This window comes from Coregonus lavaretus (assembly GCF_964263955.1).
Source record: "Coregonus lavaretus genome assembly, chromosome: 40".
NCBI classification, from domain to species: Eukaryota; Metazoa; Chordata; class Actinopteri; order Salmoniformes; family Salmonidae; genus Coregonus; species Coregonus lavaretus.
In genome coordinates, this window is record NC_140027.1 from 8476695 (window position 1) to 8607528 (window position 130834).

At 43.6% G+C, this 130834-nt stretch overlaps 6 protein-coding genes across 11 annotated transcripts; 3 read left to right on the top strand and 3 right to left on the bottom strand.

The window, feature by feature from the left end:
• Nucleotides 1-267: 267 nt before the first annotated feature.
• On the top strand, nt 268-2196 carry LOC311113376 (galectin-related protein-like; the record flags this gene model as incomplete). The annotated part of the gene is made up of 4 exons (XM_084156584.1): nt 268-279; nt 1032-1120; nt 1552-1738; nt 2053-2196. 4 exons carry the CDS (start codon nt 268-270, stop codon nt 2194-2196), a joined length of 432 nt encoding a protein of 143 aa, XP_084012710.1.
• Nucleotides 2197-3234: 1038 nt separating this feature from the next.
• On the top strand, nt 3235-24663 carry LOC311113676 (aftiphilin-like). Of its 2 annotated transcripts, XM_084156961.1 has the most exons (10): nt 3235-3345; nt 5322-7242; nt 7938-8101; nt 8633-8762; nt 9098-9154; nt 14700-14831; nt 20514-20574; nt 21396-21479; nt 22169-22292; nt 24499-24663. In XM_084156961.1, the coding sequence occupies exons 2-10, from the start codon at nt 5359-5361 to the stop codon at nt 24644-24646; spliced, it is 2784 nt and encodes a 927-aa protein (XP_084013087.1). In that variant the 5' UTR covers nt 3235-3345; nt 5322-5358; the 3' UTR covers nt 24647-24663. The 2 variants fall into 2 exon arrangements, with proteins under 2 accessions (XP_084013087.1, XP_084013088.1); XM_084156962.1 differs by lacking the exon at nt 21396-21479.
• Nucleotides 24664-27602: 2939 nt separating this feature from the next.
• Nucleotides 27603-37131, bottom strand: LOC311113685 (SERTA domain-containing protein 2-like). The gene is made up of 2 exons (XM_084156984.1): nt 36825-37131; nt 27603-30061 (listed from the first exon to the last, which is right to left on the bottom strand). The coding sequence occupies exon 2, from the start codon at nt 30055-30057 to the stop codon at nt 28978-28980; it is 1080 nt and encodes a 359-aa protein (XP_084013110.1). The 5' UTR covers nt 30058-30061; nt 36825-37131; the 3' UTR covers nt 27603-28977.
• Nucleotides 37132-46617: 9486 nt separating this feature from the next.
• LOC311113687 (ras-related protein ORAB-1-like) lies at nt 46618-49947 on the bottom strand. The gene is made up of 6 exons (XM_084156988.1): nt 49769-49947; nt 48984-49056; nt 48754-48849; nt 48549-48644; nt 48229-48360; nt 46618-48009 (listed from the first exon to the last, which is right to left on the bottom strand). The coding sequence occupies exons 1-6, from the start codon at nt 49780-49782 to the stop codon at nt 47812-47814; spliced, it is 609 nt and encodes a 202-aa protein (XP_084013114.1). The 5' UTR covers nt 49783-49947; the 3' UTR covers nt 46618-47811.
• An 8899-nt stretch (nt 49948-58846) lies between these two features.
• Nucleotides 58847-75468, top strand: LOC311113683 (actin-related protein 2-A-like). Of its 2 annotated transcripts, XM_084156982.1 has the most exons (10): nt 58847-58972; nt 62663-62773; nt 65203-65418; nt 66202-66274; nt 67135-67271; nt 67743-67892; nt 69974-70119; nt 72851-72983; nt 73644-73832; nt 73949-75468. In XM_084156982.1, exons 1-9 carry the CDS (start codon nt 58925-58927, stop codon nt 73812-73814), a joined length of 1185 nt encoding a protein of 394 aa, XP_084013108.1. In that variant the 5' UTR covers nt 58847-58924; the 3' UTR covers nt 73815-73832; nt 73949-75468. The 2 variants fall into 2 exon arrangements, with proteins under 2 accessions (XP_084013108.1, XP_084013107.1); XM_084156981.1 differs by having other exon boundaries at nt 73644-75462.
• Nucleotides 75469-86500: 11032 nt separating this feature from the next.
• LOC311113678 (sprouty-related, EVH1 domain-containing protein 2-like) lies at nt 86501-115222 on the bottom strand. Of its 4 annotated transcripts, none has more exons than XM_084156966.1 (6): nt 114849-115222; nt 100469-100646; nt 99854-100076; nt 99587-99651; nt 90402-90602; nt 86501-90107 (listed from the first exon to the last, which is right to left on the bottom strand). In XM_084156966.1, the coding sequence occupies exons 1-6, from the start codon at nt 114872-114874 to the stop codon at nt 89391-89393; spliced, it is 1410 nt and encodes a 469-aa protein (XP_084013092.1). In that variant the 5' UTR covers nt 114875-115222; the 3' UTR covers nt 86501-89390. The 4 variants fall into 4 exon arrangements, with proteins under 4 accessions (XP_084013092.1, XP_084013093.1, XP_084013095.1 ...); XM_084156967.1 differs by having other exon boundaries at nt 90432-90602; nt 114849-115220; XM_084156969.1 differs by having other exon boundaries at nt 90432-90602; nt 99908-100076; nt 114849-115194.
• Between the last annotated feature and the right edge of the window lie 15612 nt (nt 115223-130834).

The following is a 130834-nucleotide window of genomic DNA, read 5'->3' on the forward strand; positions in this document are numbered from 1 at the left end:
CTTTCTGATTATAGTAAACCAGGACTAGACGGGGATTAAAAGATTTTGACTTCGTCAGCAGCATTCAGCTCAGAAACTAAGCAAGTCGGAGGATAGGAGGTCGTCGTTCGCGATAACCGCATGCATAGATTTTTTAGCAAATTCCAACATCACGGTCCCGGCTATAGCCTACCTGTCAGGTCACTTCTGCTGTGGGTATCACGTTGGTGCGACCGACAGAGCACATTTCAGCTCAGCTGATCCATTTTTTTTCTCAATTTGGTCAAGATGGCAGAACTGGTAAGTGAATATGAGAAATATGTTTTAATTTATTCCAAAAATGTGCAGCATAGGCTAGGACTACTAGATACAGACCTTTGGGAAAAAGGAATAGATTAATTTACATAGAATATAATATCTAAATTTCTCAACAAGGTAGGCTACGTTGACTGGAGTAAAAGTCGCTCAAGTGCTACTAATAGGCTACTTTATCACTAATCCTCAATGGAATGTAGACTCGAGTTTAACTCCATCTGCTGTAATTTTTCAGCAAGTGCTGATCATACGAGGCACGCACACACGGACGTCAGTCTTGTCGACATCATGCAGCATCAATTTATTATGGCGCCCTCAATGTGCACTGTGTTATTTATTAATTTCATTAAGGCAATACGTGTTTTTATACCAATCTAGGCTATGCTCTATAATTTTCATGTAAAGTGCAATTTTCTTGAAAACTGAGCAGTGTTCTATGTTTGCTTGAAGCATACAGACTACTGTTGAAAACATGTAAAACATGTATTTTGTGTTCTTCCGTTTCTGAAGAGAACTGTGGCTACTGGTGACCATCCTAACAAATCTGATAGAAATAAATGCAGTCCAATCTCCCTTGACCAAGAGGTTGTGCGAAGACTGGTAAGCTTTATGTTATTTTGATTAACTTACCAATATGAACCCTATTCTGAAGAACATTTTAGTTTTTTTTGTACATGAGTGTATGTTCAACATGACTTCTGGATATGTGAAGAAAATGTATGGTACTTTGTTCTCAGTCAGTTCCATTCAGTGGTCGTATCAGAGGTGGGATGAGGCCTGGAAAGAAGATCATTGTGATGGGGATAGTGAATCCTGAGCCTGACAGGTACATTGGACACACCCACATCATGTCTGCATACCAAATGGCACCTTTTTCCCTATACAGTGCACTACTTTTGACCAGAGCCCTGGTCAAAAGTTGTGCACTATAAAGGGAAAAGGTTTCCATTTGGGACGTCGAGCATGACTATCCTTTATCAGATACCAGTTAGCTCAGCTACAAATAATATTGTAGTGTGGCTTACATACAGTACCTTAGAAAAACCTGCTCTAAGTTGTATTGGAATTCTATTGCCATGTGGAGTGGGAAAATGCCACAGAAGTTGGGAGGATGGAAGTGTCAATGTCAGGATTGTAATCCACTTTGTACAAGGTCAGTAAGTACCGTAGATGTAAACAATGAAACACAAAATATATAACAGACGTAGACTACCTTTTCTAACACACTTACCTTTTTTGGTCTTTGTGGTTACCCAGCTTTGACATCAGTCTGGCCTGTGGGTGTGGCACAGTGGAGGAGGCTCCTCCCATTGACGTGGCACTGGAGCTCTGTGCCAGGTTCGAGGACCGCCAGTTCCTACGCAAGGCCTGTGTCTCAGGTATCTGGGGCGACGCTGAGAAGCCCATCCCCTACTTCCCCTTCATCGAGGATCAACCTTTCCGGGTATGTGGAGGATCTTCATTTCTTCTCAGTGGCTCATCTTTGTACTCCACCCTTTGATAGTGTCACTGAATCCTGCAATTTATAGCATAGGGTTATGATTATAATATAGGTTCTAATGTGATTATAGCATAGGGTTAGGTTTACATAGGAATAAACAGATACATTTAATATTGTTTCATAGGATTAAGCACGTTTTGAGAACTCTGAAATAAAGTGTCAGGTATCATTCAGGTTCAAGAAGGTATCACATGATTTAAGACTCACAATACAACAATATGGTTGAACTTCCTCCCCTCCCGTTGTTTCTTCCCCAGATCGAGATCCATTGTGAACTACTGCGTTTCCGTGTATTTGTGGATGGACACCAGCTCTTTGATTTTTACCACCGGGTGCGATGCTTACTGGATATTGACACATTAAGGATTAATGGTAGTCTGACCATTACCAAACTCGGATAGAAGGAAGAAGGACTATGTAGGATGCACCTTACGGAAGTGGTAATGGAACCTTGCCTGCCGCAATCCTCACACTTGGCAATAATGTGGACATCGGCTTGAAAGCAATGTCTTAGCCTCTTTGAGCCTTAGCTGACAAAATCGATTGCAAAGCAATGTTCTGTCTTCGGATTTTCGATAGGATGTAGCCTACCTATTTCTCTTAGTTGTGATTTATTTTTTGTTTCATGGTATTGAGTGCTGTTGGTTTGAGATGGTCATGAAATAAAAAGGCTTCCAGGATAAAAATAAAACTTTAATTGATCAGAGATCTTGAGATTCTCAGGACAGTGCCCTGCCGTGGGTGCTGTCCTTCTGCATGATAATACAAAAATAATGTTTCTTCTGGGAATATACTTTTCCATTACCTCTACACAGCTTTGGGTCAGCTTGCTGTGTAGGGGAATAATACAACATACATTACATTCAGTATACTACAAAATACTACTACCAGTGGTGTAAAGTACTTAAGTAAAAATACTGTAAAGTACTACTTAAGTCGTTTTTTTGGGTATCTGTACTTTACTTTACTATTCATATTTTTGACAACTTTTACTTTTACTTCAGTACATTCGTAAAGAAAATAATGTACTTACATTTTACTCCATACATTTTCCCTGACACCCAAAAGTACTCGTTACATTTCGAATGCTTAGCAGGACAGGAAAATGTTCCAATTCACACATTAATCAAGAGAACATCCCTGGTCATCCCTACTGCCTATGATCTGACTTTCACTTTTACTTGAGTCATTTTCTATTAAGGTATCTTCTTTACCTTTACTCAAGTATGACAATTGGGTACTTTTCTCACCAGTGACTACTACTCAGTATTACTACAGCCAGTGCAGATGTATTTTGGATGCAGACTATTCTCCACTTGTCCATGTAGTCTATGATCTGCTTCCAAAGCAGTGGGAAAACCAAAAGCTCTTGTTGCATGCTGGGTAATATTCGGAGAGAGAAGGGGCCAAAGTCGGATCATCATCATAACCGGCTGACTCAACCTTAGCTAGTTGTCTCTGTCAGAGCGAAACCACCTTGCTGTCTTGTTTTAAGTCTGACAAGTGTCCACTACATCTGAACCATGGGAATGAATGGTGAAGATCTTAAGGTATGCCGAAATGTTTATTGGTACACTGCCATCCAACCCGGATACAGGATACAATGAGACTAGCTAACGCAAGCAAGCAAGCAAGCTAGCGAGAGATGGGAGGACAACTTGATAGCTAGCTAACAGTTAGCTACAAATGTCAGTGCATTAGCAAGCATCACAACTACCTACAAAGCTAGCTAGTTACTTTGTCACTTCTGCCCTCGATATCGAATCTATGTAGAAATATATTTTCATAATAATTTAGCCTACTGCTAGCTAGCTATTCATTCGCATAGGCTACCAGGTTGTTGTTATTAGATTGCTAGCTACGACATTTGTGCTGGCTAGTGGTAGCTAGCTACACTGGCTACGTATCAAGGCTAACAGCCAGCCAGCTAGCTAGCTATCCCCCCTGCCCTCCCCATCTGATGGAGAGCAAGGTGTATGCCAGCTATGGCCTGTTTTCCAATCTAGCCTAAGCCTGGCTGGCACGTATGGTAATTTAGCTGTTAGTTAGTATAATCAAAATGATTTATTCAGCTAGCTAGCTAGTTAACTATCTGGTTGACGTTAGCTATTTGGCTAGCTAACTAACTTGCTTGGGTTAAGTCGATAATCGGCAACAAATGATTATAGGGAGGGTTGAGTGATGATCTTTGTTTTGTTTACCCAGAGGTTTCCAGATAGTGTTTTGTCATCACCTGTCAGTTTTAGGCTTGTTGACAGACAGTCTAATTTGGTGAAAAAATGGTGAATGACTAACTAGCTGGACAGGACAGAGGGTAGGAGGACACCTGTTTCTGATGTGTCAATTAGTTAACAATGTTGTGTTATAAACAGATTAATGTTGTGTTATAAACAGATTAATGTTGCATTATAAACATATAATGTTGCATTATAATATGTTGAATCATAAACATTCATTCCACATACCATATCATGCAATCATAGAGCCCATAAAACAGGAATAGGCAGTGTTATTTGTTGTGAATAGCCAATACAATAGCTATCATCAGCTAATTTGTATTTAATGCCATCTTGCTTTCTTAGACAGTATCAGACGCCACTTCAAGTAGCCTAGAGATTTAACAATGTTTCAAATGCTTTCCAAGGTTTCATGTCAAGACATTCTAGGCCTAGGATATCTACTCAAGGCCTCATGGGCATTAATTTTCTGTTCTAAAACATTGTGTCCAGTTTTGACTCAGAACTGTACTTTCACCGCTCTAGTCTGGATGCGAGTAAAGCACAATTTAGGCTTAAGAGTGCATTGTGCAAGTTCAGCCTTGAGCATCCAAAAAGAACATCAATAGTTATTCTATTTCTATGCCCTATGTCTGGTTTAGTGATGAAATCGAAATTGTCAAGGAAATGGATCACACGTGGAGGCACAACATGCCTAGGCCTATGATCTAAGTCTAATATTTCAAAAGGAGGCATTCTACATATCTTGACAGGCCTATGTCAATATACAAATACTACACGCACACAACCCTTAGGTCCATGCAAACACAAATTGGGTACAAAGTTAATTGGTTGAAGTAATTAGGCTAGTTTAAATAAACACAAATGATATTTGTACTGATAAAAGAAAGTGTAGCTCATTTTCAGTTCTCATTTGCTACTATTTAGGTGGGTCATAAGAAATGAGTGTCAACATTGCCTTTCTGGCCTTTTCTACATCACAACACCACTTCGCCATTATCACTTAATTACTGTCAATTTGAAAACAATCTGTCCACTCTTAGCCTGGAGAGCTTTGGTAATTTAATTTGGGTTAAGGCTGAAGCAACACACCAGACAAAGAAAACAGCCTAGATCCTAGACTCCACCAGAGACCGCTTCTAGGTCTGTAGGCTAACACGTTGATGTTTTGTAAATTCTGACCTTTTAGTCCTCCGAAATCTGTTTCTAAGAGGGAAATGGTGTAAATTCTTGCATTTATGCGCCCTTCATTGTTTGGTCACACTGACTAGTGTCTTTCCCCTCCATAGGTGTAATCTCAAGGCATAGTGTGACTGCTTCAGGACCATGGAGCCGGACGTGATCCGCATGTACTCCTCCTCCCCACCCCCAATGGAGGACGGAGCTGAGGAAGAGGACGACGAGTTTGGGGACTTTGGGGGCTTCTCTGGAGTTCCGACCAGCGCCAGCTTCACTGAGTTTGACACCCCAGCGACCTTCAACCAGACCCCATCCTTGGCCGCCACCTCACCACCCGAACTCCTCAACAATGGAGGGGTGGTTGGGTTGTCAAACCTCAGCTCAGGTCCCGTGGGAAGGGGTCCCGTGGTCGAGCGCTCCAACTCCAAGTCAAATGGTGTCGTGCCGGGTGGCTACCAGTACGACAGTCCTTCGGAGAGAACTGTGAATGTGGAGGAGTTGAAAAAGCTTGCCGACCACACTCGAGACAATAATAATTCTACCTCCCTGGACATATCTGGGAGGGGTCAGACTGACCACATAGACAAGCCCGTTGATTGCAACGGTGGGGTCGCGGAGGTTCTGACCAACGGCTTTGCTACTTTTGAAATAGAGGGAAGCCCATCTTCGCAGAATTCGATCCACTCTAAAAAGAAAGGAACCACCACAGAGTGTGCAGACTACTGCCCTCCCAGCAGCCCCGAGGACGACTTTGCGGATTTTTCTGCTTTTTCTAACGCAGATGTTCAAGGACACGCCAGCGAGGTGACAAACCGCACGAGCGAGAACAATCCCAACCGGGACGAACGGCTGGCAGAGGACACCTGCCAGCAACGGAGGCAGCAGGAACACTCTAATGTAGAGCAGGGAATCAGCTCAGAGGACAACGTCAGGGACACTCACTTTATAACTGGATCCAACGACATCGCTGGCTCTGATTCTCTATCGCACCCTGCTGAGGCTCGAGACACTGATGAAGGCTTGAGCAACGGGGGCGGGGGCTTTCATAGAGACACTGCTAACTCTGAACAAAGGAACGTAGACCCGGACTTTGCACACGAGCACTCTGCTCCTGAGGTGGTTATTAGTGAGGATTCTGCCCCAGAGGAGGTTTGTAGTGAGGACTCTGTCCCCAAGGTAGTTTGTATTGAGGACTCTACCCAAGAGGTGGTTTGTGGCGAGGACTCTGCCTCCAAGGCACTTTATGTTGACGAACCGGTCACCCAAAATGGTGTGGATTTGGAGCAGTCGGAAGAGGAGGGGGCAGAAGAAGAGGCAGGTGTCAGTGAAAACAGGGTTTTGCCCTATACAGACGATGAAGATTGGAATGGTGAGCAAGCAGACGAGAAGCCGGGGTCCGGAAACGAAACAGAAACAGAGACTGAAACGTCTTTCGGTCGACCGCTGTCCACGGACGCCCTTGAGGAGTACGGCGACATCAGCACGACGGGCTCGGTGCCCTCGCCGCCGCTCCAAGAGGAGACGGCCACGCCTGCTGACCACAGCCAACTGCCGGAGGACGACGATGGTGAAGACTTTGGTGACTTTGGAGACTTCGGGGACGTGGCCTCTTTTAGCGGACAGGGCTTTGCTGACTTTGACCAGCCAGAGTTGCAACTAGAGGAACTCACACAGGAACTAGTGGACGACGACAAAGACTTTGGCGATTTCGACGCCCCCAACAGCCACATTGTTGGTGGGAAGGCAATTGAGGACGAAGATGGGGGGAAGTTTGCCGATTTTCCCGGCAGCGACAGTTTTGCAGACTTTAGCTCAGCTCCAGTTGGTGCCGACCCTGATGCAGATGCTGGTTGGAATGCCTTTGATGAGCCTGAACAGGGTCAAGGGGAGGGCGATTCCTGGGCTGCATTTGGAGAGGAGCCGACCATCGCTGCTCCTTTGGAAACGGGTGAAGACGACTGGCAGGAGAGTGAACCTGTAGCAGCCCCTCCACCCAGCAGCCATCAGATCAGTAGGAGAGACAGTCAACCGGTACGTTTTTCTGTGCAAGTTTGACCACTCAGGGTTTGAACTCGGTTCTCCTGCGCACCACAATCACATATTACGCTTCTGAGCTAAAGGCTCAGGGAGCCAATACAAGTTGTCAAGTCTCAGGCAAGATAACTCATCATGCGAGTGTTTCTGAACCACCTCTGTAGCGTTCAGAAATGTAGCATACTTGACAGGAAGGTAGTGGTGTTTAAAAACCCCTCTTACACTAATCAAAGGTTCCCTATTGAATGTTGTTATAATGCACTATCCAGGAACAGTATGCTCAATGACACTTTTAGGGGAATTCTGACGCTCTCATGACGTTTATCACTAGAGTAGTAGAGAGCCGTACACCTGCCCTGCCTTAGGAATGTGACCAGGCAGGGAATTCCACCTTCTCAAGGACATACCATTTAGCAATGCCCTTTCTTGTCCTTGCTATTGGAGTCAGGCACTACAACTTATTGAGGATTTGAAATGTGTTGATTTAGTCACGTCGGTCATTGTTGAACAGGATACAGCTTTATTGTCCATCGAGACAGACATTTATATTTGAGCTGTCTGTCTATTGTATTGTGCATCCCCTGTACAGCAATGCAGGCTAACTGCCAGCTGCCACACGTGACAACAGAAGATTTATTCAACCCGTATCTTATTCAACAATGTTGGTCGTTATCATGTGTTTGTTATACCAGGCGGCGCTGTGCAGTCGGCTGGAGAAGCTCTTTCAGGAAATGTTCCCCGAAGCACTTGCCCCGCAAGTGGGGGAGGAGGTGGTCCCCCTCAAAACCCTGCTGGAGCCTCCTGTGAGGTTACAGCAGGAAGTGCGTGAAATGAAGAGCAGTGTGCCAGACAATGGGTGAGAGAAATGTGCCCCTTTTAATTAGGGCTGGGACGATACTAGGATTGCAATATTTCTTCCATGGCAAAAATGAAAACACGAAGCAAATCAAACTCTTTGATCCTTAAAAACCTGCTGTATGTCAAATATTGTGTGCTATAGCTTGGAAAATAAATAAATGTGACTCTGGATGACAACATAATGACGTTTGTTTCCAACATTAGGGCTGTTTTCCTAAAGAAGTTAAAACGCTTCGTGTTTTGTTTCCTTGTCACGATGCTAACGAGTATTGCGATGCTAGTATCGTCCAGACCCTACTTTTAATCTCCTTACTATAAAGTTAGGCTAATATCCCATAACTACACACAATCTCATCAATACACAGAAAGACTCACCAGGTGTCAACACATTTTTGGTCTGCTTAATCTTTTTTTATACAACAAAAATATACTGTTACTGTGTCTGTATACTACGTCAAGAATTTTTGCGTACTACTATGACGTTTTTAAAAAAACGTTCTTGCTTTGTCATCGTTGTCCGTTGCTACAGGGTCGTGGGGGACGTGTTGTGGAGGCAACTGCTGGACATCCACGAGGCGTTTGGCCTGCGGCACCAGTGGGGCGGCTCGCACAGCAACAAGACACTACTCTGCTCCCTGGGCATCGACATTAGAAACATTGTGAGTTCTGCAGCTGGGTCACCAGTCATCACATTGCCTGTGTCCCAAATGGCACCCTATTCCCTATATAGTGCCCATAGGGCTCTGGTCAGCAGTAGTGCACACTATAGGGAATAGGGTGCCATTTGGAACATGCCATTCTCCCCCTTTCTGTGACCTTGTCCTTTTTTTTATTAAAGGCTCTGTGAAAGAAACACTAACCGTGATTGTATTTCAGATGAATTGCGAGAATGTTTTGACTTCTCGTCTGTCTAATGGAATAAGGCTGTTTATAAGACTATTTTTAGCAGAGAGAGGAGGAATGATTGTGAAATGTGTTCTGTGTTTCCCCACAGCTGTTCACAGGTCAGAAGAAGCAGCCAGTGATAGTTCCCATGTATGCTGCCAGCCTGGTGAGTTAACTATAGGCTGCAAGGATGTACAGTGGGGAAAAAAAGTATTTAGTCAGCCACCAATTGTGCAAGTTTTCCCACGTAAAAAGATGAGAGAGGCCTGTAATTTTCATCATAGGTACACGTCAACTATGACATACAAAATGAGGAAAAAAAATCCAGAAAATCACATTGTAGGATTTTTAATGAATTTATTTGCAAATTATGGTGGAAAATAAGTATTTGGTCACCTACAAACAAGCAAGATTTCTGGCTCTCACAGACCTGTAACTTCTTCTTTAAGAGGCTCCTCTGTCCTCCACTCGTTACCTGTATTAATGGCACCTGTTTGAACTTGTTATCAGTATAAAAGACACCTGTCCACAACCTCAAACAGTCACACTCCAAACTCCACTATGGCCAAGACCAAAGAGCTGTCAAAGGACACCAGAAACAAAATTGTAGACCTGCACCAGGCTGGGAAGACTGAATCTGCAATAGGTAAGCAGCTTGGTTTGAAGAAATCAACTGTGGGAGCAATTATTAGGAAATGGAAGACATACAAGACCACTGATAATCTCCCTCGATCTGGGGCTCCACGCAAGATCTCACCCCGTGGGGTCAAAATGATCACAAGAACGGTGAGCAAAAATCCCAGAACCACACGGGGGGACCTAGTGAATGACCTGCAGAGAGCTGGGACCAAAGTAACAAAGCCTACCATCAGTAACACACTACGCCGCCAGGGACTCAAATCCTGCAGCGCCAGACGTGTCCCCCTGCTTAAGCCAGTACATGTCCAGGCCCGTCTGAAGTTTGCTAGAGTGCATTTGGATGATCCAGAAGAGGATTGGGAGAATGTCATATGGTCAGATGAAACCAAAATAGAACTTTTTGGTAAAAACGCAACTTGTCGTGTTTGGAGGACAAAGAATGCTGAGTTGCATCCAAAGAACACCATACCTACTGTGAAGCATGGGGGTGGAAACATCATGCTTTGGGGCTGTTTTTCTGCAAAGGGACCAGGACGACTGATCCGTGTAAAGGAAAGAATGAATGGGGCCATGTATCGTGAGATTTTGAGTGAAAACCTCCTTCCATCAGCAAAGGCATTGAAGATGAAACGTGGCTGGGTCTTTCAGCATGACAATGATCCCAAACACACCGCCCGGGCAACGAAGGAGTGGCTTCGTAAGAAGCATTTCAAGGTCCTGGAGTGGGCTAGCCAGTCTCCAGATCTCAACCCCATAGAAAATCTTTGGAGGGAGTTGAAAGTCCGTGCTGCCCAGCGACAGCCCCAAAACATCACTGCTCTAATAATAATAATAATAATAATAATAATAATAATATGCCACTTAGCAGACGCTTTTATCCAAAGCGACTTACAGTCATGCGTGCATACATTTTTGTGTATGGGTGGTCCCGGGGATCGAACCCACTACCCTGGCGTTACAAGCGCCGTGCTCTACCAGCTGAGCTACAGAGGACCACGGTCAAGATCTCACCCCGTGGGGTCAAAATGATCACAAGAACGGTGATCTCTAGAGGAGATCTGCATGGAGGAATGGGCCAAAATACCAGCAACAGTGTGAGAAAACCTTGTGAAGACTTACAGAAAACGTTTGACCTGTGTCATTGCCAACAAAGGGTATATAACAAAGTACCGTATTGGTCCGAATATAAGACGACCCTGATTATAAGACGACCCCCCGTTTTTCAACACAAACATTTAGAAAAACAGATTTGCAGACTAGATTTGCCGAACAAAGAACTTCATTTTATTTTAAAATAACAATATTAAAAACACAGTGAATTAAACACAAAGGCAAACTATGTACAGTATGATTCAAAATTAATATCAAGCAATAATAAAGCAACATTTTTAAATAACAGAGAAAATACAGGCCACACATTTAACTAAACTTAACAAAAATTCGCCAAACTTCTCCTCCGATGTCTCTCTATCCCTCACACACGTCCTCTGCCCCGCTGTGTTCGCTCTCGCTGTCATCGCTCCCCAGCTGCTCCGCTTCCACCGGCTCCTCCCAAAGCACGTCGTCCTCGCTGCCGTCCAATGCATTTGAGATGCAACATTTTTTAAAGCCATCGATGATGCTCTGTGAGGGAATAGCATCCCATGCATGCAGGATCCATTCACACAGTAGACGGACTGACGGCTTCTGTATTTTCCCGGTCGGTGTGAGTGCGTGGTTGCCAGACAGGAGCCACTCTGTGTATTTTTTTCGCAGGTTATCCTTGAAAGGCTTGTTCACAACTACGTCCAACACCTGTAGCTGGCTTGTCATTCCCCCTGGTATGATCACAAGATCCCCGTTCATTGCTCGCACCTGACTTTTCACGGGCTCAGTCAGATGTCCGCGGAACGCATCCAGAACGAGCATGTTCCTCCTCTTCCTCAGTCCCCCGTAGCGTGCGCCCCACACAACCTTTAGCCAGTCCACTACAAGCCCCGACTCCATCCAGCCCTTCTCCTGGGCGCGCACAATAATGCCAGCTGGCATTGGGTCCTTTGGCACAGTCTTACGCTTAAGAATGACATACGGGGGGAGTTTGCTGCCACCAGCGAGACATGTCAACATGACAGTGACGCGGCTCTTCTCGTTGCCCGTTGATTTCACCAACACAGACTTTTCTCCCTTTCTATTGACAGTCACCGATGTTGGCATGTCGAAATAAACGGGTGTCTGATCAGCATTGCCGATCTGATCCAGCGGGTAGGAGTGCTTCTTCCTCAGGTTGATAACAAAGCGCTGAAACGAAAGCAGCTTCTCTCCGAAGTCTGACGGCAGGCGTTGGGCCAAACTCGTTCTCCGTCTAAGTGACAGTCCATTACGCCGCATCATCCTACGACACCAGCCGAGGCTGGCTTTAAATCCAGTGATGTTGAGCTCTCTGGCGATTTCCAGGGCCTTAACCTGGATGACAGCTCTGGTAATGGGCATTCCCTCACTTCTTTTTTCCCTGACATATTCAAAAACCCTCCGGTCAACCTCAATGAAACGACCACTTTGAGGACCACGGAAGGATTTTCGCTGACTGTTAGCATCTTTTAGACGTTGTTTTTCTGCTCGCCATCTTCTTACATTACACTCAGTGACCCCGAATGTCTTGGCAGCTTGGCAGTTGTTAGATGACTCTGCCTTATTGACAACCATTATTTTGAAATTGGCATCATAGCTCCTCCGCTGTTGTTTATTGACCTGGCCCACTTTTGAGCCACTTGTCTCTAAATGGTCAGCCTGTCTTTCCATCTTTAAACACCGGTAACGGGCTGGTTGTTAAGGACGCCTCTTCCCTCCGTCCGGAACGAATTTTTGGCGCCATCTGTGCCCGCGAATGTGTATTGACATTTAAAGGGAGCGCCGAAGAAGAGAAACTGCGCTCTGAATACTAGACCCCGAATATAAGACGACCCGACTTTTTTGGACCTATTTCGAGGGGAAAAAAGGCCGTCTTATATTCGGACCAATACGGTATTGAGAAACTTTTGTTATTGACCAAATACTTATTTTCCACCATAATTTGCAAATAAATTCATAAAAAATCCTACAATGAGATTTTCTGGATTTGTTTTTCTCATTTTGTCTGTCATAGTTGACGTGTACCTATGATGAAAATTACAGGCCTCTCTCATCTTTTTAAGTGGGAGAACTTGCACAATTGGTGGCTGACTAAATACTTATTTTCCCCACTGTATTGATCTCTCCCTAGTTCAAGATTAGGCCTTCAAACCACCCACTTGCTCCCTCAATTGTTTTACCCCTCTCGAAGAAATGGACCAAGAGACAAATGAACTCAAGGGTTATAACATTTTAAAAAATTGGGTGACATTATTGTCAACTGGTTGCAAAAAAAATTTCACTGACACATACAGTACCAGTCAAAAGTTTGGACACACCTACTCATTCCAGGGTTTTTCTTTATTTTTACTATTTTCTACATTGTAGAATAATAGTGAAGACATCAAAACTATGAAATAACACATGGAATCATGTAGTAACCAAAAAAGTGTTAAACAAATCAAAATATATTTTATATTTGAGGTTCTTCAAAGTAGCCACCCTTTGCCTTGATGACAGCTTTGCACACTCTTGGCATTCTCTCAACCAGCTTCACCTGGAATTATTTTCCAACAGTCTTGAAGGAGTTCCCACATATGCTGAGCACTTGTTGGCTGCTTTTCCTTCACTCTGCGGTCCGACTCATCCCAAACCATCTGAATTGGGTTGAGGTCGGGGGAATGTTAAGGCCAGGTCATCTGATGCAGCACTCTATCATCACTCTCCTTCTTGGTCAAATAGCCCTTACACAGCCTGGAGGTGTGTTGGGTCATTGTCCTGTTGAAAAACAAATGATAGTCCAACTAAGCCCAAACCAGATGGGATGGCGTATAACTGCAGAATGCTGTGGTAGCCATGCTGGTTAAGTGTGCCTTGAATTCTAAATAAATCACAGACAGTGTCACCAGCAAAGCACCCCCACACCATAACACCTTCTCCTCCATGCTTTACGGTGGGAACCACACATGCAGAGATCATCCGTTCACCTACACCGCGTCTCCCAAAGCCACTGCGGTTGGAACCAAAAATCTCAAATTTGGACTCCAGACCAGAGGACAAGTTCCACCGGTCTAATGTCCATTGCTCATGTTTCTTGGCCCAAGCAAGTCTCTTCTTATTATTGGTGTCATTTTTTGCAGCAATTCGACCATGAAGGCCTGATTCACACAGTCTTCTCTGAACAGTTGATGTTGAGATGTGTCTGTTACTTGAACTCTGTGAAGCATTTATTTGGGCTGCAATTTCTGAGGCTGGTAACTAATGAACTTATCCTCTGCAGCAGAGGTAACTCTGGGTCTTCCATTCCTGTGGCAGTCCTCATGAGAGCCAGTTTCATCATAGCGCTTGATGTTTTTTGCGACTGCACTTGAAGAACCTTTCAAAGTTCTTGACATTTTCCGTATTGACTGACCTTCATGTCTTAAAGTAATGATGAATTGTTGTTTTCTCTTTGCTTATTTCAGCTGTTCTTGACATAATATGGACTTGGTCTTTTACCAAATAGGGCTATCCTCTGTATACCCACCCTACCTTGTCACAGCACAACTGATTGGCTCAAACGCATTAAGAAGGAAAGAAATTCCACAAATTCACTTTTAAGAAGGCACACCTGTTAATTGAAATGCATTCCAGGTGACTACCTCATGAAGCTGGTTGAGAGAATGCCAAGAGTGTGCAAAGCTGTCATCAAGGCTATTTGAATATTTTGATTTGTTTAATACTATTGGTTACTACATGATTCCATATGTGTTATTTCATAGTTTTGATGTCTTCACTATTATTCTACAATGTAAAAATAAAGAAAAACCCTTGAATGAGTAGGTGTGTCCAAACTGTTGACTGGTACTGTATATCCTACAAATATATGGTTGCAACATTCCGGGAACCTTCCCAAAATTCCCAGGTTTTAACCAGAATTTTTAAACTCTATACACATACCAGTATTTAGTACGTTTAGGATGTAACCCTGCCTCTCTGTTACCTAGGGCATGCTGGAACCCACCAAAGAGCCAGTAAAACCCATATCAGCGGCAGAGATGATCGCGTCCATAGCACAACAAGCACCTCCAGTGGCCCCAGCAGAGATCATAAGCACTAGTTCACCAGACACATCCCAGGTTGGGACTCCTAAATTGAATCACTATGGTCCTTTTGGGGCACAGTGTTTTGAATTGTATGTTTTTTCAGGCCTTTTAGATTCATTTCAGGCCTTTTTAGATGCATTTCTTCTCATCAGTAGTCATATGAGTATATACCAGGGCTCTCCAACCCTGATCCTGGAGAGCTACCATCCTGTAGCTTTTCACTCCAACCCTACTCTAGCACACCTGATTCTAATAATTAGCTGGTTGATCAGCAGAACCAGGTTAGTTACAACTGGGGTTGGAGCGAAAATCTAGAGGAGGGTTGCTCTCCAGGAACTGGTTTGGAGACCCCTGGAGGTATATACTGTATTGCAGAGGAGGCTGGTGGGAGGAGCTATAGTAGGATGGGCGCATTGTTGTGACTGGAATGGAATAAATGGAGCCGTGTCAAACATATTGAAACCACATGTTTGACTCTGTTCCATTTATTCCATTCCAGCCATTACAATGAGCCTGTCCTCCTATAGTTCCTCCCACCAGCCTCCACTGCTGTATTGGCTGTAAGGCCAATTGTCACAACTGTATACAATCAATAGAGAGAGTGTGTTTATATATATATGTGTTCTACGGTAATTGGTCTAATGTAGAACCTGAGGTGCTTTTCAAATAAGTTGGCCAAATGATTTGGCTGAGAATACTAAGGTTGAGTTTCTGCCCCACAACATGCGCAGGCATTGCATCAACCAATGGTATCGTGCCACGTCATCAACTGTGCAGCCGGGCATCAGATGGCTCTGTCATATGGGTTACGTTCCCCTGCTCAGACGTTGCATGCATCATCCAATGGTTTTGTGCCACATCTTCGACTGTGTCATCGACTGACAGATTGCTGTAACATATGATGTTGCTTAGCTGATACCTAAAATACCTATCAATCAATCAATTTTATTTTATATAGCCCTTCTTACATCAGCTAATATCTCGAAGTGCTGTACAGAAACCCAGCCTAAAACCCCAAACAGCTAGTAATGCAGGTGTAGAAGCACGGTGGCTAGGAAAAACTCCCTAGAAAGGCGAAAACCTAGGAAGAAACCTAGAGAGGAACCAGGCTATGAGGGGTGGCCAGTCCTCTTCTGGCTGTGCCGGGTGAAGATTATAACAGAACCATGCCAAGATGTTCAAAAATGTTCATAAGTGACAAGCATGGTCAAATAATAATCAGGAATAAATCTCAGTTGGCTTTTCATAGCCGATCATTAAGAGTTGAAAACAGCAGGTCTGGGACAGGTAGGGGTTCCATAACCGCAGGCAGAACAGTTGAAACTGGAATAGCAGCAAGGCCAGGCGGACTGGGGACAGCAAGGAGTCACCACGGCCGGTAGTCCCGACGTATGGTCCTAGGGCTCAGGTCTCTCAGTTGGCTTTTCATAGCCGATCATTAAGAGTTGAAAACAGCAGGTCTGGGACAGGTAGGGGTTTCGTAACCGCAGGCAGAACAGTTGAAACTGGAATAGCAGCAAGGCCAGGCGGACTGGGGACAGCAAGGTGTCATCATGCCCGGTAGTCCTGACGTATGGTCCTAGGGCTCAGGTTCTCAGAGAGAAAGAGAGAACGAGAGAATTAGAGAGAGCATACTTAAATTCACACAGGACACTGGATAAGACAGGAGAAGTACTCCAGGTATAACCAACTAACCCCAGCCCCCCGACACATAAACTACTGCAGCATAAATACTGGAGGCTGAGACAGGAGCGGTCCGGAGACACTGTGGCCCCATCCGAAGAAACCCCCGGACAGGGCCAAACAGGAAGGATATAACCCCACCCACTCTGCCAAAGCACAGCCCCCGCACCACTAGAGGGATATCCTCAACCACCAACTTACAATCCTGAGACAAGGCCGAGTATAGCCCACAGAGGTCTCCACCACAGCACAAACCAAGGGGGGGCGCCAACCCAGACAGGAAGATCACGTCAGTAACTCAACCCACTCAAGTGACGCACCCCTCCCAGGGACGGCATGAAAGAGCACCAGCAAGCCAGTGACTCAGCCCCTGCAACAGGGTTAGAGGCAGAGAACCCCAGTGGAGAGGGGAACCGGCCTGGCAGAGACAGCAAGGGCTGTTCGTTGCTCCAGAGCCTTTCCGTTCACCTTCACACTCCTGGGCCAGACTACACTCAATCATATGACCTACTGAAGAGATAAGTCTTCAGTAAAGACTTAAAGGTTGAGACCGAGTCTGCGTCTCTCACATGGGTAGGCAGACTGTTCCATAAAAATGGAGATCTATAGGAGAAAGCCCTGCCTCCCGCTGTTTGCTTAGAAATTCTAGGGACAATTAGGAGGCCTGCGTCTTGTGACCGTAGCGTACGTATTGGTATGTACGGCAGGACCAACTCGGAAAGATAGGTAGGAGCAAGCCCATGTAACGCTTTATAGGTTAACAGTAAAACCTTGAAATCAGCCCTTGCCTTAACAGGAAGCCAGTGTAGGGAAGCTAGCACTGGAGTAATATGATCAAATTTCTTGGTTCTAGTCAGGATTCTAGCAGCCGTATTTAGCACTAACTGAAGTTTATTTAGTGCTTTATCCGGGTAGCCGGAAAATAGAGCATTGCAGTAGTCTAACCTAGAAGTAACAAATGCATGGATTAATTTTTCTGCATCATTTTTGGACAGAAAATTTCTGATTTTTGCAATGTTACGTAGATGGAAAAAAGCTGTCCTTGAAACAGTCTTGATATGTTCGTCAAAAGAGAGATCAGGGTCAAGAGTAACGCCGAGGTCCTTCACAGTTTTATTTGAGACGACTTTACAACCATCAAGATGAATTGTCAGATTTAACAGAAGATCTCTTTGTTTCTTGGGACCTAGAACAAGCATCTCTGTTTTGTCCGAGTTTAAAAGTAAAAAGTTTTCAGCCATCCACTTCCTTATGTCTGAAACACAGGCTTCTAGCGAGGGCAATTTTGGGGCTTCACCATGTTTCATTGAAATGTACAGCTGTGTGTCATCCGCATAGCAGTGAAAGTTAACATTATGTTTTCGAATAACATCCCCAAGAGGTAAAATATATAGTGAAAACAATAGTGGTCCTAAAACGGAACCTTGAGGAACACCGAAATGTACAGTTGATTTGTCGGAGGACAGACCATTCACAGAGACAAACTGATATCTTTCCGACAGGTAAGATCTAAACCAGGCCAGAACTTGTCCGTGTAGACCAATTTGGGTTTCCAGTCTCTCCAAAAGAATGTGGTGATCGATGGTGTCAAAGGCAGCACTAAGGTCTAGTAGCACGAGGACAGATGCAGAGCCTCGGTCTGACGCCATTAAAAGGTCATTTACCACCTTCACAAGTGCAGTCTCAGTGCTATGATGGGGTCTAAAACCAGACTGAAGCATTTCGTATACATTGTTTGTCTTCAGAAAGGCAGTGAGTTGCTGCGCAACAGCTTTTTCTAAAATTTTTGAGAGGAATGGAAGATTCGATATAGGCCGATAGTTTTTTATATTTTCCGGGTCAAGGTTTGGCTTTTTCAAGAGAGGCTTTATCACTGCCACTTTTAGTGAGTTTGGTACACATCCGGTGGATAGAGAGCTGTTTATTATGTTCAACATAGGAGGGCCAAGCACAGGAAGCAGCTCCTTCAGCAGTTTAGTAGGAATAGGATCCAGTATGCAGCTTGAAGGTTTAGAGGCCATGATTATTTTCATCATTGTGTCAAGAGATATAGTACTAAAACACTTAAGTGTCTCTCCCGATCCCAGGCCCTCGCAGAGCTGTGCAGATCCAGGACAGCTAAGCCCTGGAGGAATACGCAGATTCAAAGAGGAGTCCGTAATTTGCTTTCTAATGGTCATGATCTTTTCCTCAAAGAAGTTCATGAATTTATTACTGCTGAAGTGAAAGCCATCCTCTCTTGGGGAATGCTGCTTTTTAGTTAGCTTTGCAACAGTATCAAAAAGAAATTTTGGATTATTCTTATTTTCCTCGATTAAGTTGGAAAAGTAGGATGATCGAGCAGCAGTGAGGGCTCTTCGGTACTGCACGGTACTGTCTTTCCAAGCTAGTCGGAAGACTTCCAGTTTGGTGTGGCGCCATTTCCGTTCCAATTTCCTGGAAGCTTGCTTCAAAGCTCGGGTATTTTCTGTATACCAGGGAGCTAGTTTCTTATGACAAATGTTTTTCGTTTTTAGGGGTGCAACTGCATCTAGGGTATTGCGCAAGGTTAAATTGAGTTCCTCAGTTAAGTGGTTAACTGATTTTTGTCCTCTGACGTCCTTGGGTAGGCAGAAGGAGTCTGGAAGGGCATCAAGGAATTTTTGTGTTGTCTGAGAATTTATAGCATGACTTTTGATGCTCCTTGGTTGGGGTCTGAGCAGATTATTTGTTGCGATTGCAAACGTAATAAAATGGTGGTCCGATAGTCCAGGATTTTGTGGAAAAACATTAAGATCTACAACATTTATTCCATGGGACAAAACTAGGTCCAGAGTATGACTGTGGCAGTGAGTAGGTCCAGAGACATGTTGGACAAAACCCACTGAGTCGATGATGGCTCCGAAAGACTTTTGGAGTGGGTCTGTGGACTTCTCCATGTGAATATTAAAATCACCAAAAATTAGAATATGATCTGCTATGACTACAAGGTCTGATAGGAATTCAGGAAACTCAGAGAGGAACGCTGTATATGGCCCAGGAGGCCTGTAAACAGTAGCTATAAAAAGTGATTGAGTAGGCTGCATAGATTTCATGACTAGAAGCTCAAAAGATGAAAACGCCATTTTTTTTTTTGTAAATTGAAATTTGCTATCGTAAATGTTAGCAACACCTCCGCCTTTGCGGGATGCACGGGGAATATGGTCACTAGTGTAACCAGGAGGTGAGGCCTCATTTAACACAGCAAATTCATCAGGCTTAAGCCATGTTTCAGTCAGGCCAATCACATCAAGATTATGATCAGTGATTAGTTCATTGACTATGACTGCCTTTGAAGTGAGGGATCTAACATTAAGTAACCCTATTTTGAGATGTGAGGTATCACGATCTCTTTCAATAATGGCAGGAATGGAGGAGGTCTTTATCCTAATAAGATTGCTAGGGTGAACACCGCCATGTTTAGTTTTGCCCAACCTAGGTCGAGGCACAGACACAGTCTCAATGGGTATGGCTGAGCTGACTACACTGACTATGCTATTGGCAGACTCCACTAAGCTGGCAGGTTGGCTAACAGCCTGCTGCCTATCTAGGCGTTGTAATATTTGACAGGCGTCAGCAACGCCTGGGCAGAGGAACGTGCCCATGAAGTGGTAAGCTGATATGTTAAATACCTATCCAGGCGTTGTAAGATATGGCATCGGTCTGCTATGTAGTCTGGTAGGAACTCACCCTTAGACTGCTGAGTTGTTATAAGGGTAGACGCCAGTGGAGGCTGCTGAGGGGAGGACGGCTCATATTAATGACTGGAACGGCACCAGTGGAATGGCATCAAACCAAGTGTTTGTATTTGGTACCATTCCACTGATTCCGCTCCAGCTAGTACCACGAGTCCGTCCTCCCCAATTAAGGTGCCACCAACCTCCTGTGGTAGAAGCAGTCCATTAGCAGGCTTCCTGACCACCTGCACCGGCGAATCACCTGTTGACAAAGATTGTTGCTTTTACTGAGTGTCTCCACCCTCTTCTGAGCCTGTTTGTTCCTCCTTCTCACCAGGACGTGCTCCCGCCCGTCCAGTTTGACTGGAGCAGCAGTGGCCTTACTAACCCCCTGGACGGTAGGTCCCTCCCCCAAACCACCTGCTGAGATATGAACCGTTGTCCCCATTGGCTCTATCCAGAGCTAAGCTATTCTTTTTTTTCCACCACTCAAACTGTTTTGTCCAAACACACAAGCAGCCTAGTCCTGTTTTTGCCTGTTGTCTTCCATTAACTTCCATTGGACAACATCATCTGATGTTTACTTCATCAACCATTGGTCATTACATGTTATAGTTTTAGACAGAGTTTTTGTTGTAAGGACTATAGTATAAGATTACAGAAAATTCTTATCCACATGTTCCAAGATTTTGTGTATTTCATTGCCATGTTGGACCATTTCTGATTTCAGTTGTCAAATCCAGATGCATAAACATATTTATCTCATCAAGTCTTTTCCTTATGCCTTTGTTGTTAGCAACAAATCCAATTATTTTGCAGTTTAGCTAAAAGATCTGCACGGTTCATGCTACAAAGCCATGATGGCCATTCATACTTCAAAATGTCAACGCAGATTTTTCATTAACCTGTAGATAGAATCTCACAATATTTTCTCATTAACACAGCTACGTCAGTTAGCTTGCCCTGGGTCATGTTCATTAGGCATCAAACGGAATAAAACAGAGGGACTACCTGGACTTAAGAAACTCGTAATTTTCCGTTGCAAAATGTTTTCAAACGTTTCGTGCCTACTGAACACGACCCCTGTGCTCTTTCTTTGTAACTAATAATAATGACCAGATCAGCTGCATGTCTTTAAGTGCGTCTCTTTCCTGACTTCTTCTCTGTGTTATAACCCGCTGCCGCCTCGGTCTGCCTGTCCGCTATGTTGAATGTCAAGCGAGTGGAGGCTCGTCTCTGCTCAACCTCGATTTCTTTGGGCCCGTGGAGGACTCTGGCTCTAGCAGCTCCACCTCCATCCCAGGTCAGCACAGGAAACTCCAACCCCCTGACTGCCAGACGCTTTTTCATACATTTGTCTGAATCCCAAATGGACCGTTTGCCCCTACACCCTATGCAGAGACCGTAGAGGATTGGATAGGGGTAAACAATACAGTGATCATTCCACCTGTCTAATCAGAAGGCAAGGTGGACCTACTACCATATATGGCTTACACCCATTGAATCCTCTGAGATCTTCACAAGGTGTAGAGGTCTAGGAGTCCATTTGGGATAAGGCCTTATTCTTTCCCCGATTCCTCGTGTCCTCTCACCTCTCTGTCAAAATGCACTGGGGGAGGTCAGAGAGGAGGAAGCTTGGCTCTTCTCCTCCAATGAGTGTTGGGAAAGAGGCCAGGACGAGGAATGACGATTGTGAAAGAGCCTCTGCCATGCTCACAGTTTTCTCTTCTACTACTATGTGTTTTAGATATCTTCTTGTCTTTGCTTAGATACTAATCTCACTTAATCAAGGTCTTCTTTTTTCTATGTGTTAATAATACCAACTGAACCAAACCCTGAATCAGAATATCTACCCATATTTGGGAATTGGCTACACTTAAGTGTAATAAAGTGCTCCCCCTCCCTTGTTGTGAGTGGAATAGTAGACTGTGTATGTGTCTCGAATAGCTCCCTATTTGGGATGCATCCAATATAATGTGTTTGTTTGGTTAGGTGTGGACCCGGAGCTCTATGAGCTAACCACCGCTAAACTGGACCCCAGTGGCTCTGGGAGCCGTGTGGCTGACGCCTTCGCCCGCCTTATGTCTACTATGGAGAAGACCAGCACCTCCACCAGGTTGGTCTATTACAGCACCTCAAAAATGGATGCATGCAGGGCCATGCACAGACCTTTCAGGGGGAAGGTGCTCAAAATGAAAAAGCCCCCCCCCCCCCCCCCCCCCCCCCGCCCCGCCCCCATACAAAATAAATAAATAGTATAATTCATATCTCGACATTCATAACATAACTGCCTCTGTAGCGCATTTTTTATTTTTAGCATATGCCTATTTATTTCTGCAACAACACCCATCACAAATTGTAAGCAAGCTACTTACAGTGCCTTCTAAAGATATAATTGATATCTGGAAAAGAGGGTAGGCTATCAGTTGATGATTGATGTAAATCTGCTAGTTAGCTAGCTCCATTATTATCTTACACATTGTGATTTAACTTCAATACTCTTAATAACTTCATAATATAGCCTAATATTCATAATCTTCTAACTCATGATATATGGCTGGCTAGTGGTTTGTGTGGATATTTTAGTATATGGTGGTTAGCTAGAGTCTAGACTACCTGTGTTCAGTGCTTAATTTGTAAATCAGGAGGTGGCAGAACAAAAAGTGAGTGCGTGAGGGGGGTGACCTGGGGACCTCTGAGGTACCGGAGCGCATTAGATCTTTTTTTTTTTTACCTTTATGATAAGGTTTTTTATGCATATCATTGCATTTGCGTAGTGGCATAGAGCAGTAGAGTAGAGGCACTTAGAGAAGTTGCACACATGGGGACCATTTTTAGTAGCCTAGGGTCTGGGAAATGTAGTGCCTTTTATAAACACATTTCATGTAATTCTACATCGTTTTACATGACTGGTGGCAGAATCTTTTTTAATACAGCAGAAATGATCTAAATGACAGGCTACTTTGACACTGACAAAGTGAGAATCTGAGATCAATAAAAATGACCTTGTCTTGAGTCCATCAATAGCTTAGGCCTAGGTGTGTGGAGACGCACATTTGCACAATATGAGGAGGAAATTATAGTCCTATAACGGGGTGGCGAACTTGACGTCGTCACAACGACTTGGCGGCAGTGGGTTCAGAACAGCAACGACAAAACGGTATACCATTTTTTAAAATAAATAAATAAATAGATATATCACCACCCAAAAGGGGCAGGTGCTCAGGCACAGGTAGACCCCTATCTGTGCACATGCCTGTATGCATGCATGACTGTAAGTCGCTTTGGATAAAAACATCTGCTAAATGGCATAAATTATAAATGGCACCCTACTCCCTTTATAGTGCACTACCTTTGACCAATAGTAGTGCACTATAAAGGGAATAGGATGCCATTTGGGACGCACACATGTTATTATTGCGCCCCTTGGTGATGAGAATAGAAAAACGATAACCTTGCAAAAAAACATCTCGCTCCCAAACATGAAATCAAACGAAATTGTATTTGTCACATGCACCGAATACAACTGGTGCAGACTTTACAGTGAAATGTTTGCTTACGAGCCCTTTCCAACAATGTAGAGTTCAAAAAATAAAATAGTAACACAAGGAAAAAAAATACACAAGAATGGAGCTATATACAGGGAGTACCAGTACCAGATCCATGTGCAATGATGCTATAAAGGGGATAAGGTTAATATATTTGCAGTCAGTTAGCGCTAATACTTTTAAGTCAAACGTTACTTAGTTAAATGGCGAACAGACATAAACAACCACTGGTATTTATAGACGTGCATGGCTGGAATTACTTTAACCACATTCTAGTTGTGACCCTTTGGAACAGTTGGTCCATTAGAGGGAGACAGATTTTCTAATGTTGCTGTTCGGAGCCCCTTACATCAGCATGCAGACAGGATTTATATGTATATATGGGAGCGTAATAAACACATCTGTAGTAGCAGCCAGAGAGCGCTTGCTACATCTTGGCTCTTACATCTTGGCTCTTACATCTTGGCTCTTTCTCAATTCTCTTTCCTTGATTCCTCATGTCCCCCTGTTCTCCCCTCTGACCTTCTCCAATGCATCTCGAGAAGGAGGTGAGGAAAGAGACGTGAGAAAGCGGCGAAGCCCATGAGGATCTGACTGTGGCACATTCATTTAGTGAAGGATGAATGGAGGTGTCCCAAATGGCACCCTATTCCCTATGCACCTTGGTCAAAAGTAGTGCACCACAAAGGGAATATGGTGCCATTTGGGATGCATCCTGTGTGTGTGTATTCTCCAATAAAAATGGTGTCCCTCTCCTTCTCTCGGATTCTGCAGAAAGCCCCGGAAAGAGGAGAACTTAAGTGAGGAGGCGTTGAAGGTGATTGCAGGGCTACCAGACCTGTCCTTCATGCAGGCCAAGGTGCTGATGTTCCCCACCACGCTGACCCCCCTGGGCAGCTCCTCTGACCCCACACCCGACTGATCTACCCCCCCCCCCCCCCCCCCACATTAATGCCCTTCTCCTCCTTAACACTGTCTGTCATTCTATCGCTATATCATGAAGTTATCATTTTTGCTTCCATGCCATCATTGTTTTGTTATTTTCTCCCTTTTATGTTTTGTTATTTTCAGTTGTTATCTTTTTAATCAAGTGAAGCATTTACTGATTGTCCTTGTGAATGGAGAATGGTTAGTCAGACCTGGACTAGGCTAAGCCTGTAAAGCGAGCTTTGTCAATAGCAGAACAAGAGAACATATTAAAATAGTTTGTTTAATTTATAGATTAAGGTCCTAGAGAGAGGCCATTTGTTTATAATAGGAGAATCAATGTGTACATAATCAGGGACGAATTGCGTTGTTTTTTTAAGGTGGTTTTTATGTTTCTCATTGTGGTGGGCGTGTCAATTTTTGTCTTTGTGAGGAAATGAAACACTGTTTGAACCTCTTCAAAGCGAGGCTCGAATAAAGTGAAGTGGGATATACACTGAGTGTTCAAACCATTAGGAACACCTTCCTAATATTGAGTTGCACCTCCTTTTGCCCTCAGAACAGCCTCAATTCGTCGGGGCATGGACTCTACAAGGTGTCGAAAGCGTTCCACAGGGATGCTGACCTATATTGACTCCAATGCTTCCCACAGTTGTCAAGTTGGCTGGCACACATATAAACAATCCATCTCAATTGTCTCCAGGCTTAAAAATCCTCCTTTAACATGTCTCCTCCCCTTTATCTACACTGATTGAAGTGGATTTAACAAGTGACATCAATAAGGGATCATAGCTTTCACCTGTGTAGTCTGTCATGGAAAGAGCAGGTGTTCCTAATGTTTTGTTCACTCAGTTTTTGACTATACAACAAATATTATATATATATATATGACTTGAAACCACACTGCCTGCAAAATCCAGCTGAATGTTTTTTTCCCTGTTGTGTTGATGGCCTTTTCTTTTGTCCTTTTACATAGGGCCTAGATTTTATCATTAACTTGATTTCTTAACCCATGGCAAAAAATGCGCTGTTGTTAATGTATACTTGTTCGTTAAGTCCGATTTAACTGTAGCTTGTCTTTCTTATGTCTCCCATCGATGCAGTCCAACAGCCATGAAAATGGCGGTATGTCACAGACAACTGCATTTTGTGTTGAATTCAATTCTTTTAACGTGTTTTTTTTTTTTTTTTTTCTGTTTTGGGTTCGGGTGGTAAAAAGAGGGGGATCATGTTTTATTGGTTTAAACCACTAACAGGTTGAAATGATATGAATGATTATATCAGTATCATATCAGTATAGCTGGTCTGAGTGAAGGTCGGCCTACATTACAAAGGAATAAGGGACTGCTTCCATGTGTCTGGTTATACACACCTTTATGAAGTGCTTTCATTCTCGACCTATTTCTTTGCGATTTGTTTAGTTGCACCACTGTCAACCTGTTCCCAGGAGGATTTTGCACATTGTAAAGATGAAATGGATGTAATCATAGTTCACTGTGGCTTTAGACTATGTACAGTAAAACTATGGACTGTAAAATGTATGGGGAAAATTCCTATGGAAAAAATTAATAACTTGAAGAGCCTGTAAAAAGGTTAACATGCATGCCCGGGTTCTTTTCAGACTTTAAGTGTGTAAATTTCCTTTTAGTGTACACAAGAAATTAAAAATAATTTAAGAGAAAAAGTGCTCAATGGTCCTTCATGCTCCATTACTCCTCCCAACAGGGAACGAACAATGAATTCATATCCATACAAACTTGCCTTTTGTGCATGTATTTAATTCCCTAAAACTCTTCTCTATTGAGTGGGCCTCATTTAAAACCAGGCCTAGAGAAACAATGTTCAAATGCTGTTTTAATTCATAGCCATTGGGCTTGGTCACAGTAGTGCTGAAAGGGGAAGTATGGGTAGCTGTGTGGTCTTACAAAGAGGACACAACACACTGGGGCCAGGACTCCAGCCAGCTTGACCAGCTAACAATCATTCAACTTGTTTTATACAGGTAGTTAGTCAGACTACCGAAAAGCCAATGCTTGGTATGTCTAGGGGTCCAAGGACTGTCCAAAATGATCATAACCTGTGTACAGAAGACGTGCAAGTAAGAGTAAGCATGGACAGGTATGTACCCTGAGGCAAGCAGCTGAGTCAAAGGGGGTGGCAGATAACTCTTCCGTGGTGGGATACACTGGTGCTTCCTCGCCAAAAGGAGGCTATCGAGGTGAGGACAGTCTTCCCTACTAACGAAATCACACACTCCTCGAACTACATCGGTTTCTGGGTCACGGAGGACAGACTTTTGCCCAAACGAGAAAACCCCAAGGAAATGGCAGACTCCAAACTGGAAATGAAGGTACTATCAGAGTACCTTTGATAGTATTTACATTTAAGTAATTTAGCAGACGCTCTTATCCAGAGCGACTTAGTTAGTGAGTGCATACATTTTCATACTGGTCCCCCGTGGGAATTGAACCCACAACCCTGGCGTTGCAAGTGCCATGCTCTACCAACTGAGCTACACAGGACTACAATGGAGTGCAACCTGACTGTGGTATACCAGCACAGGCCACTAGTAGTCATGATGGGCACATTTTAGTCATTTAGCAGATGCTCTTATCCAGAGCGACTTACAGGAGCAATTAGGGTTAAGTGCCTTGCTCAAGGGCACATCGACTGATGTTCACCTAGTCTGCTCGGGGATTAGAATCAGCGACCTTTCGGTTACTGGCACAACGCTCTTAACCACTAAGCTACCTGCCGCCCTCTTACCTTACGAGGTCCGGAGCCTGCTGGTTCTGGGCTACCTGAAAATTAATTGCACACACCTGTTGTCCCAGATCTAAGTCCCTAATTAGAGGGAAAAAATTAAAACAGCTGGAACTGGATTCGAGGTTATAGAGTGAGTATCATTTCAAATGGGACACATGCACCGTCAATGAACAGGCTGAGAACTGTTGACATTTCATTTCAATTTATTGTATAAAATAAATCTACAAAAGTATAACTGCATTAAAGTCGTATGCACATTTATACATAAAAATAAATCAGATATTTCCGACCAATTAATACATATTGCATAGAACAAGGCACAGATTCAAGGTCAGTGATAAAAATACAGCCGTTTTTGAAAACAGGTCAACTTAAAAATCGGCGAGATGACTGATAATGACCACATTTACTTCATTTTTTAAAATAAGTAATAAACAATCATGCAAAGAATAGAAGCAGCAGAAATTGCTTTTTGCCCTTTTTGACTGACAATAGAAATGCTTTGTTTTAAAGGCTTTGGATTACTAAATTCATCACTGACAAAGTTGTTGGCTAACTGTTTCCCGACTGATCGATTGCCGCAAACAGATGAGACATAGCCCAATACACACTTACGGCATTCACTTCCCTGAAAAACTAAATGAGGGTAAAATATATTACACAGCATCTCTTCACACATTACTATCAGAATTTCACTGCATGTTCTGTACAACCCAAATGTTAGTGTCATGTTTGAATAAATATGTGTACGCCAGAAATTAATAATAATAAATAACTTCATAATCACTTAGTACTAATTATTTTCAAATTTCTTGATGTCTGCAATTGTGTTTGAACCTTACAAGGTTACCCTAGTATTTCACTTGATATCCTTTTGAGTCAGATCAGTTGAGATTCAATACAGGAAAAGGAAACGTAGTCCATCTACAAATAGAGAGTTGAAAGCTCATACACAGCAGTATGATAAATTCAACTAACAAATTACGAATAACACATGAAAATATTGAAAAAACTTGAATGAGGCCTATGAAAAATCCAATAATATTGATAAGCTGTCCAGATACAAAATATTCTAAAAGTACCCTCAATTTGGACACATCAGTGTATACCCATGGTGCTGTATGCAAAAGCTGTATATAAATGCACTCTTTGCATTTGGAGAAGAGAGACAATGTATGGCTGTAGAAATCAAGGAACATAGTAGTAGTACACAGACAAAGGCACTCAAATTGCAATCAAATAAAAGCATTCCATACAGTATTTTCAACATTTTGTTTCCATTTTGGAAAGGCGAGCACAATGCATGCACAGTGTAGTTAAAAAGTCTCTGGTGAAGTCTCGATATTACATTTTACAATTTCCGGACCCAAAAAATAAAATAAACAATGAACATTTCGCCTACGGCACTTTTTATCCGGTTGGTCGTGTTCATTAGGGCACACCATAGCAAAACGCTTCGCAACAGATATCATAAATGAGCATTTCTTATTGGACAAGCACCTTGCCGTTTCACTCAGTTTTCTTCAGTTTTGTGCCTATTGAACACGACCCCGATGTCAGTCAAGACCCCACCAGGACTTCCATGATGTGGTCGAGCTCGGCCAGGTCCATTTTGAAGGGCTGGTTTTGGGCCAGAGGGGGAGAGCCCGCCCCTCCCCCACTGTAGCTGGACAGAGTCTTGACCAGGTCGTCCGCAGTGACCATGGGGTTCGTTTTGGACACCCCCATGTTCGGGGGTATTGAAGAGGCGCCGCAGGGGTGGTTAAAGTCATACATGGAGGTGTCGATGTCCGTGAACAGAATGTCGTCCAGGGCAAAGTCAGTGAGGAATCCCCCGGAGGAGGGCGACATGTCTGTGGGGGCGCTGGGCGGGGGGAGCGGGTCTGCCGACATGGTTTTTGCAGCCTGGCTTTCGATGAGCAAGAGCGACTCCTTGTCCTTTGGGCTGTATGTCCTCCCTTCCTCTTTCACGTCCATCCCTGCTGGTAGAGAGGGTGGGGGCTGGGGTGAAGGTGGAGGAGACAAAGGCAGGGAGGAGGTAGTAGAGGTTGTCACTGCGATGGGGCACAGCTCCTCGATCTCCTCCAAAGCTGAGGAGAAGCTGTCCTTGGCGGGCGGCGGGGGAGGCGCTGACGGTCTCGGGGAGAGAGGGTGGTGACCCAGGGGGTGGGGTGAGGACGGCGGCAAGGCGAAGAACAGTGGCGGGTCGTCCTCCAGGAGCGAGGCCGGGGTCAAACCAGAGTCCAGCGATGACAGCGGCGAGAGGGGCGGGGAGAGAACGCCGCCAAACGCGGATGACGGAGCTTCGTGGTAGCCCTCGTCCTCGGTGACGTTCGGCACCGGCGGCGGGACGGAGAAGAAGAGTGCGCGCAGCCCCGCGCCGCCCTCCTCTTTGAACTCGTGCTGGATGCGGCGGATGACGTTGTTGATGAGCACGCGGCGCTGCAGGGCTGGCTCGGTGGCGGGCGTCCGCGACGGCCCATACAGCTTCATCAGGGAGATGTTTAGCACCGTCTGGCGCTGCAGCGTGTAATTAACCCTCGAGTGGCTGCCCGGGGCTCCGGCCGCTGACGTGAGGAGCGCCTTGCCCTCCTCCAGGCCGTCCTCATCCAGTTTGCGCTTCACGCCGTTACCAAACATATATCTGTGGGAGAGACCAGAAACAAGGTGTCAGGAGCAAAACATTGAAAATGTTCTTCATATGTGAAAGTGGTAGTCAGTGAGGCATAGCTACGTGAAAGAATGACTGCTAGAGACGTACCACATCAAAACCAAGTGAGATAGATGCCAGTTACACTTGTATGTGATACGAGTGTTTAAAATTAACAAACATCTGTGAGGGGGAAAAGCCCTCGTTCATAGTTTTATCAGCAATACAACAAGCGGAAAACATCCACTTCTCACTCAAACAACACGAGTTTCCTGGAAGCAGAGGGGCTTCCTCGCAAACAGTGACAAGAAATGAGACGAGCAAGCAGCGAACACACCCGCACAGCGTCACAGCGTATTGGGGGGGGGGGGGGGGGGGGGGGGAATGCCAGGAGGGGGTTTTGGTGTCAGCTGACCAGCTCACATGTGAGGCGGCGTCAGCTGACTAGGTGGGTGGCAGCAAGTTCTGACAAAGTGGAAGCGTCCCAAATGGCACCCCATTCCCTATATAGTGCACTACCTTTGACCACAGCTCTATGGGCCCTGGTCAAAAGTAGTGCACTAAATAGGGAATAGGATGCCATTTGGGACGCACCCAAGCTCCCAACTGAACCACCTGACTCAATCAGAACACGGCGCTAACAGACGTGTCAGCACAGGAAACTACTGACTTCCTGCCCGGACACAGCACAGAAAACAGGCAGAAATGGGCCTGCTGTTTTATCGATTTACGCGTTCAAAATGGTCACATTTGGGCTTACAGAAAGATATAAAGTCTTGGTCCCATGTTTCATGAGCTGAAATAAAAGATCCCCGAAATGTTCCATACGCACAAAAAGCTTACTTCTCTCCAATTTTGTGCACAAATTTGTTTACATCTGTTAGTGACCATTTCTCCTTTGCCAAGATAATCAGTACATCCAACCACGCCAGCCCAGGACCTCCGCATCCGGCTTCTTCACCTGCGGGATCGTCTATATTATTATTCTTTATTTTTTGTATACATTTATTGACATTTACAGACACACAGCACAACATAACCGGGCCCCCTTCTAGGTAGGAAAGGAGTAAAATGTATAGATAATTATGATCTTGGCAGATCGAGGTGGAGTTTGTCATATCCATTCCAACTCATTCACTCACCTCCCTTATTTCTTGTCAGCCTGTCTTTCTGAGATGAGAAACAGATAGAGGTCAGAAAACAACGAAGGAAAATATACTCTACAGTATCATACACACTAGGCTAGGGTTCCCAAACTTTTTTGGCCCACCACCTCATTTTGATGTCTGAGAATTCTCGCGATCCCAACCATTTGGGGGAAAAACAGTGTAATTAACAGCCAATGTTTACTTTTTTATTTATTTAGGGCTATGGCAATCAATTGAAAAACATTCTCACAGTATTTCTGATTGTCTTCTCAACTCACCATCACATACTTTTAATGTAGGGCTATGACAGTCAGTTGATAATTTGTCTGACATAATGCATCTTCTCACCACCACTAATGAGATGGGTGTGCTTAAGGCATGTTGCATCAGAGCTTCTCAAAGTCAGGGGCCGTGGTCGCACCTCATCTCTGCAGTCACATCCAACCTGGATCGACATTTGGTTTTAATGCAGACGAGACCACTGATGGCGCTTTCAAGACAACTGGGAACTCTGAGAAATATGGAGGTGAAATCATGACGTCAGTGATCTTCAGGTCGGACAGTCGGCGCTCTAGAAAGAGGCCCGAGTTGGAATTCCGAGATGGATGACCGTTCAAATACATGCCCCCCCCCTCCCCCACTTTTGAAAGACTCGCTCTCCAAAAATAATTATTTTATCTGAATCCACTGATTTTGTCACTTATCTGTAGAATGCTTTTGTATTTCCCCTGCACGCTTGTGTTTAGTTCATTCAGTTTCCCAAATATGCCTGTTACATAGGCAAGGAGACATTTTCTTTTCATCAACCAAGTCTTTTTTATTTTTTACATCCATTGTGAATGACAACAGTTCCTCTCTCAATGCGAAATAATCTTTCCAACACTCCTCCTCGATAACCACCAAGCCTTGGTGTGAAATAGAACATTGTCATATCTCCACATAGTTTTGTGAACAGGCCTGCGTGCAGTGGATGTGGTTTGATGTAGTTTACAATTGAAGTTACCTGCTACAGTAAGTATATCTGAGTTCTGTGCTCAGCTCTTTTGCCGCCAGTTGCTCTCGGTGTATAATACAATGCGTCCATATGGCAGAGGGAGACACATTCATAACTAGAGTGCAGAGATGGAGCCCCCATCTGTGCAAAAGCCCATCATTCGATCCCATGGAATCTGTTTTTCGTCAATATAGCCACGCAGCACACTGAACATCCCCTGTGATGTTTCATGCTTGGGAATCATGAGACAGAACAATATGTCCTTGTGAATAGCATCCCCCGACACACCAAAAGTCAATGCATGGGCATCTCGGCCCTCACACACTGTTTTCACCATATCAAATGCGGCCGGTTATATCAAAGTCTGCAGTAGTGTGTGGTTTCATAGCGTAGCGGGCCAAGCCATTCACTGTGGAATGATTCAAGTGCAACGACCAAGTGCGGCGTTCTCTGGTTGAATTGTATCTTTTAGATTTGAATAATTTTCATTTAGATTTTTAAGGTAAACTACATTACAATGATTGAGATAAAGACAATATCATAATATATTATTTATTTTTTACAGGATTTTTTTCAGGATTTGGGAAATTCTCCCACGACCCTATTTTCATATCAGGGACCCCTAGTTTGGGAACTGTGCACTAGGCACTAGAACGCCTCCTAAACTGTCACCTAAGATGGAGCACAGAGCACACCTCTCTTGCAGTGCATTGTCTCCCTGGCACGTGTAACTCTACCCTGATACATAAACTACTGCACACAGCCTGCGAGAGACTCGCCCCTTTCAGTCGGTTGTGTAACGTATGCTACCAGCATGAAAGCCAGAGGAAAAGAGATTCACTATCGCATTTCCAAACCGTGTTCTTGTAGAGCACATTGCTGTGCGTGTGAGAGTGAGTGAGAGTGTGTGTCTCAGCTTTGCTTAGAGACACACACGCCAATTGGACTCTGAACACTGTGAGCACACCAAACCTCCCCCACCCCCACCCCCACCCCCGAGGGCCCACACACCGAGGAAGTGCATGCGCGTGGCTGGGGAAAGCTACCTCCACACTCGCCTGTTACCATGACGAATACAGTCAGCTGGGAATCCAGAGAGAGAGGGAGGAGGGACGGATGAGGTAGGAAGGAGGGACAAGCGAGGGAGGGAGGAAAGAACCTAATTGTTTCTCCACTCAGGCTGCCATCACTATTGCAGCTGGTGCTGCTGCTTGGATATGGAAGTGGAGGTGAGAGAGCAAGTTGTGTGTGTGCAGTGCACATATGGAGTGCATCCCAAATGGTCCCCTACTCACCAGTGCACTACTTTGATGTAGGTAGGCTACATTTTGTAGTAGTTCCCTCGCTGCAAATACTATGCCTCCACATACCTCCCCCACTCAGTAAAATTATTCATCAGCCCCCTCTTCCACCCCTGCTCTGTGCTCTGTTCACTTATTCTTTTCACACGTGGGGCCCTTCGAGGCTGCCATCTGCTGACACTGTCTGAAGACTGGTGCGAGATGGAGAGAGACTGAGAATAGAGAAGACTGACAGGGGATTGTGGGTGACGGGGAAAAACAGGGTGACAAAGAGAAAGAGAGGAAAGGAAAGTGAAAGGGAGAGTGTTTTTGAGATATAGAGAAAACAATAGAGCAGCAATATAGTAATAGACACACCTTCCGTTGACAAAACAACACAAAAGTGTCCAATTACAACAGCATTCCGGCCACACAGAATGCTTTCTTTCACTCCATACTCGCAGCAGGCTTACAGCGATGGCACTCAGATTACACTCAGATTGCCTCGTCCCAATGTCCACCCCTCGAGCACATGACCACTTTAAAAACTCATGTCCCGACATGAACTTCTCGGTTCTCCAAGAGCTCTCTGTTCCGATACACCAGGGTCGTATTCATTAGTGCACACCGTAGTGCAACATGTTTTAACGGAAAAAACGAAAACAGGAGTTTCTTATTGGACAAGTTCAGGCAGTCCCTCCCCGTTTGCTTCCTAGTGAATACGACCCAGAATCCGTACGCATGTTATTGATAATTATTCAGTAATGTTATTTCAGCGTGTACTTCCATGAAGTGCCAGGGATTTGTAGAGCCCCATCTGGGACAAGGTCAAAATGTCATTGGAATTATTATTTTTTTTAGGGTGGTAGCAGGCAGCTGCATGCCTCACATACTCAGCAGGCATCGTCATCCTGAGGAGGGTCTCGGTTGTACACCAATTTCCAATACCAACTCTGCAGTGCACACTTAGGCTGGAAGAGCAATTCCAGATCCTGCACTTTTCTCAATGGCACACAGTGCAGCCTGCACCTGAGATTTCATTCATCAACAAGCCTAATCATTCTATTTTCCACACTATTTCTTTCAAGTTCTTCCAGACATCCAAGTCCTTCAAGACTGCAGTAAAAGTTAAACACATATTCAGCATGCAAGTATTTTCGGCCTTGATTTTGCCCAAAAGGTTCCTGGAAGAGAATAATTGTATGCCAGGTTGAAAGACAAGGTTCACTGTTGGGCTCTGGTCATGCGAGAAACCACACTCAGAAGCTGGGCTGGCCTGGCATTAGGGTTGTTTGCCCAGGTTTCTCCAGCAGGCAAGTGGATGCTTGTAGCACTGATTTACTGGGATTGTTTGGAAGAGACTCAGACTGCGTCTGAAACGGCACCCTATACAGTGCACTACTTTAGACCAGGGCCCTGGACAAAAGTATTGTACTATATAGGGGATAGGGTGCCATTTTGGACAGACCTTGTTTGGAAGAGAGGCAGAGTTACAGAGAGTTATTTTGATTGATCACCAAGAGGGGGATTTTGGAGCCAATTTGGCTGAAATATTTAGGTGAACTTCAGCCCTCCTGCTCGCATATTAGAAGAAAAATAAAAAGAGGAACAAACTGTGTTTACTGGAAACCAGAGCAGACAGAGTCAAGGAAGCAAAGGTGGACTTCAGTCACGGAGATGGAATGCTCCGAGTCTGGTAGTAGTGTGGACTGTGTGTCTACCGTAAATCTGGGCAGATTCCTTGTGGTTGTTCGTTGCATGTTGGTAGCCCTTTGGTGGGTTTCATACTATTCTTTTTCATATTTTATTAATGCCTCAATCCAATTATTTGGTGTTTTGATGGGCAATTCATAAATCTTTAACATCATTATTAAAACAAATGAAGGAAATGTTCCATTAGGCCTCAGAGTTGAATTGCGGTATAATCATTTCCAATGCATGCAACGGAACTCTACAAAAAAAATAGAAAACATCCATATTTCCCTGCGCAAATATGAATGGCACTCAGCCCTGCAGTTGAAATGCAAATAACACTTTGCACTGTTAGGTTCCTACAAGGCAGCAGCCAGAACTAGCCCTTTTTGCCACCCACATCTCTGAACCAGTGCTAAACTATTTGGAAATCTGAACAGCAGTAGTTAAAAGCTTTACAAAACAAAGACAGAGGGCTGTATCAGATTCATTCAGAGGCCCCATTCTCCCAGTCAAGTCTATATAAGTATGGCGTCCTCATGAACTTTTAGCCTGAACAGTTTGAAAAGGCATGTAGGTTTCTATTTTCTAAACTACTAGTTTGGCTTCCAGGAACTATGGCTCATCATCTTCATGTAAAAGGTGACAATGAGTCACTCAAACAAATCAGAACTTGATGACCAAGTCAATATCTGATGAGTCACGACAAAGCTATGGGCAGGTCTCAAATGTAAAAACATGCACCATTACATAATGCTCCTGTACTTACAAAGTAGCAATTGTACTGGGGCCCAAATGAACAGCAACGTTTTCAGTGTACAAAGTTATATTGGTGTGAAGCTCCTCCTCCCACTCCCTCAACGACTTACATGACACCAAAAAGTTGTTTTGTAGCCTAGGCCCTATGATCACTGTTGATATGACATGGCTCTAGCATTTAGAACGAAACGAAGTCGCGTGGGTGTCACTTGCTTTTTCAAATGTCAGAAAAACATTATTCAACAGGCAGACGGACTACAGGAAAAAAGAAGCAGACATTCCCACTACTGGAGCATTAACACTGCGGGAAATTGTATGGATGACTAGCCGACTAACAACGACTTTATTTATTGATAAATATTTTAAATTTAATGGTTTGGGTTTTCTGTAATGCCAAAACGCATGCTTGATCAATTCACTGTATGAACTGTCACTGACGTATCACTGTAGCTGTCACAACAGCTGCCCTTGACCTCCAAAGGCAAACGCCACAGATAGCTTATGGCTGTGATGGGGGCGCCATAGCCTACTCACCGCCACCTGCCACAAAGTACTCAGTCGGCTCTTCACTGAACTGGAGACTTAATAACAATATTACATTCTCGTTTCGAACATTAGGGCCTCCTTCCACATGCGATAATGTAACAGTTGCAACATTATAACAGACAAGTAGCAAAACGTAACAAAAAAGCCACACAGACGGCGGCGCTCTCTCTCTCGACTCAAGACACAGCAACAATAAAATGCGACAAAATGCTTTTTATAAAAAATGGCAAACAGGTAAATAACGGCTAATAATTCATTGATACGTAAATCAACGCATAATTATTCCACGTTGAATCGTGTTTAAATAAGTGGTAAAGGCAACGCAATCATAAACTTACCACATGTAGTTCCAGCAAGGGTTTCAAATCCTGCATCGGGGTCAATGTGACGCCAAGAACAGAGGATCTACAACGAGGAACACGGGACATCGAACTCTTCGCCGTCGACGTCTATACTTTCATTTCCCCGCCGCGGTTCTCCAAAATAGCCGTGGAGCTCTACACAATGGCGAGATGTCGAGGAGACCGATGAGTCTAGTCACAGACAACTACCGTTCACTGAACAGCAAGACAGGCACTGCCTGAGCTAATTTTTTTTCTTACGATAGACATACAACCACACTGGCTAGGAATGACGTAAAGTGAAGATACGCTCTGAACGGACTGTGTTGACTGGTACGGTGGCACACGCCTCGCCCCCATGTAGCTTGGGAAGCCGCTAGTGGGCGCTATGCATCTCCATTATTGTCTGGGCTTAATGTGCCCAGCCGGTAATACACTAGTGTGCCCCGGCGAACGGTTTGTACTTAAAACATTCTCAATTCAGGCTGCGATTTCCTCCTTAACTCGATTTAATGTCGAGAAGGCTACAGAAAACTGGGAATATATGCGTACTTTCCTTATGAATTTTCCCCCACCATGCTAGAGTGGCTAAATGCTAGTCCCAGATGTTGGGTATCACGTTCAGCCAATCAGGTTGCAGCAGTCTGTTTTTTCACCCCTAACCTAACATAGCAGCGTAAAAGAAACAGGGATAGTTTCAAAATAAATGTTGTGCTTACTGAACATAGTTTTAAATTACGTATTGGATTTGTTGGCATGAACCCCTTTACAGAACATTATTCCGTTTTAATAAGATTAAACATTTATGAAGTGAAATTATATACAATTTGATTTAGAGTAGAATGTATTTCTTTTAACCCAGATACAATATGAAAGTAACGTAATGATTGTTTTGTTTGCAGGTTTATTAAATGATAATTTAATAAATGTGTGCAATCTGAAAAGTGTATTTAACAGTCAAATAATGAAACAAATTGGATCAGAATGCTCTTACTAATCACCCTATTTCTCTCTCTCTCTCTATGCCTGAGGACACCTTGGCCTGATGATTCCTCCTGGCTTTGCCTGTCCCAAATCTACCGGGTCCTGCTGCTGACTACCTGGACTGATCCCTGACTATTATGCCCTTTACCACTACACCCACATACCTAACTAGCTAACTTAATTGCATATTGCATTTTATTTCGAAACTATCAGACCAGGGCTGCAGTCCAAACACGAAATTTTTACCCCCTCAGCCCTCGCGCCAGCCACTTTCCTTTGGGGGAATCCACGTCAAAACCGGATGCAGTTTGATTGCCATCTTAAGTGGAGGTAAAATTCCCTAATGTTGCCCACTCCGCCATTGATTTAGCTCGAGGGAGCAAGTGAAGAACTTTGATCACTTGTGGGGTTGTTATGACCCACAATTAAACGCAAACTGTAGTCACGTGTCATACTCCGGTGGCCGCGAAGTGTGAAATGTAATCAACACGACTGCATTTTCGGCATGTCAGACAAAATTATTAAGCTGTCTTGCAACAACAAAAAATATAGATGACATTGATTTTAGCGTTGGAAAATTGGCTTAGTATCGTAGTGAGGACCAAATAAAACGTAGCTAGCTTCATAAATATATTTTTTGGAATTCTTAAATGTATTGGAATAAATGACCAAACTATAAAACTAGCTAGCAAGCTATGGATAACTGCCGCTAGCTAGCTACGTTAGCTTGCTAGGTACATTAGTAGCTTTAGATTGGCTGTTTTAAAGCTCAATTTCAAGATTTCCACCAAGGACGTTGGCTCTCTGATCATCACTCTTCCTCGCTTGGGCAGGGTACACTCGGATGTGGCGATGTAAAACGTAATTCAAGGGTTGAGGGTTTAGGGCCAAGCAGGGACGGCCTGTTCAATAGGGCGATATGGGCGACGCACTGCCAAACGGGAAAAGGAAGGGATTTTTTTTCTAATCAATTATATCACGGCAACAGTAGTTATCAGTGTTGTAATCTGATCTGACTGCCACTAAATGTCAAATCAGGCTAAAGTCGTGCTTCAAATGGCCCCGCCCGTTTTTGGGGCGATTTCAGTCAGGTTGAAAATCGCCCAGAAGTCTCTCATAGCCTGTCATGTAAAATCTATTTTTTTCAAATTTCAAAGCTTTCAATACATTCTCTATGGGTGTCTGTGGGCTTGCACTTACGCGCTTTCGTCATACGTGACGTAACCATGAACGTAACTAAGAAAATAGCGGCTAGCAGCGTCTCTGTTGCGACCTGCAGTGTGGCGTTATCTTATGTTTTTAATTTGTACACTTAGTGGCGTTATTTTATGTTTTTAATTTGTAGACTTAGTTTACAAACATTCTGCCAACCATGGATTTCCAGTGGTGGGTTTTGGACTGATCTTGTTGATCGTGTACATACCCGCTACGAACGGACTAAATAATGAAAACGCTGCTGGCAGCGGAATCCAATACAGCTGGGAGACTTGGCTGGATGACAGAGTCCCGGACAGAGAAGTGGAGCCGGCCGGCTTCACCCTGGTCAGAGCGGACCGCGATCCTGGTAAGAGAGCGACTCTGTACCCCCGACATTGAACTGCTTTCTGTGTCACTGCGACCTTACTATCTGCCCCGTGAGTTCCCCCAATTGTTTGTTACCGTTGTGTACTGTTGATAATCACAAGTTTACTGGAGAACTGAGACCAAGTAGAGACTTTGGACAGGGTGGATATGGTATAATAAAGGCAGTTTATTCAGAGGTAAAGATATCTGGAATCGCGTGCACGGACTCGTTCGTCAAACTCTTAGGGAGCTATCTGAAGAGAGCCCCGAAAACATTGTGTGCAGACATTTTATACAATAAATGATGTAGGTTGAATCTAGTAGTTCTGATCTTCTGATTGGTCCTGATGAGTTGGGCGAGGTCCCCTCCACTGTTGCATTGGCTCTGAGTCGGGTTCTCTGTCTTCAAATGTTCAGCCTAAAGAGAGGGGATTTTTGTGTGTGTGTGTGTGTGTGTGTGTGTGTTATCAGTGATGATGTGTGTGTGTGTGTGTGTGTGTGTGTGTGTCCTCAGAGCAAGAACTCGTGAGTTGGAAGAACTGAGAGACCTATGGCGTGGGTGTTGTCCTTGGCCACCTGCTGACAAGGCTGACAAGATAGGACTCTTTTGTCCATTGTTATAGGATAGGAACAGCATTGATTGAAAACAAACGCCCAACACAAAATGGGTCATGCACAAGATTTTAGTCAGACCAAGCTATAACATTATATATTTACTACGACAGTACATTCAACCAAAAGCTAATATAACAAAGGCATCAGAGATTATTTATAATCTGTCACAGAAACTGGAATCCATCTCCCCAGATCAGTCAATAAATGCTTCTGGTATTGACTTATATGCTGCCCCTGTCTTCATGTTGTTGCTGGACATATCTTTTTTAAAATGTGTGTAGGTCACCTAAATCATCAGAAAAATTGCCCCTCCTGAGAATTTTTTCAGGAGCCGCCACTGGGGCCAAGGGCTGTCTACTTTGAATTTGGACTGCAGCCCAGGGGTTCGGTTTGTTTTACGCCTGCTACATTAGGTTAGGAGTGAGAAAACAGACTGCTGCAACCTGATTAGCTGAATGCGATATGCAATGTCCGGGACTAGCATATAGACACTAGCATGGTTGTGGAAAATTGTGTTTCATAAAGAAAGTACGCATATTTTAAAAAAAATTCCCCGCCTTCTAGCCATTAAATCGAGTTAAGGAGGAACTCGAAGCCTTTGCAGGCAGAATGGAGAATGTTTTAAGTATGAACCGGTCGCCGGGGTACACGATTGTATTACCGGCTTGGCACATTAAGCACAGGCGATAGTGGAGATCGATAGCGCCAACTAGCGGCTGCCCAGGCTACCCCATATTCACTGACCAGACAAACATAATAGCATAAAATTAAACAAAACTCTATAAAGTTGGATTTTGTTGCGCTAGTATAAATATCCTAGGCTAGCCTATAGATCAACACTCATTGTGTGTGTAGGCAGCTTTCAGGCAGAATAATAATGATAACATGTAATTGAGAGAAATAGTCATAGACTATTCTTGGGAGCATTCTCTTGTCAACTAGTCTTACTGTGAGTGAGCAACCACAACTATGTAAGGCATCCAAGCTATTCAACATTAGACATCTTGGTATTAGCCAGTGTAATATTGTAATGCATTCTTTCTATGTTAGCTGGGGAAATTAAATGTGTTGACAATGATCACTCCTACAACGTATTACTATTACCTCAAAGTGTTATTTGTGGCATTATAATGCTTAGAAATCAAACCAGCAACTTTTTCTGAAACTCTCAAAATAGTTTTTAGTCAATTGCCATCTGTCACTCTGGCAACAGCTTCTCCATTGACAACTGGAGACAAATTTCAATTAGTCAAACAGGTTAGAACTATGCTGCAGCAGAGAGCTTCAAAGACAAACACATGGCCACACGTCCAAAACACCCAGGACATTTAAAACAAGCACTTAGTCAGATAATAGAGCATAAGCAAACTGCAGAAATAATCATTTTTATCAAGGGATTTATCAAATGCTTATATGCCCAAAATGGACGCGGGTCGTTATGTGGCTTTGCACACACCTTTGTGCAGACGCTCATTTAGGAAAGAATGATGTGAGCGCCATACTACTCCATTCTCTGGCATCTGTTCAATAATGTGGTGGTTATCCCCGAGTTAGGCAGAGCATGACATAATTGCAACCAGATGGCAAGAATAAAAACCGGAGGATTCTCCAACACAAGCAGCTGATTCCCTTCAAATTAATGCAGGAGCTGAAGATATGGCATTCCCATCTGTGACCAGTGGAACCCGTTCTGAACTTTGGACTGGTTCAAAGTTAAGTTTAACACCTCAGCGTAAATCAGCACAAAAGCCAAGGTTAAAAGTTAAGGCCAGAAACACAGTACATGAGTACTAACTAAGGGAAGTCAAGTGAATGTAGTAACATTTAAATAAATAAAATGACAATGGCCATTAGCAGTGCCACAGCTGGTAAACAGTCGTGACAGAAGGGCAGCAGTAGTCCGGGCTAGGGGTATTGCTGTCCCTCCTAGGGGCAAGAGAGGGGGGCCTGGGTTGCCAGTTGTGAGCGGAACGAGCGCTGCTCTCCTATTTTGGGCCTGGCACTAGTTGAGACAGGGTTGCAGGGCTCCTGCAGTCATCATGGTCTCTCTCCCCTCTCACGTTTCACCCGACCGTCCGTCCGTCCACCCACAGACAGACGGACCTGAGACTGTACAGAGAGCTGCCTTATGACTTCAACCCCAACCCCAATCAGAGCCCATGCAGGAAATGGACATCTCATTATACATAACTTGTAATTACGCGTGGAAACACAATTAAGCTGAATGAAAGACGCAGCCCTGAGGGATGCCTGCCTTTTGATCCGCCAATAGAGTAGCAGTTGTCTAATCACAACAACCATGATGGTACTGGAGCAGAGTGTAGAGGCATGGCGAGAGACCGAGACCTCTACTTTGAGAATGATGTTTCTTGTAAGCATCTGCAAGCAATTGTAGGACAGGTTAGAGAACGGAAGAGGGTGCAGAGAAGTTGCAAGATAATGGTTGAAGTTGTGGTCTCTTGCGGCCATATTACATGAAACTGTCAAGAGTATGACATAAGATATAAATGTAAATAAAGAAAATGCAAGATGGTGGGAGAAGTTGCTACATCTGACAAACAAGACACCCATATTTCATGGAACTGCCAAAGAAATAAGAGGTGTCAATTAAGGCTCCTATTTTCTGCATATATCCTCCAGATTTAGTTTTGCGTCAATGTTTGGCAGATCATGGGTCAGTTCTTTTGGGCCTCTTACTTACAACATAGACTCTCTGGAGCCGGTTCCGCCACATAGAAAAGCATATGACTGGCACCCAGGCACTATTGAGTTTACCCCGTTGCTAGGGATATTGAAACAGACCCCCCTCCATAACGGACCGCCAAGGTTGCCAATTAGCTCCCGAAACCCCATCCCACCCATCTCTTCCTCCTCCTGCTCTGAGAGAGAACACTGAGGGAGGGCCGCCAGGCTGGGTTCAGGAAATGAACGGCTGCAGTTTTTTTAAGGTCGGCTCCTCCGCCGCGGGCATCCATCCATCACTGTGTTTTTCTTTCTGGTTTTTGTCTTGCCTGGCGAGGAACTACTAGGAGCTACTTCAGAATGATACAGTATCGCAATTGGCTTTATTGAGAATAGCTAAAAGAGAGGGAGGGGGTAGGTCTCGCATGAAAGGATTAAAAGCCAAAGAAGGTCTAGCCAAAGAAGGCGTAAAAACTTCTGTAACGGAGGCCTCCAATTTAAAGTGGGGCCTGGCTGGAATGAGTGTGTAGATGCTGAGGGGGAAAAGGGAGACATGTCTTTGATTATTTAGCACTCACTGTGAGGTGAATGAAATGGTGAGATAGCTAGTGTACATATTTGATTAATCACACCCCCAAATGCTTTCACTGGAGCACACTGTACATGCATGCATGAACAAGCGGGTCGGGCACTGACATACCTCAAGCTAATAGGCAGCTCAAGTCATACATTTCATCACTGCTGCAAATTGCAAGATGCCAATGTGGCAACTTGCTTGCTGGAGATAAGCTTCTGACCAAAGCAGCTTTAAACTACATGAAAAGATGCATGTATGGTGAAGTGTATACATATGTAGGTTATGTAAAAACTCAAGTCAACAGAATTTTTGTTCATCATGTAGCCATCATGTTTTCTTTGCTCATCTTTCCCTACATAGCCTGGCTCCAAAAAAATAGGTGTCTGTTTAAAAGGCTGCCGTGTCAAATAAACAGGCACCATTTACGTTTAGTCTAACAGTGAATACAAGGAGGCTGAGTAGCAATACAATAATGAGTGTTCCAGGCAAAATCCTTCAAAGGCAAGTAGTTGTACTGTTTACTCACAGTACTATAGCAAAGACCAAAAGTCAACCGCTTGAGAACAGATGCAAAACACCTTTCTTAGTCACAATTCTAACAGACAGAAGCAGTCACTACCGGTAGTCTAATTGTCTATGCAGACTTGTATGATACGTCAGTCATTTCAGGCTGCTGCTAATTCTGATTCATCCGAAGAGAATCAACTCTTTGCTCTGCTGCACACTTGGTCATTGTTCAGAAGGGCATCAGGCATACAAATGGGACCCGTCTGGCCAGTAGGGCAGCATGCTGTTCAGTGCTCACTGGCTGGCTGACACACAGTCCCCAACACCTCTCACTCCATTTGATGATGTTACACTACAAAGTGTGGCCAAAGCCTGTCTCAAGTGCACAACTGCCGTCTAGGCATGAGTGAAAGAACCAAGATTGACATAATGGAGGCTTGATTCTCCATCTCTTCTCCACAAATCCAGCTCCAGTTCCCCCCTTTTTGCTGTAGGTATTGTCTGAGTGAACTTCACACATGGGCTGACTAACTCCCTCCCTATCCTCCCCCACCCCTCTCTGTATTTTACCTTCAGGGCTTCTTCAGTAGATCGGGTGAAAGGCTGCAGACCCTCTACAGCTGTCATAGATGCTTTCCCCCTTCCATTGCCCGGCAACCAAGAACAAATAAAGCCGGCAAACAGTCCCCCCCCCCCCCCCTCGCGCCATCAACTCTAACCCACTCCTCAGCGCCGTTGCTGCTGATCCCCATCCCAACGCCCACTACCTCCCTTTGAACCTCACACCAAAACATCTAGCCCTTTGTCCACCCTGACCGGCTGAATGTATGTTTTTTTTCTCACTTAAAAGCTATTTGGGGTTATGCCTTGGAAAAAAGAGAGGACTCCAGTTCAACAGCTAAACAAGAGGCCGGCTTCACACTGCCTTTTACTATACTCCGTTGACATAATTACAGGGGTCTTGTAGAGGGGAGGAGGGGGAAGGGAGCATGCCAAGCGGTTAAGAGTGTGCCCTTTCTTCTGCCTGGGGCCTGTGTGTGAGAGAGGCCCTGTGTGTGAGAGAGGCCGGCTGGGGCACATTTACAGCGGTGGGCACCATGCCACCGCGACTGCAGCGCTGATGAGAGGGCCAGATGTTAATCAAGCGGGCACACAATGGGTACCAATTACGGGATGATCTGGTGGATGCTCTACGTTGGGTATAATACTAATTCTATGACAAGGTTGGTGTGAAAGAATAGATGAAGGGTATCGATCACAGCCACAAAACAATGCCTTTGTCAACGTCACATGAACTCAGATAACCGTTCAACATAATAGAACGCCATGGAAAAGCCAATGTAATTCACGACAGCTGTTGGGGATGTGTAATCTAATTACTATTCCAACGAGGGCCAATTCAAAGTGATTGATTTGAAATTGCCCTTAAATCAGATTTGAAGAAGTCCCAACTACTGGGAGACAGACCGTACAGCTGCATACATGAACTAGGCCACCTAATGCTGCCCTCCACTGGTACAGACCTGTACCAGATTCAGTGTTGCAGTTTTGTCTTACTGGGAGACAGACCGTACAGCTGCATACATGAACTAGGCCACCTAATGCTGCCCTCCACTGGTACAGACCTGTACCAGATTCAGTGTTGCAGTTTTGTCTTACTGGGAGACAGACCGTACAGCTGCATACATGAACTAGGCCACCTAATGCTGCCCTCCACTGGTACAGACCTGTACCAGATTCAGTGTTGCAGTTTTGTCTTACTGGGAGACAGACCGTACAGCTGCATACATGAACTAGGCCATCTAATGCTGCCCTCCACTGGTACAGACCTGTACCAGATTCAGTGTTGCAGTTTTGTCTTACTGGGTCCCTATGTGTTACATAATTGTTAAAGACATGCTCCGGAACTTTGCCGACTACTAAGTATTTTTTAAACCACCCGCTTTGGGCTGGATGTGTCAATGTGTTGTTCATACATGCATAATCTACAAGCAGAATGACTGTCTTAAATCCCTAGTTTGTTTTTCTGGAAGCTGTGCTGCGCCATTTTCCCCCACGTGGGCCAGCCCCCTAGCATTAGACTTCAACCAGTGCGCTTCAGCTCCTCGCCATTTGAGTGACAGCTAGCAAGAGGAACATCGTGCACACACAGCAGAGAGAGAGTAACGACGTGGTGCACAAATCTGCACGTTATGTAGTACACCATTTTTAGGGACCACTTTTGGCCCGTGAGCGCTACATTCAGAATGACTGGCTAAAAAGTATATGAAAGTACCGGAGAATCCCATTAACTGTAATGTACACTTGTTACTGGACAGACTCAAAAGTAAGAAGTAAAGAATGTAGTGTTTTGACCCCGGTGGGCACAAAAAGGTGGTTGAGCTGGGTAAAAGAGAGGAAAAGTCTAAACGTGATTCTTGGGACGTCCAACTGACATTACATTTACATTTTAGTCATTTAGCAGACGCTCTTATCCAGAGCGACTTACAGTTAGTGAGTGCATACATTATTTTATTTTTTATACTGGCCCCCCGTGGGAATTGAACCCACAACCTTGGCGTTGCAAACGCCATGCTCTACCAACTGAGCTACAACTGACATCATCCCATTGAAGTTGAATTTTAAAGGTGACGGTTAGGTAAGGGTTATGGTTATGGTAAGGGTTAGGGTATGGACATCTGAAGTTCAGCGCAACAGCACCATTTACTGGAGACAATGGAATCTGGGCCAAAGATCACACTGTTCAGCTTATGAAACAAGAGCCCATAAAGTATGTCACATTTCAGAGACTAGGCCTATTTCGGTGTGAAATGTGCATGCAGAACGGGTGTAACTATTAGGAAAGAATTCCAACAAGACAAATGTTTATTAAAGATCTCCTTCATTGTTTAATAGACATTGTGCCACAAAAATGTCAAGGCCTCAGCCACAAATCACGAAATAAAAATGTTCAGCTACTTTTCATGATGTCATATTTCACTTGCTTCTCTACAGGTTTAGCTAATCGGTTCTTACATATATGTATAAATATATACAGTTGGTAGAATTCTTTCATCGTGTGGTGAAACTTTGTTGTGCTGTTGGTTGAGACACTGGCGGAGGAAAAACGTCATTGACACTTTCAATGTAGCACGTGTCCATGCGGTATTATGTATGTCAGCAGAACAATTACTCTCTGTACAGGAATGTTGACTAATGCTAGTATCATACAAAATTCATTAGACTAAACCCAAATAAGAGAAGAGCTTGGGCATACAACCATTATGGGCATACAAAAGGTCTCTAAGGCTGGAAGGACATGCCAACAACGCAGTGTGCCAAAGGCATATCATATATACATCCTGCCATAAAGGCACTGGCACATTATTTGGGGCAACATTGTGAAGTTGGACCACGTGACATTGAATGATATTTCCTCTAAATAATTTGGGTTGATTACAGTGAGCAGACGTGCTTAGTCATGATGAGTGCATTCCAGATGCTTTGTGGGTAAAGTAATCAGTTCTGCCGACATGTATAATGCTCTTTAAAACATGTGCTTCATTGGGAGTGCTTCCTAATTCGTCTTCTGAGGAGATCAGGCCAAAGTCATGCTGATATCCACAGTGAAATTAGGAGAACACAACCATCGTGGAAAAATTGATTATTAATTACCAGACCTGGAGTAAAGAGTCGGGCAAGGTTTTGTCATATTCCTCTCATTCATAATTATCACCTTGCGCCTTGTTTAAAAATGTCTAGATAAGTTGCCACATCTTATTTTGGATAGGTATATGTTTTGGTAATATGTAAAAATATCCCACATTAGGTTAGTGTGTTTCTGTGGGTGTGGATGGGCTTACCATCCTATTGCTGACCTTGTTAGGGGTTGGGGGGGGACGACATATTTCTGGTATTGCAACTGCACACACAATTCAGGCCACTCAGTCTTCCCTCTCTGTCACTCTCGCCATCTTTCTTTCTCTCCTTTGTCTTTTTCTATCCCTGTGGAGCATGGTAACTTTTGAGATTGGTAGGTAGGGGTCTGGGTGGATGCGTTTGGGGGGCTGAAGGGCCTCAGCAGCAGCCTCCAGAGGAGGTCTTGACTGGCGTGCTCTGGATCTTGACGTTGGACTTCTCAGAGCCTCCGGCCGTGGCCCCAGGGCCCATTCTCTTCTTGATCTCAGCTGCCATGGTCATGAAGGCCTGCTCCACATTGGTGGCACTCTTGGCGCTGGCTTCCAAGAAGGGGATCCCTAAATTGTCAGCAAATTCCTGAGAGAGGAAGAGGAAAAAAAGAGAGGGGGAGTAAGAGAGAGAGGCAACAGTAAGGTGGGAGTCGGGGACAGCCATATACACACCAAGAAAAAGAAAGAGGCAAAGAGACGAGAAAAGAGTGGGACACAGAAAGGGAGAGAGAAAAGATTAAACTGAAAAATGCAACAACAATAAAAGGTGAGTTATTTTTCATTCTGTAACCAGGTAGAGCGTTACCTTGGCTGTCGTATAGTCCACCAGTTTCTTTGTCGTCAGGTCACATTTGTTGCCTACTAACAGTTTGTTCACGTTTTCACTGGCGTAGCGGTCAATCTCCTGTAGCCACTGTTTCACGTTATTGAAGGATTCCTGGGGTGTGACAGGAGAGGAGACAACTGTTGATAACTCAACAACAGATGCAAAAACAGATACACTGAGACGTTAACTTACACAGGCTTGAAAACAAGGTTATCTGCTATGTAAACTTGTTATAAAGAGAGTGAAAAATAGAAAGTGAAAAAATAGAAAAAGTGAAAGCGCACGAGAGATGGACTGACCTGGTCTGTGACATCGTACACTACAATAATGCCATGCGCTCCTCTGTAGTAACTGGATGTAATTGTCCGGAACCGTTCCTGGCCAGCTGTGTCCCACTGGGGGCCAGTGAGAGTAAAGTTAGACCCAACATCATATACAAATCACCATGTTCCACTTCTGCCGTTCTTATGACTCATTCAAGTCATGTCAGCCACGGGTACTCACAATCTGAAGTTTGATGGTCTTTCCATCTAATTCTATGGTCCTAATTTTGAAGTCCACTCCAATAGTGCTAATATAGCTCTCTGTGTATGTGTCGTCCTGAAGAGAAAATAAGTAAACCAGTCAATCCCTATGGGTGTTCAATGTACAGTAAAGTTCCTGGGATGTCAAACTATTATCCCTCAAAAGATCAACATGGCAAAATCACACCTTGACAGAGGAAAGTTACTTACTGCAAATCGGAGGAGGAGGCAAGACTTTCCAACGCCAGAGTCGCCAATCAGAAGCAGCTTGAATAAATAGTCACTGAAACGAGAGTAACGTTAGATATTTCACAGGTTAAACAAATGTCAATTCCACTGTCATGGAGATATTACTATATATTATTCGTTATTTGTTGAAAGTCATAAAAACAACAAGGCAACAAATTGTCACAAAGTAGTTCGTTCTGTCTACTATAGTGACAAAAGCCAGTCAATCAATATAATGTATTTGTATCACACATCAACAATCAAAGTATTCATGAATGGAATTCAACAGACATAGCTAACTAGATTTAGCTATATTATTGGGAAATTAAGGTTAAACTGGTCAGCTAACTTTTTACAAATGTTCATATTTGAAAACGTCAACACAGCAGTTAACGTTTTAACTAGCTAATTTAGCTACCTAACTAGCCAGCTGATACTAGCTAGTTAAGTTAGCTACCAGCTGATATTGATAACAATAGCTAGTTAGCAAGCCTATGGTAGCTAGCTAGCATTCATGTTTGCTGGCGTTTGAACGTAGCTAGGAAGATAAAAAACAGGCCCTAACACGCCTATTAACAGTCAATATAAAACATGTCTAGGACGAAGTTGATACAAAACATACCTTATGTCATCGATCTCATATTTGCATAGAAGACAAAACAACTATTTTATTTGACGTAAACTAACTAACAGTTAGCCAGGTAGCGGACTAACGTTAGCAAGCATAAAAAAACAGGCTGTCATCTTTAACCAACAATGTTACTTACTATTCGGGATTCATCGTTGACTAAGCACGGTAACGTTAATCAGTTATTCTTTAAAATATTACTATTCTTTGTTGTGGAAAACTTGTGTAATATAATCCAGCAACAATTTTTATCAGAACAACTGCAACTAGCTAGCTAACTACTCGGAGCCAAGATAATCGAATCAAATATGGCTGCCCTCCTGACCAGGAAATGCCAACCAAACCTATGGTGCTAGTGGAAGTTGTAGTCAAATCGTATTAGGCCTACATTATTTATCATCCATCATTTATTTATTCATAATTTCCACTCCATGCATTATCATGGGATGAAGAGAGGTCCTCCCCTCAGCAGCCTACCCTGATGTACTGTACCATGCATTTTGCTCTTCATGCTGGTGGTACCTTATTGGCTCAGACAGTTTCTTCTTGATTGCTGTAAGGTCTAAGGTCAAGGATAAAGAGCATCTGTGCAGTGCATCAGTGATGGTTTAATACCCGTGCTGCAAAGCACAGCCAGTGGTGATAGGACAAGTAAACACAGGGATAGCTTCAGATTACCACCCAGGTAGAACTGTCATTTTTATTTTCTACTGACACTGAATAGCCAATTGTGTGGCTGAGTTCAGTCTGTAAAGGAATTGTCTAATATGCATTTTCTATATGGTTGCTACAGCAGTTTAATTTCCTCTCTTATGTGTGCTATGGATGGATTTGAGGAATTGATGAGCCATTAGTAAAGGAAATCCTAGAATTTGGGCAGCAACAGCACTAGGTCTGGGATTAATGACGGATTATTTTGGTAATTTTGAAAATGAAAAAAACAAATGTTCCGGGAGGGTCCTCTTCAGACAGACAACTCTCCCAACAAATCAAGAGGCAGACATAGAATGTTTGCAGGCAAAACCTTTGCAGTGGTTTTAGTGAAGGTAATTGATGTATTGACTAGCCACTTGCGAAATGCAGTCATTAAAAATAACCTCTGTGATCTCCATATTGTAGCTACTATTTAGTGTCTGGGAGATGTTTATACTAGGGCAACAAGCGGATAAGGCAGTGACATAAGAAAGTCGGATGTCCCGACTCCGCCCTTTCCTCTATGCCAAACTGACGCGCTAAACTGGAACATTGGTACATTGTGGGAGGCAACCCGTATGTATTAGGACTAAATAGTCATTCTAGGCACAATGTAAAGGCACAGATCAAGTCCATGCAGCTCGCCTGGTTGTGACGGTGCGAATTGGGTTTGCCAGCTTCGTTCGCTTTCGTCTGAAGACCTCTAACATAATAATAATAATAATATGCCATTTAGCAGACGCTTTTATCCAAAGCGACTTACAGTCATGCGTGCATACATTTTTGTGTATGGGTGGTCCCGGGGATCGAACCCACTACCTTGGCGTTACAAGCGCCGTAACATCTTGCCACCCTTTTCTTGTCACGGCGCAGCTCTATAGCAGTAATTATATCATCAGTCTATGTATTTATGACATTGTAGTGTGCAACTCAGAAAGAACTAGAAAGCTGAGTTGTTTCAGTTTTTACAAACAGTTGGTTAGGAGGTTGTATGTGAGTTTTTATTACAAAACAATGTAACTAAACTAATGCACCAAGTTATCCCCTTTTCACTGTATAATCAATCACATTTATGTTAATTTTATACACAAAAGTATACATGTTAATTGGACCACAGACAGTATATATGATGCATATTAGGTGGTGGAACGTAGCAAGCTATCTGCTTTAGTTTTCCCGAGATGATCGATCTATGTTGAGGGAGGAGCTGTTTTTTATATATTCTGCATATTTATTTATTCGGAACATATTTCCGTTTGTTGACAATGTCAGTTCTTGCAAAATAATTCTAAAAACGTACTTTTATGTTGGTCCGTGCTATCCGGGACCCTTGGGACGTCACAACCCCATTGAAGTTTAAATGTAAAATGGTTATGGTTAGGGTGTATGGTAGAGACGTCCCAATGATTCCGGATAGCACTGACCCTTCTATGTTCGCAAGTTGGACAGGCAAACGTCGCCGAGTACTAAACTGTAAACTAATCAATACGCGTGTAATATCCAGGGTACTATCTCTGCTGATCACATCACGTTATCTGTACCTAAGGTTGTAGACAGCTGGTGACAGCGCGAGAGAGATCTCCATCTGACAAACTGCTATCAGTTATCTGTTACCGTCAACGCAAACTGTAAAACTACTCCCAATTTAGAACGCAGCAACCTTAGTAATGTATCTAACTTGCTGGTTAGCTAGTTACAAGAAGTAAATACAGTGGGGAAAAACGTATTTAGTCAGCCACCAATTGTGCAAGTTCTCCCACTTAAAAAGATGAGAGAGGCCTGTAATTTTCATCATAGGTACACGTCAACTATGACAGACAAAATGAGGAAAAAAAATCCAGAAAATCACATTGTAGGATTTTTTATGAATTTATCTGCAAATTATGGTGGAAAATAGGTATTTGGTCAATAACAAAAGTTTCTCAATACTTTGTTATATACCCTTTGTTGGCAATGACACAGGTCAAACGTTTTCTGTAAGTCTTCACAAGGTTTTCACACACTGTTGCTGGTATTTTGGCCCATTCCTCCATGCAGATCTCCTCTAGAGCAGTGATGTTTTGGGGCTGTCGCTGGGCAACACAGACTTTCAACTCCCTCCAAAGATTTTCTATGGGGTTGAGATCTGGAGACTGGCTAGGCCACTCCAGGACCTTGAAATGCTTCTTACGAAGCCACTCCTTCGTTGCCCGGGCGGTGTGTTTGGGATCATTGTCATGCTGAAAGACCCAGCCACGTTTCATCTTCAATGCCCTTGCTGATGGAAGGAGGTTTTCACTCAAAATCTCACGATACATGTCCCCATTCATTCTTTCCTTTACACGGATCAGTCGTCCTGGTCCCTTTGCAGAAAAACAGCCCCAAAGCATGATGTTTCCACCCCCATGCTTCACAGTAGGTATGGTGTTCTTTGGATGCAACTCAGCATTCTTTGTCCTCCAAACACAACGAGTTGAGTTTTTACCAAAAAGTTATATTTTGGTTTCATCTGACCATATGACATTCTCCCAATCCTCTTCTGGATCATCCAAATGCACTCTAGCAAACTTCAGATGGGCCTGGACATGTACTGGCTTAAAAAGGGGGACACGTCTGGCACTGCAGGATTTGAGTCCCTGGCGGCGTAGTGTGTTACTGATGGTAGGCTTTGTTACTTTGGTCCCAGCTCTCTGCAGGTCATTCACTAGGTCCCCCTGTGTGGTTCTGGGATTTTTGCTCACCGTTCTTGTGATCATTTTGACCCCACGGGGTGAGATCTTGCGTGGAGCCCCAGATCGAGGGAGATTATCAGTGGTCTTGTATGTCTTCCATTTCCTAATAATTGCTCCCACAGTTGATTTCTTCAAACCAAGCTGCTTACCTATTGCAGATTCAGTCTTCCCAGCCTGGTGCAGGTCTACAATTTTGTTTCTGGTGTCCTTTGACAGCTCTTTGGTCTTGGCCATAGTGGAGTTTGGAATGTGACTGTTTGAGGTTGTGGACAGGTGTCTTTTATACTGATAACAAGTTCAAACAGGTACCATTAATACAGGTAACGAGTGGAGGACAGAGGAGCCTCTTAAAGAAGAAGTTACAGGTCTGTGAGAGCCAGAAATCTTGCTTGTTTGTAGGTGACCAAATACTTATTTTCCACCATAATTTGCAAATAAATTCATAAAAAATCCTACAATGTGAATTTCTGGATTTCTTTTCCTCAATTTGTCTGTCATAGTTGACGTGTACCTATGATGAAAATTACAGGCCTCTCTCATCTTTTTAAGTGGGAGAACTTGCACAATTGGTGGCTGACTAAATACTTTTTTTCCCCACTGTATGTTGCTAGCAGGAGCATATAGCTTTATGGGGTTGGGTTAAATGCGGAAGACACATTTCAGTTGAATGCATTCAGTTGTACAACTGACTAGGTATCCCCCTTTCCCATTATCACTAGCTAGCATGTCATTCCGGGATAAGGAGCGTTTTAGCTATCCGTTTATTACAAGTAATTTAAGACTACAAAAGTCTATTGGACAGAGCTAATACAGTCATCAAGGCAGGACCCACTAATTTCATTACTGACAAATAAGAAATGCCACATTATCCCTGTCAATAGTTGGAGTAGGATGATTGCAGAGCACCCTGCCTCAGACTGTCAGGATGTCCTGCTCCCAGAGATCAACCAAGTGCAGCATGGACTGATTCACTCACCTGTGAGGAGAACCATCCTACTGCAGTTTGAACTAGCCCCTCTGTCACAATTTAGACATTAGGAACACGTGCATTTGCCTGTTGTCTTTTCATTGTGGATTTGTCTTACACAGTCTAGTGATTTTAGAGTTGAATAACAGCCACTACAGATGCACGTGCTTGTTCGAGCGTCTTTATTCATTACTGTCACTCACATTTGTCTCCCATGATTTATTCACCAAGTCCTGCAGTTTGAACTAACCCTGCCGTCACTATTTAGACATTGGGACTACATATGCTTTTGCCTGTTACACAGACTAGTGCATTTTAGAGTTGAAGAACACCAACTACAGATACAAGTGCTTGTTTTAGCATCTGAAATACTACATTCAATGTAGTTTAACAGGTGACAAACCAGATTATTTTACTATTTGAGCATGCAGTGGTGAGAATTCTATTATCCCTGTCAGGAGCCCGGGCTTCTGCCATAGATGGTAAAGTTCTCGTCTCTGGACCACAAAATATTTAGATTGCATTCTGCTAAGGCACTTGTCTCTCTCTACATCGGTCAGCTACATGGGGATCCTTTCGACATGCCTATGGGGCCTGGGCACACAAATGATCCAAGAGAGAAGGGGGAATACTGAAGCATGCATTGATTACAGTTCTACAGTCTCCATCTGAGGCCCAAGCGTTTGGCATAGATAGTAAAGCTCTCATTTATGGCCTACAACATTGTAAGATTGTGCACTCCATGGCACTTGATATACATTGATTGGTAGGTTACACTATATTTAGATACTTCAAATACTGCCTGAGACACCTTTGCTATTTGTCTCCGTACTCAATAAATGGTGAAACACTATTTGTGATGGAGTTCTCTGTTCCAATGTACAGTATATGCATGATGTACATTACGGGAAACATGTCTCACACTCAGTCATAGTTAGTAGAATAATGAATGGATTGGCAAGATTTTGACACCGTCAACTTTTAGAAGGTTAGTAGGAAAGTTAATCATTTAAACCACCTACATATACTCACATTCACTGAATATTTAGTATTTGAAACTCAAACATTAATTTCCCAAACTGCTTTTTCTATAATCCTACAGACTCTTTATCATTCTCCATACCTTCAATTCCAATGCATCCAACATTTTGCATGCCGACCATGGCATTGGGCAGCTGCTATTTGAGAACTAATCTGATTTAGAAATCAAACTGGTTATCGTATTGCAGAGCACATTGTACAACTGTTTTTAGAGAAGATTGTATTGCAAGGTATTCTATATGTGTAGGCTATGCCTTATGTATTGGTTAATATGCATATATGCAGCTGTCATTTTTAAACCTCCATTCTAGCATACATGACACACATCTTCCTATCTACATGCTTTTATTTGGGTTTCTACGCACAGTATATGATTGCATGTTTCTTTACCCTGCAGCAAGTTACTTGAAATGAGACAATCATGCTAAAACAGACAGAGATAGCTAACGAAACACTAGCTTCCTGAGCAGGCACATTGACGTTTACAATATTTAGCTGGCTCGGCTAGTCAACTGTAACATTGGCTAGCTTTCAATAAATTGTCTAAAAGGTCAACGGAGTTCATATGAACAAGACCATTCATATTGCATGCTGCATATTTCAAGTGAACTCGAAAACGGATATTTATCTTATTTTAGTCTTTGGGAGCTAACGTTAGTTAGTCTTAACACACTAGCTAGAGTTTAAGCTAGGGGGGATAAAACAAATACATCTATTATTTGATGAAACGTTGAATTTGGCCTTACTGCTCATACATGGAAAAACAGATAATAATAAAACAAATCAAAAGGAAGTTTGTTGGTGCGTGTGGACCATGATAGATCCTTAGTGATGTGGACACCGAGGAACGTGAAGCTCTCGTCCCGCTCCACTACAGCCCATCGATGTGAATGGGGGTGTGCTCGGCCATCCGTTTCTTGTAGTCCACGATCAGCTCCTTTTTCTTGCTGACGTTGAGGGAGAGGTTGTTGTTCTGGCACCACACTGCCAGGTCTCTGACCTCATCCCTATAGACTGTATCATCGTCGTCGGTGATCAGGCCTACCACCGTCGTGTCGTCAGCAAACTTAATGATGGTGTTGGAGTCGTGCGCGGCCACGCAGTCATGGGTGAATGTGGAGTACAGGATGGGACTAAGCACCAACCCCTGAGGGGCCACCGTGTTGAGGGTCAGCGTGGCGGATGTGTTGTTGACTATCCTCGCCACCTGGGGGCGGCCCGTCAGGAAGTCCAACATCCAGTTGCAGAGGGAGGTGTTCAGTCCCAGGGTCCTTAGCTTAGTGATGAGCTTGGCTGGCACTATGGTGTTGAACGTTGAGCTGTAGTCAATGAACAGCATTCTCACATAGGTGTTCCACTTGTCCAGGTGGAAGAGGGTAGTGTGGAGTGCAATCGAGATCGTGACATCTGTGGATCTGTTGGGGTGGTATGCGAATTGTAGTGGGTCCAGGGTGTCTGGGATGATGGTGTTGATGTGAGCCATGACCAGCCTTTCAAAGCATTTCATGGCTACAGATGTGAGTGCTACAGGGCGATAGTCATTTAGACAGTTTAACTTGGCATTCTTGGACACAGGGACCATGGTGGTCTGCTTGAAACATGTAGGTATTACAGACAGTCAGGGAGAGGTTGAAAATGTCAGCGAAGACCCTTGCCAGCTGGTCAGAGCATTCTCTGAGTACGCGTCCTGGTAATCCGTCTGGTCCTGCGGCCTTGTGAACGTTAACCTGTTTAAAGGTCTTACTCACATCGGCTATGGAGAGCGTGATCACACAGTCGTCTGGAACAGCTGGTGCTCTCATGCATGGGTCAGTGTCGCTTGCCTCAGAGCGAAGGCATTTAGCTCATCTGGTAGGCTCGCGTCACTGGGCAGCTCACGGCTGTAATCTGTGATAGTTTGCAAGCCCTGCCACATCCGACAAGCATCAGAGCTGGCGTAGTAGGATTCGATCGTTGTCCTGTATTGACACTTTGCCTGTTTCATGGTTCGTCGGAGGTCGTAGCGGGATTTCTTACTAGCGTCCGGATTAGTGTCCAGATCCTTGAAAGTGGCAGCTCTAGCCTTTAGCTCAGTGCAAATGTTGCCTGTAATCCATGGCTTCTGGTTGGGATATATACGTACTGTCATTATGGGGACGACGTCGTCGATGCACTTATTAATGAAGCCGGTGACTGATGTGGTAAACTCCTCAATGCCATCGGATGAATCCCGGAAACATATTCCAGTCTGTGCTAGCGAAACAGTGCTGTTCCTTAGCACACGCTTCATCAGAACCCTTCCGTATTGAGCGAGTCACTGGTACTTTCTGTTTTAGTTTTAGTTTGTCAGGAGGATAGAGTTATGGTCAGATTTGCCAAATGGAGGACGAGGTAGAGCTTTGTATGCGTTTCTGTGTGTGGAGTAAAGGTGATCTAGAGTTTTTTTGCCTCTAGTTGCACAGGTGACATGGTGAAATTAGGTAAAAAACGGATTTCAGTTTTCCTGCATTCAAATCACCTGCCACCAGGGGCGAGCATGGATGAGCATTTTCTTATTTGCTTAGTGCGGTCTTAGTGCCAGCATCGGTTTGTGGTGGTAAATAGACAGCAATGAAAAATATAGATAAACACTCTTGGTAAATAGATAAACTCTCTTGGTAAATAGTATGGTCTACAGCTTATCATGAGGTATTCTAACTCCTTAATATTAGAGATTGCGCACCAGCTGTTATTAACAAAGAGACACACACCTCCCCCCTTGAGTTTACCAGACGCTGTCGTTCTGTCCTGCCGATGCATAGAAAAACCAGCCAGATGTATATTATCCATGTCCTGGTTCTGCCACCACTCTGAGAAACAGGTCCCGTTGATAGGTTAGTCTCGAACTAACTGCGGTTGAAAATGAGTCGCCTGGCTAAAACCGCCACTTTTACTGAAACGTTGATTAATGTGCACTGGCCCTGTAAAAATAATAAATAAATAAAAATAATTAACTCAACGGAGCTCGTCTAGTTTGTTCTCCAGTGATTGTACGTTCGCCAATAGAATGGAGGGTAGAGGCGGTTTATGTACTCGCCAACATAGTTTTGTCAGGGTGCCTGCACGTCGGCCTCTAGATCCATTTTTTTATTTTACAAGTCTCAGGGATTAGGGCCTGGTTCGGTTGAGCAGTATTTCCTGCGTCTCTGACTCGTTGAAGTAGAAATCTTCATCCAAATCGAGGTTAGTGATATCGCTGTTCTGATGTCCAGAAGCTCTTTTTGGTCATAGGAAACGATGGTGGAAACATTATGATCAGCGCAAAAAAAACCTGCAGAATTGGTCAGGAGCCCATAAAATGGCAGCTATCCATTGCAGCGCCATTCTCGGATCCCTCATGACCCGGTTGGACATGACTCCAACATTGTCACCAGGAGGGATCAGCTAATGAAGTTGGCCACTAGAGGCCTCTATCATTCTTTATAGTTGAAATGTACTTTTTCTGAGAAAATGTGCAAGAATTGCCAACACATTTTAAAGTAATCATAAGAATATTTCATTGTCATATAAAAACAAAATCTGCTCCTCTCTCGACGTAGATCGATTAACTTCACTGTTTTCGGCGTTGGACCCGCAGTCCACCACCTACATGTATTGATAAAGCTTGCATTATGGATATTTCAAAATTCTGATTGACACATCACTGTCAATCATTGTGATTGTCGAATAGAAACGTGAATGGAAAGGCGTTGCCATATGTAATTGGCTGAATTTCTTTCTATCTCTACCCTGATAGGTGTGGGTCTAATATGGGTATGTGTCATACATTCCGGAAGAAGCCCTTTGCTAGAGCCGGGGTGGTGTTTTCCGCCTTGACGAAGAAAGTTGTGCAAAGGCGGGCTGCTGGTTTCTGTATTCCGAGAAAATGGACAGCCAGGGAAGGAAAGTGGTGGTTTGTGACAATGGGACCGGGGTAAGTTTACAAACCGTGACCATGTTCTATCGTCAAATTATGAGCGTTCCGGCTTTTGTGCTGTGCATTTTGGCAGAGGAGACGAGATGGGGAGGAACAGGAAGTAGCTCGCTTCATTGCTAGCTAGTGTAGCCACGGTCTGGGTGTGTAGTCAAAGGAATTTGTCTGTCAGCTTGTCAATTAGTTATGCATTCATTGAGGTTGGTGCATCTGTCAATTAGAGGTGGCAAGGTTCACACCGGTCGGTGGAATGTTTAGTGTACCGATTGTTTACTAGAATTCGTGAATCAGTAGCCATAAATATTGTTATCGTAGCTGTCGGCTGCTCGTGCTGACATTGCGAACTCGAATCGTCTCGAGCTAGTTAGGCGGCTGGCCAGCAAGCTCAATAGCTAGCAGTCAACGTTACAAATCACTTAAATCTCGTGTTCTGCCACATTTAGCTACATCAACTATTTCTTCATCAGACATCATTACCCTGCATTTCCATCCCTTGCTTCAATTTGATTGTTAGCTCAAACTAACAAGATAAGGGCTCTCTGTAAGAACTTGCCAGCATCATTGTTAATTGCAATGAATTGGACAAGGAAAAGAGGTGATCTGTTGCTTTTTATTCAGTAACTCCAAATGTTTAGATACAGTTTGGTGTTGTTCACAAAGAATGATGATCCAGCATATGTAGCCCCGCCCTCAACGAAACCTCTTCAAACTTGTAGCTAGTATTTTACACTGCTACATTGTTGCATTGTCTGTTGCGTAATTGGATGAGGATTTGCGCATATAGTTTTACTAAACCAGGCAGCAACAAACAAGTATTACAATTAAAGTATTGCTATGAACTGTTGAACAAGGCAAGTTAACCAACTAAACTTGTCTCGAGCAGTAGATAATGCGCATGCCTCATTCTTGTACAGTGAGGAAGTCAGAAACCATTCTTCCATGTAAGGAGTTATCAGATCTATTGCAACTCTCTTGTAAAATATATTTGTAAACATGAGTCATCCGGTTGAAATTGACAAATATTACAATTAATTGTTTTCACCTCCACCATTTTACCTTAAATACTATCTATTTCTGCTGTCTACATTTTTTTTTTTTGCCATGTTCCATTCAGTGGTTAGCTGAATCAGTCTCTCTCCAGCTACCTACCACAAATAAACGATGCTGCTTACAGCCTTTGTTCACACTTCGAATAAAACAGCCTGATAGCTATTCATAGCTCGGTGAGTGTAAATGGGACACGCTGGACACTGTAGACTACCTTCTGTCTTAATTATTGTCTTTGAGTAACCCCTTCCTCTCTGAGCTGATAATGTCATGTCTACTTGATGATGCATGTTATACACTTATTTTATTCTTATTACCGGAAGGTTGAGAATGAGAAGATCATTTACAGTGCCTTCGGAAAGTATTCAGACCCCTTAACTTTTTCCACATTTTGTTACATTACAGCCTTATTCTAAAATTAAAAAATAATCAGCAATCTACTGACAGTACCCCATAATCACAAAGCAACTGTTTTTTGTATACATTTTTGCAAATGTATTAATAATGTAAAACTGAAATACCTTATTTACATAAGTATTCAGACCCTTTGCTATGAGACTCAAAATTGAGTTCATGTGCATCCTGTTTCCATTGATCATCCTTGAGATGTTTCTACAACTTGATTGTAGAAACACCTGTGGTAAATTCAATTGATTGGACATGATTTGGAAAGGCACACACCTGTCTAATATAAGGTCCCACAGTTGACAGTGCATGTCAGAGCAAAAACCAAGCCATGAGGTTGACGGAATTGTCTGTAGCGCGCCGAGACAGGATTGTGTCGAGGCACAGATCTGGGAAAGGGTACAAAAAAATGTCTGCAGCATTGAAGGTTCCCATGAACACAGTGGCCTCCATCATTCTTAAATGGAAGAAGATTGCTCAGTTTGGCCGCCCGGAGAAGGGCCTTGGTCAGGGAGGTGACCAAGAACCCAATGGTCACTCTGACAGAGCTCTAGAGATCCTCTGTGGAGATGGGAGAACCTTCCAGAAGGACAACCATCTCTGCAGCACTCCACCAATCAGGCCTTTATGTTGAGTGGCCAGACGGAAGCCACTCCTCAGTAAAAGGCACATGACAGCCCGCTTGGAGTTTGCCAAAAGGCACCTAAAGGCTCTCATACCATGAGAAACAAGATTCTCTGGTCTGATGAAACCACGATTGAACTCTTTGGCCTGAATGCCAAGCGTCACGTCTGGAGGAAATCTGGCACCATCCCTACGGTGAAGCGTGGTGGTGGCAGCATCATGCTGTGGGGATGTTTTTCAGCGGTAGGGACTGGGAGACTAGTCAGGATTGAGGCAAAGATGAACGGAGCAAAGTACAGAGAGATCCTTGATGCTCCAGAGCACTCAGGACCTCAGACTGGGGCGAAGGCTCACCTTCCAACAGGACAACAACCCTAAGCACACAGCCAAGACAGCGCAGGAGTGGCTTCGGGACAAGTCCCTGAATGTCCTTGAGTGGCCCAGCCAGAGCCCGGACTTCAACCTAATCGAACATCTCTGGAGAGACCTGAAAATAGCTGTGCAGCAACGCTCTCCATCCAACCTGACAGAGCTTGAGAGGATCTGCAGAGAAGAATGGGAGAAACTCCCCAAATACAGGTGTGTCATACCCAAGAAGACTTGAGGCTGTAATCACTGCCAAAGGTGCTTTAACAAAGTACTGAGTAGAGGGTCTGAATACTTATGTAAATGTGATATTTCATTATTATATATATATATATATATATATATATATATATATATATATATATATATATATATATATATATATATATATATATTTTTTTTTTTTAATTAGCAAACATTTCTAAAAACGTGTTTTTGCTTTGTCATTATGGGGTATTGTGTGTAGATTGAGGGGGGAAAAACAATTTAATCAATTTTAGAATAAGGCTGTAACCTAACAAAATGTGAAAAAGTCAAGGGGTCTGAATTCTTTTCGAAGGCACTGTATGTAATGTAACGTAGGTGAAAGAAGGAAGATTATGTAATGAATCATTAAAAAGAAATCCCAAGGGATTTTAAACATACATAGAAAAGTACTTCTATCGACTCATGTGCTAGGCTATTCCTTGAAGCAAACGCCCAGTACAACCTAACAGGTTTGAATGAAATTCCCTGCATAGGTTTTCTACGTAACTTCCTAAGCATGCTGCAGGTCAGGCACATCAGGTAGTGATTGTGGGATGATAACACTACCAATGCTGTAACTTTCTCTGTAACCCCTCTGAGAGTGTTCACAAACAAAGTAGGGTGGAGTTGCCCCCAGATGCTGGTCTTTTGTCCGTTTTTGCATTTCCCCCACTAATGGTTAGGATTTGGGGAGGGCAAGCTGATCCTAGATCTGTATCTAGGGGCAACTCATAAAGCACCATGTGACTCAGAAAGTACAGAAGGCTGTGAAGTGAAGTGCATTACTGCATTATCGATCAGGCTAGGTTATGTCAGAGTTATTGGGCTAAAAGGTTTTCTTTTAATGGAGTCTGGGCTAACTACTTTGATCAGATTTCTAGTATTTGGCTATAGGTCTATTATTGATCTCTATTCATTGTTTTGTCATTCTGTGTGCTATGAACAACTTGCAAAAAATAATGTTTGTCACTGACCCTGCCTTTGTCTCCCTTTTAATCCTAGTTTGTGAAGTGCGGCTATGCAGGCTCCAATTTCCCAGAGCACATTTTCCCTGCGTTGGTTGGCAGGCCAATCATTCGCTCCACAGCTAAAGTGGGAAACATTGAGATCAAGGTAACCTCACTCGATTACTTCACAGGAGTGTTAGATCCCTTTTTATATCTAGACAAAAACATGTATTTTTGTAATTACTAAAGAAAGTGGTAATAACCTGTTTTGAAAGGGGGTCATATAAACATTGCATATTTTTTTTCAACAGTTAACATACCGTGAATTCTGTCTGAAATAGGTATTAGTATGCGTGTTGAGTGTAATACAGAATACATTGTAATATGGGTCCTGTTTTGTCATTTGTACCTATCATCTGGGGAAAGGGGATACCTAGTCAGTTGTACAATTTAATTCATTCAACCAAAATGTGTCTTCTGCTTTTAACCCCCTCTGAATCAGAGAGGTGCGGGGGCTGCCTTAATCGACGTCATCGGGGGGTGGGTTGGGTGGGTGTTAACTGCCTTGCTCAAGGGCCGAACAGCATTTTTTCCCACCTTGCCGGCTCGGGGATTCAAACCAGCGACCTTTTGGTTACTGGCCCAACAGTCTTAACCGCTAGGCTAACTTCTTCATAGCCCTCATGAATAGGACATTTTCTTTTTTGTGGAGATTTAGGGAAGTTCTGAAATGACTGCAATGACTTGTGGAGTAGACCATGGTTCTAAGTTTTTCTTTTTCAGAAGAAACCTACATGGAGAATGGTGCACATTTCTTGATTTACACTACTTTATGTTAGATTACATTTTGCTTAGTCCCTCCACTGTGAACTTGTTTGAGCAATTTTCCTGACACTTATCCTGGACAAGGAAGCTATTTCAATGGAGATTCTCATATTATGACCATGCTTTAGTCTAGGCCTTAATCTGTGTTTTTGAAACCGGCCCTTTGAGTTTAGTTTCTCGCAGTATTTGAGAGTTTAAAAAAAGTATTTCCTCTATTGAGTGTCCTCTGAAAATCCAACAATCCAACACACTGGTCCCTATGGGAAACGAGGCTAATCTTTACCATGGCTGGCTGAGTCCCAAATGCACTATAGTGCACTACTTTGAACCCTATGGGCCTGATCAAAAGTAGTGCACTGCATAGGGAATAGGGTGCCATTTGGGACGCAGCGCATGATTTGTTGATTTAGTCTAGATGTCGCACCTAGTCTTGTTATCAGGGCGTTATACATTAACAATTCCCATTGATAACATTGCAGCATTATATGAGCGGATGGGTGGGCGTCGGCAATGGTTTTTGAAGGACACACTGATTCACCTCTGACCTTGGCTCCTCTGTCCTCCTCTCTCTCTGTTCTATCTTCTGACCCCCTGCTTCATCCCTCTCTTCCTCCCACCTCTCCTCCTTCTCTCCTGTTGAGGTAGAATAACAGAAAGATGGTAAGTGTGTATGTTTGCAGATTCATGGGCCCCTGCTGTCTGCTCGGACAGTGGAATGGCTGCGCTCGTCATCGACAAGTGGTTGTTTTCTTTTTCTTTCTGAGAGATCTGTCAATTGTTTGGCATTGCTTCCTCATTCCCCCTCTACTACTCTTTCCCCAGCGTTCTGTGATGAAATGGTGTTCCTGCATTCTTTTTTCAATCAACACGTTAAATACAGTGGTCTGAAAACAAAGACAGACATTCATGGTCTTGTGTACATACAAGCAGCTGCAGAAGGAAACCGTGATACCAATAGTAGAGATATCATCACATGCGTTTAGCAGAGGAAATCATGAGAAGGGGAACATGTCTGCTGTGGCTTCTCATGTTAAAATAAACCTGCAAGCCTGCTCCTCATAGCATAAGAAACTACCACATTGAGCATGAGTTTTCCCATGCAGTTCTCTGCCAATATGAATGACCTGTTTGTTGGGTGGTAGACAGTCAGACCTATTCTGAGTTTGCCTATACTGTCGGTTATAGACATTTTTCAATAGGATGGATTCCATTTTACTAACAGTGTGCTCTGACTGCATGGCTGGAATCTCTATCTAATGTATCCTTCTCTACCGCCTGCTCTCTGGAGCAATGCTGAGGAGCAGTACTGAAGTCTGATCACTAAAAGCAATGTGCCCGCAGAATGACTAGATGTTGACTACAACTATAATAAGTGATGCTTGACTTGTTTAACCTTGGCCAACACCTCCCTTGGTTTTGTGGCATGCACATTTCATTTTAGGGAAGTTCTTTAAGTTGGTTCGGTAGTGTATTTTAAGATGGTGCATGTCCTTTTGTGACATTGTTACCTTCTAACCCAGATCTATCCAGCCTCCTTTGTTGTTGTTGCTGTGGTCAGTCCGCACTGACAGTCAGTTTGTTGCTGTGGTACATCAATGACTTGGATGGAGGACAGTAATAATATTGCAGTACAGATAATAATATTGCAGTAATATTCAACGGCTACTGCACTATTGGGGTCCCTCCAAAACGGCGGGTTCATTTCAAAAGTCACACCCTGGTTTTGACCCTAGTCTGATAAACTTGGATCTTTATCCCCTCCCTCCCCAGGACCTGATGGTGGGGGATGAGGCGAGCGAGCTGCGCTCCATGCTGGAGGTGAACTACCCCATGGAGAACGGCATCGTGAGGAACTGGGATGACATGAAGCACCTGTGGGACTACACCTTTGGTCCCGGAAAGCTCAACATCGACTCGCGCAACTGCAAGATCCTGCTCACCGAGCCGCCCATGAACCCAACCAAGAACCGCGAGAAGATCATTGAGGTGCGTATACAGTTTCCTTTTGTTAACCCACAACTACCAAATCCGTTTTCAGAGGACAATTTCATGAACATGCTTTAGTTTTGAGTGTGTGTGTGTGTGTGTATTCTGGAGTGTACCCGGAACGGCTGGAGGAGATCTCCTGTAAGGCCTTTTATAAGGCCTTTTAAATGATTCATCAGTCATAACAGGGATGCTCTGTGCTGAGGAGACACTAGCGCTCCCGCTAAGGAGGTTTATCTTGGAGTTGCAACTTGCCAGTCATTGTGACTAAGGCAGCAGTGCTGCCTGGCAGACCTGGGTTCAACAAGTATTTGCACTCTTTCAAACACTTAGTTTGATTGAGCCTGTCTGGAGTTTCACATGGGTGGACGTTGGACTTTTGGGACTACTCCATTGCTTCCATTGCGCCCGGCAAGGTCAATCAACCACAGCTAAAGTATTTGAAAGATTTGTAATACTATTTGAACCCAGGTCTGCTGCCTGGCGACCAGCTCCTCAGTGGGAGTCAGTCAGAGCCACTGTTATTAATGATTCAGGCTGTCCTCTGTGGGGTGAGGATAAGTCCTTATCCCCCTTTTCACCCATTTATACTTCAGGTTTATTAACATGGAGGTCTATTCCTTGTGAGGGGAAGTTGAGGTTAGATTTGTTGCTGTTTTCCTAGCAGTGCAAAATGCAAAAACAAAGGTAATTTGTATAAGCAAGATGCTAAGTTACTGTTTTCTTTTGGCAGTGACTATACATTCCAGTGACATACTCTTGCACTCCCTACCTCTTTCCTAGGTGATGTTTGAGACCTACCAGTTCTCTGGGGTTTACATAGCCATCCAAGCTGTGCTCACACTCTATGCTCAAGGTAGGTTCTTTAAAACAAAATGAGGCCACTAGAAGGAAGGTAGGACACCATACCCAGTGGAGAGCACTGGGTACCTGAGATTTCACTCAACGAATTGCAAGTTAAAGTACCTTTCAGAACACATGTAGGAGGTTAAACACGGTAATTCACTTTTGCTACGTTTCTACCATGGTAGCAATAATTATTTTAGGCTTATACTTTATTTTCCGGTACAGAAATGACCAGGTATTTCCATTTTTTAAATGGTTATTAGTTAGTAGTTACACTAATAACCTATGAGTTACTTGTTTGTTTCTTTGGGAAACAAATGAAAACAATTTATTTGGTACCAGATAGTTACCAATTATTTTAAGTACCAGAAAGTACCCATTGACACCACATCCTTTCCTACAGTAGTAAATACCTAGTATCATAAAATAAAGTGCTTCCATTTGTGCTGTACTGCTTGTATTTATAACATCGAGGTCTTTCTCTGGAAAAAATGAACACAGCTGCGGAATGAGGGATGAAACAGGCTGTGCTAATGTGTGATCCTTTCAGTGGCAGGCCGAGGGTTGAATATGCAGTAGCACGTAGTTGAATAGGTAGCAGTATACTTCTTGTTGTTCTATACTAGACTTTCATTGGCCAGCACATTTGTAGGATATAGGCCTTTCATTGGCCTGTACATTTGTTTGATATTGAACCAATATATTCTGACGGAAAACTCTTGACACCAAGAAATCGGTATTAACAATTAATAAAAAGCTTTCCGTTTCAAACAAGTAATGACAGAAATGGTCTATAATGTTGATATGGGCTTTGGAAAATGTGTTTTCTCACTGGCCCTATTCTGATGTTGGCACTGGTGTGTTTTTTAGGTCTACTGACGGGCGTGGTGGTGGACTCTGGTGATGGTGTCACCCACATCTGCCCCGTGTACGAAGGCTTCTCCCTGCCCCACCTGACCCGACGCCTGGACATTGCAGGACGGGATATCACGCGCTACCTCATCAAGGTACACCCTCGTTCCCCACACGTGACTCTGGTCTTAAAATGTCCTGTCCAGAAACAACTCCTAGCCCCTAGGCATGTAGATATGAGAAGACTGAATAACACACTATGATGGATATTGCACCTTGCCCATTGGAGCTACTACCATATATATTTATACATATCTAGCCGAATTCTTTCAGATCTACACAAGAGCCTAGGGGGAACTAACTAGGGGTTGATTCCCGGACAGGGCCTTTGATAAGCTTATTTCCCTCATGAGTATGTCTGATGACTTGCTAGTGGAAAGCAGTCGATTGTAAACCACACCTGTTCATTATTACATGTCAAGATTTGTGAGGAGAGATTAGGAAAGGTGACTATTTTAAAGCGTATTGGAGACTTCAAAAATGAATTTTGCAGTCCTTTACAACTATGAGATCTCTGCAAACCAATCAAACCCATCCCTGACCTCTGACCTTTATCCATCGTCCAGCTGCTGTTGCTGAGGGGCTACGCCTTCAACCATTCGGCGGACTTTGAGACGGTGCGCATGATGAAGGAGAAGCTGTGCTACGTGGGCTACAACATCGAGCAGGAGCAGAAGCTGGCGTTGGAGACCACCGTGCTGGTCGAGTCCTACACGGTCAGTAACAGACTTACACGGTCATCATGCTGGTCGAGTCCTACACGGTCAGTAACAGACTTACACGGTCATCGTGCTGGTCGAGTCCTACACGGTCAGTAACAGTCTTACACGGTCATCATGCTGGTCGAGTCCTACACTTTCAGTCTCATGTCTGTTCAACCCCCCCACCAGTGGCAACCTTTGTTCTTGTATAGTAGGTCACAATGGAAAGCTGACATTAGTGTTCTTATGGTACAAGTTCAGGTAGTACAACCCTGTTTCAATCAAAATATTTTCTCCTGTTGTTTTGTGCATTCTGAGCCCAACCCTGCTTTGTCATCTAAACAGCACACCAGATCAGTGTTGACTAGTTACTTGGAAAAGTAATATTACTAGTTACATTTAACAAAAGTAACGCGTTACGTTATAATATTACTTTGTGTGGAAAGTAATGCATTAAATTAGTAGTTATATTACTTTGTTACTTTCATGATTTTTTTATTTTTTTTAAATCTAATTGTTTGCTTGACTGTCGGAGGGAGCAAGGTGAACCGTGTGCTCTACCAAAGATGGGCTACTTACTAACTCAGGTTTGAGCACTAGTTTCTCCTTTCATCGGTGGCGCTCCTTTCCTGTGCTAGTCAACAAGTGCTGTGCTATATATGGGCTGCTTAATTAGCCATATATACTGTAAGCCAAACATCTGTACAGATTTCCTATCTTTTCATTCAAAATATTTCTCTCGAGCCGCATGTTCATAGAGATGTATAGCGGGCACATTTGTCTCTAGACAGGAAAGCCTCTAAGGGCTTTGCTATCACAGAAGCGATCAATGGCAAAGATCAGAGGTGCACCCCTCTATATATTTCAGCTGCCATGACATTTCTCCAAACAGCCTTTCTCCGCTCGATCGAGAACTAAATGAGGAAGCAATTTGAGATCGGATCATTTGTGGTCCTCTGTAGCTCAGCTGGTAGAGCACGGCGCTTGTAACGCTAAGGTAGTGGGTTCGATCCCCGGGACCACCCATACACAAAAAAAAAAAAAATGTATGCACGCATGACTGTAAGTCGCTTTGGATAAAAGCGTCTGCTAAATGGCATATTATATTATATTATTATTATCATGGAAACGTGCCCGGTAGAGAGAGAATTCTGAAAGTAATGCACGTTGTTTGACAGTGTAACTGTAATAATATTACCCAATTTGAAAAAGTTAAAAGTTAGTTATAAAAGTAATCTGATTATGTAATGCATTACTTTTATAATGCATTACCCCCAACACTCCACCAGAGTCTTACCTGGTAAGGGTGACACCATCCTACACCAAGAATAAAAGGATTCATCTGTATTTGAGGACCGTCTATATGGTAACACTACCTCCTTGTGGACATAATGTATCATGCAGATGATCAGATTATATTTTTAGAACAGTAGAACCCATATTTAGTGTGGGAGGAGCTCTTGAACCAAGCTCTGGATGCCCCCAGGTTACTTAGTCAAGTCAACCACGTGCACAGATCCCTGAGCAACCTTGGTTCGATGGCCGGGAGGGGTTTGGCGGTGAACCACGAAGTAACCGCGAGTCCCTGTGATGTAAAGAGGGAGTGGACGGAATTTTCCATATGTGTGGCGGGCGGCGGCGCACCTCCCTGTTTCCCTGCCCAAATCCTGGAGAGGGAGAAGGAGAGGCGGAGGATGGAACAAGAGCAGTACTGTAGCGTTGAAGAAACAACTCCCCCTCCATGGGCGTGACATCATTTCCTGTACGGCCCAGACTCCCACACAACGTGCTGACCTGGTTTCTGTTTCCTCCTCTGGACTCCAGACCGGGGCCGTCAATGGACCCTTTATGCTCCCCCACATAGTGTTCTGCCACGCTCTGCAAAAGGCCTGTCTGTCAGCCGGCTCAATCTGACCAGAGGGAGAGAGACTCTTACTTAACGTTGCCAGTGTCCAAACATTGTCTATTGTCCATCTCTAGCCTAGCATTGCCTTCCGATTTCCCTAGCAGTGTTCTAACATGAAGAAAGCCATCAGTCCTGTCTTGATGTCAACTAAATGCTTGTGTGAATGTTGTTCCCCTTTCTGTGTCCTTAGCTCCCCGACGGCAGGATGATAAAGGTGGGAGGGGAGCGGTTCGAGGCCCCTGAGGCTCTTTTCCAGCCCCACCTCATCAATGTGGAGGGAGTCGGGGTGGCAGAGCTCCTCTTCAACACCATCAATGCAGCAGACATCGACACCAGGTAACTCCATGACAGACTCCCCCTACTTACTAGTGACCTAGTAATTTCCAATCCTCTCTCCTTTCCTTTTCACTTCCTCTATCTCCCTTTTTCATTTCATTAGTTCACGTTCTAGTCATTGAGTGGATGCTCTTGAGCAGTGTGATGGTGTAGAACTGCATAGGCAAAACCCTAGCAGTGCTATGATGGAATTAGGGCTGTCCCCGACTAAAAAAGTTGTCTTGGTCGACCTATCAATCGATCGAAATGTTTAAATGTGTATTTTTCCATATATAAACACATCCTATGTGTTATAATCAAATCAACTATACAGTGCATTCGGAAAGTATTCAGGATTTGAGAGGCTTGAGAGGGTTTGCAGAGAAGAATGGGAGAAACTCCCCAAATCAGGTGTGCCAAGCTTGTAGCGTCATACCCAAGAAGACTCGAGGTTGTAGTCGCTGCCAAAGGTGCTTCAACAAAGTACTGAGTAAAGTGTCTGAATACTTATGTAAATGTGATATTTCCGGGGTAATTTTTTTTTTTTTATAGCAAAAATGGCTAAAAACCTGTTTTTGATTAGTCATTATTGGATATTGTGTGAAGATTGATGAGGAAAAAAACTATTTAATCGATTTTAGAATAAGGCTGTAACGTAACAAAATGTGGAAAAAGTCAAGGGGTCTGAATACTTCCCGAATGCACTGAGCTTGTCAGATGCTTTAAGTGAACTGTTTGATGAAATAATTAAGACAAATGACTAGACAGAGTCCGACCGCAATTTATTTGATTGTGGCTCAGACTTGCTGCGCTGTGTTAAAAAAATCCCTAATTTGTTTAGTAAAAACATTCCCTATTCCCTCAACCCTTGCTCTCGTTACATGACACGTATGCATCTCATGCACGTGACCAATAGGGCCAGACCTATAGCATATCATAATCACATCAATAAATTGGTTATAACAAACTCTGAACACGTGACAGCAGAATGGAATGCGGAGGACATGACAAACTTGAAACGGGGGAATGTTTACTGGTTGCTCAGGAGGTAAAGGGGAAGTCAGATGTGTGGAATCAATTTGACTAGTTGTGGAAAATACTGGAGATTAAGAAAAATAAGGTAAGGAGCAAGCGCTGCGTGCATATTATGTGTGCCAAACAGGTGCTGTTAGATTACAATATCATTTTTCTGACCGTTTTGGAACAATGTAAAAAACACGAAATAAATTATAAGCGTACCAGAGAGGCTGTTGTAATGTTTTTTTGTAAAGCCTTTATTACAGCAAAGATTAAAAACAGCATTCATTCGTGAATGCAATTTCCGAAATGGAACGGTTTAGGCCTATTTATTGTTATGCTAATTATTCAATAGTCGCTTTATTTTATTTTAACTAAAATGCTTGATTGCGTATCAAATCATGAATGACTCGTATGCTGTGTGATGACATTAACTAATACATTATTGATTGATACAGTAGCCTGTATAAGTATTGAAATATAGGCCTAAGTAAGTTACGGTATTAACAATTAACAGGATGCGCTCTTTGGCCTACAGCTTGGTGATGGTTATTCAAGGCTGCTATACTTATGACAATGACATTACTTATGATTATAATGATGATCATAATATTAATAACAATAAGAAGGAGATCAAGGAAAAAGGAGGGTTGTTATTACTATTATTATTATTATTATAAATCATTTTCTGACAATTTGGAAAGGTGTAAACACTAAATACATTATAAATAATACCAGAGAGGCTGGTCTAATGAAAAAAAAAAACTTTATTACAGCATAGCAAAGATTTAAAAACAGCCAAATTTGTGAAATTGTTTATCCGACATGTGGTTGCGTGAGGCTTGGTGCTCACAGAATCAGTAGGCTATTAAACAAACACTCAAACAGGCAATAGAAGTAGGATCTGTGTTATTTCTGTAGCGATATATATGGATGATTTATAAAGCCATGCACATTTAACAGTTAGGCCATTGATTATACACCTAATTAAGTTGGTTTTCTCTCTTCACTTTTCTTAGACATGGCAAGGGCTGTTTTTCTCATCTCCTAACTCCGCTGCTGCCTCCGCCAAATTGTTCTCAACACCAATATGCTGGTTAACTTTGCTATTATGCAAATAGAAACATGGCCTAGGAAAAGGCGCCAATTCAACAGCGCACTGATGTGTTTCAGAACCGCGGACAGCGACCACTATCCAACGAGGGAGGAAGCGCATTGGTTATAAAATTATTATTTTTATTAGTGTTACACCATTGTTCTTATGTAATATAAAAATATACAATTTCAGTAGCACATGTCTTAGACTGATGGACTGTGCCATCCCCACTGCCTCCACAATGGATCAGTCCACTCAGACAGGAGCCAATCAGACAGGTGTCTCGTACACCATGGTTTATTATTTTTTGCTACTGCTCGACTAAAGCAGTCTCGGTTGACCAACAGCCTATCGACCAAACAGTCGACCAGTTGACTAAATGGGGTCAGCCCTAGATGAATTATCACCATTTTTCTCCATATTGTATTTTTGGTTTTCTATTCTCTACAGCCCTTCTCTTCCCTAAACATCCTCACCTCTCCTCAGGGCTGAATTCTACAAACACATTGTGGCTGAATGTTCTCTCTTTTCCTCTCTCCATGTCACCATTCTTACTCACCTGAAGTGATTTCTCTCCATTCCTCTTCCTTCCTCCATGTCTTCCTCTCCTCCCTAAACGTCTTCTCCTTCTCTCCACAGGTCTGAGTTCTACAAGCACATAGTGCTGTCGGGGGGCTCCACCATGTACCCTGGCCTTCCCTCTCGACTGGAGCGGGAGCTCAAGCAGCTCTACCTGGAGCGCGTGCTGAAGGGAGACGTGGATAAGCTCTCGGTGAGGACACACACACAGAGTGCCATTTATATATTTACTTTTTAAGTAGCATGCTTGAAGTACATGTCATATTTTATTGTTGCTGTTTTTAGTGCCGGTTTTACTGTCCAATGTTTGGCTTTTAACAGATGGACAACTACTAACAGACATTTTACTATCTATTTTCTCGCTGCAGTCATTTGATCGGCCACCAGGAGGCGGTGTAGCCCTAAATTGAATTTGTGTACACAACACAAGCAATGTGCTTCTTCAACACAGAGTGAACTGTCTTTGTCATGGGACCATGTTTAAATCATGCGCTTGACAACGAAATTAAAATATAATGTCTCATTGTTCCTCACTCATTCCTTTACACACTGATTGCTCAATTTGGCAACAATATCCATTTCAGAATTTTCAATGCCTGCTGGTTGAGTTCATGGAGACAGCCTTTTACTTTAACCTGTAATTATTAGACGATTTCACACCTATTTTTAGCTAAGGTTGTTAACAGACACTAACAGATATTTTTCCTTCTCCTCCCACTCTTCTTCTGTCTCTTTCCCTTTATCTTCTATTTCTCCTCTTCCCCCTCTTCTTATTGTGCTCTTGCTCTCCCTTGTCGTACTCTTCCCTCCTCATCTTCTATTCTGGCTCTCCTCCTTCCCTGCTCGTGTGCAGAAATTCAAGATCCGGATCGAGGACCCCCCTCGGCGCAAGCACATGGTGTTCCTGGGCGGGGCCGTGCTGGCCGACATCATGAAGGACAAGGACAACTTCTGGCTGACGAGGGAGGAGTACCAGGAGAAGGGGATTCGTGTCCTGGAGAAGCTGGGCGTGACCGTCAGATAAACCCCCTCCAAGATGCACGTGTCTGGGCTAAGTCTGAAATGGCACCCTATTCCCTTAGTGCATTACTTTTGACCAGACCCCATAGGGTAGTGCACTATCTAGGGATTAAAAGTAGTGCACTATCTAGGGAATAGGGTGCCATTTGGGATGCTGCCTTGTTTTCTCTCCCGTCCTCCTTCTCTGCCACGTCCTCCACTTGATATCCATCTATCGCTCACCTCTTCTTCTTCTCGACGCGATCATCTGTTTTTACCACCTCTGTCCCAGATTTGCTCTCTCACCCTCTCCAAGGGCATGTAGGGACGGACGGAAGGGAGGGAGGGACGAATGGGGTTGGGGAGGTGGGAGGAGATGGATGAGGAGCTAACAAGTCATCTCCTGGGAATAGTTAAAATCATGTTACCCAACTTATTCGGTCAAAACACGATCCCAATGATCATTAAGATGAAGTCAATTATTATTAGGGATTCATTTATAGAGGGGGTATCGGATTGCGCTGTGTTGTGGGCACAGGGTACACAAGGGGCCCCCATCAAAGGCAAGCTGCCCTTCTTTTTAAATCCACCCCTCCGCCTATCTTAGTCTTTTGTCCAGTCTTAATTGTCAGGGTGATTGCTTGCTCCTCTTGAGGCCCTCATAACGAATGGGTACACGCTCTGTTTATCCCTGAGGTTAATTTAAGGTTGTTTTAACGTTGGGAGGAGGTCAGGGGGTGATGGTGGGTTAGAGGGCAGGTGGTTTTTGGGGCATGTATCTCCTTCTCACAGGGTTCACCTGCCCACTTGTCCGACTCCCATATCCAAACAGTCTGTTGCCATCATGTGATGGTGACAAAAGGAAACGGTTGGCCTTCCCTCACGATAAAAAAGGCATTTCATTCCACTGATGGCAAAATATTTGCCATTTTATTCAATTCCAATGAGGACTCCTCAGCCTTTTCTTTGAAGTCACGTTTTGTGTTCACATTCATTTTGCTGATGCGCTTTCTTTTTGGAGGAGAAGAGATTTTGCCTTTTGTTTTGTTGGACTTGTTATTTGTACGTTTGTGTGTATTTCTTTGCAGTGCATTACTCCCGTGTTTTCTGGTAAAGAGTGAGGATGTGTCGTCCTCATCATGGCTGTTGGACACACGAGTAATTCGGTTTTTAAGGTCTGGGTTACATTCTGCCCTCAACAACAAGTCTAAGATCTCTATCCCAAGCCTATCCTTAACCATTGTGAGCTAAACAATACATCAGACCTAGGACCAGTTGTTAAGGGCATACTGAACCCTAACCTGTTTAGAGGAAGTCATTCTGAGACCAGTAGGAACTCTCCCTATTCTCAGCTCCAGTGAAGATTCATTTTGAGGTCAGGGGTTATTGGGGGTGGGGATTTGTTGGGGGGTGTTGAACATTTGTAATATTAATAAGAATTTGGTTGTCAGTAGACATGGAGACCACATAAAAGCTGGTATTTAAGGTTTTCCTTTTTGGGTTTTCATATGTATATTGGAGGCACTTACACAATATATATGTATTATTTTCTTTTTTGACAAAACGGTCATCCAGTGCCAAGTGCAGTTATTGTAGCTGGATCTTTTGTTTTTTTAGTTTTTGTTCATAGCATAACTGCCTACCGCTGATTTAAATAAAGCAAAGTGATTTATATATACCTGGTTGTGCTCTGTCTTTGAGATGGACCATGTGGTCGCCATAAATACTTGTGACATTATCGTCGTTGCCGGCAGTGATCCTAAATAAGAATGAATTAGAAGAGGTGAATTGCCTCAAAATAATGAGTTGGTACATTCACGTGTACGGATGCATGGGTATGCTGTGTAACTATGTGGTCATATTTAGAATGAAGGCTGCAGAGAAGAATGCGAGTGGCTCTTGGTGAGTGTATGTCAAATAATTGTATTCGTCACATGTTCGTAAACAACAGGTGTAGACTAACACTGAAATGCTTACGGGCCCTTCCCAACAATGCAGAGAGAAAGAAAATAGTAAAACAAATAATAAATAAATACACAATGAGTAACACTAACTTGGCTATATACACAGGGTACCAGTACTGGGTCCATGTGCAGGGGCATGAGGTAATTCATGTAGATATGTATATATGACTAGGAATAAAGTGACAGATAAAACAGTAGCAGCAGTGTATGTGATGAGATCAAGTTAGTGCAAAAAGGTTAAATGCAGATAATCTGGATAGTTATTTGGTTACCTATTTAATGAACTATTTAGCAGTCTTCGGGCTTGGGGGTAGAACCTGTTCAGGGTCCTGTTGGTTCCAGACTTGCCGTGCGGTAGCAGAGAGAACAGTCTTTGGGTGGCTGAAGTCTGACAGTTTTTACGGCCTTCTGACACTGCCTGGTATAGAGGTCCTGGATGGCAGGGAGCTCGGCCTGTTCGCACTACCCTCTGTAGCGCCTTGCGGTCAGATGCCAAGCAGTTGCCATACCAAGCGGGGATGCAGCCAGTCAAGATGCTCTCGATGGTGCAGCTGTATAACTTTTTGAGGATCTGAGGGCTCATGCCAAATCTTTTCAGCCAACTGAAGTGGCAGAGGCGTTGTCGTGGCCTCTTCACGGATGTGCTGGTGTGTGTGGACCATGATAGATCCTTAGTGATGTGGACACAGAGAAACTTGATGCTCTCGACCCGCTCCACTACAGCCACTACGCTGAGCTGTAGTCAATGAACAGCATTCTCACATAGGTGTTCCTCATGTCCAGGTGGGAAAGGGCAGTGGTAGAGTGCAATAGAGATTGCATAATCTGTGGATCTGTTGGGCGGTATGCGAATTGTAGTGGGTCCCCGGTGTCTGCGATGATTGTGTTGATGTGAGCCATGACCAGCCTTTCAAGGCATTTCATGGCTACAAATGTGAGTGCTACAGGGCGATAGTCATTTAGACAGGTTACCTTGGCGTCTTGGGCACAGGGACTATGGTGGTCTGCTTGAAACATGTAGGTATTACAGACTGAGTCAGGGAGAAGTTGAAAATGTGCAGTGATGTCACTTGCCAGCTGGTCAGTGCATGCTCTGAGTATGTGTAATGGCAATCCGTCTGGCCCTGCGGCCTTGTGAATGTTAACCTGTTTAAAGGTCTTATTCACATCCACTACGGAGAGCGTGATCACACAGTCATCCAGGAAAGCTGGTGCTCTCATGCATGGTTCAGTGTTGCTTGCCTCGAAGCGAGCATAGAAAGCATTTAGCTCATCTGGTAGGCTCGCGTCACTGGGCAGCTCGCGGCTGACTTTCCCTTTGTCATCCGTGATAGTTTGCAAGCCCTGCCACATCCGACCAGCGTCAGAGGTGGTGTAGTTGATCTTAGTCCTGTATTGACACTTTGCCTATTTGATGGTTCGTCGGAGGGCGTAGCGGGATTTTTTATAAGCGTGCGGATTAGTCTCCAGCTCTAGCCTTTAGCTCAGTGCGGATGTTGCGCATAATACATGGCTTCCGGTTGGGTTATGTGCGTGCGGTCACTCTGGGTATGACGTAGTCGATGCACTTATTAATGAAGCCGGTGACTGATGTGGAAAACTCCTCAATGCCATCGGATGAATCCCTGAACATATTCCAATCTGCGCTAGCGAAACTGTCCTGTAGCTTAGCATCCGCTTCATCGGACCACTTCCGTATTGAGCAGGTCACTGGTACTTCCTGTTTGAGTTTTTGCTTGTAAGCAGGAATCAGGAGGATAGAGTTATGGTCAGATTTGCCAAATCAAGGGCGAGGGAGAGCTTTGTATGCGTTTCTGTGTGTGGAGTAAAGGTGATCTAGAGTTTTTTCGCCTCTAGTTGCACGTGACATGCTGGTAGAAATTACAGTGCCTTCAGAAAGTATTCATACCCCTTGACTTATTCCACATTTTCTTGTGTTACAGCCTGAATTTAAAAGGGATTAAACAGATTTTTTTTCACACCCCTGAGTCAATAAATGTTAGAATCACCTTTGGCAGTGATTACAGCTGTGAGTCTTTCTGGGTAAGTCTCTAAGAGCTTTGCACACCTGGATTGTACAAAATGTGAGCATTATTATTTTTTAAATTCTTCAAGCATTGTCAAGTTGGTTGTTGATCATTGCTAGACAGCCATTTTCAAGTCTTGCCATAGATTTAAGCCGATTTATGTCAAAACTGTAACTAGGCCACTCAAGAACATTCAATATTGTTTTAGTAAGCAACTCCAGTGTATACACTGAGTGTACAAGATATTAGGAACACCTAGGTGAAAGCTATGATCCCTTATTGATGTCACCTGTTAAATCCACTGCAATCAGTGTAGATGAATGGGAGGAGACAGATTAAAGAAGGATTTTTAAGCCTTGAACATGGATTGTGTATGTGTGCCATTCAGAGGGTAAATGGGCAAGACAAAATATTTAAGTGCCTTTGAACGGGGTATGGTAGTAGGTGCCAGGCGCAGCGGTTTGAGTGTGTCAAGAACTGCAACACTGCTGGGTTTTTTACGCTCAACAGTTTCCCATGTGTATCAAGAATGGTCCACCACCCAAAGGACATCCAGCCAACTTGACACAACTATGGGAAGCGTTGGAGTCAACATGAGCCAGCATCTCTGTGGAACACTTTCAACATCTTGTAGTCTATGCCCGACGAATTGACGCTGTTCTGAGGGAAAAAGGGGGTGCAACTCAATATTAGGAAGGTGTTCCTAATGTTTTGTACACTTATTGTATTTGTGTTTTAGGTTATTATCCTGCTGAAAGGTGAGGTTGTCTCCCAGTATCTGTTGGAAAGCAGAGTGAACCAGTTTTTCCTCTAGGATTTTGCCTGTGCTTAGCTCTATTCAATTTTTTTAATCCTTAGTCCTTGCTGATGACAAGCATACCCATAACGTGATGCAGCCACCACCACCATGCTTGAAAATATGAAGAGTGGTACTCAATGATGTGTTGTGTTGGATTTGCCCCAAACATAACGCTTTGTATTCAGGAAATAAAGTTAATTTCTTTGCCACATTTTTTGCAGTTTTACTTTAGTGCCTTATTGCACAGGATGCATGTTTTGGAATATTTGTATTCTATTCCTTCTTTTCACTCTGTCATTTTGGTTAATATTGAGGTGTAACTACAATGTTGTTGATCCATCCTCAGTTTTCTCCTATCACAGCCATTAAACTCTGTCTGTTTTAAAGTCACCATTGGCCTCATGGTGAAATTCCTGAGCGGTTTCATTCATCTGCGGCAACTGAGTTAGGAAGGACGCCTATATCTTAGTAGTGACTGGGTGTATTGATACACCATCCAAAGTGTAATTAATAACTTCACCATGATCAAAGGGATATTTAATGTATGTTTATTTTTTGCGAGTCATTGGAAAACCTCCCTGGTCTTTGTGGTTGAATCTGTGATTGAAATTCACTGCTCGACTGAGGGACCTTACAGATAATTGCATGTGTGGGGTACAGAGATGAGGTAGTCATTCAAAAATCATGTTAAACACTCTTTTTGCACACAGTGAGTCCATGCAACTTATTATGTGACTTGTTAAGCACATTTTTACTGCTTAATTTATTTAGGCTTGCCATAACAAAGGGGTTGAATACTTATTGACTCAAGACATTTCAGCTTTTAATTTTTAATTAATTTGTAAATATTTCTAAAAACATAATTCCACTTTGACATTTAAATGGGGTATTGTGTGTAGGCCAATGACACAAAATCTCAATTTAGTCAAGGGTTGTAAATACTTTCTGAAGGCAATGTAGGTAATACGGATGTGTATGTATGTATGTAAGTATATAGGAGAGGGAGATTCTGCTAAGATATTTGGGGGAGTGTCGGGGTCTGTAGGTTGAGGAAACCAGTCCCTTTGGAGGGGCGCTGTTGCAGAACCAAACCGTTCTGCCACTCTCTTTGATGTGGCACCGTTGCCGTGGCGCTACACAAGGAATTCCCAACCAAGGTCTCCAAGGCGATGGCCTTCGCCAACAAGACCGACTCCACTGGCAGTTCGGCATTGGAACCGTCCCACCTCACCTCGGTTCCTTTCTCATGGTTGGTGGCGTTAGCATTATGCTAAATAACTCACGCTAAAACCCACAGGACGTTTACCTGTCGGTTTGGACAAGAGAGTAGATTTTATCTCCAGATCAGAGATGTGATAAGACCATGAAAGAGAAAAGACAGCCAGGACAAGCTGAAGCCAAGGGGTGTGGCACAGGGTTAGCAGAGGACCCTTTGAACTCTGTGAGGGTCTCTGGAAACCGCAGGGAGGTTAGAAGGGGGAGGCTGGGGGGGCTGACTGTTCTCAGAAACTGGATGGAAGGACATGCATGGCATCCCTCTTTATCTACCAGACGCTTTTTTTTTATTTTGCACGGCATCACGTTTGAAAGGGCAGTGAGGCTCATTTAATTCTTTTCAGGAGGGAGAATTTGCTAATTTGCTCTGGAGGGGGTGATCATGCCCCCGTACTCGTAACACACCTTTCCCACTATGCTCCACTACTTGAATTCCACTTAGAGAACACTTTGTCAGGGATTAACCGAGGCCCAAAAATCCCCTCTGAACCCAAAATGATTCTTTAATCGTTAAGAGCATTTACCTCATGGGCTCAAGCCAACCAACCAGGCTTGAAAATGGCACTTACTAAGAAAGCTGCACACTAAATCCCACAACAAAGATTATTTGGATAATTGTAATTCTGAGAAAAACCAGATTGCCTGACTTCTCATATATGCCTCTTGGTACAGATGGTTTTTTTCTAACACAAAGGGGGAAACTCAAAAAGGGTTTGCATGCCTTTTAAACAATGTAGCAACTAAGCAACAAGTTCAGTGAGTATAAGGGGGTTTGGACCAAGATGTAGCACGTCCAAAAGAAGGAGGCGCAGTTAAGATTGCAACTGCAGATATACTGAACAAAAAATATAAATGCAACATGCAACAATTTCAAAGATTTTACTGAGTTACAGTTCATATAAGGAAATCAGTAAATTGAAATAAATTAATTGGGCCCTAATCTATGGATTTTTACATTTATTTTACCTTTATTTAACTAGGCAAGTCAGTTAAGAACACATTCTTATTTACAATGACGGCCTACCCCGGCCAAACCCAGAGACGCTGGTCCAATTGTGCGCCGCCCTATGGGACTCCCAATCAAGGCCGGATTGTGACGCCTCTAGCACTGAGATGCAGCGCCTTAGACCGCTGCGCCACTCGGGAGCCCTCAGGATATTCACATGACTGGGAATACACATATGCATCTGTTGGCCACAGATACCATTTGAAAAAAAGGTAGGGGCGTGGATCAGAACCCAGTCAGTATCTGGTGTGACCACCATTTGCCTCATGCACAAATCTCTTTTGCATAGAGTTGATCAGGCTGTTGATTGTGGCTTGTGGAATGTTGTCCCACTCCTCTTCAATGGCTGCGCGAAGTTGCTGGATATTGGCAGGAACACGCTGTCGTACACGTTGATCCAGTGCATCCCAAACATGCTCAATGGGTGACATGTCTGGTGAGTATGCAGGCCATGGAAGAACTGGGACATTTTCAGCTTCCAGGAATTGTGTACAGATCCTTGCGACATGGGGCTGTGCATTATAATGCTGAAACATGAGGTGATGGCGGTGGATGAATGGTACGACAATGGACCTCAGGATCTCGTCACAGTTTCCCTGTGCATTCAAATTGCCATCGATAAAATGTAATTGTGTTCCTTGTCCGTAGCTTATGCCTGCCCATACCATAACTCCACCGCCACCATGGGGCACTCTGTTCACAACGTTTACATCCGCAAACCGCTCGCCCACATGACGCCATACACAATGCCATACATGCGGTCTGCCATCTGCCCGGTACAGTTGAAACTGGGATTCATCCGTGAAGAGCACACTTCTCCAGCATGCCAGTGGCCATTGAAGGTGAGCATTTGCCCACTGAAGTCAGTTACGAAGCCGAACTACAGTCAGGTCAAGACCCTGGTGAGGACGATGAACTTCCCTGAGACGGTTTCTGACAGTTTGTGCAGAAATTATTTGGTTGTGCAAACCCACAGTTTCATCAGCTGTCCGGGTGGCTGGTCTCAGACGATCCCGCAGGTGAAGAAGCCGGATGTGGAGGTCCTGGGATGGCGTGGTCTGCGGTCGTGAGTCCGGTTGGACGTACTGCCAAATTCTCTAAAATGACGTTGGAGGCAGTTTATGGTAGAAAAATGTACATTCAATTCTCTGGCAATTGCACACTCCCTCAAAACTTGAGACATCTGTGGCATTGTGTTGTGTGACAAAACATTTGAGTGGCCTTTTATTGTCCCCAACACAAGGTGCACCTGTGTAATGATCATTCTGTTTAATCAGCTTCTTGATATGCCACACCTGTCAGGTGGATAGATTATATTGGCAAAGGAGAATTCTCACTAAGGGATGTAAACAAATTTGTGCAGAAGAGCTTTTTGTGCTTATGGAACATTTCTGGGATATTTTATTTCAGCTCATGCAACATGGGACCAACACTTTACGTTTATATTTTGGTTCAGTGTAGTTACAGTAGCTCCCTTCCATGAGAGGAGAGAGCCGTCTTCCTCCTCTGGCTTTCTTGAGCAAACAACTGATGGCCACTAATACCAGAAACCATAGAGAGAGGTGAATAGGCAATTAGCAAAAAAGGGAAGCTATAAAAAGTCAATGCTGTAAGGAGCCCTGTGGGGAGTTAACCCCGAACCCACTGTGCGTTAATTTTGGTCCAAGAAAATAGCACACATGGCTCCGTTTGAGATACCGAGGGAGAGAGGCAGCTCGAGGGGAGGGTTGGGGGACAAGAGGGGTATCGTGTTCACATTTGTTTCAGATTTCATCCATGTAAACAAAGGGAGGCAGGCAGACACGCTGGGGCCTATTTAAATTAGGCCCAGACTAACATCCCGTCAGAAGCTGCTGCCTCACGCCCCGCGCATGCTAGGCCCTCAGCACATTCTGACTTGCTAGGGCTTTGATGGGATCACTCAGTGGTCTTGTGGCGGGGGTAAAACTAGTTATTTAGTTGGTTTAAATTATTTTTGTTGTTGTCATTTTCACCCCTGATTGGTGTGTGTGTAATGCTCTCTCTTTTGCTTTTGTTCCAGCCCTGTTGGAATCTACACACTTCATGTACAGCACTGATTGAGAATAAGTAGACCAGTACAATCTCTCAAAAAGGCCCGGGTGGCTCGTTGGCAGATCTGACAACAATTTGGTAAGCATTTGGGTTTATCTAGATCCAGACTACAGCTTCCCCCATTGGCTGTTGATGTAGTGCGCATACACAGCCTGTACAACTCAGCTAGCTCCAACTATCTGCAAAATGACCACCAAGGCCATTCTGGCAGTGGAACATTATTTTGTAACTGGGGTGGAACATTCAAGAAACTGAGGTGAGTGGGGGCAGGGTTCAGATGGAATAAAGTTAACAGTTAAAGTCCACTTCCTTCCTGCTACCGGCCCAAAACGAAGCAGTGGGAACTGAAGCCTTTCTGTGCCTCTGAGTAACCCCAAATGTGTCCGGAACGGCAGACAAACTCTCGATACAAGCTTCCACAAAAATAAACACTGGTCATATTATTTTCACTGCTCTTTTCCTGTTGGTTTGATTCAACACTAGCTACACTCAGTCGCGCCAACAGACACACTCCAGGGTTTGGTCTGTTTGGAAATAACGCTGTGTCCATGTTGGCCACATAAGTTAAACTGGCATGGGGCACGTATATAGAAAACCCAGGTTTAGACTGGGAGATTGGCAGCTTGTTCAAAACCAGGCATCCAATTACACCTGATTTGTGTGTGTAGGCCTTGCTTGGATTGGCCAATGCAAACAGCCTCGACCCTATATTTTGTGTCCACTGCACACACGTTGTTGTTTGGTTTTTGGAGCATGCATGGGCATTTTTGAACAGATCAGGGCATGACTAGTATGTGAGGAGGTGACTACATTTTCTGAATACTACTAGGCTAACCTGAGAATATTTTTCATTGAATCCTTTCAGATTCCAATCAAGCACTTTCAAACCTCCTGCTTGCACCCAATTATTGAACTAGCATATCATAGAAGAGTCTTCATAACTTCATAACTGGGAGAAGCCATATATAGCTGGGGATGAAAAACAAAAAAGGAACTTGTGGAGACAATGCCACCGCGCCCGTCTCTTTCCTCCCACTCTACCCCTCTACCCCCCCACCCCACGGCCCCTGAGCAGTGTGGGAAAGCACCTCCCTCTCCTCTGTCCATCGGAGGATGGAGAGGCTCCCTCTCTCTCTGTTGTGATATGTGCACAATAACATCCTGATGCGTGTCCTGCAATGTTCCCACCGATGAGGAAACGGTACACAAATAAAGCCTTGAAGTTCTCTGGCTAAGCACGGGATGGGACTGGAGCCAGGGGTGTGTCCACCATTCGGGCTACGGCGACGAGATCACCACTGGTGGGAGGATGGGTCAGTGGGAAATGGACGGCAAGTTTTTATTCCTAATCCTGCAGCAGTAGGTAGTCCTGTATAGAAGTTCAAGAACATTGCTACGAGGGGGTGCACGGCTAAAGCATGCGTCGTACATGTAAAAGCAGGCCAACTGGACAGCTAAGGACTGCCAAGAGGGTGTCCAACTGTGTCGTGGTGGTAAACAGGAGCGCCACTTTAACGACGGATGCCACGGTTTAACCATGTTTTATAAAGGTTGTGGGGGGGGGGTTATCATGGAGGGAGCTGGTGGTGGACGGTGTTCCCAGCGCCTAGTGTTGACCTAAGACCACATGGAACCTTGGCGATCGGTCGCAGGCTTACACACATTCACACAGAGCAGCTTCAATGGGGATTGGAGAGACACACTACATGACATACCGTGCCGAGGTTGAGGTCTTGTGTCCAGTTTCAAATGGCGAGCTCTGGTCAACATGCAGGAGACACTGGTCTGTTTACCAAGGCCTAGCAGGTCAGAATAGAGTCTGACACATCACTCGTCTGGGGTCCTACATGATGGACGACATCCTTAGTTCTCACCTTAGTTCTCTGTTGTCAACTCCTAGGCTCAGGTCAGGGTGGTAAAAATGTGTATGGTGTCACCCATCTTGGACTGGGTTATTTTGAATGTTTTAGTGATGCTACTGCATTTGCAATAGCACTGGATATGCCTAATAACTATGATACTGAGAGCTACAACCAGGTAGTGGACTACAATAAGTTCCATGATAAGTCTCACTCTCAACCCTATGAAATAGGCTAGCTTTCTTTGAGGAATAATAGGCTAACTTGACTTCTCAAAATGTCTCCTGTTTTTCCCTCTCTAAAATAGGAAACTTTAAAAAAGTTTTTGACTGAATGGCTATAGCTACTGATATGATTGGCGAGCCAGCTAGCTAGCAATGCACAGCACACATTTGCCAAAAATCTGGGAAGGACTACTGCTAAATATAAGTATTCTTAACGTCCACTCAGAGCTAGCTTGCTAGTAAACTTGTTAGCAGTCACACTGACAAACCTTGATAGCACTCACCTCAAAGAATAATGGAGGTGTTGTCCAGTTGAATCAGAGACCCCTTACACAGAGTTGTTAATTGCCAAACATTTTCGTGTTTGTGTTATAAACTATTATTTATTTTAGCCTATATTCATTGCTAGCCATTAAGCTTACTGGTATACTTGCTTGCATGGGCTTGTGCACACCTTGACAAAAAAGGTGCCCTTTTGACACACGGAAACAACCATATGCTCAACAGTGCTAAAACCCTCTCTGCGGGGAACCAAATTAGAGGCCTACTCCTTCCCATTCCATCGTCATACTGTAACATACTGTATTTCAAAACAACACATTAAACATTGTTTTTGGATGGAGGTTAATTTAAATTTATAAAACTATTTTAAGGGGGCAGGCTATGACATCACAGTACACAAGTCTTAAATAAGAAAGGCGAAGATGGCAACAGCGTTTTAAGTGTTGGTTCTTTCTTTCAAACCCTGATTGAAAGGAGGGGGCGAAAAAAAGTGACCTCATTAGAATTAAGTATGCCTTAAATGTTTGCACATGTTGACGTTTGATACTATTTGCAGTCGCCGAGTTCCGTAGCTGGCCAGGGCCTTCAGGGGCATTCTTTTTTCTCTCTCGCTCTCTGACAGTCTTCCATATGCATTTACAGAGAAAAACAACATTGCGTCCTCTATAGATTATTCTGGAGACTTGCGGAGCACGGTACAGCTCTGTGAACCTGTCTAGCCCCAACGCGTATATATTTCAGTCTTGACAGATAAGGGAAAAACATACTCCCGAGAAAAGACAGGATCTGGCTGCTGCCTTCGTTCCCTCTTTAAGATACACACACATACGATAGAGATGTTTTAAATCGAGAACATGCGTACACTCAAACACAAACTGAAACGCTCACACACCCTCAGGACATGCCCTGGCCCATGTATGGATTACCGTGTTGCAGCAGGATGGGACAGGGACAAGTAGCATGAGGTCGATCAGCAGCACCCAGCCCCCCCACCAATGCTCCTAAAGGACGGATGCAACACAGGGAAGTGCTGGGCTACAACACTAAACTACTGTTGAAAGGTTCTATAGAAATACTATATGGATGCTATGTATATGCTATAAATGTACAGGCTGTGTGAGATGCCACTGTAACATGGTTTAATCTCTCAAAACCACGTCTCTGTAAAATACAGTGGAAATGAACACGCACACACACGGAAAAATACTTACTATCCAGGCCATGCTTCTGGTAGTTTCCATATGATGTATTGGCATTTATACAGATGTTAATCTCTTTTCTCATGTTTTCTTTTTAAAAGCAAAGAGTCGTGTCGATCATATTAGAAACAATACAAAAATAGAACTTAAAATGTACATCATACACTTGATATATATATTGTAGCTTTTTTGTTTTACAGAGGTAAAAATGCGTATTGTAAAATAACAGACAAAACAAAACAATCGATTGAACTGTTTTTCTAAACAAACAAAAAATACTAAGTATATATGAGGAGATAGATGAAGAGGATGCTTCAGGCACTTTCCTTTAATAGTTAAATGTGTGCAGGAATTAGACACTGCACCAAACAGACAAACTGCTTTTGGTTAACTTTTCTTTTACCACAGATAGAAAAATAAAACTTGGATCTTCTCTACAATGAATGGCAACAGTATTGCAAAGCTGACAAACAAGAACAAGGTAGAAAACAGGAAGGAAGAAAGGCAGAGAGAGAGAGTAAAGAGAAAGACATGGACACAACGAGAGCTTTTGTACAGAACCCGCAACGCCATGGTACCGTCACCCATTTAACCCCAGACATTGCTTGGTACTTGAATGGTTATGACGATTAGTTAATGTATGACTGGGATAGACAGCATTAGATGTATTTTCTACCACGTTGACGCGACCCGAGATCGGACACTTCACAGCAATTTGCGCATATTGTTCATGAGGTTTTTCTGATTAGTGTTGTGCTTTATACAGAGAAAGATCAAACCTTAATGTTCCTTCCACGAGGTGAGGTTACTGGGTGGTTTCAATTTGAGGCTAGTTTTTGTTTCAAGACATACACACATACATGTTCAAGTATATGCATGCTGTAGCGTCCATTTTATTTTTGTATACATTTTGACACCACCTGCCTGACTGATGTGATTGGCTGACAGACATCAGCCTCCTCCCTTGCCATTGGCTGTAATGTAATACTGAGTAAAAGACCAGGAAGTGGGAGTTATTGGACTACAGAAGAACATATTTTCTTCACTCGTCTCCAACTCTGGTCTTGGTGAGCTACTGGGTGTGCAGCCTTTCGTTCCAGCCTTGCAGTAAACACACCCGTATCAGCTAATAATGATACAGACTGAAGACCAAGATTAGGTGATTAGTTGAATCAGGTGTGCTTGCAGGTCCCTTCGTTGGAGAACCCACAATCTTATACCTTTGAAGGGAGTGGGGATAGATGAGCAACCAGATCAAAACTGTGTCTTTCTCTCGAGCTAAAGTTGAGCAAAACTCTACAGATCGTGATTCCCTGACAGTTAGCCTCGTTGAGTATCCTTTTGAAAGACAAAAGAAAAGACACGCAAAAAGAAAGCACCATTGACACTGTAGAGTGGACAACGACATCATCCATCTCAAAAGGTAACAAAAACCCCTCCTCTTGGCTGTGTTTAGTTTACTATGGGACCGTTCCCTTCCTCTTAACCCCCCAGTCCCTTAGGCTGGTGTCTAAATTTAGCAAGGCAAATAAATAAAAACTATATCAAAAGATTATCATCAAACATCAGCATCAACTGAATAAAAAAATTCACCTAAGGCTTGAGTTCTCCTCTTCCACTGTAATAAACGGTTGATTGAGGGTATAATTGTTTCTTTTTTTTTATGACTAATTTATATACTCTATATAAATGCTGCAGCTTATTTTGTCATTTTGGCTTTTAGTTGAAGTCACAACAATAGCAATCAGGGATACATTGTTGCCCATTCCATTTTCCAGACCTTTGCACATAGGAAGTCTCTCTCACACACACACACACACACACACAACCCTACAGATTAAGTGTCTAAAGCAGTGTTTCCCCATCCAATCCTCAAGTACCCCTGACCCATTTTATCGTTTGTTCTGGGCCGAATCCACAATACATTCAGTCTAACTTGACTGAGCAGTAGAATGGTACTTTCATGTTTTTTTCCAGGTGTGTCTCCACTGACATTAATTGAGATTAGGTTGAATTTGGTTTAAAAAATCTTTATAGTCAGGGGTAGCCTGGCCCCAGGTCTAATTGGGCTGTATAGCCAACTCCTATAGCCATTAACAACCATAGGAGTTGACAAGACAGCACATATCTGGGACCAGGCTAGGTCAGGAGTAGTCAAGGAGCAGAATGAGGACACTGGTTAAACGTTTACCTTTTCTTTTGTTTCATTGGCTGTGGAGGGGCAGATGTGATCACAGTTGGGCTGCATCCCACATGGCACTATTACCTATATATTGCACTACATTTGACTAGGGCCCATTGGCCTCTGGTCAAAAGTAGTGCACTTTATAAGGAATAAGGGGCCATTTAGGACACATCCTTGATTTAAGTGCCTCTGCTTTACAGGCGGGAACCAGCTTGATCTGTGATTGGTGGTGAGCCATGGCGAGGGGAACGCAAAGTGAGAACCCCCCTCAGAAAACAAAGCTCACACTGACCTCACAAAACACTGAGAAAAAGAAAAATATTCAAGCCTTTACAACACGAGTGTAAAAATATAAAGTACCTGTTTATATATATTTATATATAAATGAATATTCATTGTTTTAGTCTTTGTAATGCAAGACGTTGAAGCCATAGGCAGGGTACCCCTATAAAAAAAACAACTAAAAAAAACAATAGGAAACTATTTTTTTTCCTTTCTTTCCACCGAGAGAAACTTCCATTTTGAAAAGAATCAGGACAAGCCAATTGTTTTCCCATCTGGAATTTGGCCGAGAGACACAACAACAACGAAAACAAAAAACACAAAACAAAAGAATAGCGGGCCACCCTCTTCCGGTCCCTTCCATGAGTCTCTGTTCTACTCTCCACTCTGCCCTCTCTCTTTCTCTCCGCTGGCACCTCCGGGCCCTCAGCCCACGGCTTTGTGCTTGCCCCCGCAGCAGTGGCAGGCCACCCCGCAGCGGTAGCAGGCGCGCAGGGGGGCGTAGCAGCACATGCAGGGGGCCAGCAGCGACAGCCCAACCAGGGCAAGCCAGCGCAGGCAGAAGCGCTCGTCGCTGGTGTCACACGAGCACGGGTCCGAGTAGTCGCCCTCCGGGTCCGACATGCAGTGGTAGAGAAGGCTGTCCGCGCACCACATGAAGCTGACCCGGTGGATGCACGTCTGGATGGGGTCCGGCGCCTCCTGGCAGCGCCCACGCCTGTTCTCCTCGTGGTTGAACATGTCCCGGCAGTAGACGCAGCGCGAGCGCTCGCCGTCTTCCTTCCGCCGCTTGCCCTTGAGCTGGAGGGTGCGGGGCTGGGCTGTGACCACCGCCCTGTGTCCGCAGCTAAGGCCGCCCCCACCTAGTCGTTCCATGCAGCCTATCTTGGGGTCCCTTGCGTGCTGGTGGGGATCAAGGCCCAGGGGGTAAGGGTAGGTGTAGTCGTGCTTGGGCGGCTCGCTCTTGGCGAAGTGCACGTATGCGTCGGTGTCCTCGGGATGCTGGATGAGCTTGTCGCGCGTTGCGGTGGCGTGCCGGTAGTCCTCGTACCCAGTCAGCCATGTCCGCTCGCGAGGGTTGATTCGCACGATCTCCTCCTCCTCCACCTGGAAGCTGACGTGGCGTGGGAACATGGGAACCGACTGCAGAGGTAAAGGAGAGCAAAAACGATGAGAACTACACAGACCAGTCTACAAACTACAAAACTAACATGGGGCATCTAAACGTCTTCCAACAAGCAGTCAACTTCCAGGCCTATCTAGATATTCTCAACTTGAAATACATTATCACACTAGCACCATAGTTTATGCTTCAAGAACACTTACGCTCATTACCTCTGTCCCCCTCACCTTCCCATTGTAGTAAAGAATGTAGCCACAACCCTCTAGCTCCAATACATTATTTTTTTTTTAAAGATCAACGTTTTGGTGACCCACCTTCGCCACCGTCGTCCCCCAGCCACCCACCTGATCCAGGAAGTAGTGGTCCGAGGGTCGGTGCTGGTCGTAGAAGTGGCCCAGGATGCAGTGGTGCAGGCGCGGCTCGCAGAAGCTGGGCGGAGCCAGGGTCTGCAGCTGCAGGGGCGCGGGCTCCTTCTTCTGGGAGTGGGAGGAGTTGGACGAGCTGTCGGTGGCATTCTGAGAGAAAAGACCAAACCAAACACGAGTCAGGACAGGGTCCTGTTCATTAGGGCACGCAACGGACAACGTTTTGCAACTGAAAATGTGCATTTCTTATTGGACAGCTTCAGATAGCCCCTCCCTGTTTTGGTCCGTTTTCTTCCACTTGGTGCATAATGAACACGACCCACGACTACACTGCATGGGAGGAATATCCGGCCAAGCTTTACATTAGAAAACATCACCACTTTCTGGCACATTGTGTTTGGCTACGCTAACACAACACACAGTACTTAGCGGACCAAAGATGTTCCACAAAACAACACGCTCTTCTAACCAAAATAAACTTTTCAAGGTTTTTGAGAAGTTTTAAGCAATGTAATGAATGATACCACTACTTTTGGAGTGGTATAATGTACACAGAGACCAACAAACCAACCTGCACATGGCACGCGCTCAATGGGCCATTGCTAAGGTAGAAGCGTGTCATGGCTCAGAGTCAAAATCTCCCTACTTCTGTATGCAATTAACCAACAACCCCCCACGCCTCCAAAAAATAATGCCTTCAAGAACAAAAGTGATAAAAACTGTTCTGAAGTCTCCCTTTATTTATATTGAGGGTAGGTTAAATTAATTCCAGCTAGGAGACTTACGACTTACAGCCCCCTTTAGCGTCGAGCAAGACCAGAAGTGTGGTCGATTGCGTCACCAGTTGAGGCCCGGCGAGGGGCACCTCTTTCATGTTGGGGCACGCTTTTGAGCTAACTCTGTTCCCCTGTTCGCCTCACCACAACACTGCGCTGCCAAGGTGTGTGCCAGAGCACTGCTAGGCTGCGGTTATCAAACGAGAGGGAATCCGGCCTCGGCATATGATATCAAAATGAGAGCACCACCTCTTTCGTCCACTCTCATTCACTTTGGACGGTTTCTTAGTCCCAAGTTTATTGGACCGACAGCCTCTCTTGCTATAAAGAGGCTTCTGCGAGCCCGGGCAAAGCTAAAAGTAGCATCCCTTCCTCGGGCGATGCCAAGAGCTTGGTTAGGGTTGAGAAATGTTCTTTAGGAGGCGAACCGGGGCCCCTGTCTGATGGAGATGATTACAAACACAGACCCTGTTCAGATATTTACTCCAACAGCGGGGCTTTCTTGTGGGGGAAAAACATAAAAAGAGAGGGAGAAAGAAATGCTCCCGAGCACTAATAGCGCAAGGCCTATGGAATGTAAAAGGACTAAATTACCCATGTTCATCACAAAAGCCACGGACGTCTACCAGGCGTGTTGATTAGGGGAGATGTGAGATGTGTGTGGCGCAGCCTCGGATTTCAAAGGCATACCTCTGCCTTGTTTGGAGATTTTCATCATTTCTTGGTTTGGGCATGAATGGAGGCGAATTAAGACTGGAGATTAAGGCAAGGGGCTGCTTCTGGTGGGGGGCAGGAGCCCTTTGAGGTAATTACAGAGTAACACACACAAACACACAAGCACACACACACAAGCCAGCTACTAGCCACTGTGCCCTAGAGCACAGGAAAAGCCAAATAGTAGGAGCTGTGTGTGTATGTGTTGTGCTAAGTGTGATTACTGTGGGGCCGGTTGGGGGATGTGTGCGCCACAGTCTAATTGTGAGTGTGTTTGTGTGCATATGTAAGATATATTTGTAAGTGTGTGTGCATGTGTGTTCCTGTGCTCGGTATGATTTCTGTGGTTGGGGAGGGGGGAGGGGTGTATTTGTGGCTGAGCTAATTATCAATTTAGCCTCCAGACCAGACACAGGAATGGAACTCGCGGCAGCTGGCGATTCTAAAACTACCCTCGGCCTCATCGACATTAGAGTAGACAGTATCCTCACCAGCAGCCCGTTCAAAAAGAACCTGATGTCCAAAAGACTGATACTATACACACAGTGTGAGGTGTTTGAGCCTCCCGCACCCTTGTTAAACGTCCCCCCCGCAAGCCCCAAAAAGAGACATTCCAACAGTCTGTCCAAATCTCACCAGTCACACCGGACCTTCCAAAAAGAGGAGGAAGTATTGCATCATCCCAGGGAGTGTCTTATTTACTCTTGACTAATATTGTTCTAGCGCCTTTGGGGTGGTGGGGGGGGGTTGGGGTTGAGAGACGGGGGTAAAGGTCATTTATCATTGTCCTCTCTCCTCCATCTGTGCCGGGACTTCAGTTCCCTCAGGCTTTTAGAAAAAGACAGATCCTATCTAATACAATGTGACCTTCCCCCTCCTTCAGGCTAGCTCTCTGGGCCACGGGGGAATGTGGCTAGATTCAAAAATAATTTTACAAAACAGGGGGGGGGAGGGGGGGGGGGATCTGCAACCGAGGCGAATTGAAGCGTTCCCTTGAGCGGACCTTCTTTTTCTAAGTAGGGCCAGCTATGTAAACAGGGAGGCAGTGACGGATTACTGACGGGCCCTCTTCCCCCTGACTAGACATCCTGTGGAACGACACGCTAGGCCCTTTTCCTCTTTGATGCCATCGGAAGGGAGACGGAGAAACAAAAAGAAGAGAAAGAGGGGAAGCAAGGACCTGGACTTCCCATCACTATCAGATTTAGGATAAAGGCTAGGTACGCCAGACAAGAGGAAAGCAAATTAGTTCCAATGGACGGATTCACTAGCTTAGTATCATCAGAGGTAGCTATTATTAATGTTGAGAGTGGATAAAATTGTGTTGCAGTGAAGGCCCATCTCAGTTTCTTTTAGTAGTGGTGTAGTACTTTACCATTTCCTAGTCGTGTTCTTTAGTAGTGTATTTTCTCTTGAGCTTGGTAGTCTTGTCAGCATCACGTTTTAGCGTGTCTTGTTATGTGTTAGCATGTCTGCTAGCTTAAAGGGACACTGAGATTCCTAGATTTTGGTCGTTTTTCTACTTAGCCAGAGTCAGACGAAGTCATTGAAAACCATTTTTATGTCTCTGCGTGCAGTTTGGAGATGATTAAAGTTAGTATATCGTTAGCTTAACACAATTTCTGGAAGCCTCCGGGTACAGTAGGCAGCACCTCTCAAAAGCAGGGAAATGGACATTCCAACTACTCAAAAGCTTAGTGTCTTACAAAGCTATACATTGTAAATGTGTTAATTTGACTGATTTTCTATCCACGTCATTCTCTTTCCCGTTGTCACAGATTTAGAGATCGCAACGTTTTATCTGTCTCAAAGGCGCTCACAGACACCATAATGGTAAAGATACAATGTTCTGATCTCTATACATCTCTATACAACAACGGGACAGAGAATGAGGAAGTGGATAGAATCTTGTTTCTTATGATTTTCAGTAAAATTAACGAATTTATACAACATCGTTTACTATGTATAGCTTTTTGTAAGACTAAATGACCAACCACCCAGCATTTGGTTTAGTTATAATTTAGTCTATTTCCATGCTTTTGAGAGGAGCTGGCTACTGTACTGGGAGACTTCCAGGAATGGCGAAGGTGTATATAGATCCATGCACTTACCACAAATGCCTTGTTCACCAAGTTCGCTCTCTGTTAGGCCTACTCTTTTTTTGTATCATCATCATAAGCACAGGATACAGATCCCAATTTAAGCTCCAAGACGCTGGCAATATGTCAAACAGAAAAAGTTGACAATGCTGATTTATTGGCACATTGAACCATGTTGTGCACCGTAGTTTAAAAGCTCCATGGATAGTGTTAAAACCAACCTAAATCTCGCAGTGTCCCTATAAGAGTTAGCGTGTCTGCTAGATAAATAAGTAACATATTAGCATGTCCGCTAGGCTAGCTAACAGTGTGTAGGCAGAGTACAGTGGTAGTAAAGGGTTAGCATGTCCTCTAGGATCGCTAACTGTGTGTAGGCTGGGGTACAGTACAGTGGGTCAGGCAGCAGCAGCAGTTGGGATGGAGGCTGCCAGGCAGAGGCCTCCACTGCAAATGCACCACTATGACTCATATACATCTCTCTCGCGCTCTCTTCCCTGGAAATTAGGCCTATTCAAAACCCTGTGATATAACAGCAACACACACTGCAGTTATAGCTGTGCATGAGCGTATGTATGCCTTACTGGACCGATGCTTTTGATGCCTTGTTGTATGAGGTTTCCGTGTTATCCATGCCAGGAACGGAACTGGCATTCAGGGAAATGATCTGGTGAACTGCCGAAGGTGGCCACATTCTAGTTAGCTCTGGGTAGGGATGGGTATTTGAAATGTTTTGACTGTTCGAGTACTCGCATGATTTCTTTTCGAGTACTCGTGTAGAAATAAACATCTCTTTCTGGAACACAAGGCCTGCACTGGGGGGAAAAAAATTGTGCATTTATCTACAGTGCATTCGGAAAGGATTCAGACCCCTTCACCTTTTCCACATTTTGTTACGTTACAGCCTTATTCTAAAATTGATTCAATTACTTTTTTCCCTCATCAATCTACACACTTCTTCCATTTAAGAATGATGGAGGCCACTGTGTTCTTGTGGACCTTCAATGCTGCAGACATTTTTTGGTACCCTTCCCCAGATCTGTGCCACGACACAATCCTGTCTCGGAGCTCTACAGACAATTCCTTTGACCTCATGGCTTGGTTTTTGCTTTGTCAACTGTGGGACCTTATATAGACAGGTGTGTGCCTTTTACAAATCATGTCCAATCAATTGAATTTGCCACAGGTGGACTCCAATCAAGTTATAGAAACTTCTCAAGGATGATCAATGGAAACAGGATGCACCTGAGCTCAATTTTGAGTCTCATAGCAAAGGATCTGAATACTTCTGTAAATAAGGTGTTTCTGTTTTTTTATTTGTAATAAATTAGCAAACATTTCTAAAAACCTGTTTTTACTTTGTCATTATGGGGTATTGTGTGTAGATTGATGAGGAAAAATATAAATGTAATCAATTTTAGAATAAGGCTGTTACGTAACAGTGGAAAATGGGAAGGGGTCTGAATACTTTCCGAATGCACTCAGTCATACCAATTCTCTACTCGCAGTTATAGTTTTTCGCGATGGCACCTTGTACTCTGGCTCCACAAATGCCATTAGGCGAAGGAAGCCTTCTCCCTCCACAAAGCTGAGAGGTAACATATCTTGCGTTATCATTGACGTGATGAGCTGTGTTCCCTGCTCGCTTTGCAGTGGCAAAATATGTGAGATTGCTGCTGCTTGTCCCCCTCAGAGAACGTTTCTTTGTGCTTGACAAGCATAACCCCACTCTCTCAATATAACACGTTTTTAATTTTGACAAGTAAACTAAATAGTTTTACAGTATTTGCGGGGGGGGGGGAAATATCTCGTTAAAGATGCCCATCCCTAGCTCTGGGGGGTTATATTTGTCTCTTGGTGGGTTTATAAAACTATTTCAGGTTAAGGGTTTCCTGTGCCAAGACCTTAACAGGGAAGGAAATAGGCAATTGACCACTAGTTCCAATTTCTTCTGTTTGTGTAAGCCTGTTTAGTGTCTAGCCATATGTGTTTGCACCTTGTGTATGTATGTGTTTGTGATTGCAAGTATGGTGGTGTGAGTGTGCCAAATGGACATACAGGCTTTTCTCCAGGCAAGAGATGGAAGTCACAACATTAGCTCTCTGAGATACATTGGTATCGAACATGTTAAGAAACCTAGGAGGGGAGGAGATACTGATAATCTATTATTGAGAAGAGAATTGTATTGGATTCACCGTTTGTGCACCATTTCTCCTAAAGGTCTGAACCAAGAGTTTGATATCAGACCATTACTTACATGAATGTCACTTTGATTTGTCTTACTTGTCCTACTTGGTCATTTTTACATACAGTGCATTTGGAAAGTTCAGACCCCTTCCCTTTTTCCATATTTTGTTACGTTACAGCCTTATTCTAAAATTGATTAAATAAAAAATCTACGCACAATACCTCAATGATGAAGCGAAAACAGGATACTTTTTTGGGGGCCAATTTAAAAATCAAAAATATACAGAATACCTTATTTACATAAGTATTCAGACCCTTTGCTATGAGACTTGAAATTGAGCTCCGGTGCATCCTGTTTCCATTGATCATCCTTGAGATGCAACTTGATTGGAGTCCACCTGTTGTAAATTCAATTGATTGGACATGATTTGGAAAGGCACACAGGTCCCACAGTTGACAGTGCATGTCAGAGCAAAAACCAAGCCATGAGGTCGAAGGAATTGTCCGTAGAGCGCCAAGACAGGATTGTGTCGAGGCACAGATCTGGGGAAGGTTCCCAAAAAATGTCCGCAGCATTGAAGGTCCAAGAACACAGTGGCCTCCATCATTCCTAAATGGAAGAAGTTTGGAACCACCAAGACACTTCCTAGAGCTGGCCGCCCGGCCAAACTGAGCAATCGGGGAGAAGGGCCTTGGTCAGGGAGGTGACCTTGAACCCGATGGTCACTGACAGAGCTCCAGAGTTTCTCTGTGGAGATGGAAGAACCTTCCAGAAGGACAACCATCTCTGCAGCACGCCACCAATCAGGCCTTTATGGTAGAGTGGCCAGAAGGAAGCCACTCCTCAGTAAAAGGCACATGACAGCCTGCTTTAGTTTGCCAAAAGGCACCTAAAGACTCTCAGACCATGAGAAACAAGATTCTCTGGTCTGATGAAACCATGATTGAACTCTTTGGCCGGAATGCCAAGCATCACGTCTGGAGGAAACCTGGCACCATCCCTACAGTGAAGCATGGTGGTGGCAGCATCATGCTGTGGGGATGTTTTTCAGCGGCAGGGGATGGGAGACTAGTCAGGGTCGAGGGAAAGATGAACGGAGCAAAGTACAGAGAGATCCTTGATGAAAACCTGCTCCAGAGCGCTCAGGACCTCAGACTGGGGCAAAAGTTCACCTTCCAACAGGACAATGACCCTAAGCACACAGCCAAGACAATGCAGGAGTTGCTTTGGGACAAGTCTCAATGTCCTTGAGTGGCCCAGCCGGAGCCCGGACTTGAACCCGATCAAACATCTCTGGAGAGCCCTGAAAATAGCTGTGCAGAGACGCTTCCCATCCAACTTGACAGAGCTTGAAAGGATCTGCAGAGAAGATTGGGAGAAACTCCCCAAATACAGGTGTGCCAAGCATGTAGCGTCATACCCAAGAAGACTTGAGGCTGTAATTGCTGCAAAAGGTGCTTCAACAAAGTACTGAGTAAAGGGTCTGAATACTTCTGTAAATGTGATATCAGTTTTTGTTATAAATTAGCATAATTTTCTAAAAACCTGTTTTTGCTTTGTCATTATGGGGTATTGTGTGTAGATTGATAAGGGGGAAAAAAACGATTTAATCAATTTTAGAATAAGGCTGTAACGTAACAAAATGTGGAAAAACTCAAGGGGTCTGAATACTTTCTGAATGCACTCTATACATTAGATTCTGTAACTACTTAATGTGCCCATCTCATTGATATCAAATTATTAGAGATACACAAGTTGTTTTTGAAATAGGTCACTGGAATTATATCTACGGCCACCACGCCTCTTGCGCGTAATGGTCATATGGGCAGGTATTCCAAAAATATTTTTTTTTTACAGTTGCCTAGGTTTTAACTTGAACTCATTTGTATGTATATAATCCTTTATGACCATATATACATATACGTCATTTAGCAGACGCTCTTATCCAGAGCGACTTACAGGAGCAATTAGGGTTAAGTGCCTTGCTTAAGGGCACATCGACAGATTTTTCACCTAGTCGGCTCGGGGATTAGAACCAGCAACCTTCCAGTTACTGGCACAAGACTCTTACCCACTAAACTACCTACCATATGTATCTCTGTGATTAATTATGATTGATTGTGCACAAAAGTTAATTTAATTGTTTCCACACCCACCATGCATCATGTGCGTAATGGTCATGTGACGAGAAATGTGTATATTTGAGCACTCAGTTTGTTTGTTCTGACGAAGATCCGTTTCAGATCAAAACATTGTCAATAAAGTGGTGAATTGGGAGCTTAAAGAGTGTGCGGGCCTTGTTCTTTAAGACATGGAAGTGGCCCATCTTCTCTAATGTGTCAAAGCAGGTAGCTTGTGAAACTCAACTATGCTAGCCACATGCCCTTTCACAGCTTCTGCACTCAAGTAAATTAGCATGTTTAATCATCTCGAGCATTATCAATGAAGGTATTTAAACGTTTGCTTCGAAAACGTGCTCTTTGAACATCCACAATTGCTGGCTAACAAAAACATCCATCTGCAGAAATCCACAATGGAGGCAAGTCAAAACCCAGCTGAAGGAAGCATCAGTGTGCACACGCACAGCAACTCCCTCTTCCAAGAGGGCCGGCCCAAAAACCCCCAGCTCTCTCCAGACTGTTCAACATGAGGAAAGAGAGAGAGGCAACACAAGGCGTTCCCTTCTCTCAGTCCTCCCCTCCTTCCCCCCTCCCTTCCCATGGTGTTAAATCACAGAGGCAGTTTGCTAGGAAGCAGCTGCTAATGATAGTTTTAGAGGAGTGGGTGGGGGGTGCAGGAAGAGACCTCGCGACCCCCGCCTGCTGCTCCTCATCTCCTGTGACGGCGACAAACCAAATGCCAAACGGCGGAGGAGTCTGGTCAAAACACTACAGGATACCTACCCCTCCTCTCTCTTCCTCCTCCTTCCCTCCCTCATCCCCCCCACCAGCCGCCTGTTACTATCACACCAGCCATCTCCTGCTCAAAAACAAAGGGTCATCTCTTCCCGAAATGGGCAAAACAAAAATAACTTCCTTCCCCGCTTTTGTTGGAAACCTTCACACACACTTGAAAAAAGAAAAAGGACTATAAGTGAAGTCGAGAGACAAGCCCGACCAAGCACAGACTAGAGGTGATCTTGCAGACGGAAACAATATGGAGTCCAACATGCAAGTGGACAGCCATGACCATAGATGGGAAACATAGCGTCTCTATTGACATGAAGCCCAGAGTTTTGGGTGGGACTATAAACCTGACCCTAACCAAAACAGACTAACTTGGATTCTCTCAAATGTTTATAAGGTCCCTGAACTTGCTGGTGTTTGAAACTACAATAGAGGAACAAGGGGAGGGACTCACGGTGAAAACATCGTCGTCACCCAACTCTGCCTCGTTCTGGATGGTCGAAGAAGAGGTGGTAGATCCTGGAAAACAAAGATAGCCAATAGTGAGTAACCTGCAGCGCAGGAGGCTGAACCACTTCAGCTGGACTTCCACATCCCCATAGCATCAAACATCTTCCTTTTCTTACTATGATGATCTGAACGCATTTGATAAGTTAAACTAACATGGTTACCTATCCACCTCTTTCACCTAACAGTGGCAATAAAGGAAAGGGATGTATACCATTCAAGAGCATTGCGATACAGCCCTCATAGTCTTCGCCTTCCCCTCCCGTACCTTCCGTCAGGTCCTCCATGGCTTTCCTGACCCCACGGTCGAAGGCGCGTGCATCGGCAGGGCTCTGGAACGTCAAGCCACACTTCTTGTTGTCCACTTTCCAGTGGTGAAATGTGGGCGTGGCCTTGGTGTACTCCAGATCCTTCTTCAGGAAGCATTCCAGAATCACCTGGGAGGAGGCACACGTTTGAATGGACTATAAACTAAACCATGCTCCAAACAAAGTAGGCTAAAAGTGCAATCCTCTTTACGCAAGCCCACACTGATTCTACTACCTGAATAATCTACAAAGGAACAGAAAGAGCAACAGAAGAAAAAAAGCTGAGGACCGATATCTGACAAACACATATGTGTGACATGAACATTCCCGAAAAACGTTCATTGATGACAATTAAGGATTTGTGAATACATTCAAAATATGTGTGATAGAATCGACCCTCGTCTGCCCTGGACGGGATTTGATCCCGCGTTACCAACGACACTTCTTACTTTGGAAGCTAGTGAGATAATTGTTACTGTAACAAGTCAGGATTTGGGTCTGAGCACTAGCAAAGGCTTTACCTGTTTGTCTTTGAGACGCTCGCCGTGGATGAGGAAGCTGCTTCGGCCCAGCAGCTCGGCCGACAGCACCTTGCACACGCCCACACGGCTGAGGCATCCACCGTCCTGGGCCAGCCAGCCGCCACTTGAGTCGTCCCGGGTCATGACCACCGCTTTGACGCGCACAATGTAGCTGTCACTGTATTGTAGAGAGAGGGAGAAAGTTGGGGTCAGTCAGTTAGCATGAGAAAGAGGGGACAGTGAGGTTGCAGAGCAGGTGCTTTTTTATATATATATAAACACAACATGTAAAGTGTTGGCCGCAGGTTTCATGAGCTGAAATAAAAGATCCCAGAAATGTTCCATATGCACAAACAGCTTTTTTCTCTGAAATGTTGTACACAAATCTGTTTACATCCCTGTTAGTGAGCATTTCTCCTTTGCCAAGATAATCCATCCACCTGACAAGTGTGAAATATCAAGAAGCTGATTTAAACAGCATGATCATTACACAGGTGCACCTTGTGCTGGGGACAATAAAAGGCCACTAAAATGTGCAGTTTTGTCACACAACACAATGCCACAGATGTCTCAAGTTTTGAGAGAGCGTGCAATTGGCATGCTGACTGCAGGAATATTCATTTATCTACCATAAGCCGCCTCCAATGTCGTTTTAGAGAATTTGGCAGTACGTCCAACCGGCCTCACAACCGCAGATCACGTGTAACCACACCAGCCGAGGACCTCCACATCAGTCTTCTTCACCTGCGGGATCGTCTGAGTCCAGCCACCAGGACAGCTGATGAAACTGAGGAGTATTTCTGTCTGCAATAAAGCCCTTTTGTGGGGAAAAACTATTTCTGACTAGCCTGGCGCACAAGTGGGTGGGCCTATGCCCTCCCAGGCCCACCCATGGCTGCGCCCCTGCCCATTAATGTGAATACCATAGATTAGGGCCTAATGAATTTATTTCAATTGACTGATATCCTTATATGAACTGTAACTCACTAAAATCGTTTAAATTGTTGCATTTATATTTTTGAACAAAAATATAAATGCAACAATTTCAAAAGGTTTTACTGAGTTGCAGTTCATATAAGGAAATCAGTCAATTTAAATAAATTAGGCTCTAATCTATGGATTTCACATGACTGGGAATACAGATATGCGTCTGTTGGTCACAGATACTGTACCTTTTTTAAAAAAGGTAGGTGTGTGGATCAGAAAACCAGTTAGTATCTGGTGTGACCAACATTTGCCTCATGCAGCGCGACACATCTTCGCATAGAATTGATAAGGCTGTTGTGGCCTGTGGAATGTCGTCCCGCTCCTCTTCAATGGCTGTGCGAAGTTGCTGGATATTGGCGGGAACTGGAACACGCTGCCGTACATGTCCATCCAGAGCTTCCCAAACATGCTCAGTAGGTGACATGTCTGGTGAGTATGCAGGCCATGGAATAACTGGGACATTTTCAGCTTCCAGGAATTGTGTACAGATCCTTGCAACATGGGGTCGTGCATTATCATGCTGAAACATGAGGTGACATGAGGTCACAATCGTGGACCTGCTTAGCATTGCAAACGCAACAAATAAAAATGGCTGATACAAATGAAACCTACATATTTGCATACAGCCACAGGACGAAACCACTTTTTCGTGAACAAAGAAAACCCTTAAAATTATGAGTCATGTACATCTGCGCTGTGAAAATGGACCACGAACACACTCTGCATCACCCCCTCACCTTCTGCCATATTTGAATGACAACAAACTAGCACCAATTAACACAGCTTTAAGAACTCCCCCCATTAGCAGTGGTATGGCTTTGCATGACATAGTATTTAAAATTATATCGTCAAGCTGCTGAAAAAGGTACCAAATATCAGTTATTCAAGCGGCTGCCTGAAACCAGATCAGAACACAGAAAGATGCAGCTTTACAAAAAGTAATGGCCGCCTAATAACCTAATAACCTAAATTGTTTTTCAACCTGTCACTTTCCTAATCTCACCCTTACACTACTCCTCATGCACATCCAGGACACCTGTTAATAAAGATGTCCAATTAATTACATTTGTCTTTCTAGTCATCAGGGCCTCTCAAAGGGATACTGAGGCAAGTCTAGTCCTGTAAGATTCAGTGTTGCTATACCATGAGTACAGCACAATTGTATGCATTACACTACCTCAGATTGAACTATTTGACAATATATTAGGTAGGAATATTCCATCCATAGCTGTTGAAAGATGTCTATGTGCCCACGGCTTTTAACATGGTAAACTAACTGTCCATCTGGCATTTGAAGAGAGCATGAGTGACGGTACACCTCCACTAACACTCCCACACCTCCACCCTCAGACAAGCTAGGCCTAACTCACAGACATGTACAAACCATGCCAAGAAGCATGAGAAATGCCACCAGAGAAATAAGAACACCTGGCTAGAGCGAAAATGCAAAAGGGTTACAAATTAAGTCATCAGCAGCAATCCTTTACATATAAAATCCCAGACAAATACACCAGTACGTATGAATTGGGTGTATGTGTCACTAGACATGGTAAATGCTTTGTCAAATCCTGACGGACAGGCAGTGTTTGATATCATATGAGGGATGATGACTCCACAGCCCACCCACCCCCAGAGTGAGATAAGCTCGGGTTTTGTTGACACCCCTGGAATGCAGCGGCCATGATAGTACATACTAAAGAGGGGGAGTAATTCCTCTCCCTCTGCAGAGGTCACCCCTTTCTCCCTCTCCCACATATTCTCTCTGTCACTCACACAAACACACACGCCATGATATGATTATCCCAGATACCCTGGCTGCACTTCCAAACACAATGAATATTCATTTGGAGTTTTGACCAATAAACCGGGTAAAGGAAGGAAGAAAATGTCTGAATAAAGCCCGTCTTTGCAAACAAGGCCGACGATCCATCTCCCTGAGATCCATGAACATGGAGCCCACATGGATGATTCATAACAATCTCGCAGAGTGCCAGCGAATGTACTCACCTATGATTACACATTAAGCCCTGAGTGCACAAGCCAGAGAGAGCCCCGGCGTTACAGAAACACCAAATCTCCTCTGTAAAAGGTGGCAGCATCGCTCATCTAACCTATTCCACCACAGCCAAAACAAAACCTTATCCTAACCAAGCAGTAGTCACAAGCAGCAGCCCCTGCAGCAACAGCCCCCCAGAATATGTGCGAGGAGGAGGACATTGCAGAGTAGACACAGAAAGACATGGCAAGCAGAAACCAGGGAAGCAGCAGAAACACAGAAACCGGACGGCTTGCCTTTTATAATCGGACATCTCTCCTACATCACGCGGCCACGGTCACAAATTCCTCATGGTCTCCGTCGGCAGACCGTCACGGTGTGCGAGACGACGCAACATCCCCAATCATCAGCCTGACCATGGTGGAAGCAGCGGCGGCCGTGCCTGATTTTCCTAGGCTGTTTGCTCAAAAGTGCTTCCCCACGTACCGTATGATTCAGTCTCCTTGACAAGCAGATGCCACTTGTGTGTGTGCGAGAGAGAGAGAGAGAGAGGGAGCGAGAGAGTGTGTATGTGTGTTGAACATGAGTCATCGCCCGGCAGCCATTCCGCATTCGCCGGCAGCCTGCAGTGGCACACAGCACACTCCATCCTCATCCGTCAAGCAGGAGGGGTAAGGGGAAAAACGGGGGAACCGGGAACATGGCCTAAGAAGCCCACCACTACCCAAACACATTCCCGAAAAGAATTTGAAGCAACTGGAACAACCAGCCTATCAGTAAAGGTTTGTGCACATTGTATAAAGGTACATTCATGGCTCTCGCTAGCATGCAGGTCAGAAGAATATGTGGTTGGAATATTACTCAGCTCTGATTGGACTTCTTATCAGGAGTGTGTGCCCGGTCCTAACTTTGTCAGGCTCATAAAAGGAGGTCAAAGGTTTACAATGTACAAACCCAACCCACAGGTAGGTGTGAAAGACCTGGGGTGATGTCATCCACGGCTCAGAATAGAGGAACGTCGGTGATCGATAGTCCTTTTTCTTTGCTCTCCCTCTCCCTTTTCCTCTCTGGCAGCTCCCATCCAGGACAGCTCATCAGTTTCCCCTCCGAGCTCTTGTTTCTCTATCACAGGCCATCAGAAATGGCCCAAGCATATCTAGTGATGCAGATTTTATACAAGGAGCTGGCCGGTAACAAAGTTAACGTCATGGGATACTTTCCTTGAGTTTGAGGTGTGGAGAAGGCTGTTTTGTTACTTGATGAACCAGACAAAGCAAAGCAGCAATGGGTCCATCAAGGCTCAGAAGTTCATAGACAACTGTACATTAAATAGGTTGATTTTTGATAGGGACAAATGATTCTAACAAACAATTAGGGTTAAGGTCTAGATATTCATAGCCCAAAATAGGCCAGTCCTACCAGAACTGAAACCAATGGAGTTATTGTGTGCTAATGGTGGCATCTTCTCTTTACTACCTATCCCATAGGCGTAATTTCCATATGGGGTTGGGGGGGGACATGTTCAGAACAGGTCGATTCATCCCCCACAATAATATTTTATTTTGGGTTGGGGTTCCCCTGGAGGTCGGGGGCCCCCCAGATTGCTTAATGTGTAGAATAACATAACACGACAAGAAAAGGTCTGCCCCATGGCAAAATGTGTTGAAATGCATGAAGTTAGCCACCCTCCCAAAAGAAATATCCTAAAAAAGTATTATTATTATTATTATTTTTGGCTTAGTGTAGGTGCCCCAAATGCATTAGTCTGGCCCTATTCGGATGCACAGCGTCTCCTCCGCTTAGCCGTGCTGTCAATTCACGCCCCTGCCCCATTAATTTCAGTCAGGGGCGGTACGAGGAGGGGGGCACCAGCCCCACCTGAAATACATCTCATTCCAAAATCATGGGCGTTAATATGGAGTTGATCCCCCCCTTGGCTGCTATAACAGCCTCCACCCTTCTGGGAAGGCTTTCCACTAGATGTTGGAACATTGCTGCGGGGACTTGCTTCCATTCAGCCACAAGAGCATTAGTGAGGTCGGGCACTGATGTTGGGCGATTGGGCCTGGCTCGCAGTTGGCGTTCCAATTCATCCCAAAGGTGTTCGATGGAGTTGAGGTCAGGGCTCTGTGCAGGCCAGTCAAGTTCTTCCACACCGACCTTGACAAACCATTTCTGTATGGACCTCGCTTTGTGCACAGGGGCATTGTCATGCTGAAACAGGAAAGGGCCTTCCCCAAACTGTTGCCACAAAGTTTGAAGCACAGAATCATCTAGAATGTCATTGTATGCTGTAGTGTTACGTTTTCCCTTCTCTGGAACAAAGGGTCCTAGCCCGAACCATGAAAAACATCCCCAGACCATTATTCCTCCTCCACCAAACTTTACAGTTGGCACTATGCATTGGGGCAGGTGGTGTTCTCCTGGCATCCACCAAACCCAGATTTGTCTGTCGGACTGCCAGATGGTGAAGCGTGATTCATCACTTCAGAGAACGCATTTCCACTGCTCCAGAGTCCAATGGCAGCAAGCTTTACACCACTCCAGCCAACGCTTGGCATTGCGCATGGTGATCTTAGGCTTGTGCATGGCTGCTCGGCCATGGAAACCCATTTCATGATGAACAGTTCTTCTGCTGACGTTGCTTCCAGAGGAAGTTTCGAACTCGGTAGTGAGTGTTGCAACTGAGGACAGACGATTTTTAAGTGCTTCACCACTCGGCAATCCCGTTCTGTGAGCTTGTGTGGCTTACGACTTCGCGGCTGAGCCGTTGTTGCTCCTAGACGTTTCCACTTCACAATAACAGCAATTACAGTTGGCCGGCGCAGCTCTAGCAGGGCAGAAATTTAAAGAACTGACTTGTGGCATCCTATGACAGTGCCATGTTGAAAGTCAGTCAGCTCTTCAGTACGGCCATTCTACTGCCAAATGTTGTTACGTTACAGCCTTATTCTAAAATTGATTAAATACATTTTTCCCCCATCAATCTACACACACAATACCCCATAATGACAAAGTGAAAACCTGAAATTTTGGCAAACGTCTTCAATATAAAAAATGGAAATAAGGTTATTTACGTAAGTATTTAGACCCTTTTCTATGAGACTCGAAATTGAGCTCAGGTGCATCCTGTTTCCATTGATCATCCTTGAGATGTTTCTACAACTTGATTGGAGTCCACCTGTGGTAAATTAAATTGATTGGACATGATTTGGAAAGGCACATATGTCTATATAAGGTCCCACAGTTGACAGTGCATGTCAGAGCAAAAACCAAGCCATGAGGTCGAAGGAATTGTCCGTAGAGCGCCAAGACAGGATTGTGTCGAGGCACAGATCTGGGGAAGGGTACCACAAAATGTCTGCAGCAGTGAAGGTCCCCAACAACACAGTGGCCTCCATCATTCTTAAATGGAAGAAGTTTAGAACCACCAAGACTCTTCCTAGAGCTGGCCGTCCGGCCAAACTGAGCAATCGGGGGAGAAGGGCCTTGGTCAGGGAGGTGACCAAGAACCCGATGGTCACAGAGTTCCTCTGTGGAGCTGGGAGAACCTTCCAGAAGGACAACTATCTCTGCAGCACTCCACCAATCAGGCCTTTATGGTAGTGGCCAGACGGAAGCCACTCCTCAGTAAAAGGCACGTGACAGCCCGCTTGGAGTTTGCCAAAAGGCACCTAAAGGACTCTCAGACCATGAGAAACAAGATTATCTTTGGCTGGAATGCCAAGCTTCACATCTGGAGGAAACCTGGCACCATCCCTACGGTGAAGCATGGTGGTGGTGGCAGCATCATGCTGTGGGGATGTTTTTCAGCGGCAGGGACTGGGAGACTAGTCAGGCTTGAGGGAAAGATGAACGGAGCAAAGTACAGAGAGATCCTTGATGAAAACCTGCTCCAGGGCGCTCAAGACCTCAGACTGGGGGCGAAGGTTCACCTTCCAACAGGACAATGACCTTAAGCACACAGCCAAGACAACGCAGGAGTGGCTTCAGGACAAGTCTCTGAATGCCCTTGAGTGGCCCAGCAAGAGCCAGAGCCCGAACCCGATCGAACATCTCTGGAGAGACCTGAAAATAGCTGTGCAGCAACGCTCCCCATCCAACCTGACAGAGCGTGAGAGGATCTGCAGAGAAGAATGGGAGAAACTCCCAAAATATACATTACCGTTCAAACTTTTGGGGTCACTTAGAAATGTCCTTGTTTTAAAAGAAAAGCAAATTTTTTGTCCATCAAAATTACTTCATTAAATAGTACCCGCAAAACACCAGTCTCAACGTCTACAGTGAAGAGGCGACTCTGGGATGCTTGCAAAGAAAAAGCCATATCTCAGACTGGCCAATAAAAAGAAAAGATTAAGATGGGCAAAAGAACAGACACTGGATTTTTTCTATGCAACTCTGCCTAGAAGGTCAGCATCCCGGAGTCGCCTCTTTACTGTTGATGTTGAGAATGGTTTTTTGCGGGTACTATTTAATGAAGCTGCCAGTTGAGGACCTGTGAGCATCTGTTTCTCAAACTAGACACTAATGTATTTTTCCTCTTCCTCAGTTGTGCACTGAGGCCTCCTACTCCTCTTTCTATTCTGGTGAGAGCCAGTTGCGCTGTTCTGTGAAGGGAGTACTACACAGCGTTGTACGAGATCTTCAGTTTCTTGGCAATTTCTCGCATGGACTAGCCTTCATTTCTCAGAGCAAGAATAGACTGACGAGTTTCAGAAGGTTATTTGTTTCTGGCCATTTTGAGCCTGTAATTGAACCCACAATTGCTGATGCTCCAGATACTCAACTAGTCTCAAGAAGGCCAGTTTTATTGCTTCTTTAAATCAGCACAACAGTTTTCAGCTGTGCTAACATAATTGCAAAAGGGTTTTCTAATGATCAGTTAGCCTTTTTTAAATGATAAACTTGGATTAGCAAACACAACATGCCATTGGAACACAGGACTGATGGTTGCTGATAATGGGCCTCTGTAGATATTCCATTAAAAATCAGCCGTTTCCAGCTACAATAGCCACATTAACAATGTCTACACTGTATTTCTGATCAATTTGATGTTATTTTAATGGACAAAAAAATTGATTTTCTTTCGAAAACAAGGACACATCACAGTTTGACCCCAAACTTTTGAACGGTAGTGTATATAAATAAAATGTGGATTAGGCACAAGGAAGGCGAACTATAACTATACTAAAACTCAGTGTTCATCTTTTGTCTTCTTCATATAAATACATATGCATCATAATAACTCAGTCTTCATCTTATGTGTATTCTTTGCCTTGATTCGTTACTGATAGTGACGACGTATCCTTCCTTCCACTTATACTGCGTTTTCAAAATACCCCTCCATATACCCCTCAAGAGAGGCATAATTAGTCATGTCAAACTGTGTAGAATTGCAGGAAATGTTTTAAAATGTGAAATAAATTGTGGAGGGAGGACCCACAGACCCCACGTCTACTGTTCGCCCCCTCCAATATCTAACCCACAATTTCACCCCTTTTCTATCCAACATTCCTCTCCCTACACATCTCTGATAGTATGCTCTAGTATTTACGGGGATCTTTATATGGAAGGTATACTAAATTCAGAATGAAGATGTCACAGTATGACTGGCAGCTGAAATTGGATAGAAAATGAGAGGCATGTAATCTGTGGCTACAGACCACATGCCTAGTGGTTGCAATGCAGACGGCGTGAGGCAACACACTTTATTAATATTCTCCAGACACACACCATCACCACTACTACTATAGGACAGGAGAAGCTTCCAGGAGAAACTTCTTTGGACTACCAAAACCAGTATTCAATTCAAAAGTTGTTACTGGAGGATTTGAGAAAACATTAGTTCATTAGGGTAGACTAGAGGAACAATTTGTACCTGGTGACATAGTTCAACAGCATTTGTACTTTTGCATCCCGAAAGATAGTTACATTTCTGTACGGAAATGTTACGTAAACAGCTGTTCCATAACCACATTGCCAAACCTACTGCCAAAATAAATAAAATAAAATAAAACTGCCACACAGGGATAAAACAAAAAGTAAGCTCAAATTGCTCCAACCTCTGCACCCTTTTGCTGATAAGAATAGGATGTGATAAGGCTTCCCTAATCTTACCTCGCCTGCCTATAACCCCCAAAACACACACAACACGCACACAATCACATAAAATCCAATCATCTAAGAAACCTGTTGATAGTTTTGATTGGTCCTCAATGGGGCATCAAGACTGACTTTGTTAGTGACAATTTTCTACTGGATAAATTCTTGTCTTGAAGTTGTAGACTACACTTAGAATCTTTTGAGTTTTTTGTGTGTGTGATTTTTTGGGACAGTCTTTTCAAACCTCAATTAGGGCAAATGTACTGTACATAGTCATGATGTCAAACCGTTAAACAGCAACGGGTGGGGCCTTGCCATTGACACTGCTAAAGCGAACTTCGTGCCAAAGGCCCACCGTCTGGACGCACAGGTTCAGCCATTCGAGCACACTGTTCCCTCAGGTGGTCCACTGACACCTGGGAAAACGCATGCAAACTCCACATATGTTTATGACATCGTCCCCATACAAAATGGTCAGATCTCAGTTCCTCTATCAGCGGAGAGATGGAGCAGATGGTGCTTCACTTGGTCACTGCCAAACATAGAGAATGAGTTCCCTCGCCGTCACAAAGAGAGTGACTATGCTCTTTAACCAAGTCAACCAAACCGGGGAAAAAGGGAACAGGGCACTCTGTGACCTTGTGCGGTGCTTTCACATGCGCTCCCCTGTCGACAGATATCCGAAACGTGAGCAGGTCTGTGTGGCCAAGTTGATAGAGGCAGAATGTGGACCCATGCAATGCCACTATTGAACTGAAGTAAAGGAAATCCATCTTCCATTAGTCATGTCACAATCCCATTTGGGCTACAGGCCAACGCCATCTCTGCCCTGTGACTTACCAATCACTTGGGAAAAAGCCCCAATGGTTTATGTATTGTACAGGTTGGTCGCCTTTGAGTCCCTCAAAGTTTGGGGCAGTTCAAGTCAGGATCGAGGCCTTAGAACGAAAGAGACTGTCTATAAGTGCAGTATTATTCATGTAATGACAAGCTTCATGTCACTGGTGATAGACAATAAGCCAATGCAATGAGGTATCTCTTTGTTGACGTTCAAACAACCTTTCGGTAGAGGGGAAAATGACCTAACTAACAGCAACTATTTGGCTCCAATAGTCATCTCGTCTCTGCTTCATTTTGCCGTAGTTGAGCTGAACCCTGCCGGCTCGTGGAAGGGGAGGGTTGATATGAAATCGATCCAGGGCAGTAATGGGGCTGGGAAGCCGGGGACAGTTGTGTTGACCTTTCCTCAATGTCATTTTCCATTTTCTCCCCTCGGTGGCATTATTGACAGCTCAGAGTTTGCTGGTTCTGGGGCGTCATTACTGTGATCAATACAACTAGCCAACCCAACCTCTGGAAACGGGGGAGGGGGGATGTGCACATGCACAATTGGGGGAATGCTAGGCAAGGCAACACCTCACAAACTTGCTGTCTAGAACAGTACAGCTGAGTTTTATTGCACTGCCAAACATAAAACTGTGCCTGCTATAAAAAATATATATACATAAAACTGGACCACTATTAGCCATATGGATACATATAATAAAACAGTCTTTAACAGTTGTGTCCTGTACTGTATGTAGCTGGAATTTGCAGGAACACTGTTGTGTAACTACTCTGGCCTGTTGCTCGAGGGTACTAAAACTTGTGATATCATTTGAGAACTTGAGCATCCCACGTATCCTTTTGTGCACACATGAAAAGTTGCCAAGACGACTTTGTCCCAACGTTCCCACCTTTCAATCATGTTCAATTGCTTAAGAAATGTCAACGCCAACAGTTATGGTTTGAAGTAACCTGCTTCTTTTAGCACTTTCAGTTTGGATAAACATTTCACAAGCTCAAACTATTAGATTTCCTTTTATATTACCATCTGAGTCATGTGTTTACCTATAGGGGTGTGAGCGTACCATAAATCATTGTAAGAAAAGATAGCCTACTCCTTCAGGTCATGGGTTATTACCAAATCTCTACACGAAGGATAAAGAACATTAAGCTATGAGCAACAGAACCTTTATTGCCAAATCTCCAAGGTGTACTCACCAAAGAACATATGCCTATAGAACGTGTAGGCCAGTGCCATTTTAATATTAGGGACAAGTATTTTTTTCCAGGATTTCAGAAATGTAGCATTTGTTGGGCTAATATGTTGGATAGACATCGAAAGAGGTTACAGAAGACAGAAATGCTAAAAGTGTCCCATTTTTTCTGAATTCTCCCTACAGCATGTATGACTGTCATTCATATTCCATTCGCCCAGCTCAGTGTAACATCAATAGGTTCCGGGTACTACATGATAATCGAATTTGCCCTATACCCATCATGAAAGTTTATATCGTCAGTTTATACCGTAGGTGCACAGGTCGAGAGACAAATTGGAGTAATCAAAGTGACACATTCAATACCGCCTTGCACAATCTTGCCTGCAACTAGCTGATCTGTTCACCCACACAGTTCACTTTCATAGCAGCCACATACAGAATCATCACTTAACTTAATTCCTTCTCATATCTACGCTCCTCCTCGCACATTTTCCCTTCGCTTGTGGATTTCAGTGCACAACACAACAGATATCTGTGACCAGGCACAAAAAAACCTCCCCAAGCCAAACCTTCCTAACATAACCGCTAAACAGCCTACATCGTTGTCACCACATTAACGTATTAGTCAACAAACTAGAACTAACACGTTAGTAAACCCAAAATGTAATCCATGTGTACAATCACGCAGTAGTGTACAGCAAGCAGTTGGCGGGCCCCGGTGGCAATAAATTAATAAAACCAAAAGCTTATCTTGATTTGGAAGAGTTCCAGTGTTGGAAAGCCTTAGCTAGCTAGTTAACATAAATAGCATTCCTCTCTATTTGAGTCAGGTTATTGAGTAGGCTAAATTAGCTGCATTAGCTAAGTAAGTGAAAGGTAAACGAAGAAGAAAACATACAACAAAATATAGCTAGCTCTCTCTCTGCTTCTTCTCCTTAATTTTTTAAGACATTATTTGTTCAAAACTGTTCAACTATTGTTTTCCTCTCTTTTTGAGTCAACTACTCACCACACTTTATGCACTGCAGCGTAGCGAATGCTTTCAGTACAAGATTCATTCTCTGATTATTTGATTGGATGACCAACATGTCAGTTTGTACTGCAAGAGCTCTGATAGGTTAGAGGCCTCTGGAAGTCGTCATAATTACTGTATAAGTCTATGGAAGAGTGTGAGAACCATGAGCCTCCTAGGTGTTGTATTGAAGTCAATGTACCCAGAGGAGGACGGAAAATAGCTGTCCTCCGGCTACACCATGGTGCTACCCTAGAGGGTGCTGTTGAGGCTACTGTAGACCATTGCAAACAGTGTGTTTTAATCAGTTATTTGGTAGGGATGGACATGAGTACTCGAACGGACATGGCGCTTCCTAGAGCATGGCACTTGCATTGCTAGGGTTATCGGTTCAATTCCCACAGGGGACCAGTCTGAAAAATGTTGTAGGTCTGCGAAATTACTAAAATGTAAACTGTATGTATAAAACAGTTCTTCTCCCTAAATTCCCTTTCCCACCGTGTCTCACTCATTCAGTTGCGTTCCAACCGCTCCCTCAATTATCAAACGGAATCATTAAGCCTAGACCAACTAAATCGAATGTATGTATATCGAAAAGTCCGATTTTGGTTTGTAACCCTGAAAAAATTATTTCAACTCACCAAATTGAGCCACATAAAAAATAAAATAATAATCACTCTTTGAGAATAACTGTTCCAGAAACGAGATCTGCATCACTTCGCACTATTCTGTTCTATTTTATTCTATTACATCATGCTTTTTAAAAACTATAAAATAGGTGTGTCTTGACTGTGATAAGGCCTTGGGAAATAAAAGCGTCTTGGCTGCTAAATTAACAAAACAAGGCTATGCCATTGCACAGCCATAGGATTCTACAAGCAAACACTACTGCTGAGGTTACTACCTTTTTGAAGATTGTGTTCCACGATATAATATAACCAGTTGATATTACAGTTTCAATAAATTAATCTTAAAATGGCACTTAAAAAATTTTTTTACTGGGGCATTTTAGCAATTAGAATTTGTTACCTGCAATGGTTATGATAAATGATGCATCGTACATTTATCTATATGCCCATCCCTATTATTTGGTGAAATGTGAAAATATTTAGTACCTATAGTGTTTTCAAAAGATTATAACTTGTTTTATGTTTCACTATAAAAAATAATAATAATGAAATTCACTGAATAGGATGGTCCTCCACTTCCTTCTCTGTGGAGGTTACATTTAGGCTACAATAGGATACCTATTTTGAAAACAAAAAATGTGTAGGCCTATAAGACGGAATGGACTTTACATGAGAAAATGGCTTGTGTGAAAATGGCTTTACCTGTAGAAATACGTTGGAGGGAGAAGAAAATAAAACAACCTGTGTATTAAAACATATAATTTCCAGTGAAGGCCTATGTATTATTATTGCAGCAGAATCCATGAATAACCTATTAATAGCCTAACGTAATGTACAAGGTCCTTATAATAAAATAAATATTTAAATGTAGATCGGGATTTTTTCTAAGGACGGAAATGTTAACTATCATTCGGTGACTGCAGTAAAATGCGACGTATCATTAGAGACTGAATAAACGGCATTAACTTTCCAACTAGGATATTTTATCCTACTTAGAAAATAATTAAATATTCGCATAAACTCTGCCAACGCCGCGCGCACCCCGTCCGCCTTTGCGGTTGGTATTTTTATGAATGAAGGACAGTATGCAAATTAGAGCTATTCACGAAAAGAAATGGCGGATATGGCATATCAGTCCTCCACAAAGAAAGACTTTATAGCCAACAGCGTCAGAATGCAAACGAAAGCTACTTTTCCGTGACCGTGCACCCACATAATTTACATTGTGGTCAACATACAAAGTTATTATACTTCTACAGTGTTATTTGCACGGCAAATGGTGATATGAAGTGCATTTGTTAAAACTATTCACTGTAAACTCTTTACAAAATGTTTCCGATCCAACCCCTCCCCCTCGGCCCCTTTCTCCCTCTCTCAAGACTGGACTCGTTCAGGAGGGCGAGGGGGCCTAAACATCCCGCTCCTCTGTCCACTAACGTTACATTGTAACAAAGCATTTTCAATTTGGGGGAAAAACTTTAGGTCCACTCTCCTCATCCATCTCAGTATCCCATCAACAGACATGCATGACATGGGTATAATTAGAGAAAACGTATCACATGCAAAATAAGAATTAAGGCTACTTTTCTTGAAGTAGCTATATGCTACTCACTCGTCTGGGTGTGTTTCCTCGGTCATTTTTTCGTTTCACCTACAATAATATCCCACCGAGGGTACATAGTGCGGTGTCTTCATTTTTGTCTTGCCCTCTTCGTCCAACACCTCGATCACACACGGTAGCTGCCTAGTTTTCTGACTGTTTTTTCTGTTTGTTTGCGTTCTTTCTCGCTTCTCTTTTTCGTCTCTCAGCGCTTCACTACAATTATTCGAGCACATATACGAGAGTGTAAATCCCTTTGGAATACCTCCACCGATTTAATCCCGTCGCGCCCCATGCTGAAATGCGGTAATTGAAATCGTGCGTTGATGTCGGTGAGGATGGCCCCGTACGAGCCCCATCTCTGGTTACTCCATGTTGGATTCTGTAGGCAGAAGCCAACGCCGCCGACACTGGAAGTGTGGGGGGGGCTTGCGGAAGCGATGACGTCAGACCCGAAGGCCGGCAGTCAGTATAGGATTTTTAGGGATGTCCGGGGGGGGGGGGGCTGCTGCTTTGTATTTTATGAAGATGTGGATACAGGGTTAATGATACCTAATGTAGCCTATTTATGAACTAGTGAGTAACCTGAATACCTCAATCATGATTATCATGCATTCATAACAGCTGAAGTTACTGGAATACAACATATCTTTGATAGCACCATCATCAATTATTTGCCAAACACATCTGTCATTCACTGACACAATAGTTGATAAGAAAAAATATATTTGAGGGGTCTTGAGTGAAGAGCAGCTGTATTAGATAGTTTTCAATTAAGGTCATTGTATCTCATTACTGCTGTTTCAGCCTTAGTGACAATGAAAATATATGTTCAATTTCTCACACAGAGAAGGCTCAATGAACCATGGTCCAAACTACAATAGTTGTCTTCTACCACCAACTAGTGGTCACCATATGCTTTACATTCATTTGCCGTTCACGTCTGTCCAGATTACATTTTAGCAGTGGTGGAAAAAGTACAAATATAATAATATAATAAAAGTAGCCAATAGTCATACTTGAGTAAAAGTAAATGTAATTGCTATACATCAAATTCCTTATACTAAGCAAACCAGACAGCACGTTTTCCTTTTTATTTACGGACAGACAGGGGCACACTCCAACACTCCAACACTTAGACATAATTTACAAACGCAGTATTGATGTTTAGTGAGTCCGCTAGATCAGAGGCAGTAGGGATGACAACGTGTTAAATTAATAGGTGCGTGAATTGGACCATTATTCTGTCCTGCCTGAGCATTCGATATGTACTTTTTGGTGTCAGGGAAAATGTATGGGAGTAAAAAGTACATATTTCCTGTAGGAATGTAGTGGAGTAAAAGTAAAAGTTGTCATATATAAATAGTAAAGTAAAGTACAGATACCCCCAAAAAACGACTTAAGTAAGTACTTTAATGTATTTTTACTTAAGTACTTTACACCACTGCAATTTAGATGATCTGATATATAACATTTTGGTGTAAAATGACCTAGCACGACCTGACATGACATTGCATGGTATGCTACTCTTGCATTGTACTGTAACATTATTGCATTGTGTCACCTCATGTTATTAGTAATACATTTAGTTTGACATCAATGTAGCTAGAAAATGTTTTTTATACTACACTTTGCTTTATATATTTCTGTAAATTATATTATTTGTTTTTTTAAACAGATAACAAAAACAAAGTGAGGGCTATAAAAATGATTACAATACCACAGCAATTGCATGTTATAGCCAAATTCAGTAGAGGGAGCCAAAGTCTGTTGGATGCTCCAATCAATGGTTAGTCCTGGCTACATTCAGATTTTCTACCCTTCTCCCGAAGTGTGCACTTGAACACTATCCGTTCAGACCTCAATCCTTCCTACGTAAAGGTTATGAAAAATTTGCTCTTTGAGTATTTTGTCCAGTAGTTTTCCCCAAGGAGAAAGCCCCCACTGCTATGTCAAAGATAATAAAACAAAAACACTATAGTAAATACTACAGTAATGTCCGCAAAAACACTACAGTAAATACTACAGTATACTACGTCCCGCAAAAACACTACAGTAAATACTATAGTCTGCAAAAACACTACAGTAATTACTATATATATATATATATATATATATATATATATATATATATATATATGCTGCTAAAAAAAATAAAGGGAACACTTAAACAACACAATGTAACTCCAAGTCAATCACACTTCTGTGAAATCAAACTGTCCACTTAGGAAGCAACACTGATTGACAATACATTTCACATGCTGTTGTGCAAATGGAATAGACAACAGGTGGAAATTATAGGCAATTAGCAAGACACCCCCAATAAAGGACTGGTTTTGCAGGTGGTGACCACAGACCACTTCTCAGTTCCTATGCTTCCTGGCTGATGTTTTGGTCACTTTTGAATGCTGGCGGTGCTTTCACTCTAGTGGTAGCATGAGACGGAGTCTACAACCCACACAAGTGGCTCAGGTAGTGCAGCTCATCCAGGATGGCACATCAAAGCGAGCTGTGGCAAGAAGGTTTGCTGTGTCTGTCAGCGTAGTGTCCAGAGCATGGAGGCGCTACCAGGAGACAGGCCAGTACATCAGGAGATGTGGAGGAGGCCGTAGGAGGGCAACAACCCAGCAGCAGGACTGCTACCTCCGCCTTTGTGCAATGAGGAGCAGGAGGAGCACTGCCAGAGCCCTGCAAAATGACCTCCAGCAGGCCACAAATGTGCATGTGTCTGCTCAAACGGTCAGAAACAGACTCCATGAGGGTGGTATGAGGGCCCGACGTCCACAGGTGGGGATTGTGCTTACAGCCCAACACCGTGCAGGACGTTTGGCATTTACCAGAGAACACCAAGATTGGCAAATTCGCCACTGGCGCCCTGTGCTCTTCACAGATGAAAGCAGGTTCACACTGAGCACGTGACAGACGTGACAGAGTCTGGAGATGTCGTGGAGAACGTTCTGCTGCCTGCAACATCCTCCAGCATGACCGGTTTGGCGGTGGGTCAGTCATGGTGTGGGGTGGCATTTCTTTGGGGGGGCGCACAGCCCTCCATGTGCTCACCAGAGGTAGCCTGACTGCCATTAGGTACCGAGATGAGATCCTCAGACCCCTTGTGAGACCATATGCTGGTGCGGTTGGCCCTGGGTTCCTCCTAATGCAAGACAATGCTAGACCTCATGTGGCTGGAGTGTGTCAGCAGTTCCTGCAAGAGGAAGGCATTGATGCTATGGACTGGCCCGCCCGTTCCCCAGACCTGAATCCAATTGAGCACATCTGGGACATCATGTCTCGCTCCATCCACCAACGCCACGTTGCACCACAGACTGTCCAGGAGTTGGCGGATGCTTTAGTCCAGGTCTGGGAGGAGATCCCTCAGGAGACCATCCGCCACCTCATCAGGAGCATGCCCAGGCGTTGTAGGGAGGTCATACAGGCACGTGGAGGCCACACACACTACTGAGCCTCATTTTGACTTGTTTTAAGGACATTACATCAAAGTTGGATCAGCCTGTAGTGTGGTTTTCCACTTTAATGTTGAGGGTGACTCCAAATCCAGACCTCCATGGGTTGATAAATTTGATTTCCATTGATAATTTTTTTGTGATTTTGTTGTCAGCACATTCAACTATGTAAAGAAAAAAGTATTTAATAAGATTATTTCATTCATTCAGATCTAGGATGTGTTATTTTAGTGTTCCCTTTATTTTTTTGAGCAGTGTATATATATATATATATATATAAACACACTACAGTTTTTTTTACTACAGTATTTATTTTTTATTATAAACCAGGTCGTTCGAGCCCTGAATGCTGTTTGGCTGAAAGCCGTGGTATATCAGACCGTATAAAAAGCATAAATCCAGAAAATCACATTGTATGATTTTTAAGTAATTAATTTGCATTTTATTGCATGACATAAGTATTTGATCACCTACCAACCAGTAAGAATTCCAGCTCTCACAGACCTGTTAGTTTTTCTTTAAGAAGCCCTCCTGTTTTCCACTCATTACCTGTATTAACTGCACCTGTTTGAACTCGTTACCTGTATAAAAGACACCTGTCCACACACTCAATCAAACAGACTCCAACCTCTCCACAATGGCCAAGACCAGAGAGCTGTGTAAGGACATCAGGGATACAATTGTAGACTTGCACAAGGCTGGGATGGGCTACAGGACAATAGGCAAACAGCTTGGTGAGAAGGCAACAACTGTTGGCGCAATTATTAGAAAATTATTTTAAAAGTTCAAGATGACGGTCAATCACCCTCGGTCTGGGGCTCCATGCAAGATCTCACCTCGTGGGGCATCAATGATCATGAGGAAGGTGAGGGATCAGCCCAGAACTACACGGCAGGACCTGGTCAATGACCTGAAGAGTGCTGGGACCACAGTCTCAAAGAAAACCATTAGTAACACACTACGCCGTCATGGATTAAAATCCTGCAGCGCACGCAAGGTCCCCCTGCTCAAGCCAGCACATGTCCCGTCTGAAGTTTGCCAATGACCATCTGGATGATCCAGAGGAGGAATGGGAGAAGGTCATGTGGTCTGATGAGACAAAAATATAGCTTTTTGGTCTAAACTCCACTTGCCGTGTTTGGAGGAAGAAGAAGGATGAGTACAACCCCAAGAACACCATCCCAACCGTGAAGCATGGAGGTGGAAAAATAATTATTTGGGGATGCTTTTCTGCAAAGGGGACAGGACGACTGCACCGTATTGAGGGGAGGATGGATGGGGCCATGTATCGCGAGATCTTGGCCAACAACCTCCTTCCCTCAGGAAGAGCATTGAAGATGGGTCGTGGCATCTCAAGGTCCTGGAGTGGCCTAGCCAGTCTCCAGACCTGAACCCAATAGAAAATCTTTGGAGGGAGCTGAAAGTCCGTATTGCCCAGCGACATCCCCGAAACCTGAAGGATCTGGAGAAGGTCTGTATGGAGGAGTGGGCCAAAATCCCTGCTGCAGTGTGTGCAAACCTGGTCAAGACCTACAGGAAACGTATGATCTCTGTAATTGTAAACAAAGGTTTCTGTACTAAATATTAAGTTCTGCTTTTCTGATGTATCAAATACTTATGTCATGCAATAAAATGCAAATTAATTACTTTAAAATCATACAATGTGATTTTCTGGATTTTTTATACAAATTACAGACCTCTACATGCTTTGTAAGTAGGAAAACCTGCAAAATTGGCAGTGTATCAAATACTTGTTCTCCCCACTGTATATATATATATTTTTTGTTTTACTTTTTACTGGTCTAATTACGTTGGTAACCAGTTTATAATAGCAATAAGGCCTCTCGGGGGTTTGGGGTATATGGCAAATATACCACAGCTAAGGGCTGTATCCAGGCACTCTGCGTTGTGTCGCGCATAAGAACAGCCCTTAGCCGTGGTATATTGGCCATATACCACACCTCCTCGGGCCTTATTGCATAAGTCAACTGTAAATACTACAGTATACTACAATCATGTCCGCAACACTACAGTCAAAACTACATTAAAGTTAGCAAAAACACTACAGTGAAAACTATAGTATTTATACCATAGTATACTATAGTAGTTTTTCATGTGGGCACTCTCATAGATTTAAAAATAATGGACTGGTGTGAGGAATTTGTTGGAAACACTACCTAGTCACGCTTGCACCAATCCAATGCTTTTAAATGTATGAGGGGGAGTGAACCAGTGCACGGGTAGAGAATCGGCAAGTAGCCATACTCTTCTGAATCCTAAAACAACCCCTGGCCCCTACACCCTAGGCACTCAAGGAAGTAAGTCTGAGAGGATTGGATAGACTTTTGCATTATGGTAATACATTTTGCCTTCTGATTGGCTGGGGAAATGTTGCCATATTGCTTCCATTTATCTAGTCCTCTGAGATCAACAACAGTGACAAGGTAGTAGGGCACTGGGGTCAATTATTCAGATGGTTTGATTTGGTTTAACATACCTTGGAAAATGAAGTGTGTGTGTGTATGCATGTGTCACGTCTGTCTGTCTGTCTGTCTGTCTGTCTGTCTGTCTGTCTGTCTGTCTGTCTGTCTGTCTGTCTGTCTGTCTGTCTGTCTGTCTGTCTGTCTGTCTGTCTGTCTGTCTGTCTGTCTGTCTGTCTGTCTGTCTGTCTGTCTGTCTGTCTGTCTGTCTGTCTGTCTGTCTGTCTGTCTGTCTGTCTGTCTGTCTGTCTGTCTGTCTGTCTGTCTGTCTGTCTGTCTGTCTGTCTGTCTGTCTGTCTGTCTGTCTGTCTGTCTGTCTGTCTGTCTGTCTGTCTGTCTGTCTGTCTGTCTGTCTGTCTGTCTGTCTGTCTGTCTGTCTGTCTGTCTGTCTGTCTGTCTGTCTGTCTGTCTGTCTGTCTGTCTGTCTGTCTGTCTGTCTGTCTGTCTGTCTGTCTGTCTGTCTGTCTGTCTGTCTGTCTGTCTGTCTGTCTGTCTGTCTGTCTGTCTGTCTGTCTGTCTGTCTGTCTGTCTGTCTGTCTGTCTGTCTGTCTGTCTGTCTGTCTGTCTGTCTGTCTGTCTGTGTGTGTGTGTGTGTGTGTGTGTGTGTGTGTGTGTGTGTGTGTGTGTGTGTGTGTGTGTGTGCCTTCAGAAAGTATTCACACCCCTTGACCCGGCTTTACGTATTTTACTGGATTGTGACTCACTGACACTGCCCCCGGTTAGAGGGGAAGAAAGCAGCCCAAGAGTTAACACATACAGGAACTTTATTTAAACACACTGAGGAAGATGAACATGGGGATGAAAAATGGGAGAGGTAGTGGAATAATAGTGGTTCTGTAGAAGCAATTGAAAGGCAATGAATATATTGTACATACGATCTCACAAGAGCAGTAATAACAGTAATAAAGGACTGTATAAATGACATGTAATCCCTGAACATGTTTACAGGTTACAAGATATACAGAGGCAGCATACATAATGCAACAACAACAACAACTAACTATGAAGAACAATATATACATGTTAAACAACTCACCATCCCACCGGTCCACAGATACAGTATGCCTGAGTCCAGTTGTGGATGGGCAGAGACAGAGATGTTGCTCTCTGCCACTGCTTGAGGGAGACTAACAATATTGTGTGCCCTGTATAGCCAAGAGGATGGGCAGATGTCCAGCCCCCTAGTAACTTCCCTAGCAACCTATTAGGGCACAGGTCACACAGGTCAGGGAGAGTTTGAGAGACAGGTTTATGGTACCCCCAAGACTCTCAGGCTCGGGTCATGAGGGATGGGGAGTGGAGTGTGCAGCTCAGGGTTGTGGGGTGCTGATAACAGTCACTGGCAGGGAATTCGTAACAGTGTTACAGCCTGAATTTAAAATGGATTTACAGTTCTGTCGGAAAGTATTCAGACCCCTTGACTTTTTCCACATTTTGTTACGTTACAGCCTTATTTTAAAATATATATTTTTTAATCCTCAACAATCTACACACAATACCCCATAATGACATAGCAAAAACAGGTTTTTTGAAATGTTTGCACATTTATTACAAATAAAAAACGGAACTGCCTTATTTACATATGTATGCAGACCCTTCGCTATGAGACTCGAAATTGAGCTCAGGTGCATCCTGTTTCCACTGTTCATCCTTGAGATGTTTCTACAACTTGATTGGAGTCCACCTGTGGTCAATTCAATTGATTGGACATGATTTGGAAAGGCACACACCTGTCTATATAAGGTCCCACAGTTGACAGTGCATGTCAGAGCAAAAACCAAGCCATGAGGTCGAAGGAATTGTCCGTAGAGGTCCGAGACAGGATAGTGTCGAGGCACAGATCTGGGGAAGTGTACCAAAACATTTCTGCAGCATTGAAGTTCCCCAAGAACACAGTGGCCTCCATCATTCTTAAATGTAAGAAATTTGGAACCACCAAGAGTCTTCCTAGAGCTGGTCGCCCGGCCAAACTGAGCAATCGTGGGAGAAGGGCCTTGGTTTAGGGAGGTGACCAAGAACCCGATGGTCACTCTAACAGAGCTCCAGAGTTTCTCTGTGGAGATGGGAGAACCTTCCAGAAGGACAACCATCTCTGCAGCACTCCACCAATCAGTTCTTTATGGTAGAGTGGCCAGACGGAAGCCACTCCTCAGTAAAAGGCACATGACAGCCTACTTGGAGTTTGCCAAAAGGCATCTAAAGGACTCTCAGACCATGAGAAACAAGATTCTCTGGTCTGATGAAACCAAGATTGAACTCTTTGGCCTGAATGCCAAGCGTCACGTCTGGAGGAAACCTGGCACCATGGTGGTGCATGGTGGTGGCAGCATTATGCTGTGGGGATATTTTTCACTGGCAGGGACTGGGAGACTAGTCAGGATCGAGGGAAAGATGAACGGAGCAAAGTACAGAGAGATCCTTGATGAAAACCTGCTCCAGAGTGCTCAGGACCTAAGACTGGGGCGAAGGTTCACTTTCCAACAGGACAACGACCCTAAGCACACAGCCAAGACAACGCAGGAGTGGCTTTGGGCCTAGTCTCTGAATGTCCTTGATTGGCCCAGCCAGAGCCCGTACTTGAACCTGATCGAACATCTCTGGAGAGACCTGAAAATAGCTTTGCAGCGATGCTCCCCATCCAACCTGACAGAGCTTGAGAGGATCTGCAGAGAAGAATGGGAGAAACTCCCCAAATACAGGTGTGTCAAGCTTGTAGCGTCATACCCAAGAAGACTTGAGGCTGTAATCGCTGCCAAAGGTGCTTCAAGAAGTTTCTGAATACTTATGTAAATGTAATATTTCCGTTTTTTATTTAAATACATTTGCACACATTTCTAAAAACCTGTTTTTGCTTTGTCATTATGGGGTATTTTGTGTAGATTGATGAGGGGAGGAAAACAATTTAATCAATTTTAGAATAAGGCTGTAACGTTACTAAATGTGAAAAAAGTCAAGGGGTCTGAATACTTTCCGAAAGCACTGTAAATCTGCTTGAAAATCTATGACAAGACCTGAAAATGGTTGTCTAGCAATGATCAACAACCAATTTGACAGAGCTTGAAGAATTTTCAAAAGAATAATAGGCAAACGTTGCACAATCCAGGTGTGGAAAGCTCTTAGACTTACCCAGAAAGACTCACAGCTGTAATCGCTGCCAAAGATGATTCTAACCTGTATTGACTCAGGGGGCTGAAAATGTATCTAATCAAGATACACACTGAGTGTACAAAACATTAGGAACACCTTCCTAATATTTAGTTGCCCCACCTTTTGCCCGCAGAACAGCCTCAATTCATCGGGCATGGACTCTACAAAGAGTCGAAAGCGTGTCACAGGGATGCTGGCCCATGTTGACTCCAATGCTTCCCACAGTTGTGCCAAGTTGGCTGGGTGTCCTTTGGGTGCTGGACCATTCCTGATACACACGGGAAACTGTTGAGCATTAAAAACCCAGCAGCGTTGCAGTTCTTGATACACTCAAACCAGTGCGCCTGACACCTACTACCATACCCTGTTCAAAGGCACTTAAATATTTTGTCTTGTCCATTCACCTTCCGAATGGCACACATACATAATCCGTGTCTCAATTGTCTCAATGCTTAAATTCCTTCTTTAACCTGTCTCCTCCCCTTCATCTACACTAATTGAAGTGGATTTAACAGGTGACATCAATAAGGGATCATAGCTTTCACCTGGATTCACCTGGTCAGTCTATGTCACGGAATGAGCAGGTGTTCCTAATGTTTTGTGCACTCAGTGTATTGGTGTTATTTTTTCATGTTTTTTATTTTTCAAATGTCCAAATGTTCTTCCACTTTGACATTAGAATATTTTGTGTAGATCGTTGGCCAAAAAAAGATAATTCAATCCATTTGAATCCCACTTTGCAACACAACAAAATGTGGAAATAGTCATGGGGTGTGAAAACTTTCTGAAGGCACTGTATGTACAGTTGAAGTCGGAAGTTTACATACACCTTAGCCAAATACATTTAAACTCAGTTTTTCACAATTCCTGACATTTCATCCTAGTAAAAATTCCCTGTCTTAGGTCAGTTAGGATCACCACTTTATTTTAAGAATGTGAAATGTCAGAATAATAGTAGAGAGAATGATTTATTTCAGCTTTTATTTATTTCATCACATTCCCAGTGGGTCAGAAGTTTACATACACTCAATTAGTATCTGGTAGCATTGCCTTTACATTTTTTTACTTGGGTCAAACATTTTGGGTAGACTTCCAGAAGCTTCCCACAATAAATTGGGTGAATTTTGGCCCATTCCTCCTGACAGAGCTGGTGTAACTGAGTCAGGTTTGTATTCCTCCTTGCTCGCACACGCTTTTTCAGTTCTGCCCACAAATTTTCAATAGGATTGAGGTCAGGGCTTTGTGATGGCCACTCCAATACCTTGACTTTGTTGTCCTTAAGCCATTTTGCCACAACTTTGGAAGTATGCTTGGGGTCATTGTCCATTTGGAAGACCCATTTGTGACCAAGCTTTAACTTCCTGACTGATGTCTTGAGATGTTGCTTCAATATACAGTGAGGGAAAAAAGTATTTGATCCCCTGCTGATTTTGTATGTTTGCCCACTGACAAAGAAATGATCAGTCTATAATTTTAAGGGTAGGTTTATTTGAGCTGAAGGTTCGAGTTGCCAAACATCAGCCTCGAAACCTTAATGACTTGGAGAAGATCTGCAAAGAGGAGTGGGACAATATCCCTCCTGATATGTGTGCAAACCTGATGGCCAACTACAAGAAACGTCTGACCTCTGTGATTGCCAACAAGGGTTTTGCCACCAAGTACTAAGTCATGTTTTGCAGAGGGGTCAAATACTTATTTCCCTCATTAAAATGCAAATCAATTTATAACACTTTTGACATGCGTTTTTCTGGATTTTTTTGTTGTTATTCTGTCTCTCACTGTTCAAATAAACCTACCATTAAAATTATAGACTGATCATGTCTTTGTCAGTGGGCAAACGAACAAAATCAGCAGGGGATCAAATACTTTTTTCCCTCACTGTAAATGTTAACAAGAAATTTGTGGAATGGTTGAAAAACGAATGTTAATGACTCCAACCTAAGTGTATGTAAACTTCCGATTTCAACTGTATGTGTGTGTTTGTCTGTGTGTGCACACTATGTTTCCTAATAAATCATGCACAAATTGGCCCCATTCAGGTTCATCCTCAGCAGAAGCCTTTTCTGGGTAGCCTATTAGTATCTTTCCACATTTTTACAATTCTTTAAAAGTACGAGAATAGCTACCAAGTGGGCCCATGGGGGTTAAGAAACATTGGCCATTTGGCTCCCAAAACAGCAACAGCAAGCGGCAACAGGAAGAATACCAGGCCTACTCAGCTGTCTCTGTCAGGCCGAGGCCAGAGATAATTGCAGCCATGACCTTTTTCTGTGGCCCTTAACTTGCTCTTTTCACATTCCAGGGCAATCTGAATTGTACAATCTAAATTGTCCCACGGTTTGCATCCAAAATGGCACCCTATTCCCTATGTAGTGCACTACTTTTGACCATAGGGATCTGGTAAAAAAAAGTTGTGCACTACATAGAGAATAGGGTGCCATTTGGAACGCATCCCCACCTTGTAATAAGAATAACAACAGGAGTGACATTGCAAACTTCCCCCCTTGTCCCCAGAATATCCCTACCGTCATTATCCACCCCTTGGGGCTCATTTTTGGGTGGTGGTGAGGGGTCGAGGATGTAAAGTCAACCACATTAATAATTCTGTATGAGTACAAGGCAAATTGTATCTGTCTGTGGATTGTGACTTATGTACGTTTGAGGATTGTGTATTCTGATCATGTACATAATATTGGCACTTATATGTCTCCATAAATTAATAATAGTGTGACATATTGCAGAATGAAACATATATGCTGTGTTGTTGCTTGATGTCCCCTGTATTTAGCTCTGATGATGCAGTTTTGTTCCCTATAGTGTAACAACTTTGATCAGAGAACAGTCAATGTGAAAACTATTCAGTTTAGGTCTTGACTATGTATGATGACTATGAATCTATTTGAAATCATATTTTTCTTTCAAATGTTCAGAGACCAACCATTAGTTTAAATTATTATTTTGGACCAGAGATAGGATATGCTGTGGTAAAATGGAATTAATGCATGTATAAAATGCATAGCTCATAAAACGGACAGAGACATTTCTACTTTAGTCGCAAACATTAGGAAGGAGGAAAGTTTAACAGTTTTGATGGGTCCTCGAAAACACTTTACAAGTTGCTCTTATGCCATGTAAAATCTTAGGTAGTTACACAGCAGCTGTACATGGTGACAGCAGAAATATAAAAAATAATGTAATTGTTTTGAAAGGGAACTTCAAATTATGTTTCAAATGATTAAATAGTTTAGTTACTGTGTAGTTCCATACCATCACATCAAGATATTTCAATTCCACAGTGGTGTAAAGTACTTAAGGAAAAGTACTTTAAAGTACTACTTAAGTAGTTTTTTTGGGTATCTGTACTTTACTATTTCTATTTTTGATTACTTTTACTTTTATTTCACTACGTTCCTAAAGAAAATGATGTACTTTTTACTTCATACATTTTCCCCTGACACCCAAAAGTACTCGTTACATTTTGAATGCTTAGCAGGACAGAAATGGACCAATTCACACGCATCCCTGGTAATCTCTACTGCCTCTGATCTGGCGACTCACTAAACACAAATGCTTTGTTTCTGAATGATGTCTGAGTGTTGGAGTGTGCCCCTGGCTATCCATACATTTAAAAAACACAAACAATTGTGCCATCTGGTTTGCTTAATATACGGAATTTGAAATTATTTATTATTTTACTTTTGATACATAAGAACAATTTTTTTTTTTTTTACCTTTATTTAACTAGTCAAGTCAGTTAAGAACAAATTCTGATTTACAATGACGGCCTACACCGGCCAAACCCGGACGACGCTGGGCCAATTGTTCGCGGCCCTATGGGACTCTCAATCACGGCCGGTTGTGATACAGCCTGGAATCGAACCAGGGGGTCTGTATTGACGCCTCAAGCACTGAGATACAGTGCCTTAGACGGCTGCGCCACACGGGAGCAATTACATTTACTTTTGATACTTAAGTATATTTAAAACCAAATACTTTTAGACTTTTACACAAGTAGTATGTTACTGGGTGTCTTTCACTTTTACTTGAGTCATTTCCTATGAAGGTATCTTTACTTTTACTCAAGTATGACAATTGGGTACTTTTTCCACCAATGCAATTCCATGTAGGCCTAACTATCTGTGGAACTCAGGTGTAACAGGTGTCTTTTGCTATACGTTTTGTCTGCATAAAATACGTTTATATAAAGTGAAATGTTTATTTTCTGTCGCAGTGGCTACAACAACTCTATAATAGACCTATTACAATAAATACCACCAATCAAACACATCTTAATTGAACTTGCGCTTGCCTAAAACTAGATGGCGCAAATGGTCCAGTAAACGACCAAACAAACTGCATACCCAAACAGCGTCAGTGAAAAACAGTGAGAACTTGTTAACCCACATCTTGGTCGCAGAAGATATTTCATGGTAGGCTATGCATGCCTAAATCAGCTAGACCTGTGATGTAACAGATTGCTTCATTTGATTACAGTAATGTTGAAAACAGATTACTATCAGTGTCATGAGATATACAAATTACACATTTTCTATCACATTATTAAGAATGGACTCATGTAAAAGGGGACAATACCTGTTCCTGTTAAATATGTCTTTACGTGTTACTTTCAGCTGTGAAAGGCTTTTCCATAAATTACGTTTGCGTTTTCTGTGAAATGTAAGATAATTTTGGCCTATGTGTAAAAACATTTGCATGGTTTTCAAAAGACAATCTGGTCACTCAATAGAACATTTTAGTTTGTTCAGCAAACATTTGATGAGCTATTCAGAGAGAGGGAGCTTTTTAAACAAATTGTCAAATGTGGGCTACTGTAAAGGATGTTAACTTACACTGTATCTACAGCTGTGTGTTTTCTTGACCACAATACAAATGTGGTTCTTCCAAATTAGCCAATTCACGTTTTGGTTAGCCTAGACATTAATAACCATGTGGATTGTGGTCTGAGTAAAGTTCAAAACATGTTAGGAGTGTTAATAAAGTCTGTAAAAGTAGCCCATAGACACAAATATTCGTTCATTCACGTTACAAATTGAATAATTAATTTTCATTCCAAATAATAATAATTATTGATTTGACGATTTCAAATATATGTCATTATAAGGACCTCATTGGATAGCTTCTTCATACAACTAATTACAGAATAAATCAAAAGTTTGGTTTCAAAGTGATTTTTCCTGCCTGCACGTCCTGCAACTATGCTTCGTTTAAACAAATGTATGTTAGAATATGAAAGCAGCTTTAATAGCCTACCACCGAGGTTCACACTATTTGAAATGTCAACAATTATTGAGGTTAAATTATTTAGATAATTCCTTAACCTCAATCCAATGAAAACAACGTCACATATTCCAAGTATTTAAGAGGTTGGTAAGATTTAATCTACTCATAGGTATATCCTCGAGAGAGATAAGGCCACATTTATTTATATGGACAAGGTAGCCACTCTCTCTGGGTAAAGCTAACGTATTTTGAAGGCAACCACGACCAGCCTCCCAGTTTGAAGCTTGGCAAGGCTATGCGTCTTTGGATAACACTTTGGACAAACTCTAAACGACTTTCATGCCATATTTAAACCACTGCTCCTCCAATCTTCATTTAAAGTTGACCTGATAACATTAATACTTTGTTGGATACGGACTCAAAAGTTAAAGGGTTTACACACTAAACAACAACGTAATTACAGTGATTAAAGAAATTCGTAATTGTATGCATGGTTGGTGAGGGAGCTTTAATCCCCAATAGCTAGATAGGCTATAGTTCAGTGACTTTCTTTTTACACATACAAGTACAGTTAGTCATCTATTTGCAAGCTCTCATTACACAATGCTGGCAATGCACCAAACCATCAATTTTTGTATTAGAGAACAGAGGCCCGTGGCTTGATATCCGCTTAATTGCGCCCATTCTCTTCCCACTTCTACTGTCATATTGGACAAAAGGTCTGTCAATCAATTCTGCGAAGGAGTGTCAAATTCTTACACTTAACCTCCAATAAAATACATGTTTTAGAGTGCTATTATAAACCTGAAAAAAAAGTTAATAGCTTATTTGTTAGACTACTTTTATTTTGAGGAAAAATGGACAGCTGTTTCTATTCATGGTTAGTTATTTGCTTATTTATAGCCAATCTTTTGTTAATATTTATATGTATTCTTTAAATAAACTTAAGGCATGCTCGTCATTGCCACAACAAATCTTACAGCTGAGCACCAGATAATGCAACCCTATATGCGATTGAATATGCTCTTTTTACAGTTCTCAAACGCCCCCACCGGGTTCTCCACTTGATGTGGCCTATGCCAATACGTGACCAGTTATGGCCACCACTACTTCCGGGTTTGCACAAATTGGTCAAAGCTACCCTCTCTGCGTTATGCGCCTTGCAACAACAACACACACACACGCGCGCGCATTTGGAGACCCAAGCACGGCATTCACACTGCACATCGGGATCCACCAAAACGCGGACAGACGACGGCTCCTTTAAGAAAAACTAAGTCAGAAAATATCACCCCTCCTTCTTCAGATCTCCACTTGGATGGTATTGCATCAAATAAAACCTTTACTGGAGTTGCAAGTGATCGAGGCGACGATAGGGACTGTTTTTGAACATCTCTCCATGAATATCTGAAGCATTCCAAGTGAGGGAAGAGCGCGACGAGTCATCATTAATTAAGCAACTTGACAACCTCGATATTGATTGACAGCTTGCTTGTTGAGCGAGACTAGAGTCTCACTGTTTTTTTTTTCTGTAAGGGGCATTTTACACCAGTCGCAAGCGTGAAGTCGTAGCCTAGTGTCGCTTGTTTATGAACGGTCTCCAGGAGAAAGCGAAGGAGCTCTATACTGGATTGTGGTGTTTTTGTCAATTGCTGGATTTATGCTGACG

Bases quoted from the DNA above. Each gene is read 5' to 3' on its own strand.
- LOC311113676 (XM_084156961.1), top strand. From the start codon at position 5,359: ATGGAGCCGGACGTGATCCGCATGTACTCCTCCTCCCCACCCCCAATG. The intron at 7,243-7,937 runs GTACGTTTTTCT...TTGTTATACCAG, and splicing joins GTAGGAGAGACAGTCAACCG to GCGGCGCTGTGCAGTCGGCT. The intron at 8,763-9,097 runs GTGAGTTCTGCA...GTTTCCCCACAG, and splicing joins GCATCGACATTAGAAACATT to CTGTTCACAGGTCAGAAGAA.
- LOC311113685 (XM_084156984.1), bottom strand. From the start codon at position 30,057: ATGTTTGGTAACGGCGTGAAGCGCAAACTGGATGAGGACGGCCTGGAG.
- LOC311113687 (XM_084156988.1), bottom strand. The intron at 48,645-48,753 runs GTGAGTACCCGT...ACTGGCCCCCAG, and splicing joins AGACCATCAAACTTCAGATT to TGGGACACAGCTGGCCAGGA. The intron at 48,361-48,548 runs GTCAGTCCATCT...GTCACACCCCAG, and splicing joins TGTACGATGTCACAGACCAG to GAATCCTTCAATAACGTGAA.
- LOC311113683 (XM_084156982.1), top strand. From the start codon at position 58,925: ATGGACAGCCAGGGAAGGAAAGTGGTGGTTTGTGACAATGGGACCGGG. The intron at 65,419-66,201 runs GTGCGTATACAG...CCTCTTTCCTAG, and splicing joins ACCGCGAGAAGATCATTGAG to GTGATGTTTGAGACCTACCA. The intron at 67,893-69,973 runs GTCAGTAACAGA...CTGTGTCCTTAG, and splicing joins TGCTGGTCGAGTCCTACACG to CTCCCCGACGGCAGGATGAT.
- LOC311113678 (XM_084156966.1), bottom strand. From the start codon at position 114,874: ATGACCGAGGAAACACACCCAGACGA. The intron at 100,077-100,468 runs GTAAAGCCTTTG...GCCTCCTCCCAG, and splicing joins AGCGTCTCAAAGACAAACAG to GTGATTCTGGAATGCTTCCT. The intron at 99,652-99,853 runs GTATACATCCCT...TTTGTTTTCCAG, and splicing joins TATCGCAATGCTCTTGAATG to GATCTACCACCTCTTCTTCG.